Source organism: Bos taurus, chromosome 5, assembly GCF_002263795.3.
Source record: "Bos taurus isolate L1 Dominette 01449 registration number 42190680 breed Hereford chromosome 5, ARS-UCD2.0, whole genome shotgun sequence".
Classification (NCBI taxonomy): domain Eukaryota; kingdom Metazoa; phylum Chordata; class Mammalia; order Artiodactyla; family Bovidae; genus Bos; species Bos taurus.
Window position 1 is genome coordinate 100,646,379 of NC_037332.1, and position 108,106 is coordinate 100,754,484.

The following is a 108,106-nucleotide window of genomic DNA, read 5'->3' on the forward strand; positions in this document are numbered from 1 at the left end:
GCATGAGGTGGGCAAAGTACTGGAGTTTCATCTTTAGGATCATTCCTTCCAAAAAAATCCCAGGGCTGATCTCCTTCAGAATGGACTGGTTGGCTCTCCTTGCAGTCCAAGGGACTCCCAAGAGTCTTCTCCAACATCACAGTTCTAAAGCATTAATTCTTTGGCGCTCAGCCTTCTTCACAGTCCAAATCTCACATCCCTACGTGACCACTGGAAAAACCATAGCCTTGACTAGACGGAACTTTGTTGGCAAAGTAGTGTCTCTGCTTTTGAATATACTTTCTAGGTTGGTCATAACTTTCCTTCCAAGGAGTGAAACTGAAAGTGAAAGTGAAGTCACTCAGTCGTGTCTGACTCTTAGCGACCCCATGGACTGCAGCCTACCAGGCTCCGCTGTCCATGGGATTTTCCAGGCAAGAGTACTGGAGTGGGGTGCCATTGCCTTCTCCCACTTCCAAGGAGTAAGCGTCTTTAAATTTTATGGCTGCAGTCACCATCTGCAGTGATTTTGGAGCCCAAAAAAATAAAGTCTGACACTGTTTCCACTGTTTCCCTATCTATTTCCCTTGCAGTGATGGGACCAGATGCCATGATCTTCGTTTTCTGAATGTTGAGTTTTAAGCCAACTTTTTCACTCTCCTGTTTCACCTTCGTCAAGAGGCTTTTTAGTTCTTCTTCACCTTCTGCCATAAGAGTGGTGTCATCTGCATATCTGAGGTTATTGATATTTCTCCCTGCAATCTTGATTCCAACTTGTGCTTCTTCCAGCCCAGCATTTCTCATGATGTACTCTGCATATAAGTTAAATAAGCAGGGTGACAATATACAGCCTTGATGTACTCCTTTTCCTCTTTGGAACCAATCTGTTGTTCCATGTCCAGTTCTAACTGTTGCTTCCTGACCTGCATATAGGTTTCTCAAGAGGCAGGTCAGATGGTCTGGTATTCCCATCTCTTTCAGAATTTTCCACAGTTTATTGTGATCCACACAGTCAAAGGCTTTGGCATAGTCAATAAAGCAGAAGTAGATGTTTTTTTGGAACTCTCTTGCTTTTTCAATGATCCAGCAGATGTTGGCAATTTGGTCTGTGATTCCTCTGCCTTTCCTAAAACCAACTTGAACAACTGGAAGTTCACGGTTCACATATTGCTGAAGCCTGGCTTGGAGAATTTTGAGCATTACTTTACTAGCATGTGAGATGAGTGCAATTGTTAGGTAGTTTGAGCATTCTTTGGCATTGCCTTTCTTTGGGATTGGAATGAAAACTGACCTTTTCCAGTCCTGTGGCCACTGCTGAATTTTCCAAATTTGCTGGCATAGTGTATGCAGCACTTGCACAGCATCATCTTTCACGATTTGAAATAGCTCAACTGGAATTCCATCACCTCCACTAGCTTTGTTCGTAGTGATGCTTTCTAAGGCCCACTTGACTTCACATTCCAGGATGTCTGGCTCTAGGTCAGTGATCACACCATTGTGATTATCTGGGTCATGAAGATCTTTTTTGTACAGTTCTTCTGTGTATTCTTGCTATCTCTTCTTAATATCTTCTGCTTCTGTTAGGTCCATACAATTTCTGTCCTTTATCAAGCCCATCTTTGCATGGGTATCTCTAATTTTCTTGAAGAGACCTCTAGTCTTTCCCATTCTGTTGTTTTCCTCTATTTCTTTGCATTGATCGCTGAGGAAGGCTTTGTTATCTCTCCTTGGTATTCTTTGGAACTCTGCATTCAAATGCTTACATCTTTCCATTTCTCCTTTGCTTTTCACTTCTCTTTTTTTCACAGCTATTTGTAAGGCCTCCTCAGACAGCCATTTTGCTTTTTTGCATTTCTTTTCCATGGGGATGGTCTTGATCTGTGTCTCCTGTACAATGTCACGAACCTCAGTCCATAGTTCATCAGGCACTCTATCTATCAGATGTAGTCCCTTAAATCTATTTCTCACTTTCACTGTATAATCATAAGGGATTTGATTTAGGTCATACCTGAATGGTCTAGTGGTTTGCTACTGCTGCTGAGTCACTTCAGTCGTGTCCGACTCTGTGCGACCCCAGAGACGGCAGCCCACCAGGATGCCCTGTCCCTGGGATTCTCCAGGCAAGAACACTGGAGTGGGTTGCCATTTCCTTCTCCAATGCATGAAAGTGAAAAGTGAAAGTGAAGTCGCTCAGTCATGTCCTACCCTCAGCGACTCCATGGACTGCAGCCTTCCAGGCTCCTCCATTCATGGGATTTTCCAGGCAAGAGTACTGGAGTGGGGTGTCATTGCCTGCTCCGGGTCTAGTGGTTTACTAATGCATATATATGGAATTTAGAAAGATGGTAACAATAAGTCTGTATGCGAGACAGCAAAAGAGACACAGATGTATAGAACAGACTTTTGGATTCTGTGGGAGAGGAAGAGGGTGGGATGATTTGGGAGAATGGCATTGAAACATGTATAATATCATATAAGAAACTAATTGCCAGTCCTGATTCGATGCAGGACAAAGGATGCTTGGGGCTGGTGCACTGTGATGACCCAGGGGAATGGTAGGGAAAGGGAGTTGGGAGGGAGGTTCAGGATGGGGAACATGTGTACACCCGTGGCAGATTCATGTTGATGTATGGAAAAACCAATACAATATTGTAAAGTAATTAGCCACCAATTAAAATAAATAAATTTAAATTTGTTTTCAGCCAAAATAGCATCTCTTGCTAGATCATAAAAATCAGTGTCACTTCCACCTACACTGAGAAGTTCTAGGGAAGCTTGCTGTTGGAAGTCAACCTCTAAGCTTAAAATAAGTGAGACTGAAATGGAGCAGAACCCAATGATCCTCCCCACCACCCTATCAGGTCCTCAGCCTTCCTTTTGGTCTATGGAAAAACTTTAGCCAAAGAATAAGTTTAATCATAGAAGTAAGAAAATGCAGACACGAAGTTAAACAGTCAACAGGGATCAAATAACAATTTAGCCATTAAGCAAAGTCAAGGACCCTTAGTTTCTCCTCCAAGGCTATAGATTTTATTCTGAGCCATATGCTGTGAACTGTGTAACATATTCTGAAACGGCAAGTGGAGAAGTTAACTACATGAGGACCAGACTGTAGTCATGACATAAGCTGCCACTATTCTGGAAATTGGCCTCAAGGAAATGGGACCAAACCAGCCCTAGAACTGGAGATTAACTGTCCTTAAAACAGTCAAGATGATGCTGATCGGACAATCTATGACCAATTTCAAGATGACTATCAAAGCTGAATTTGTTGTTCTTACATGTAGCACCTTCCCTCTATCTATAAAAGCCCTTGTCCTATGACGGTCAGTAGCAAAGAGTCAGCTTTTGAATAGGAGTCTGCACTTCCTCCCCACCCCACCCCACCCACAGAAGCTAGCCTCCAAAATAAAACAAACTTCCCTTTCAACAAAACGTGCTTCTTTACTGACTTTTGAGGATCGAACCCCTGAATCCCACTTTTGGTTCCAAGACAATATAGAGGTATCCTGGACAACAGTCCAAGCTGAAGATCCAGGTGAAAGCCATCCTCAACAGCTAAACATGTAGGTGGGGAAGGCTTTGCAACGATTCCAGACCCAGTCATCATCAGGTTGCAAATGTCCTAGTAACCCTAAAGGAGAACCCCTTGGTTGAGCCTTGTGAGAACTGTAAGAAGTAACATGATCAATGTGGTTCTGCCATAAGACAAGTTGAGGTCCTAACATTTGCAACAATATGGATGGAACTTGACCACGTTTTGCTGAGTGAGATATCAGAAGAGAATGACGAGTACCATATGATCTTACATGAGGAATCTAAAAAACTAAACTTTCAAAAAGAGACTAAAGTGGTGGTTACCAGGGAATGGGGCTGAGGGATAAGACTGATGGTATTCAAAGGTACAAAGTTGTAATGAATAGTAAATAAGCCATGGTGATCTCATATAGATCAGAGAAACCACAATAAGATGGTAGGCACTGGAGTGGCTGTGAGGAGATACCCCATGTCCAAGGGCAAAGGAGAAGCCCCAGCGAGATGGTAGGAGGGGTGAATTCACGTTTAGAATCAGATCCCATTCCCACCAGTGACGCTCAGAGGGCTCAAACAAACCTTGTGCACACCAGGACCCAGGGACCCCACAGAGACTGAGACAGAACTGTGTTTGAGCATCTCCTGTGGAGGTATAAGTCGGCAGTGGTCTGCTGCAGGGACAAGGGCTCTGGGTGTAGCAGACATGGGTATGGTATAAGCCCTCTTGGAGGAGGTTGCCATTAACCCCACCATAGAGCTACCAGAATTTACACAGGACTGGGAAATGGACTTTTCAAGGGCACAACAGAACTTCATGCATGAAGACCCAGGAGAAAGAATCAGTGACCCCACAGAAGACTGTCCCGGAATTGCCTGTGTGTGTCCAGGAGTTCCTGCAGAGGCGTGGATTGGCGGGGGCCTGCTGCAGGGTTGAGACCACTGAGTGTAGCAGTATATGTATGGGACTTTTGAGGGAGGTCACCATTATCTTCACTACCTCCACTACAGTTTGTAAGTGAAAGTGAAATTGCTCAGTCATGTCTGGCTCTTTGTGACCCCATGGACTGTAGCCTACCAGGCTCCTCGGTCCATGGGATTTTCCAGGCAAGAGTACTGGAGTAGGTTGCCATTTCCTTCTCCAGGGGATCTTCCCAAACCAGGGATCGAACCTGGGTCTCCTGCATTGTAGGCAGATCATTGCTTTACCATCTGAGCTGTCTTTGCTGCTGCTGCTGCTAAATCACTTCAGTCGTGTTCGACTCTGTGCGACCCTATAGACGGCAGCCCACCAGGCTCCCCCGCCCCTGGGATTCTCCAGGCAAGAACACTGGAGTGGGCTGCCATTTCCTTCTCCAATGCATGAAAGTGAAAAGTGGAAATGAAGTCGCTCAGTCGTGTCTGACTCTTGGTCCCAGGTAAATAGCAGGGAGGAAACACAGCTCCACCCATTAACTGAAAATTGGATTAAAGATTTACTGAAAATGGCCCTGCCCAACAGAACAAGAGCCAGTTTCTCCCTCAGTCAGTCTATCCCATCACGAAGTGTCCATAAGCCTCTTATCTTTCTCCAATAGAGGGCAGACAGACTAAAAAACCACAGTCACAGAAAACTAAACAATCTGATCACATGGACTGCAGCCTTGTCTAACTCAATGAAACTATGAGTCATGCCATGTAAAGCCACCCAAGATGGACGGGTCATGGTGGAGAGCCCTGACAAAATGTTGTCCACTGGAGAAGGGAATGGCAAACCACTTCAGTATTCTTGCCTTGAGAATCCCATGAATCGTATGAAAAGGCAAAAAGATAAGACACTGAAAGATGAACTTCCCTGGTTGTTAGGTGCCCAATATGCTACTGGAGATCAGTGGGGAAATACCTCCAGACAGTATGAAGAGACGGAGCCAAAGCAAAACCAACACACAGTTGAGGATGTGACTGGTGATGGAAGTAAAGTCTGATGCTGTGAAGAGCAATATTGCATAGGAACCTGGAATGTTAGGTCCATGAATCAAGGCAGATTGGAAGTAGTCAAACAGGAGATGACAAGAGTGAACACTGACATTTTAGGAATCAGCTAACTAAAATGGAATGGAATGGGTGAATTTAACTCAGATGACCATTATATCTACTACTGTGGGCAGGAATCCCTCAGAAGAAATGGAGTAGCCATCATAGTCAACAAAAGAGTCCAAAATGCAGTACTTGGATACAATCTCAAAAAAGACAGAATAATCTCTGTTCTTTTCCAAGGCAAATCATTCAACATAATGGTAATCCAAGCCTCTGCCCCAACCAGTAATGCTGAAGAAGCTGAAGTTGAACAGTTCTGTGAAGACATACGAGACTTTCTAGAATTAACACCAAAAAAAGATGTCCTTTTCATTATAGGGGACTGGAATGCAAAAGTAGGAAGTCAAGAAACACCTGGAGTAACAGGCAAATTTGGCCTTGGAGTACAGAATGAAGCAGGGAAAAGGATAATAGAGTTTTGTCTAGAGAACACACTGGTCATAGTAGACACCCTCTTCCAACAATACAAGAGAAGACTCTACACATGGACATCACCAGATGGTCAACACCGAAATCAGATTGACTATATTCTTTGCAGCCAAAGATGGAGAAGCTCTATACACTCAGCAAAACAAGACCAGGAGCTGACTGTGACTCAGATCATGAACTCCTTATTGTCAAATTCAGACTTAAATTGAAGAAAGTAGGGAAAACCACTAGACCACTCAGGCTTAACCTAAATCAAATCCCTTATGATTATACAGTGGAAGTGAGAAATAGATTTAAGGGCCTAGATCTGATAGATAGAGTGCCTGATGAACTACAGCCATTGTACAGGAGAGAGGGAGAAAGACCATCCCCCAAAAAATAAATGTCAAAAAGCAAAATGGCTGTCTGAGGAGGCCTTACAAATAGCTGTGAAAAGAAGAGAAGCAAAAAGCAAAGGAGAAAAGGAAAGATATACCCATTTTAATGCAGAGTTCCAAAGAATAGCAAGGAGAGATAAGAAAGCCTTCCTCAGTGATCAGTGCAAAGAAATAGAGGGAAAAATAGAATGGGAAAGACCAGAGATCTCTTTAAGAAAATGAGGGATACCAAGGGAACATTTCATGCAAAGATGGGCACAATAAAGGACAGAAATGGTATGACCCTAACAGAAGCAGAAGATATTAAGAAGATGTGGCAAGAATACACCGAAGAACTGTACAAAAAAGATCTTCACAACCCAGATAATCATGATGGTGTGATCACTCACACTCACGTAGAGCCAGACATCCTGGAATGTGAAGTCAAGTGGGCCTTAGGAAGCATCACTACAAACAAAGCTAATGGAGGTGATGGAATTCCAGTTGAGCTATTTCAAATCCTAAAGGGTGATGCTGTGAAAGTGCTGCACTCAATATACCAGCAAATTTGGCCAACTCAGCAGTGGCCACGGGACTGGCCAAGGTCAGTTTTCATTCCAACCCCAAAGAAATGCAATGCCAAAATGCCAAATAATGCTCAAACTACTGCACAATTGCACTCATCTCATATGCTAGTATGGTGAAGGCAATGGCACCCTACTCCAGTACTCTTGCCTGGAAAATCCCATGGACAGAGGAGCCTGGTAGGCTGCAGTCCATGGAGTTGCGAAGAGTCGGACACGACTGAGCGACTTCACTTTCACTTTCATGCATTGGAGAAGGAAATGGCAACCCACTGCAGTGTTCTTGCCTGGAGAATCCCAAGGATGGTGGAGCCTGGTGAGCTGCCATCTATGGGGTCGCACAGAGTTGGACATGACTGACGTAACTTAGCAGCTTAGCAGCATGTGCTAGTAAAGTAATGCTCAAATTCTCCAAGTCAGGCTTCAACAGTACATGAACTGTGAACAAGATGTTCAAGCTAGTTTTAGAAAAGACAGAGGGACCAGAGATCAAATTGCCAATATCTGCTGGATCATTGAAAAAGCAAGAGAGTTCCAGAAAAATATCGATTTCTGCTTTATTGACTATGCCAAAGCCTTTGACTGTGTGGACCACAACAAACTGTGGAGAATTCTTCAAGAGATGGAAATACTAGACCACTGACCTGCTTCTTGAGAAATCTGTAGGCAGGTCAGGAGGCAACAGTTAGAATTGGACATGGAACAACAGACTGGTTTCCAAATAGGAAAAGGAGTATGTCGAGGCTGTATATTGTAACCCTGCTTATATAACTCATATACAGAGTACATCATGAGAAACGCTGGGCTGGATGAAGCACAAGCTGGAACCAAGACTGCCAGGAGAAATATCAATAGCCTCAGATATGCAGATGAAACCACCCTTTAGCAGAAAGCCAAGACTAAAGAGCCTCTTGATGAAAGTGAAAGAGGAGAGTGAAAAAGTTGGCTTAAAGCTCAACATTCAGAAAACTAAGATCATGGCATCTGGTTCATCACTTCATGGCAAATAGATGGGGAAACAATGGAAACAGTGACAGACTTTATTTTGGGGGCCTCCAAAATCACTGCAGATGTTGACTGCAACCTTGAAATTAAAAGATGCTTACTCCATGGAAGAAAAGTTATGACCAACTTACATAGCATATTAAAAAGCAGAGGTATTACTTTGCCAACAAAGGTCCATCTAGTCAAGGTTATGGTTTTTCCAGTAGTCATGTGTGGATGTGAGAGTTGGACTATAAAGAAAGCTGAGCACTGAAGAATTGATGCTTTTGAACTGTGGTGTTGGAGACAACTCTTGAGAGTCCCTTGGACAGCAAGGAGATCCAACATGTCCATCCTAAAAGAAATCAGTCCTGAAGATTCATTGGAAGGACTGATGCTGAAGCTGAAACTCCAATACTTTGGCCACTTGATGCGAAGATCTGACTCATTGGGAAATACCCTGATTGTGGGAAGGATTGAAGGCAGGAGGAGAAGGGGACAACAGAGAATGAGAAGGTTGGATGGCATCACTGACTCGAGTTGGTGATGGTCAGGGAGCCCTGGTGTGCTGCAGGCCATGGGGTTGCAAAGAGTTGGACACAACTGAGCAACTGGACTGAGCTTGCCTCATGTTTATTCACCCATTTTCCCTCTAAAACTCCAGGAGTTTGTGATGGACAGGGAAGCCTGGTGTGCTGCAGTCCATGAGGTTGCAAAAAGACAGACAGAACTGAGCAACTGAACTAAACTGATCTCATATAATGAATATAGACAACAATACTGTGTTTGAATTATGTAATGAATATTATGACCAATGCAATGATATTACAATATACAAGTCTGTCAAAGTAATATATTGTACACCTTAAACTTACACAATGTTATACGTCAAATCTATTCAACGAAAAAATAATTGTGGTTTTAAACCACTACTTTCTGTTTCACAGCTATTTGTAAGGCCTCCCCAGACAGCCTTTTTGCTCTTTTGCATTTCTTTTCCATGAGGATGGTCTTGATCCCTGTCTCCTGTACAATGTCATGAACCTCAGTCCATAGTTCAGACACTCTATCTTTCAGATCTAGGCCCTTAAATCTATTTCTCACTTCCACTGTATAATCATAAGGGGTTTGATTTAGGTCATACCTGAATGGTCTAGTGGTTTTCCCTACTTTCTTCAATTTAAGTCTGAATTTGGCAATAAGGAGTTCATGATCTGAGCCACAGTCAGCTCCTGGTCTTGTTTTTGCTGACTGTATAGAGCTTCTCCATCTTTGGCTGCAAAGAATATAATCAATCTGATTTCGGTGTTGACCATCTGGTGATGTCCATGTGTAGAGTCTTCTCTTGTGTTGTTGGAAGATGGTGTTTGTTATAACCAGTGCATTTTCTTGGCAAAACTCTATTAGTCTTTGCCCTGCTTTATTCCGTATTCTAGGCCAAATTTGCCTGTTACTCCAGGTGTTTCTTGACTTCCTACTTTTGCATTCCAGTCCCCTATAATGAAAAGGACATCTTTTGGGGGTGTTAGTTCTAAAAGGTCTTGTAGGTCTTCATAGAACTGTTCAACTTCAGCTTCTTCAGCATTACTGGTTGGGGCATAGACTTGGATTACTGTGATATTGAATGGTTTGCCTTGGAAACGAACAGAAATCATTCTGTTGTTTTTGAGATTGCATCCAAGTACTTAATTTTGGACTCTTTTGTTGACCATGATGGCTACTCCATTTCTTCTGAAGGATTCCTGCCCGCAGTAGTAGATATAATGGTCATCTGAGTTAAATTCATCCATTCCAGTCCATTTTAGTTCGCTGATTCCTAGAATGTCGACATTCACCCTTGCCATCCCTTATTTGACCACTTCCAATTTGCCTTGATTCATGGACCTAACATTCCAGGTTCCTATGCAATATTGCTCTTTACAGCATCGGACCTTGCTTCTATCACCAGTCACATCCACAGCTGGGTATTCTTTTTGCTTTGGCTCCATCCCTTCATTCTTTCTGGAGTTATTTCTCCACTGATCTCCAGTAGCATATTGGGCACCTACTGACCTGCGGAGTTCCTCTTTCGGTATCCTAACATTTTGCCTTTTCATACTGTTCATGGGGTTCCCAAGGCAAGAATATTGAAGTGGTTTGCCATTCCCTTCTCCAGTGGACCACATTCTGTCAGATCTCTCCACCATGACCCTCCCATCTTGGGTTGCCCCACGGGCATGGCTTAGTTTCATTGAGTTAGACAAGGCTGTGGTCCTAGTGTGATTAGATTGACTAGTTTTCTGTGAGTATGGTTTCAGTGTGTCTTCCCTCTGATGCCCTCTTGCAACACCTACAGTCTTACTTGGGTTTCTCTTACCTTGGGCGTGGGGTATCTCTTCACGTCTGCTCCAGCAAAGCACAGCCGCTGCTCCTTACCTTGGACGAGGGTTATCTCCTCACCACCACCCTTCCTGACCTTCAACGTGGGATAGCTTCTCTAGGCCCTCCTGCGCTTGCGCAGCCACAGCTCCTTGGACATGCGGTTGGTCCTCCTGGCCGCCCCCTGGCCTTGGGCGTGGGGTAGCTCCTCTCAGCCGCTGCCCCTGACCTCGGACGTGGGGTAACTCCTCTTGGCCACTGCTCTTCGGGTATGGGGTCCTCCCGGCTTCTGCCCCTGACCTCGGATGTGGGGTAGCTCCTCTCGGCCACACTTAGTGCGCGGGTCGCAGCCGCCAGCGCTTAGAAGCGAAAAGAAGAGAAGAAGAAGAAGAGAAGCCAAAAGAGGAAGAGAAGCAAAAAGCAAAGGAGAAAAGGAAAGATATAAACATCTGAATGCAGAGTTCCAAAGAATAGCAAGAAGAGATAAGAAAGCCTTCTTCAGCTATCAATGCAAAGAAATGGAGGAAAACAGCAGAATGGAAAGACTAGAGATCTCTTCAAGAAAATTAGAGATACCAAGGGAACATTTCATGCAAAGATGGGCACGATAATGGACAGAAATGGTATGGACCTAACAGAAGCAGAAGATATTAAGAAGAGATGGCAAGACTACACAGAAGAACTGTGCAAAAAAGATCTTCATGACGCAGATAATCACGATGGTGTGATCACTGACCTAGAGCCGGACATCCTGGAATGTGAAGTCAAATGGGCCTTAGAAAGCATCACTATGAAAAAAGCTAGTGGAGGTGATGGAATTCCGGTTGAGCTATTTCAAATCGTGAAAGAAGATGCTCTGAAAGTGCTGCATTCAATATGCCAGGAAATTTGGAAAACTCAGCAGTGGCCACAGGACTGGAAAAGGTCAGTTTTCATTCCAATCCCAAAGAAAGGCAATGCCAAAGAATGCTCAAACTACCTAACAATTGCACTCATCTTACATGCTAGTAGGTAATGCTCAAATTTCTCCAAGCCAGACTTCAGCAATATGTGAACCGTGAACTTCCTGATGTTCAAGCTGGTTTTAGAAAAGGCAGAGGAACCAGAGATCAAATTGCCAACATCTGCTGGATCATTGAAAAAGCAGGAGAGTTCCAAAAAAACATCAATTTCTGCTTTATTGACTATGCCAAAGCCTTTGACTGTGTGGATCACAATAAACTGTGGAAAATTCTGAAAGAGATGGGAATACCAGACCACCTGAACTGCCTCTTGAGAAATTTGTATGCAGGTCAGGAAGCAACAGTTATAACTGGACATGGAACAATAGACTGGTTCCAAATAGGAAAAGGAGTTCGTCAAGGCTGTATACTGTCACCCTGTTTATTTAATTTATATGCAGAGTACATCATGAGAAACGCTGGACTGGAAGAAACACAAGCTGGAATCAAGATTGCAGGGAGAAATATCAATAACCTCAGATATGCAGATGACACCACCCTTATGGCAAAAAGTGAAGAGGAACTAAAAAGCCCCTTGATGAAAGTGAAAGTGGAGAGTGAAAAAGTTGGCTTAAAGCTCAACATTCAGAAAAAGAAGATCATGGCATCTGGTCCCATCACTTCATGGGAAATAGATGGGGAAACAGTGGAAACAGTGTCAGACTTTATTTTTGGGTGCTCCAAAATCACTACAGATGGTGACTGCAGCCATGAAATTAAAAGACGCTTACTCCTTGGAAGGAAAGTTATGACCAGCCTAGACAGCATAATAAAAAGCAGAGACATTAATTTGCCAACAAAGGTCCATCTAGTCAAGGCTATGGTTTTTCCAGAGAAGACTCTTGAGAGTCCCTTGGACTGCAAGGAGATCCAACCAGTCCATTCTGAAGGAGATCAGCCCTGGGATTTCTTTGGAACGAATGATGCTAAAGCTGAAACTCCAGTACTTTGGCCACCTCATGGGAAGAGTTGACTCATTGGAAAAGACTCTGATGCTGGGAGGGATTGGGGGCAGGAGGAGAAGGGGATGACAGAGGATGAGATGGCTGGATGGCATCACTGACTCAATGGACGTGAGTCTGGGTGAACTCCAGGAGCTGGTGATGGACAGGGAGGCCTGGCGTGCTGTGATTCATGGGGTCGCAGAGTCGGACATGACTGAACTGAACTGAACTCTGTTTCAACCATAGATAACTGTGATATTGTAATTGGCATTGATTTTCCATCCCCAGTTTCATATCATGAGGCTGATACCACTAATGATGTCTCATTATAACCACCTGTTCTTTGTTTTCCTAAAAAAAAAAAAAAAAAAACAGGGCCTGCCTAGTGACTCGGTGGTGAAGAATCCACCTGCCAATGCAAGTAGACATGGGTTTGATCCCTTCTCAGGCAAGATCTCACATGCCATGGAGCAGCTAAGCCCGTGCACCACAACTACTGAGCCTGTGCCCTAGAGCCCAGGAACAACTACTGAGCTCACATGCCACAACTACTAAAGCCTGAGTACCCTAGAGCCCATGCTCTGAAACAAGAGAAGCCACTGCAATGAGAAGCCCATGCAACACAGTGAAGAGTAACCCCACTTGCTGCAACTAGAGAAAAGCCAGCACAGGAACAAAGACCCAAATAAAGAAATAAAAATTATGTATATAAAAAACAGCAATCTAAAAAAAAAAAAAGAACTTTATGGTCTGGAGGGGTTCCTATCCTCGTTTTTAAAGTGAGTATAGTATTTACATTTTCAAGGAAAAGTATCAACCTATGAAATTTTGTTTCAGTCTGTACAGGAACACTATATGACTTTTAATATGAGCACTAATTCATTTTTTTATTTTTTAGAATAATAATAAAATGAGACAGCAACTCTGACAGGCTGTTGGTCAGCTGTGTTTTTTTTTTTTTCTTTGAAAGTCTTTTCTAAACGTGAATATCATACATTTCATGCAATGAGAAAATAAGAAGGTTAAAGTCCTAATCCAGCCACCTGAACATGTGTGATCCTAAATAAGTGAGTAGATCTCTTAGAAATTTAACTTGCTCATCAATAATAAAAGCATTTGAGACCGTGATGTTTGCTCTGGCTAGGGCTTAGGCCAAACTGCATGCATTTAGATTATGCTGACACTATCATTTTTAATAAAATTGCCAACATCCATTGGATCATCGAAAAAGCAAGAGAGTTCCAAAAAAACATCTACTTCTGCTTTATGTACTATGCCAAAGCCTTTGACTGTGTGGATCACAACAAACTATGGAAAATTCTGAAAGAGATAGGAATACCTTACCACCTGACCTGCCTCTTGAGAAATCTGTACGCAGATCAAGTAGCAACAGTTAGAACTGGACATGGAACAACAGACTGGTTCCAAATCGGGAAAGGAGTACATCAAGGCTATACATTGTCACCCTACTTATTTAACTCATATGCAGAGTACATCATGAGAAATGCTGGACTGGATGAAGCATAAGCTGGGATCAAGATTGCTAGGAGAAATATCAATAACCTCAGATATGCAGATGACACCATCCTTAATGCAGAAAGAGAAGAACTAAAGAGCCTCTTGATGAAAGTGAAAGTGGAGAGTGAAAAAGTTGGCTTAAACCTCAACATTCAGAACACTAAGATCATGGCATCTGGTCCCATCACTTCATGGCAAAAGAATGGGAAAACAATGGGAAGAGCGACAGTCTTTTTTTTTTGGGGGGGGGGCCTCCAAAATCACTGTTGGTGACTGCAGCCATGAAATTCAAAGACACTTGCTACTTGAAAGAAAAGTTATGACCAACCTACACAGCATATTAAAAAGCAGAGACATTACTTTGCCAATGAAGCCCATCTAGTCAGAGCTATGGGTTTCCCAGTAGTCATGTATGGATGTGAGAGTTGGACTATAAAGAAAACTGAGCACCAAAGAATTAATGCTTTTAAACTTTTTAAAAAGTCTTAGAAAAGACTTTTGAGAGTCCCTTGGACTGCAAGGAGATCCAACCGCCCATCCTAAAAGAAATCAGTCGTGAATATTCATTGGAAGGACTGATGCTGAAGCTGAAACTCCAATACTCGGCCATCTGATGCAAAGAACTCACTCTTTGGAAAAGACCCTGATTCTGGGAAAGATTTAAGGCAGGAGGAGAAGGGGATGACAGGGAATGAGATAATTGGATGGCATCACCGACTCAACGGACATGAGTTTGAGTAAACTCTGGGAGTTGATGATGGACAGAGAGGCCTAGCGTGCTGCAGTCCATGGGGTCGCAAAGAGTCAGACACAATTGAGCAACTGAACTGAATTGAACTCTGTAGTTATTGTTTGAAATTCTTCTAAGTTCAAGAAATATTTAAAGTAGTGATTTTTCTTTCTTCCAACTACTGAGTTTTGGGTTTAAAATGTTCTAGTAATTTCTAAAATAATGACAAAATATTTTACTCTTTATTTTGAAAAAGAAATTATGTGTTCTATGAGGTGCATAATTTATAAAGCTCATAAATCTTCCCTACTATTTGTATAGTCTGTTATAGCCTAATAAATCTTTAATCAAGTGAACCTCTCAGGTATAATGTATGCCAGGGCAAAGCTTCCCATCATAATTTTGTTTCCATATGTCTCACATATATTTTAAAACAACATTTCTTTACATGTTCTTTCTCTATACTTTTGTTCCATTAAAATTCAGAAGCAATTATTCATTGAATAGCTATTGACCTACAATTCCCACTAATATTTTTATCTCTTAGGATACATTAGTAAAGCAAATACAGGAAGATCCTGGGTTTTATAGAGTTTACATTCTCAAACACTCAGAATAATAATAAACAATAAAAATAAGTAAACGTGTAAAAATTAATAAGTACTAAGGAGAGAAAAAGAAGTAAGAAAAGGTAAAGGATGTGAAGAATCGAGGTGTGAACTGCTGTATTATAATAAAATGGTCAAGATCAGACATAGTAAGCAATGGTTAGATGTGGATTAAAGATTTAGTCAACAGAATATCAAAAAGATAAGAGAGTTAGGCAATTTATAACCCCCAGTGAAAGAGGGTTCTCTCGAGAAGGAAGAGTCAATGAAAAAACAAAAGTATGGCTGGTATGTTCCAGAAATAGCAAGAAGGTGAAAATGACTGGAGCTGAGTAAATGACACAGCAAGGTGACAAGTAACTAGGTAATACTTGTAGATCATTGTAAGGACTTTGGCTCCTCTGTCCATGGAATTTCCCAGGCAAGAATCCTGGAGTGGGTTGCTATTTCCTTCTCCAGGGGATCTTCCCAACCCAGGAATGGAACTCATCTCTCTTGCAAGTTTCCTGCATTGCAGCCAGGTTCTTTACCAGTGTGTCACTGGGGAAGCCCCTAAATCTGGGTTTACAAGGGATGCTACACACCATGGGAATCCACATGTGCAAAGTTTTTGCCAGCTTGGATATTTGCAAGCAATCGCAAGACTCCAAAGAGCATCCTCATGGAAGGCTTTTATCTAAAGATCACAGATAAGAGTGGAGCACGAGGGAGAGAATGCAGGCAAGCATCTGGGTTGCTGGAGACTTCCAGGGGCAATCACCCAGGGTTCTTCTTCACACATGGTCTGTGTCCTGCCTCTGAACTGAACTACAGTAAGTTCACTTCATACAAACGAGTTCCATTCTAAAAGCACATGTGTAAGTCCAACAAAATTAGCCTGGGTATCCAGCTACCACAATCAGCTATATAGCACTATACCATAATAGGTTTATAATACTTTTCACTCAAAGAATATATAACAAAAACAAAGAAAGAAAACATTTTAAGTCTTACAGTACAGTACCTTGGAAAGTACAGTAGTACAGCACAATGACTGGCGTACAGGGGCCAGCATCAAGTGAACAGGCAAGGAATAAAGATGCTGTACTACTGTATTCTGTACAGTCCAGTACAAAAAGTACATAAAAGCACAACCACTTGTAGAGGATGTACACTCATGACAGCATAAGCAGACTCATGAACTAACTTATGGGATTGGACATGTGAATGGACCCTTGGAATCTTTGAAAGCTTGCAACCTGAAAGATCGTATGTAGGGGACTTGCTGTACCAGGATCCATGCAAGAAATCATAGCTCTGGGAAAGGTCAAGGCAGAAGTTCCCCTCTGGGTTCTTATTCCCACAGTCACACATGTCAGGTCAGGCTGTCTAACTGGTTGTGCCAGTCGGAAACTGTCCATCAATGAACTGGTCTAAGGGTCACCATAAGAGTTTCATATTTGAATAGCAAGTTATAAATTCTCTTGCCCTTCATTTTTAGCACACTATAAATTCTATTGCCTTTTTTAAACCAAGATTCAAAGACAGATAACCAAGAATTGCCAAAGATAAGGCTGCATCTTACCTGGTCTTGTCTGGTCCTGTTCAGCTATAAGTCAGCTTTATCCCACACAGCAGACAGTATCAGTAGAAAGGGATCAGGAAGGGTCTGTTGCAGTCACAGGATCTGGCCTTGTGCTTGGAGACTTGGGGGAGAGTTTGACAAAGTGGGTCTTACTCTGGATTAAATGCAGTCATAAACCAGAATTTTGGTTCCCTGGGAAATTTGGTTCACTGGGTTATTGAATATTGTATACTACTACTACTACTAAGTCACTTCAGTCATGTCCGACTCTGTGCGACCCCATAGACGGAAGCCCACCAGGCTCCCCCATCCTTGGGATTCTCCAGGCAAGAACTGGAGTGGGTTGCCATTTCCTTCTCCATGAATATTGTATAGGTTACTGAATATTGGAGAGTGCTAACTTACAGCTATTTTATGGTAACTCTATTATTACCTCTGGGCTTCCCTGGTGGTCCAGTGGTAAGAAACTGCCTGCCAATATAGGAGACACAGATTCAATCCCTGGGTCAGGAAAATCCCCTGGAGAAGGAAAAGGCAACCTACTCCAGTATTCCTTTCTGGGAAATCCCATGGACAGAAGAGCCTGGTGGTCTATGGTCCATGCATGTTGCAAAAAAGTTGAACACAACTTAGTGACTAAACAACAATGATTTTATCCAGGGGCCCCTGAAAACATGGGCAGGAAAGAGACGGATGAGCTAGTGACTTATAAGGTGAGGTTTAATGTGCCAGAAACACATGTATGTGGCCTATGTCAGTTTGACTATATTTTTTTTTTGCTAAAAATGTATAGACTGATGGTCTATACCAGGCTTCCCTGGTTACACAGGTAGGATTTGGCTGTGTGACCAGTGGGGGAAGAAAAGTCTTTTAGCAAACTTGTGCCTTGATTTCCCAGAGACTGAGATTTCCACACACATCTTGGTGGTTCATGCTCTAAAGACAAAGCATGTCCTTCATGATGGAAAGAGGACCCTTAGATATATGCCTGGATGTCTAGGACCTTTCTGATATTTGCCCATGTTCTCTTTCTCCTGCGGGATCAGCTCTTTTGCCTCTATTAAACTTCATTTTAAAGAAATAAATTTAGTTCAGTTGTAGTGGGGTGAATGAACCAAGAGCCTGTTATACAGAATGAAGTCAGAAAGAGAAAAATAAATTTTGTATATTAGTACATATATATGAAATCTAAAAAAAATAGTACCAATGAGCCTACTTACAGAGAAGAGGAGACACAGATGTAGACAATGGTCTGGTGGACACAGAGGGGAAGGAGAGGGTGGGGCAAAGTGAGAAAATAGCATTGACATATATAGATTATCATGCATAAAACAGATAACTCGCGGGAAGCTGCAGTATAAAACAGAGAGCCCAGCCTGGTGCTCTGTGACGACCTAGAGAGGTGGAATAGAGAGGGGGGAGGAAGGCTCAAAAGGGAAAGGATACATACTTATCACTGATTCAAGCTGACATTCAGCAGAAACCACCACAACATTGTAGGGCAATTATCCTCCAATAAAAGAAAAATTTTTTTAAACTTCAGTTAAGTACACTTTTTGGAGAGTTAAAATTCTCTTTATATGTGTAAAAAATCACTGCAGATGGTGATTGCAGCCATGAAATTAAAAGATGCTTGCTCCTTGGAAGGAAAGTTATGACCAACCTAGACAGCATAATAAAAAGCAGAGACATTAATTTGCCAACAAAGGTCCGTCTAGTCAAGGCTATGGTTTTTCCAGTAGTCATGTATGGATGTGAGAGTTGGACTGTGAAGAAAGCTGAGTGCCGAAGAATTGATGCTTTTGAACTCTGGTGTTGGAGAAGATTCTTTTTTTTTTTTTTTAAAGTCCCTTGGACTGCAAGGAAATCCAACCAGTCCATCCTAAAGGAGATCAGTCCTGGGTGTTGATTGGAGGGACTGATGTCAAAGCTGAAACTCCAATACTTGGGCCACCTGATGCGGAGAGCTGACTCATTTGAAAAGACACTGATGCTTGGAAAGATTCAAGGTGGGAGGAGAAGGGGACGACAGAGGATGAGATGGTTGGATGGCATCATCGACACAATGGACATGGGTTTGGGTGGACTCCGAGAGTTGGTGATGGACAGGGAGGCCTGGCATGCTGCGGTTCATGGGGTCGCAAAGAGTCGGACACGACTGAGCAACTGAACTGAATTGTGTAATCACTGAAGGTTTCTTAATAGTTTTAATATAAGAGATAAGACCAGCATTTCAAAACTTAAATTGTAAATGGGAAAGAAGCTGCAGTCACTGAAGGGAGGTGGGAAAGGAACACATTTGGTTATTTTTGTAGTTAAGCAGTGTTCTGTTTGTACTTAGAGATGATTAATGAGTGACCTTGTGCAATGTTTCCATTCCATGAAGTTATTATGGTTAGCAGAGAACACCAGCTAGGAGGTCTCAGGGACACATTTTTCTAACTTAATTCCCTGCTTTTGGTTAAAGGTAAATGGAAGAAAAGTTATGACCAACCTATATAGCATATTAAAAAGCATAGACATTTCTTTGCCAACAAAGGTCCATCTAGTCAAGGCTATGGTTTTTCCAGTGATCATGTATGGATGTGAGAGTTGGATTTTGAAGAAAGCTGAGTGCCGAAGAATTGATGCTTTTGAACTGTGGTGTTGGTGAAGACTCTTGAGAGTCCCTTGGACTGCAAGGAGATCCAACCAGTCCATTCTAAAGGAGATCAGCCCTGGGATTTTTTTTGGAAGGAATGATGCTAAAGCTGAAACTTCAGTACTTTGGCCACCTCATGCGAAGAGTTGACTCATTGGAAGAGACTCTGATGCTGTGAGGGATTGGGGGCAGGAGGAGAAGGGGACGACAGAGAATGAGATGGCTGGATGGCATCACCAACTCGATGGACGTGAGTCTGAGTGAACTTCGGGAGATGGTGATGGACAGGGTGGCCTGGCGTGCTGCGATTCATGGGGTCGCAAAGAGTCGGACACAACTGAGCGACTGAACTGACTAACTGAATTGAGATGAATATAAGTCATAGGATGTTAATCTGTTATATCCAGATCATGATAACCATTGCTAAAATTCTATAAATCAGAAGATTTTCCAGAGAACATTGTTTGTATTTAGACTAAAATTAGTCCTTTGGCTCCCTGATTGGTGGGATGAACTCATTGGACTAAATGCAAAATGGTTGCCATTGTTGTTTAGTCACTAAGTTGTATCCGACTCTTTTGCCACCCCATGGACTGTAGCCCACCAGGCTCCTCTGTCCATGGGATTTTTCAGGCAAGAATACTGCAGTGGGTCGCCATTTCCTCCTCCAGGGTAACTGCCCGACCCTGGGATCCATACGACATCTGCGTCTCCTGTGTTGCAGGCGAATTCTCTACTGCTGAGTCATTGGAGAAGCCCATAACGCATACCAATGTCAAGAAACAATACATTTGGAACTTTACTGTGGTCCAGTAGTAAAGAATCTACCTGTCAATGCAGGGGACATGGGTTTGATCTCTGGTCAAGGAAGATTCTATAAGCCACAGGACTGCTGAAGCCAACATACCCTAGAGCCCATGCTCTGAAACAAGAGAAGCTACCACCATGAAAAGCCTGCGCACAGAAACTAGAGAGTAGTCTCTGCTCACTGCAACTAAAGAAAGTCCTTGCACAGCAAAGAATACCCAGCACAGCCAAAAATAAATAAAAGCATTTTGAAAAATGGTGCTTGATCAGTTCTGCCATAACATGATTTATTCATTGAAAAATATTTATTGAGCAACTACCACATTATGTCATTCTAGGTACAGAAAATATAGTAAAAAAAAAAAAAAATGTAGGTTTTTTTAGTGCCTGCCCTCATGAAGGTTATTTAAGTAGAGAAGAGAAATACAGCATTGTTAATTTCAAACTCAATGCAATACAGAGGAGAAATCACAGGTGGTGTCCTGGGTGGTTAAAAATATATATTAATGCATATATATGGAATTTAGAAAGACGGTAATGATGATCCTATATGCAGGGCAGCAAGACAGATGCAGGTGTAGAGAACAGACTTCTGGACTCAGTGGCAGAAGGCAAGTGTGGGACAATGTGAGAAAACAGCATTGAAACATGTACACTGCCATATGTAAAACAGATGACCAGTGCAAGTTCAATGCATAAAGCAAGGCACCCAAAGCCAGTGCTCTGGGACAGCCCAGAGTGATGGGGTGGGGAGGTATGTGAGAAGGGGATTTAGGATGGGGGACAGGTGTGTACCCGTGGCCAATTCATGTTGATGTGTGGCAAAAAACATCACAATATTGTAAAGTAATTATCCTCCAATTAAAATAAATTTTAAGAGAAGAAAAAGAAACAAACAAAAAATATATATTGGTAGGGGATTATGCTAACTTGCAGATTTAGTTCAACAATATATCATTTTACATCTTGGGTGAAATGTAGAGGTTTTCTAGAGAATGAGGGATAAAGGCACCTTAGTTATAGAACACAGGATGGGTAAAAGTCTTGTGATGACAAAGATATTTTCATTTGAGGAACTGAAATAAGTCCAGCAGGTCTGAAGTCTTTTAAAATCCATTTGCTTTTCCTAGAGAATTTTGCTGAGTTCAGATTTTGTTATTATAAATCGTATCTTGAAAGACAAGCAAGTTCTATTCTAAAACAATGTAAATGAAATACATATAAAGCAGAGTGTCCATTCTCCACGACCTCAAAGGGACACAATTTGCTTGTTTAGAATCTTGACCTCTTTCAGTTATACTGGCTCCGTGCAAGGTCAACTCCCTCCTGCTCAGCAGCTACCACCTTCACGTTTAATCTTGACATTGCTAATTAATTTAATCTTGACATTGCTACTTAAGTAGAAAAAAGTCAATAGCCCCAGGTGTTATAATACAGAGGGAAATAAATGTGATTTGACTTAATATTGAAAGAGGAAATAATTTTATCCGGTTTTGGCTAACATTTTTTGTTTGGCTGCATGTTGCAAAGGCGTTGTCAGGATCAGGGTTTATATAAGATAGGATGAAGCAAAAACTAATTGTTTCAAAATATTAGCTTATTTCAGCCACAGACCAATTGTTTAAGAAAGATTTCAAAGATATAAACAGTAGGTACATATCCATCCCAAATTAACTATCCGTTCCTCCCATCCTTCCCCCAGGCAATAGTAAGTTCACTCTCTAAGTCTGTGAGTCTGTTTCTGTTTTATAAGTTCATTTGTATCACTTCCTTTTAGATTCCACATATAAGGGATAGCATATGATATTTCTCCTCTTTGTGACTTTCTTCATTCAGTATGACAATCTCTAGGTACATCCATGTTTCTGCAAATGGCATTATTTTACCCTTTTTAATGGCTGGGTAATATTCCATTGTATATGTGTACCACATCATCTTTATCCATTCCTCTATTGATGGACAAATGTACACACATTTTTTAAATGGATAACCAACAAGGACCTACTGCACAGCATAGGAAACTCTGTGCTGAGTATGTATGGCTGAGTCCCTTTGCTATTCTCCTGAAACTTTCACAGCACTGTTAGTTGACTATGTTGTTGTTCAGTTGCTCAGTTGTGTCCAACTCTTTTCGACCCCATAGACTGCAGCACACCAGACTTCCCGCCCTTCACCATCTCTCAGAGTTTGCTCAAATTCATGTCCGTTGAGCCAATGATGCCATCCAACCATTTCATCCTCTGTCACCCTCTTCTTCTCCTGGCCCTCAATTTTCCCAGCATCAGGGTCTTTCCCAGTGAGTTAGCACTTCAAGTCAAGTGGCCAAAGTATTGGAGCATCAGTCCTTCCAATGAGTATTCAGGGTTGATTTCCTTTAGGATTGATTGACTATACTCCAATACAAAATAAAAAGTTTTTATAAAGGATGTGGACAGATGGAGTCTACAATGTACATGGAGGAAAAACTGACTTAAATGGAGGAGGGACAGTTAATCTTCTGACATAAGAAGAAGTTGAGGGAAAATGAATGCAAATAAATTTGAAAGTTTATGAGAGATGTGGAGTGAAATTATATGTGATATTCTCAATTTTGATGCAAAAGGATAAAATCTTGAAAAAGTAAAATCATTTCACATTTAATGCTCAGTGACTTGCCAAGCTGGGCACCAAAAAGTCTTGCTCTTCAAGGGATTAATTTGTGTAGTATTATTTCTTCAAAACTAGGTCATGATTAAAAATAAGAGTCCATTATTCTTGGCCAGGGCTAACTAGAAAAATAAGGATTTTATAAGAAAAAATAATATCCTGTTTCTTTCTCTTTGTTTGATGTGGGAGAATAGGTTGTTACCTTTTCTCTTTACTTCTTTATATTACTTTAAACACATCACAGGTCTCTAAAAGACAAAAGGAAGTACAGATCTTTAAAAGCCCTTCAATAAAGGACCTTAGTGATTTGTTGACACTAGAATATTTTCTAATCCCAAATAAGTGCTTGCTTATCTATACAATCTTTAGTTTATAAAGCAAAATGCCTGGCTTCCTAAGACCTTGATTACACTTGGATTTTTTTTTAATCCTGTTACATGCAGTTGGTAAGGAAGAAATTTCCCCTTGTTTGTGTTGGAATAAATTAATCAAATATAGTTGTACTAATGGACACAATTCCAGGCCAATTAGCCAGAGTCAAAGCCACAGCAAACAACTGATTCTCCTTCCTGGAACAATGCAAGTCACTGACCCAGTAACAAGTAAATGGCCTCTTGTTTCCCTAAACAATCGATCCCCTCTGTCTCTAGGAATATCAGTTAATCTAACTACAGAGATAAGATGTATAAACATAGAAAGACTCATAGAAAGTGTGTATTATACAATGACCATATTCTACAAAAGCAGAGATGAGGCCAGGAGAATTTTACTAAAGTCCAGTCTCTTACCTCACCTTGCATGTCTCAGTGTCTATTGAGTTTTTACTATGTACCAAAGATTGTTCTAAGCACTTTGTCTCTAATAACACATTTAATCCTCATAAGACTGCTCTAAGATTGGTACTATTATTTTCCTCATCTTGCAGATGAAGAAATTTGTTCCCAAGAGTGGCTGGGACTCTGTGCTTCCACTGTAGGGGGTATGAATTCCATCCCTGGTTGGGAAACTAAGATTCCGAATGCCACATGGCATGGCCAAAAAATGAGTAAAAGTAAAATAGACATCTACTTTAGAAAAAAACTGAAGTTGATTCAGTTCCATAGTCTTTAAAGAAGAAGAATACAATTAGATAAGTTGGTACAAAATTTGTCCCAGACTTACCTGAATTGATCAATATCACAAACCTTCACCCTGGAAAGCATTCAGATCAGCCTCAGCTCACTGGCCAAGGCTGTTAAGAAAGTTAGAGTTATCAACTATACTGCAATAAAATATTTTTTTAAAAGAAGGTGAGAATTGCCTTAGCCTTCCTCCTTGTGAACCTGTGCAGTCATCAACACATCCTCTTATACCTGGATTGATGCCTTAGGGCAAGTATAATACAAAAGTCTGTAAAGGAACTTAAGAAAAAAAGACTCTGGCTTCCTAAGAAAGATCCTGGTGGTCTATGGATTTGTTTAGTTCGTTGGATCTAAAACCCTGGGAAGGGCATAGATGAGATCAGTACTTTAAATTGGCCTCATCTCACTGCTTGGCGCTCTGTTGATAGATGCGTTAATTAGATACTAGGGGACTTCCCTGGAGAAAGCAATGGCACCCCACTCCAGTACTCTTGCCTGGAAAATCCCATGGATGGAGGAGCCTGGTAGGCCGCAGTCCATGGGGTCGCGAGGAGTCCGACAGGACTGAGCGACTTCACTTTCACTTTCATGCATTGGAGAAGGAAATGGCAACCCACTCCAGTGTTCTTGCCTGGAGAATCCCAGGGATGGGGGAGCCTGGTGGGCTGCCGCCTATGGGGTCGCACAGAGTCGGACACGACTGAGGTGACTTAGCAGTAGCAGGGGACTTCCCTAGTGGTCCACTGTTTAACACTTTGAGCTCCCAACGCCGGGGGGCCTGGATTTGATCTCTGGTCACGGAACTAGATCCCATATGCTGCAACTAAAGATCCTACATACTCCAACAAAAGTTTAAGATCCCACAGGCCACAACTAAGACCTAATGCTGCTAAATAAATGACTATTTAATTAAATACTGAACAGAAAAATTTGGTCCCAGTTCCTAGTGATCAGTTTAATCAGAGTGGCCCACTAAAGTAGCATATTTGTGAGAAAATTCATCAGAAACTAAGATGGTATAGAAATAAGGGATGGATATTGCTGAGACAGTTGTGCCTAAGTCCTTGGTGTTTTTGCATGTCTAATAGTCAGATGAATATCAACTTTCATTCTGGGATATCTTTGGATAGCATCACCGACTCAGTGGACACAAACTTGGGCAAACTCTGAGAGACAGTGAAGGACATAGAGGCCTGGCATGCTGCAGTCCATGTGGTCGCAAAGAATCGGACATGACTTAGCAACTGAAAAGCAACAACAAAAATCTTTTCAAGGGCACTTGTAGAAAAAAACAGACGTGGACATAGAGGGTGTTTCTTTTTTTAGGAGCAGGAAGCTGATTTGTTTGTTTTCCATTATAAGAGACAATCTTTGAATCAGTTCTAATGAGATGGATGAAACTGGAACCTGTTATACAGAGTGAAGTAAGCCAGAAAGAAAAACACCAATACAGTATACTAACGCATATATATGGAATTTAGAAAGATGGAAACAATAACCCTGTGTACGAGACAGCAAAAGAGACACCGATGTATAGATCAGTCTTATAGACTCTGTGGGAGAGGGAGAGGGTGGGGAGATTTGGGAAAATAGCATTGAAACATGTATAATATCATGTATGAAACGAGTCGCCAGTCCAGGTTCGATGCACGGTACTGGATGCTTGGGGCTGGTGCGCAGGGACGACCCAGAGGGAGGGGAGGGGAGGGAAGAGGGTGGAGGGTTCAGGATGGGGAACGCGGGTATACTTGTGGCAGATTCATTTTGATATTTGGCAAAACTAATACAATATTGTAAAGTTTAAAAATAAAATAAAATTAAAAGAAAAAAAAAAGACAATCTGACCTTCTAGGGCAAAAATCAGGCAAGTTTCCTTGCAGCCCAATATTTTTAATGTGTTTCATAAGCTTTTGATTCCAATTCCCTATATGTACAGCAGTCACGTGACTGGCTGAGCCAGCTCCAGCAGAACTAGGGCATTGATGGTAAATGTCATGGGAAGCTCAAACGTGAAACATACTGTTTGCTGTTCTGAGGATAATAAGGTCCACTGTCTCTGAAACAAGAGTCTAGGTTTAGTCAGGGTACATGAAATTGTGGTAAGCTGATGTGTTAGCTTGTATGCTGCAGGTGGAGGCTTCCTCAGACCCTTCACAGTCAGAGAGAAAGAAGTTGAGTTTTCATAGCTAGGGAGTGTCCAGCTTTTTAGGGCTTCATAGATCAGGCTTTGGTCCCATTTTTTGCTCCTACAAACTTTGATTGGCTTCTGCAGTACAGAAAATTAAAATTAGAGTCAACAGAACATTTATAATACAGGTTGTATAAAATTTAAAGTGCTCCATATGTTTACTGTTAAATAGAAATGAATAAAATGAAAGGACCCAAAGGCCAGAAACCCAACTTAAGCTCTGCTGAGCCAGCAATATACTTTGTCTGCATCTACCTGGATCTTCTTGCAAAGGTGTCATGTAGGCTGGTAGGGATATGAGAGAATTCCACCTAATCTGTTTAGAGTCCTGGAGAAGATTGCTGGGCTTCTGACGGTCACAATCAGGATTTTGCTAAAGTATTAGAACAAAGATTCCTTCTTCCCCAAGACAGCCTTCTTTTAAGTTTGTCTAAACAGTCACTGTAGCTTTGAAGTCTGTTCAAACTAGACTTATGAAAGCACTCCAGGGATCTGAGGGGATTTTAGGAGAGGTCTCAGCACAATGTCTGTTCTTTCTGATTCAGATGCTGCTTTGTGAGCATATAACAACTTTCCAAGTTGGCATTGCAGGGAATAAGCAGACTTTTGTATACTGAAGAAATAAGGAAGGAAGGGTGAATAAGCAAACAGAAGACTCAGGGACAGAGAAATATGTGATGCTACAGACTAGGCCAGACACAGGGCTTTGGTGCTTTGTCAAAAATCATGCAACTGCATAGATCTGGGAGTTGGATTCACCCACAGGAGGTGGAAGTCCAATCACCATGCTTGCTTTACGTTGATAAATCATAGTCTCCTATCTTCTATCATGCCCTGAAACATATTAGCATCTTTTTTATTGCTGTATAGTTGACTCACAATATTATATTAGCTTCAACATAGTATGAAATTTTCATAGATCATATGTCATGTAAAGGTATTATAAAATATTGAATATGCTCCCAGTACTATACAATATATCCTTGTAACATTTATTTTATACTTAATAGTTTGTTCCTCTTAATCCCCTTCACATATTTTGGTCATCCCCCCACACTGCTGTCCTCTGGTAACCACTAGTTTGTTATCTGTGAATCTGTTTCTTTTTTTGTTATATTCCTCCTTTTTATTTTTTAGATTCACATTTAAGTGACAACATAGAGTATCTGTCTTTCTCTTTCTAACTTATTCTTTCACATCTTCTAGGTCCATCCATGTTGTCACAAATGGCAAGGTTTCATTCTTTTTATGGCTGAGTAATAGTCCATTGTATATATAAACCACATCTTCTTTATCCATTTATCTGCTAATGGACATTTAGGTTGCTTCTACATCTTATTTATTGTAAATAATGTCAATATGAGTATCTGGTACATATAGCTTTTCAAATTAGTGTTTTCACTTCCCTTGATTAAATACCTGGGGATGGAGTTGCTGGATCATACAGTAGCTCTTTTTTTTTTTTTTTTTTTTTTTTGAGGAATCTCCATACTGTTTTCCATAGTTGCTTCACCAATTTACCTTCCCATCAACAATTTTACTAGGACTCCCTTTTCTCCATATCCTCACTAACACCTTCTTATTTCTTTGGTTATAGCCATTCTGACAGGTGTGAGGTGATACCTCACTGTGGTTTTTATTTGCAATTCCCTGGTGATTAGTGATGTTGAGCATCTTTTCACATGTCTGTTAACTATGTGTATTTCTTTGGAGAAATGCCCATTCTGATCCTCTGCCCATTTTTTAATTGGATTGTTAGGTTTTTTGATATTAAGTTATATGAGTTCACTATGTATTTTGGATATTAATCCAACTTGGAAATATCTTCTCCCATTTAGTAGGTTCCCTTTTCATTATGTTGATGATTTCCTTCACTGTGCAGAAGCTTTTCAGTTTGATTAGGTCCTACTTGTTCATTTTTGCTTTTGTTTCACTAATATCTTAAAAAGATATAATGCCCTATGAACTTCACTTTAAATGTATATTGAAAACTATTAAAAGAGCACTGCAACTTGCAAAACAGTTTTGAATGTTATGGAATTCTCCCAGGGGACATTTGGCAATGGCTCAAGACATTCTGGGCAGTCATAACTGGGGGATATGCTGCGAGCAGCTAGTGAATAGAGACGACAACTCTGCTAAACATCTTGAAATACACCAGCCGCTTCAACACAGTAAAGAATTATCCAGCCCCAAATGTCAATAGTGCCAAGATTGATATATTCTCTTCTAATGTATCAAAGGACTAAAGAAATGCCCTGTCAAGTCATATGTATTCACTTGGCCTTTTTATTATCCATCTGTTTCTCCCCCCACTATTTTTTTCTTTTAAATCACTCATCTACAGGTGGGCATTGTGTGATTAGAAATTTCTTGGCAACTCTAACAATCAGTCAGTGATGCAGGAGACAAACATCTGAGAATAAGAAGGGCAGTGTCACTTATCAAGTTGATTGTTCCCTTCTGAGGAAAAGATGATTTCCTTTTCAGTGGATTGCAACATCAGGAACTGAAGAGTTTTGTTTATTTTAAAACATAATTCACTGCCTATACATTGCTAGTCTTGGGCAATCCTCTGATTTGTAGTGTTGGCTTAAACAATTCAGAGACGTGGACTAGAAGTTCAAGATATTCTCAGGAACACTGACATACACTTTAAACATCTGTCCCTTTAAATGGACTATCATTAATTATGCAGCTGGGAAAATCAAGAAAATGTTTTATTGTTGTTTAGAGAAAACTTGTAATATATAAATCATATAAAGCCAAAACGGCCTTTCAAGGCATGGCTTCAGATTCAACCCAATGGTTCTAGGGAACTAAACCAATATTACCCCATGTCTGATCAAATTCACCCAGCTGGAAAAGCAGAGTAGCCAGATCTTCACCTGTATTTCTCTTGCTATTGGCTGTCTTCTTTACCTTTGTATGGGGTTGGCCAAAGTTGTTTGTTCTGAAAAATACTACGGAAAAACCCAAACAAACATTTTGGCCAACCCCTAACTACTTTCCTGTATAATTTTAGCAATACCCAGGATATTATGGACTTCCCTGGTGCCTCAATGGTAAAGAATCCACCTGATAATGCAGGAGATATGGATTCAATCCCTGGGTCAGGAAGATTCACCCAGAGAAGGAAATGGCAATCCATTCCAGTATTCTTTATTCTTGTCTGGAAAATCCCATGGACAAAGGAGCTGGGCGGGCTACAGGCCATGGGGTCACAAAGAGTTGGACACTACTTAGCAACTAAACAACAACAACATCCAAAATATTAAACATCATTTGTATTTGTATTTGATTCCCAAATTGATATCCACATCTCCAGCATTTTTCAGAGCACCAGATTTATTATTTCAGCCCTCTACTGTGTATCACCTCTTTGGAATACTAATGTCACCTCTTAATTAATATATATCAAATTATCACTTCGTCTATATATTTATTTTGTTTTCCCTATCTTGCAGGGAACTGCAATAGTATTTACTCCTAGTGTCCATCTCACCCTCTCCCTCTCTTTAATCCCCAAATCAAAATTGCTTCAAATTCTAACAACAAGAGTAAAGAAACATGTATCTTGAGACATCTTGCCATTGTTCAGGGTATTACCTCTTTAACCTAGGGTAGTCTTTGAGCAAACTCACTGTGGTAATTATGAAGATACTTAAGAGGATATATTTAGATGTGACTTTAGCCACATTATTTCATATAATTTTACATCAGACTTCCTGCCACTTTCTAATATCACAGAATAAAGTGATGATATGTTTAAAAGAAATATGTTGTTTGTTATGGCCTTAGTTATATTTTCAAACAGACTTTCTCCCCGTCTATTTTGCTAGAGGCCAGTCTAAATTTGTTTCTAGCTCTTTCTTTCTGCCTTTGACAGTAAATATCAAGCATAGTATTGATAACATATATGATTCTGTTTCCACTACTTTACTCTCATTCCCGTATGTTTTTCGTGGAGTACAGAGTTGTTATGTCCATTACTCTTCAAACTAACATCAGACTCCTTAGTGCAAGAAAAAACTTTTCACAAGTCAATCACAATGTTTTCAATAGGCTTGTTGAATGTCATTTCATACACTATCTTTTCTTCAATAAAGGAGAACTTACTATTATTTTTAAAATACACACAATGTTCGATAATAATTTCATCATTTTCTTTCCTGAGCTGTTACTTCAGTTGCTATGCTACCTAGAAAATTCCTAATCATGTTAATAGTCCCAATTCAAAACTTCCTAATCAAATTCTTTTCAACTTCCCATTTGTCATTTTAACATGATTCCACTGAGCGTTGCTCATAGTTTCAGTATAGGATAGTCTTTGTATCACACAGCATTGTAATTTATGTTTAAATATTGTGCTGAGTGGACAGTGATCTATTCTAGGAAAAGAAATAGTCTTATTCATCTGTTTATCATCAAGGCCAGGTTCAATACTGTGTCACACCCCACCTCTAACCAACCAGAACACATTTCCTTAGCAGCCTGTAGTTCCTTCTCTTCTGTAACATTTACTATGGTTGTAATGAAATAATTAATTGTACAATTAGTTCTTTAACCTCCACCTTTTCTAATAGAATAACTACAAAAATTTGTGTTCGCCTCATAATTCCCACCATCTACCATATTTCTAGCAAATAACAGATACTCAGTAAGCACGTACTGAATAAACAAGTGACTAGAGATAGTTCCATAGCAGCAAACAACAATGACCTAAATAACACTGAGTCTGTCACGTGATGATGAAATAATATCCATCATACATCCCTTTATTCAGCAGAAACATAAAGAGAATTTAGAGCATAGTACATTAATCCATGTCCTTTCATATTTTTATACATAAACATTGTTTGATCTCACTTAATTTGATTATTAAAAGAAATTCCTCCCAATTACTCTCTGGGTGACCCTATGAAAATCTGTGTTTTTTTCTGATACTGGATTTTTCTTATCTATAAAATAAGAATAAATAAAGAACCCAAAATTGTATTTTTGAGAATTAAATGAGATACTATCAATATCAGTGCCTATCACTCTGTTAATTATTAAGAAATTATAATATCCCCCTCTTCAATAGATCCTCACTTTCTTCATTCTCACTTCCTTTGTCCCTGCCCTCTCTCATCTTCCCTCCTTCTTTCCTCTTTTTCTTTCTTCCCTTCTCTACTAGAAGTAAACTACTTTAAAGAGCTGTGTCTTACTCATCTTGTTATCTCTAGAACCTCACTATTTCCTTGCTGATACATAGCAAGTACGCAATAGATGCTGGATTCCTATCTGAATTTTTTGGAATAAGGACCCATTAACCATGTAAATCAGATAAATTTATTTAAGGATATGTTAATCAAATAAAGTCATGTTTGGGGAAAAAGATATTATAAAAAATTCTAGTTTCCAAGGAGATTTAAAAGAATTGTGCAAAACATATGTTTTTCATCAATAACTAGCCTTGATTAAAGTTAAAATGAATAGAGTCATTTACTCAGCATAAAATATTCACATTTGGAAAAACACAAATATTTTAGAGAAGTTGCATGATTTTAGATTCACCAGCCTTGGGAATAAAGAATTGGTTGCTTTGACTTACAAACAGTCTGCCTTGTGGTTCTGTTTAACTTGAACACTGATGAGTTGAGCTTCACTTGTTTTGGAAACTAGTGATTTGTGAGTAGGAGAAACAGAGTGCAGAGAGTGGTTCTAATAATAAGCCCAAGGGGCGATCAGAGGAAAGGGTATTGGTCAAACACAGAGACCAACAGTTTGAGATTCCAGTGGAAAGAAATTAAATATTAAAACTGGCAGGGCCGAATAACAGTTGAAGATTAGCCCCGTTTGTAGCAGGGATTTTAAAAGAGTTGGCATCTTAAGCAGAGTTAGAGAAAAGGCAGACTGAAAACAAAAGTCTTAAATTGAAATGGGGAGTCGAGAGAAGCTGCAATTCTACTGAGAGAACATGATCCGAGTTTTCAAGCACACAGTACTGTGCTGAAATTGGAAATGTGGTCAGCTGAGGACCCTGTTCTGACCTTCCCTGGCCTCAGAGCCCCATTCCACCTCCTCATGGATTATAGTTGGTTTTGTTGTTCTTTCCTTTGTGTTTGCTCTTGCAGTATTGTAGATCTATTTCTAAAAGACTGAAATCAATTTCAATCTTTCATTACCCAATGCATCATTCTTCAAGCCAGATGCATTAACTCCATCAATACTTGACATGAAAAGGATGTTAACAACAACAACCAAAAAAAGAAGACAAATAGGGGAATTAACACACTGAGGGTAAGAGGTCACCAGTTTCTCTGGTATGACTCATGTTCCTTGTAGAAATATGTTGCAATAATGATGGTAAAGCACTTATTTGGGGGAGGGGGTGTCAAGAAGTGACTAGTATGTGTGTACGCCTGTGCATGCATGCCAAGTCACTTCAGTTGTGCATGTCTGACTCTGTGACTCTATGGACTGCAACCCACCAGATTCCTCTATCCATGGGATTCTCCAGGCTAGAATACTGGAGTGGGTTATCTTGCCCTCCTCCAGGAGATCTTCACCACCCATGAATCGAACCTTCCTCTCTTATGTCTCCTACATTGGCAGGCAGGCTCTTTACCACTAGCATCACCTGGGAAGCTCAGTGTGTGCGTATACACTCACACATATTTATCACATTTTCTTGCATTTTTTTTTCCTATTTAGGGTAGGAAAGGATATTGACCATTATAAAAACCTAAGAAAAGTATAGTAGGAACTCCTCTGATGGTCTAGTGGTTAAGATTCCACACTTCCAATGCAAGGTGGGTGGATTCCATCTCTGGTGGAAGTGCTAAGTTCCCTCATGCCATGATGTGGCAAAAAAAAGTCAGCAACAACAGAAAATTATAGTGAATGTTGCACATATATCAACATTTTAAATGTTGTATTCCATATCATGAAATTACAGAAAAATGAATTTCAATTATCTGTAAAATGAGCCTATATTGAGATATTTATTTGCATCTGGATTTTGGCAATATCAGATAATGCTGCTTCTCTCAGAAGCCTGGAATATTTACCTTTGCGGATTTGAAATGATTAATAGCTGTTTGGACAGGTATTCTTCCAAGTGCTGATTCCTGTGGATTAATGCTTTTGATACTGCAGTGAGCCCTGGGAGTGAGGAACTAAATTAATAGAATCCTAAGTGTCACACAAGTGCTTTCTTTGTTTTCCTCTTTCTTCCTGTCCACCTGTACTGCTGATTCCAAAAACAGATCAGCATCTGGTGAACTTAAGAAGGAAGTTGTAGGTAAAGTGACACCCCCCACCTCCTGGAAACGTAATGGGAGAGGAGATCTAAATGTGATTGGAGAGTCCCATTATATTTGCTCCAAAAAGCAATTGATCCTTCATTGTGTGACTATATAAAACAACAGTATACAGAGAGATGCAGAGTAGAAGGAAGAAAAGAAAGCAAAGAGTTGAGACAGCTGACTTCTAATAAAGACAGACAGAAAGAGGATAATATCTTGAAGTCTTAATTGTTCAGGCACTGGGGTAAAATGGTGCCCATTATTTTTATGAGCACCTTTTTGCTTCATTTTACTGTTTCTGAGACTTTGAACCCGTAAGGAATATTATATTACTATTCATATGAAAGTACTGGCAAAGTGACCTTATGAAATATGCTGTGTTAAAATTAGATTGTATTTTGCCATTTCAATTTCTGAGACAGAGTGCTGATTTACCTTGTAAATCTTAAACAGGTGTATGAAAGGAACTGACTTTATTTTTTCTTGTTAGCTTTCTATATACTCAAGTTTATTGTAATATCATGAAAAGTGTGTATGTTTCAGAAATTTGTCAATAAGCTAAAATTGTTTATGCATGTTCTGCATTTCTCTTACCCTTGTTTAGAGTGTTGATTACTTTGTTTGCATAGGCAATATATCCTATGGGTCCCCTCTGTGATTCAAAGTCATTCTACAGAACAAGCTTGTCTCCACCTTTTAAACCTGAATGAATCTGTGTCCTTGAGTGTTGTCTTAGAATATGATGGATCCAATAGCACTATTTTTGACCAGACTGTACAAGAGGAAAACTTCCATTCTTGTGCAAATTTTGAGGTAAGGTGCAGAATTTGACATTTCAGAATTTCAGGTGGGAAAATGGAATTACTACTTAAAAATGAGTTTTGTGTCTGTTTCTCCATTGCTGGCTTGTAAATAAATTCTTCAGTACCATTTTTCTAGATTCCGTATATATGTGTTAGAATGGCCATGGGGAGAGGAGGTAGAGGGTGAGATGTATGGAAAGAGTAACATAGAAACTTACACTACCATATGTAAAATAGATAGCCAACGGGACTTTGCTGTATGGCTCGGGAAACTCAAACAGGGGTTCTGTATCAACCTAGAGGGGTGGGATGGAGAGGGAGATGGAAGGGAGATACATGTATACCTATGGATGATTCATGTTGAGGTTTGACAGAAAACAGCAAAATTCTGTAAAGCAATTATCTTTCAATTAAAAATAAATAAATCTTTAAAAAATTAGTTTTAGAGAAATAACAAAACTTGATTTGGATAAGCTGTGGAGTCTGAGAAGGAAAATTGGAGAAATTTTGAGAGGCAAATAAAAAGACAAGTTATATATACAATAAAACTTGTGAGGTACTGCACTTTTCTCTTGCAGGGAATGGTAATAAAACAATATAACTGTTTTCTGATGGGTTTCCCTGGTGGCTCAGCGGTAAAGAACCCGCCTGCCAATACAGGAGACATGGGCTCGATCCCTGGGTCAGGAAGATCCCCTGGAGAAGGAAATGGCAACCCACTCCAGTATTCTTGCCTGGGAAATCCCACGGACAAAGGAGCCTGGTGGGCTACAGCTCATCGTGTTGCAAAAGAGTCGGACACAATTTAGCGACCAAACAACTGCTTTTAGATAGTAGAACTGTTTAAAAATGAGGATAGAGAATTAGGTAAAGCAATGAGAGATTGGAACTCAGGAACATAGAAAACAACAGATAAGAAAACGTAGGAATAACTTTACTGGAAACTGTCCTCAGGCTAAATAAAGGAATTGGAACAAGTGATCAATAAGTCTCCCATTAAGACATAATGGATTCACAAGGCTCTCTCAGCCTCAGAAGCAAATTAAGGCATTGTTTACCATCTAAATGTATAAGAATGATTTTCCCATTTTCTGCTCTTTATGTTAAATAGGTTTCCCACAAGTCTTCTGAACAGATGGCTTTTGTGACTCTGTTGGTTAAGGGAGATACTCTTAAAATCTTTGAGAGGAGATCTGTAGCACTCTCTTCAGAAGAGACAGTGACCTTTGTGCAGACAGATAAACCCATCTATAAATCTGGAGAGAATGGTAAGTCAATATTTATGTTTCCTTCTTATTGTTGATTTCAGAAACTCTTTCTTCTAATTTTAAGCAATCCAAACACATTATTAAATTTAAATCCAAGTTCTAATTTGGTCTTAACTCTTCAGATCAAGAATTTTTAGAATTTTGACCAGTTGTCTAGGTCAGTTATGAAACAGTGCCCTCCAGTTTCAATTATTGAGTGCTTTGTTCCTTACAGTTTTGTGTCTATCTCACTGTTTACAAATTCTAATGACAGGCTTGCGTAATACAATGGCTGCAAGCTAGGGGTGTGTTACTTCATAATTTACCATCTGGGCAAACTAATTAAATCTCTATTTTGACTCAATTCTTTTCATCCACAGAATGGAAATAGTAAAAGTATCTCATTTTTACTGTGAGAATGAGATCAGATCAGATCAGATCAGATCAGTCGTTCAGTCATGTCCGACTCTTTGCAACCCCATGAATCGCAGCACACCAGGCCACCCTGTGGTCAATGTAAAATAGTCTCTCTGTGTGCATGTGTGCTAAGTTGCTTCAGTCGTGTCCCACTTTGTGCGAACCTATGGACTACAGCCCACCAGGCTCCTCTGTCCATGGGATTCTCCAGGCAAGAATACTGGAGTGGGCTGCCATGCCCTCCTCTGGGGAATCTTCCAGACCCAGAGATCAAACTTCTGTCTCTTATGCCTCCTGCACTGGCAGGTGTATTCTTTACCCCTAGTGCCACCTGGGAAGCCCAAAACAGTCCCTGGCACACAGTAAGTAATTTGTAAATGGCATTTATTATCATCATCATTACTATTCATACCAGAAAAAGGAATCATAAATCTGATAACTTAGGCAGAGCCCTTCTTCATTATTGTTGTAAGTAGAAGAAAGCATAAAGACCACCAAACTAAGATTCAGAAGGATATGATTTTTGTCTTGGCTCTGAGAATAAATTATCAACTTCTGCCAAGTCAGTTCTGGTCTTTGACATCTTTAGTTTTCTCATTTATAAAATTAGAAGTTGGATAAGAGCATCCACACACTTTGTTCTATGAGCCTAGCGGGCTACAGTCCATAGGATTGCAAAGAGTTGGATATGACTGAACATCTGAGCACACAGATGACTTACTAAAAAAAAGTAAAAGAACTAAAACAGAATTTATCTTATACTGAGGTTTTTTTTTTTCTTTTGCTACATTATGTTTTCTCTTCTGGATGTATTAAAATACTATGATAACAATTATAGGTGCAAAAATAGCTAATATGGCTTTTTTGGAATTCTGCTAAAATCAATATTTGCCAACATTAATATATTTTTCCATAAAAATTACATATAACTCATGTGCACATGTGTGTATATATGTGCATGTGGGCAGTTGGGTCTGACTCTTTGCAAACCCCATGAACTGTAGCCCACCAGCCTCCTCTGTCCATGGGATTTCCCACGCAAGAATACTGGAGTGGGTTGCCATTTCTCTTCCAGGGGCTCTTCCTGATCCAGGGATCAAACCCAAGTCTCTATTGTCTCCTGCATTGGCAGGCAGCTTTTTGACCACTAGCGCCACATCAAAAGTTCGTGTGTAACTCTTATCATAGGTATTTCACATTTGACCTTCTATGATTAATTCTGCCACCAAGTTTTGAGACTTCCCTATGGGCTGTTATGGAAAAAGTTTCTAGTGGTGGCAGAAGCTCATGCCAACTTTGGTAACACCAGGTCATGATCAACAGAGGAATTATAAATGTGCAATAAAAAAATCTTTCCAAAAAGAACCCAGATCTCAAAGGTCTAAATCAGAGCTAGAGGAGAAGGAAGTGCAGTGTTCTATGAAAGTAAGGCAATTAATTTCACTGTCTATTTATAAGCAATCATATCTGGGAGAGAAAATAACAAGAGTAATAATTCTTATTAATAACTATAAGAAAATTAATAATTAATAAATAATAAGAAAATATTATTGTCCCCTCTTCCTCTTTTAGTTAAACTTCGCATTGTGACACTTGATACTAAGTTCCTACCTATCAACGATGTGGTGAGTTCAGTCATTTCAAAGGCACAATGAAATCTAAACAAATTACTCCATTGCTCTATAAGGTGTCACTGGGAAGTTTTCCATAACTATGGAGATACTTGTAACTACAGTTTCAAAGATAAACCTCAATATTAAACAAAAAACTTTCCTATGCAGTGGATTGATTTTTACTTCTCTAGGTCTTTTCATCCTATTAGAAAAAATGACTTCCATAGAACTTGCTTTTTACTTCCCAGAGGAAAGTTTGAGTCTGTTTCAGATTTAGTTTTCCTGGCATCTTTGGCTCTAGAAACTTTGCCATCTGGAACAGGGGGGAATAAGTCAACATTTAAGTCAGATAATCTTTATAATGCAATATCTGGCCCCCAAATGAACTGTTTTAATATTAACTTGAATTTTTCTTTCTTCTTTCAGTATCCCTTGATCACACTTCAGGTAAGAGATCTTTTTCAAACCCACCATTTAAAATGTTTAGATAAATAGTGATATGTGTGTAGTTCTCATTACGCACAGTGAGAAATTAAGATAACTGAAATATGGGGGAAGAGAAATTTGTACATGCATTTGTGTAAGGCACCATGTGAAGAACCAAAGAAAGGGCTGCCACTTTTAGTGTCTGCTGTGGGCCAAATGGGGCAATGGTGGATCCTCATGGAAAAAATAAGATTAGGCTCTTTGTAGGGGCTTCCCCAGTGGCTCAGGGGTAAAGAATCCACCTGCAATGCAGGAGACTCAAAAGACACCGATTCGATCCCTGGGTTGGGAAGATCTCCTGGAGAAAGGCATTGCAACCCACTCTAGTATTCTTGCCTGGTGAATCCCCTGGACAGAGAAGCCTGGAGGACTACAGTCTATAGGGTCACAAAGAGTCAGACATGACTGAAGCAATTGAACATGCAACACACACCGGCTCTTTCTAAGGGAGGCTTATGTTTCAAATTGCTTGATTTTGGCTGCTGGCTCTTCTCAGTTTTAATTTAGCCACATTTTGTTTTAAGAAAATAGAAATCATAAGCACCTAAAAATGTAGGAGTACACAGAAGGTGATATTATAAAACGGACTCCACTTTAAGAAACCAGTTTGCATCTCCTTCTACCAGTTCAAATCTCTAGTGTAGTGTAATGTGGCTTTCAAATTTAATTGAAATTGCATGCCTGTCAGTAAATAACTTGTATCAATCAACTCCATGTATGTATCAATCAACTCCAACAGTATGTATTTTAATCTCTACATATAATAGATACCATGACTAATTAGTTCTAAAGGTTAATACATTGAGATTTAGTTCTTCATTAATGATCATGTATGTAAATATAGTCTATAAATGATTTTTATTTTGTTATATGGGTGACAACTTGTCCTTCTAGTGGGATAAATAAATATAAGGTTGGCCATTTTATGTTTTCTGCATTATTAGTAACCTGTAAATATCTCCACATTTAAACATTTCATGCAGATAATGTTGTGTTCCATGGAAAGCAACAGCAAACTTAAGTAACATCGCTTTAAATGAGTAAAAGATTTATTGTTTTCAGAAACTACTACCCTTGAGTGTAGTAGGTTCAAGGTTAGGGCAGTAATAGCACAATGCTACTAAGGATTCTTCTATTTACTCTTTTTTCTTTCTTTTTTATTTTTTAAATTTTAAAAGTATGATAACACATTTACAGGAGACTTGGAAAATACAGAACAAAGTTACATATAGTGCAATTGTTTTTTTAAGAAGATAAATTAAGATTTTTAGTTGGAGTTTCAATATCAAACTCTCAAAATTAATAAAATGAATATACAGAAAAGTAGAAGATTATAGGAAACATGAAAAGCACCATGAACCAATTCAACATAGTTAAGATTTATGCAGTTTTGACGCAACAGTAGGATACACACTCTATTCAAGTTCTCATAGACTATGAACTAGGAGACACTGAAACATATCCAGGGATGGAGAACAAGGTGCAAAAATTTCATGATCTAAAGGAACTGAAATCATACAGAGTCTTTTTCCTTACCACTGTGGAATGATGTTAGAAATCAACATCAAAAGATATTTGAAAATAACCCATATATTTTCAAGTGCAATGTGACATTTACCAAGAGAGATCTTTGACTTAGCCATTGAAAGCCTCGATAAAATTGGAAGAATGATAGAACACAGCAGGTGTTTGCAGAGAAACAAGCATTTAAATGAGAAATTAATTATCAAGATACTTTTAAAATCCCATGTATTTGAAAATTAAATGTCCACTTTTAAATGATGGATGTATCTAAGAAGCCATAGCAAGGAAAATTAGAAAATATTTATAATAGAAAAAAAATGAAAGAGAATTTCCCAGAATTTGATGCATGCAGCTGAAGCTGCTCAATAGACTTCTATTTAACCTCTATGTCATCCTCAATATCTTGCTTTATTTTCAGTGGCATTGATTCTTCTCTACCCAGTGACTTCTATTTACGTGTCATCAGCCAACACTCAATCACATGAGTAATTTCCTTACTGAAAGGAAGTTTACAAAATTAATTTAACTTTCTAGATTTTACTGTGGAGGAAAGCAAAAAAATAACAAAAAAGATGAGTAGTGAGAAATGTTTCTGTGCCTTTGTAGATATCTTTTAATCCAGATTTCTTTAATTCAGTTCAGTTCAATTCAGTCGCTCAGTTGTGTCCGACTCTTTGCGACCCCATGAATCGCAGCACGCCAGGCCTCCCTGTCCATCACCAACTCTTAGAGTTTACTCAAACTTATGTCCATTGAGTCGGTGATGCCATCCAGTCATCTCTTCTGCAGTCGTGCCCTCTCCTCCTGCCCCCAATCCCTCCCAGCATCAGAGTCTTTTCCAATGAGTAAACTCTTTGCATGAGGTGGCCAAAGTATTGAAGTTTCAGCTTTAGCATCAGTCCTTCCAATGAACACCCAGGATTGATCTCCTTTAGGATGGACTGGTTGGATCTCCTTGCAGTCCAACGGACTCTCAAGAGTCTTCCTCAACACCACAGTTCAAAAGCATGAATTCTTCGGCACTCAGCTTTCTTCACAGTCCAACTCTCACATCCATACATAATTACTGGAAAAACCATAGCCTTGACTAGATGGACCTTTGTTGGCAAAGTAATGTCTCTGCTTTGGAATATGCTATCTAGGTTGGTCATAACTTTTCTTCCAAGGAGTAAGCGTCTTTTAATTTCATGGGTGCAATCACCATCTGCAGTGATTTTGGAGCCAAAAAAATAAAGTCTGACACTGTTTCCACTGTTTACCCATCTACTTCCCATGAAGTGATGGGACCAGATGCCATGATCTTCGTTTTCTGAATGTTGAGCTTTAAAGCCAACCTTTTCCCTCTCCTCTTTCACTTTCATCAACAGGCTCTTTAGCTCCTCTTCACTTTCTGTCATAAGGGTGCTGTCATCTGCATATCCAAGATTATTGATATTTCTCCTGGTAATCTTGATTTCAGCTTGTGCTTCTTGCAGCCCAGCGTTTCTCATGATGTACTCTGCATAGAAGTTAAATAAGCATGGTGACAATATACAGCCTTGATGTGCTCCTTTTCCTATTTGGAACCAGTCTGTTGTTCCCATGTCCAGTTCTAACTGTTGCTTCCTGACCTGCATATGGGTTTCTCAAGAGGCAGGTCAGGTGGTCTCATATTCCCATCTCTTTCAGAATTTTCCACAGTTTATTGTGATCCACACAGTCAAAGGCTTTGGCATAGTCAATAAAGCAGAAATAGATGTTTTTCTGGAACTCTATTGCTTTTTTGATGATCCAGCGGATGTTGGCAACTTGATCTCTGGTTCCTCTGCCTTTTCTAAAACCAGCTTGAACATCTGGAAGTTCACGGTTCACGTATTGCTGAAGCCTGGCTTGGAGGCTTCCAACCCATAATTTCTTTAATTATGGCTGGATAATATCAATACATTTATTGAAGCAGGCTCACACAAGCTGCTAAAAGCAAATGATGGAGGAAGTGTGGCTTGAAGGATGCTTTCTTATTGTGGGACTTCCATTTAACAGTCTGTAATTCTTTTCACAATTTCAGATACAAGTGCAATAAAATGATAGAACTTTCTTTACTTCCCTGAACTACATGTGTTCAGTCACTCGGTCATGTCTGACCCTTTGTATCCCCATAGACTGTAGCCCACCAGACTCCTCTGTCAGTGGAATATTCCAGGCAAGAATACTGGAGCGAGTTGCCATTTCTTATTCCAGGGGAACTTCCTGCCCCAGGGATGGAACCCATGTCTTCTGCATCTCCAGTATTGGCAGGCAGATTCTTTACTACTAGCATCAACTTGCTGTGTTGTGCTTAGTCACTCAGTCATGTCTGACTCTTTGTGACCTCATGGATTTCAGCCCGGCAGGCTCCTCTGTCCATGGGATTCTCCAGGCAAGAATGCTGGAGTGGGTTGCCATGCCCTCCTCCAGGGAATCTTCCAAACCCAAGGATCAAACCCAGGTCTCCCACACTGCAGGCAGATCCTTTACCCTCTGAGCCATTAGGGAAGCCCCAACTATATAAAGGATCACAAATTAAAAAGAAAAGGATAATATTCTCATACATCCTGTGCTTTTATTTCTTCTTTATTTTCTAGGATCCTCAAAACAATAGGATTTTTCAATGGCAAAATGTGACCTCTTCTCAAAATATTACCGAACTCTCATTCCAATTGATTTTAGAACCAGTGTTTGGAGATTACTCTATTGTCGTGAAAGAAAAATCAGGAAAGACATTGACACACCAATTTACTGTTAATAGAAATGGTAACCAATTGCTAATTATGATTGTTGTCTTATATAATTGAAATGTCCAAAGAACTGTTCAACAAAATAACTTTTATGTTAGAATTAGACAAATTACATTAAGTTTGATTTGGTTTTCTGCCATTTTCCTTTCTTGTCCTTCTATGTTTTATTGTCTCTGCTTTCTTGCTCATCATTCATTGCCTGTATCCTTATTCTGAACCCTTCCTTTTCTCCTGAGGAAATATCCCATTATTTTAGAATAAAGACAACCATCTAGAAAGGATCTAAAGGACTACAGCAAACAAAATGTGAAGTTCCAAGAATAAGGCAAAGAAAGGAAAGGGGAATTATTAGTTAATGAGACACCATCACCCACTGATGGAATTTGGAGGCGTTGAACCATGATCTATACAGAGGCATACATAGAAAAATGTCATGTGTGGAAACACATTTACATGGTTGTAGTCATTTTTGCTCAGCAGTGTGTGAGAGCTGAAGTCACATTATATTTCTCTTTGTTTCCAGTGTTGCCCAAGTTTGAAGTTAAGGTCAGTGCACCACAAACAATAACTATTGCAGACGATGAATTCCAAGTCAGTGCATGTGCTAAGTAAGTATTCAAGAGATTTAACTCCACCTGTCAATACAAGGCTTAGAGGAAACAAAAAAATGAGATCAACCATGTAAACTTATGTATCTGCTTATATTAAAAGTATTAAAGAAGTTATGGATTGTCACTGTATAATATTTGAAAAATATTGAAAAATGTGAGATATTACCTAAAATTAATTACATTAACTGCCATTAACACTTTATTTTTCTCTGGTCTTTCATGAGAACTTTCAACAATTATACTTTTTTACCCACTCCAGTTAAGAAAACCTGTCACTATATAGAGCCAGGCTTTTCATGTATTCCAATTCCTCTCTGCATAAACATATCTCTATGTGGCTATACCAAATTTATCTAACCACTCTTTTATTATATGACATGCAGCCTGTTTGATTTTGTTTTCCCAGTGACAAATAAAGTTATAGTAATGTCTTTGTGTATAAAATGTAGCATTTTAATTAAAAATTATTTACTTAAGAACAATTTCCAGAATTGGATTCACTACAACAAAAGTGTAACAATACTCTGACAAATGTGCAACATTCTTTTAGTTTTTTGACTGCCATATTGATCACTAAGTATATTGTGCCCAAGGACGATTCCGACAGCTTGTCTAAAGCACCTTGCCTCATTGAATCTTCACCATCAGTGGATGTTTTCACTAAAAAAAAAAAGAAAGAAAGAAATACTGAAAATATCATAGTGGAGAAAAAGGCATTTTATCAATTTAATTTTAACTAATTTGAATCCACTTGATGTAAAAAAGGAATTCCTATGTGACTTGAGAAATTGTTATTTTCTTTTGAGGGGATTATTTCTAATGCCTTGCCTTTCCTCAAATTTCTAATTATAGTTAAAAAAAAAAAAAAGATCTAATATTTATTGAATGCCAATGAATGTGCTAAGCATTACATTTGTTAACTTTCTCACCATGTCACTGTGAGAAAGGAGCTATTATCAATTCAATGTTATAAAGAAAGATAATGAGACAGAGAATTTAAATAACTTATCAACATTAATGGGGTTTTTTGATGGAAGAACTACAATTTAGACCTAGGCTATCTAAGTTCAGTTTCTCTCCTAACCAAGACCTCTATTATACTTTATATAAACAATTGAAAATGTTAATATTTGCCATATTTGTTAAACATTGTTTATTTAACTAATGACATGAAAAGTACTTGCCTTTGAATATTTTCAGTAGTATATTAAAGATACATTGGTAAAGGGCAGCCTGGTAGAAACATGGGGATTTTGCTGAGAATACCATAAAGAATCTTAGAAACAGTTTCTAGTCTTTAAAAAAAAATGTTCTTTAGACTGTAGGAAAACAATCATATTTTTCTGAGTTTCAGTGAAGAATAGCTGATCATGTGCCAGAATTTTGTAAATGTAATGTATGTGATATTATAGATTATCTGTGTTAAAAATAATGGGATAATCAATATAAGGATCCTAAACTGGTTTCACTAGAAAAATCACACAGAAAACCAGAATTGTCAGTGGGATTAACGTCTATAATTTATCTGCTAAATGGTATGTTGAAAAACTGCAATACATTTTATCGGGGTAGTCAAAATATTTATCAAGTATCACCTTCCAAAGACTTCCTAAAAGCTAAATGTTGATATGGAATTGAGATTTATTTATTTATTGACATGGAGCTGGGATTTATTGAAATGTTGATATGGAATTAGGATTTATTAAAACTTCCTTAATGTTATATTCTACTCAGATCTGACATTAAACAGTGTTGTCAGTATCAGCAATAATCAAATCCTGCAACAGGACTAGAGAGTTGAGAGCAGAGCTAAGCTTGCTCTCCATGGTTATTTCTGTGCAGGCTAAGAGAACATGATGAATGAATCACTGTGTCCAGAAAATAACATCAGTCAGTGAGTTGCCAACAATTAAGATTGCACAATACTGAATCATTGTTTCTTAACCATTCTCTGGGACTTAGCTTGGAACAGCCAGAGGAAACAACAACAAATTAGATTATTTCAGCAAACCACCTCAGAGATGAATTAAGCTTTTAAGAAGGAAGAAAATCGCCCACAGGCAAAAGTATTTTAATAAACTGCATTAGTATTCACCAAAAACTTTTCAGTTTATAAAAGGAAAATGTTTATTCTGATCTGTATGTAAACTTAAGCTACATATCTTGTGGGTATATGTCAATTTGTAGGTGATAATGCAATAAGTTTTATCTGATAAATAAAAGACAGTAAAAAGAAGGAAATAAGATATGCTGGGGTATAACATTTGTGACCTGTTTAGAGTCTTGACTCTATTTTACTTGTAATTGATATTTAGAGTTGACAGATTATAGTGAGTTGGATTGAGTTAAAATATCAGAAGCATTGAGAATTTTTAAATAGATTAGTGGAAGAGAAAAAACATGGATTGTGGCCTAAGGAATATCTGAGTTTGAATTTTAGTTCCATCAGTTACAATGTGGAGAAGAGAGATACTAGATCTCAATTTACTAATCCATTAAATGAGATAACACACTTACATCTTAGGATCACTGGAAAAAATAAATGATATATGTAAACACCAATGTCCAACTACTAAAAAAAATATTATAATCAATACATTTAATAATATTCAGTTTTACTGTATACTGATTTTATATTTGTTTTTCTAAATACTAGTAGAAGGGATCCTTAAATAAGCCAAAGCTCAAACAATCAACATATTTGCCTTTGAGTCTTTAAAAAGCTTGTATTATAGTCTTTTGTGTGTTTGGGGAGAAAATGAAATATTTATTTAATCCCACCCCAAAAGACAGACTTTGCTAGTGGCTCAGACAGTAAAGAACCTGCCTGCCATGTGGGAGACCTGGGTTCAGTCTCTGGGTTGGGAAGATCCCATGAAGGAGGGCATGGCAACCCACTCCTGGAGATTCCTGCCTGGAGAATCTCCATGGACAGAGGAGCTTGGCAGGCTGCAGTCCCTAGAGTTGCTACGAGTCGGACACGACTGAGCAACTAAGCACTGCTGCTGCTGCCGCTAAGTCGCCTCAGTCGTGTCCGACTCTGTGCGATCCCACAAACGGCAGCCCACCAGGCTTCCCCGTCCCTGGGATTCTCCAGGCAAGAACACTGGAGTGGGTTGCCATTTCCTTCTCCAGTGCATGAAAATGAAAAGTGAAAGTGAAGTCGCTCAGTCGTGTCCGACTCTAGCGACCACATGGATTGCAGCCTACCAGGCTCCTCCGTTCCTGGGATGTTCCAGGCAAAAGTACTGGAGTGGGGTGCCAACACATGCACCCAAAAGACATTATACTTTTGGTCAGAGCATATCCAGTATATGCCAATCCTTTTATATTTACTGAGTGAGAAATGAGAAGTGTTATTTAAAATATTAATCAAGAAGTACTTCATGATCCTGAGTAATTTATTTATGTGTATATATCTTTTGTGCTAGAGCAAGTGTTGCAAGCAGTTTTTAAAATATTTTTATCAGATTAAAATATAACTTTTGAAACTCAATTTGATCATTAAGTCCAAGTCACTGAGATTTTGAATTTTACATTACTTTGAATTTGATTTTTAAAAAAAACAACTGAATCTTCCTAACAGATTAAATGTCTAATTTAATCTAAATTAGAGTGCAAATAGATGAGCTTCCTAATTGAATTTGGTTGTTGGGTAGACATAGCTTAGAGATTTCATATATAACTTATGAATAAGAGACCATGAAATATGACCGTGGTATTGTTCATATTACCAGTATGTCTTATCCTCCTAGGTATACCTTTGGCCAACCTGTACATGGGAAAGTCCAAGTTCAGGTGTGCAGGGGATTTTTTTCCTCTGTGGCTTGTGAGAAAGACAAGAATGAAATATGTGAACAGTTTGTTGCACAGGTACAGATCATGATCTTTACTCCAAAAAATTAATTCTTGCTCATTTTCAATATTATTCTTTCTTTGATTCCATTTATAAAAGAGACTGAACAACACTATTTTCATGTTGTGGATAATGGAGGTTGTACATGGGTGAGGTAAAGAATGAGAAGAAAATTTAAGGTATAATTCATTCTCTAGGCCAAGTTCATTGCACTTCACCTATATATTCATAGAATTTTTAGAATTTGAAAGATCTTATTGTCTTTTTTGTTTATACTGTTTAGGTGACCTCTCTGATCTTTCTTTGGAGTATCATAAACTATCCTTTACATAAATAAATCCCTGATGGCACTCATCATGCCACCTAGAATTGTCTTTATGAAAAAAGTTCACTTGCAAATAGCTGTAATTCAGAGTATCTATTTGATTACCTTAGATTTGAAGTTCACTTTTGAAGCCACCATTTGCTTTTTCAGTTTATAGTATCATAACATTAATGATCATGAGCATCCCTTTGAGGATCACCTTTAGACTTCAAAAGCGAAATGTGTTTACAGCATACAGTTTGTATTTTAATTGTTTGTCCTAATCTCACTGAATTTTTGAACAGAAAATTACTTAGTCTTTTTGGTGAATATCGATATTTGGTTAATACAGACAGAAACCTATATTTAGGTAGGGATTGCAGACTAAAAAAGACTGAATGGAATTCTTTCACATCAGAGAACATTATTCTACGGTGTGGTTATAATTTTGTCAGCCATTTTACCCAAGTGATGGGGATTTCATTCAACTAGTGTTTAATTTTTCCCCGGTGTGAAAAATGCAACAATAAATAATCTGCTAAAAATATTTTTATGTATGAGAAGTTTTATTTATTTGAAATAGATCCCTAGGAGCAGATTTCCTGAGTCAAAGTAGATAAGTAGGTGGATAGATATAATCATTTATAGATTTAATTTTTAAAAAATATTACTGCCAGCCATACATGAATTTTGCCATTTTGGTAGACAAAAATTTAGCTTGTTTTAACTTGCATTACTAGTGAGTTTTGGGCTTCCCTGGTGGCTCAGTGGTTAAGAACCAACCTGCTAATTCAGGAGATGTGGGTTCCCTTCCTGGGCAGGAAGATCCCCTGGAGAAGGAAATGGCAACCCACTCCAGTATTCTTGCCTGGAAAATCCCGTGGACAGAGGAGCGTGGTGAGCTATAGACAAAAGAGTCAGACATGACTGATACTAATCAACAACAGCAATAACTCATGAGTTTGAGCATATTTTCATATTTTTGTTATCAGTTTGGACTTCTTGTTTGAGAACTCTTAATGATACCTGTTTTTCCTGTTGCTGTGAAATGGAAACTTTCTTGTTTTATGAATATTGCCCTCTAACCCTCTTGCCAGAACTAGAAAAAGCCTGCACACAGCAACGAAGAACCTGCATGCCACAAGAAAGATCCAATGCAGCCAAAAAAAAAGTACCCTCTAGTCTCAAAGCAAAATTTTTTCAAGTTTTTATTTAAATATTTGTGGTATTTTTGAAATACCAGAGCTCCTAATGTTTATGGGCTCTCAGCCCTAGAAAAATATCTTACCTGCCATTGTATTATACATGTAGCTATCTTATAAGATTTTAAAAATGTATCTAATCAACATATAATTTTTATTAAGTTCTAAAATAATTTTCTTTTCTTCCAGGTGGATTTTCATCTGTGTTAGTATCTACCTCTTGTACAATTTTGCCCTCCTAAATCATCTCATAAAAATGTTCATCTATTTTGTTGGTCTTTAACTTCTGCTTTCACCTTTTTCCTAACAGTACTTTCTGTTTCTGTATAACTTATTTTCATTTTCATGTTACTCTTTTCCTTAAAATTTTAGTTTATTTTATTAGTTCAAAAAATGTTAGTTGCTTCTTGTTTAAAAAAAAAATTCAGTGTTTTTACATTTTCAGTTAATCACAACATAACAGCAAAGATTTTGATGCAAGTATTTGTCCCTTGACAATGGCAACATCTAGATTATTATTGATTTACTTCACGTAGTCTCTTTGACTCAGGGATGACTGAAAATTTTTTCCTTATAATTTCAAAGCAATTAAAGTTCTTCTGATTACTTTTTATTATTTCTTTTTCATTTGTATTTTAAACAGACAAACTTGACCTTTTCTGTTGTTGTTGATTTTATAGCTGATAGTTCAGAGCACCACATACTCTGGAATCAGAATGCCTGGTTAGCTCCACCACCTCCCAACTGTGTAACACTGGGCAGATTATATAGCCAACCTGGGCTTCGTTCATTTATCCATATAAAGGAGATGATAATAGTGACTTGTTCATATCATGGTTCTGAGGTTCAATGAATTGATATATACCTCTAATGTTTTACATTTGAAATTAATAAACACTATATTTTAAAATAGAGTTAAATCTATATCTCTCTAATTACTCTTGTCGCTACTGAAATATTATCTACAGATTTTGCTTTATTTCATTTCATTTTACACTGGTAGCAATTTTAAAATCTTTATTGAAATATAGTTGATTTACCATGTCATGCTAATTTCATATGTACAGCAAAGTGATTCACTTGCACACGTATATATAAATACATGTATTATTTCTTTTGTATTCTTCTTTTACATTCTTTTCTCTTATAGGTTATTATAACATACTGAGTATAGTTTCCTATACTATGCAGAAGGTCCTTGTTGAATAACTATCTGTATATAAATAGTGTATATATTGTAATCCCAAACCTCTTACCCCTCCCCCCTTCCTCTTTAATAATCACAAGTTTATTTTCTATGTCTGTAAGTCTGTTTCTAGTTCATAAATAAGTTCATTTGTATTCTCTTTTTTAGATTCCACATGAAATCACATATTCATCTTTTTTCTAACTTTCGTCACTTAGTATGATAATCTCCTGGTCCATCCGTGTTGCTGAATATGGCATTATTTGCTTCTTTTTGTGGCTGAGTAATATTTCATTGTATACATGCACCAGATTTTTCCTTTTTAAATGAACAATTTACCTTGAAGTGTTTTGGTGTCACATATTCTGTTCTTAATACTTCTCAAATATTAAGGAGATTTTAATTTCTCAATCCTAAAATATTATTCAGATCCATTTTTCATTCTTAAATTTGTTCCCATCAATGTCTCCAGGAGAATATCCCTGAAATCTGTAAAATGTGCATTACTTCCACTTTGTTTTCATTACTGATGAAACTCCCCCCAACCTCCTCCTCCTTGTTCTGTAATTCTTGGTCACTTCACCAAGTTTGTGAGATGGAGCCATGGAGCAATTGAGGGAGCTATATATCTGTGCTGAAACTCCATATATTTTTAGAGACTTTTAAATCCCTAACCTTTTCATTACACTTTCTCTTCTTTTCAGTTGAAAAATGGTTGTGTTTCTCAAATTGTAAATACAAAAGTCTTCCAACTCTACCGTTCTGGACTTTTCATGTCATTTTATATCACCACAACTGTTACAGAAATTGGGACAGGTAATGCTCCTGTTTTATGGGCAATCTGGGGCTATATGCAGCTTCCTGAGAGATGTTTACTGAGTTAACAATGTTCACGAAATACAGATCAATAATTGTTCAACATGTGGAGTACATTGCCAATAGGTCAACTTGAGTGTTGCTTTTGAATAAGATTTTCCTAATAATACTTAAAATTATTAAGTAAATGCTCTACGTTTATATCTCATCTGTGCTTGCATCAATAAGACAGAGGGGCTTGACAGGTGAAAAAATTAGGTGTCTGTTTATAATTTTGTGTGATAATCAACTGCCAGGGCCTAGTTTTTTATTTAATGCATATTTCACAATCTACATCTAGTAAGTCTAATCCAGCTCTTTGCCTGTTTACATAAATAAAGTTATATTGGAATACGACCATATTTACTCACCTTGCATAAGAGTGACAACAAAATTGAGTAGCTGTGACAGGGGCTTGTGAATCGTGGGCTTAGAATAATAACTATCAGAACCTTTATAGAACTTTGCCAACTTCCAATTTAATACAACTGGATACATTTGCAAAGGCAAAAATCATTAGTGAAAAATCTGCACATAGTGAGGGTACAATAAATATTTGTTTAAAAAATGAAACAGAAAAAGAGGAATGCGAGATTTAATTTGAGGTAGTAAAACCAGATTCAGTTACTATTTCTTGTTACTTAAAAATGATTGCTGCTGCTGCTAAGTCACTTCAGTCGTGTACGACTCTGTGCGACCCCATAGACGGCAGCCCACCAGGCTCTGCCATCCCTGGGATTCTCCAGGCAAGAACACTGGAGTGGGTTGCCATTTCTTTCTCCAATGCATGAAAGTGAAAAGTGAAAGTGAAGTCGCTCAGTCCTGTCCGACTCTCAGCGACCCCATGGACTACAGTCTACCAGGCTCCTCTGTCCACGGGATTTTCCATGCAAGAGTACTGGAGTGGGATGCCATTGCCTTCTCCTAAAAATGATTGAGATAATATTATTTATAAACTTCTTTGTGTGAATCTACTTGATAAATATTATAATGGCCTTCATAATAGATGCTTGACACATTTATATTGTAACTTACATGTGCTTGCCTCTGTTTATGACATGCTTTTTTGGTATCACAACACATTTCTACTTACTTTGCTATCAGATATATTTTTTTGAATCTGGAAAAAATGTGAAAACAGTTACCTTGCCGGCTAATAATAATTTTGGAAGTGAAAGCCTTATTTTTGAAATTGCTATGGTATTCTCCATCATAAGAAGAGTTCCAAGCCAGAAATGACTAGAATGGTAGGAGGAAGGACATTGAGTGTTCTCTCCTGTTTCTGATTCAAATATTTTCATGCTAATTACATTATTCAGCTTGATGAATTATATAACCTAATAGTACTCTGTAGCCTGTTCCTAGCACCCACACCTCCTTTTTAATGTACAACAAGAATATAATTTTGTGTATATGCATTTGCACATATACAAACAAAATCGAAGTTATTTGTTCTTCTGAAATTCTTGATCAAATGATATATTTCCCATAACACTGCTTTTCATTTCTTGCAGGTGTGCAGATCAGCGAAAAGTCTTCTATTTTTATCACTCCAGTGCTTGGAAGTGTGAGCTTCGAGAACATGGACCCTTTCTATAGAAGAGGAATTTCTTATTTTGGAACTGTGGGTTTGAAAAAAAAAGTGTTTTCATTTGATTTTCTTAGGTCATAGGTTGCCTTTTGAAAATTTCTGAACACTTTTTTCCTACTTTCAGAACACATGTGTAGCATGACTGTATATGATATATTGGAAAAAGTCCTAGGCTGAAAGAAAGCAATAGATACAATTATAGGTATCTCCATATCAAAAATTTTTTAATAGAACGTCTTTCTGCCTAATGGAATTTAAGATAATTACAAATAAACAATCACATTTGCAAATAGAAAATGCTTTCTTGGTAGAAATAGGACATTTTAATTTAAAAAATTAATGCTTCTTTTTGTGTGTGTGTGCAGCTTAAATTTTCCGGCCCTAATAATGTTCCAGTGGTGAACAAGTTATTGCAGTTGGAGCTTAATGACAGATTGGTAGGAAACTACACCACAGATGAGAATGGTGAAGCTCAGTTTTCCATTGATACTTCTGATATATTTGATCCGGAGTTTCGTCTGAAAGTAAGACATCAGAGTGGATGAGATCCCACAGAAGAAATGAATGTTAGGAATTTTGGAGATTAGAAATCTCTTAAAAGATACTTCGCATTGAAAATACATTTTAATACACTTTAACGTTTAGTGTATTTTATGTTTGTTCATTAAATAATACATAAGAATACTTATTCAAGATAACAGCCAATTACTATTATTACAAATTCTCCAATAACCAATATTTTCCTCTGAGAAAGTAGAAATAGCTCATAAAGATGATTTGGCTTCTTTCCTTTGACCATTTTGTGCATAGATAAGAGAGATACTATGATTTCTCCTCTTCTGTTTAAACAGAATTTTGCATTTAAACAATTGGTTAGTGTTCAAATGTAGCTGAAAGACACAAGGCCTAATGTTGACTTCAATGACAAAGTGAGAGAAACAACTCATTGTAGGCCTGATGAAATAGACATACAACTAAGGTCATGTTTTATATATGAAAAGAGGGGAGTGCTCTTATTATTTTACTGCCAGTAACAACTCTGAAATGTTAACCACAAGCTAAGATTCTTCCCTGTCCTGAAGAGATAAGAGGCTTTCCATTCTATAATAATGACTGTCCCTGGAAGATCTTTATACCTCTACAACCCATTTGCTTTCCTTTATCTTCTCAGGCCGTATATATCAGACCACAAAGCTGCTACCTTCCAAGCTGGTTAATTCCAGAGTACATGGATGGCCATTTCTCAGTCCAACGCTTCTACTCGCGAACCAGCAGCTTCCTGATGATTGAGCCTGAACCCAAGGAACTTAGATGCAATCAAGAGAAGATTGTTACTATACATTACTCTCTAAACACTGACGCATACAGGGATAATGCAAACATCAACTTCTTCTATTTGGTAAGTCTCAGTGGGTCGATTCATGGATCTTGTCTAATTGTCTGCTTAGCCCAGTACAGCTCAGAACCTGTACGTCAGTTGGGCCATGTTAATCAGATTGAACCAAGCTTCTTCTTTTGCTGGTGAGTACCACTGGGTCCACGAAGAACAAACCCAGAAATAAACACATAAAAATATCCAAGGTCATTTCAGTTTTTCCAAGGTCAAAAAGCTTAATTATGTATTTATTTTAAACTTTTTCTTTAAAACGAAGATCATGGCATCTGGTCCTATCACTTCATGGGAAATAGATGGGAAAACAGTGTCACACTTTATTTTGGGGGGCTCCAAAATCACTGCAGATGGTGACTGCAGCCATGAAATTAAAAGATGCTTACTCCTTGGAAGGAAAGTTATGACCAACCTAGATAGCATGTTCAAAAGCAGAGACATTACTTTGCCAACAAAGGTCCGTCTAGTCAAGGCTATGGTTTTTCCAGTGGTCATGTATGGATGTGAGAGTTGGTCTGTGAAGAAAGCTGAGCACCAAAGAATTGATGCTTTTGAACTCTGGTGTTGGAGAAGACTCTTGAGAGTCCCTTGGACTGCAAGGAGATCCAACCAGTGCATTCTGAAGGAGATCAGCTCTGGGATTTCTTTGGAGGGAATGATGCTGAAGCTGAAACTCTAGTACTTTGGCCACCTCATGCGAAGAGTTGACTCATTGGAAAAGACTCTGATGCTGGGAAGGATTGGGGGCAGGAGGAGAAGGGGATGACAGAGGATGAGATGGCTGGATGGCATAACTGACTCGATGGACATGAGTCTGAGTGAACTCCGGGAGTTGGTGATGGACAGGGAGGCCTGGCGTGCTGCGATTCATGGGGTCGCAAAGAGTCAGACACGGCTGAGCAACTGAACTGAACTGAACTGACTGACGGCTGATTAACAGTGTTGTGATAGTTTCATGTGAACAGCGAAAGGACTCAGCCATACATATACATGTATCCATTCTCCCCAAATCCTCTTCCGATCCAGGTTGCCACATAACATGGAGCAGAGTTTGCTATGCTGTTCAGTAGGTGCTTATTGGTTATCCATTTTAAATACAGCAGTGTGTACATGTCCAGCCCAAACTCCCTAATTATCCCTTTCCCCCCAACATTTCCCCCTTCCAGGGCAACCATAAATTCATTCTTTAAGTCTGTGAATCTGTTCCTGGAAAATTTTATTACTCAGAGTCTGCTATTTTATGCATTCAGTTCTAACTCACATTAAGTAAATGCATACCCTTCAGGAAAATGAAGTATTACACAGCTACTACAGCTACCAGAGAGCAAAGTAGGAGGTTGACTTTGATGAGCAATAAAAGAATTAGCCCTTTTGGTTCTGGCCCTATCCGTTTTGTCTCTATAAGGTTATGGAAAGGTGAAAAGCTACAAACTTGGGAATTAGGACTCCTGACTGGAATCCTCTTCCCTCTCCTATGTATTAGGTGAGCTAGCTGATCTTTGGCAGATTGTTTAAACTCTCTAAGCCTTAACTTCCCCAGCTATATATTTGTCACTGGAAGGAAAAACAAAAGACTTTGCTCCAAGGGTAAGTATTACATGTCAGGCAGTGTTATAAGGGGTTTTTTTTTAATTAACTCATTAATTAGCCCTATGAGTATCTTCTTTTTATAAATAAGGGGACAGGGGCAAAGAGGTGAAACAACTTGGCTTATTTGAAGCCAGTTAGTCTCAACGGTTTCAGGGCTTTATTCACCCCTCCATAATCAGCTCTCAGTCAACTGTGGTCACTTGCTCTGTTCCTTCCCAAGTTGTGAAAGAGCCCGTTTTTCATATTTGTTTGTAAAAACTACTTTATCTTATAGAATTATGATTAGGTCATTCATTATATAATAACAACATGATACCTGAGCAATTGAATATTTCCTGCCATATCAGTAAACAAAGAATGTCACAGTCATAAGCAGCTGTAGCCACCATAGTTAGTGAGCTGGTGAGCCCTGAGGGGACTTGGTAAAGAAAAAATACTGGGAGTTGGTGATGGACAAGGAGGCCTGGTGTGCTGCAGTCCATGGGGTTGCAAAGAGTCGGACACGACTGAGCGACTGAACTGAACTGAGAAGCCACCAGACTGTAGTCACTCACTGCAGGAAGTGACTGAGGAAGTGAGTGAGCCCTGAGGAAACCTGAGAAATGAAAATACAGGATATTAGACCCAGATAGTTGGGTACTTATCAGAGGAATGATTTCAGTGAGCCCAGATCTTGCATCTTCCCATACATCGAAAAGTGCTAAATTCCTTAACTTGGGATACCTGGTTTTCATTAATTAACAATAACCTTTTGATGTACCTGCATTTTGTTGCAAGATTTCCCTCAGCTCCTCAGAGCAGGTCTCTCAGTTTTACTTGAAATGCTTTCTCCCAGGATTGAAATCCTAAAAATTCCCAGCAAATAAGGTATAACTCTCAACTTTTAGGTTGTGAATATATTTTTAAGTCCATATTCCATATTATCTAACATGCTATCACATGCTGTGTTTTCTTTGTTCTGCACAGGTTATGGTGAAAGGAGCAATCTTCCTCAGTGGACAGAAGGAGATCAGAAACAAAGGTGTATATAAAGCATTGACTTTTTTTTTTAAACATGCGCTCTACCTTCATTTTTCTGTCTTTTAAAGAAATGTTACTGTGATTCTAGTCAAGCAGTTAGGAAGGGCACTTAGCATTACAATTTGTGGATAGAGGCCCAGGGTAACCTGCTAAATATTTCAGTGAAAGAGATTTCAACTTGTTTCTATGATTGCTAGGCTACCAGGTACAATATGGAAAAAGTGATGTCCAAAACTCAAACATTGCTATTGTCTAAATTATGCAGTCTTCTTTCATATATGTACTTCCCATTCATTGATTGATTGGGGCTTCCCAGATGGCTCAATAGTGAAGAATCCACCTGTCAATGTAGGAGATGTGGGTTCGATCCCCGTGTTGGGAAGATTCCCTGGAGGAGAAAATGGCTACCCACTCCAGCATTCTTGCCTGGAAAATCCCATGGACAGAGAAACCTGGTGGGTTACCGTCTATGGCGTTTCGAAGAGTTGGACATGAGTTAGCAAGTGAGAATGCACACAATTTATCGATTAATTGATCTTCCTTTAAAATAAAGTCCAATTTGCTCTTTCTATCCATAAGCCATTCTTTTTTATCTAAGTGTACCCAGTGAGTCAGGAAACTTCTGGTACTGTGTCTGCTGCTCATCTCTCATATTTACACAGCCTGGAAGGGAAACATCTCCTTCCCCATCAATGTCAGTGCTGATCTGGCTCCTGTGGCTGTCATGCTTGTCTACACTCTTCACCCCAGTGGGGAAATCGTAGCTGACAGTGTCAAATTCCAGGTGGAAAAATGCTTTAAAAACAAGGTGAGGTCTCTTCTATTTCTTGCATGTTCTGAGTGAGAGGGGTGGGCAGTTTACTCCCTGGTGTCTCCTTGTTTTTTGACTGCTTATAACCTTTACACGGTCATCTCACAATCAGCATTGGTACAGCTCAGTTATTAGGTGATGAATCATCAAACAGAATGAACCACTTTTGACAGCAGTGCCAATCCTGAGATGGCACGAGGGTTGGTGAAGGTGGTGTGCATGTGAGGATGGAGAATTAAGGGGGAGAGTGGGCAAGAGAAATAAAGGTACAGAAATCTATAAAGATTTACTTGGAAAAGATCAGACATAGTCCAACCACTGGGTTGGCCAAAAAATTTTTTTGGGTTTTCTATAAGATGCTATGGAAAACCATGAATGAAATGCTTGGTGAACCCAACATTTTCATGTAAAATAATCTTACTCATTCCTTTTCTTCCTTAATTTTAGGTTAGCATAAAGTTCTCGAAGGAGCAGGGACTACCGGGCTCCAGCACTGATCTCCATCTTCAGGCATCCCCTGACTCGGTCTGTGCCCTCCGGGCTGTGGATAAAAGCGTTCTCCTATTGAAGTCAGAACAACAGCTGTCGGCGGAAAGTGTAAGTTCTCAGATTTCCTCAAGTCTTACGCTCCAGATTATATTTTTATTTGAAATGGATCAGGTTAAAAATGTCAAACATTGTCTTTCTTTGTCTTTCTATGGATTTCACACTTAATTATTTTTCTTGGATGGCTCAGGACTCACAACAATAAAGAATTCTATGGATAATTATAATGGGTTAGGGATTATACAACTGTAGATGTAACCATATATATGAAAACCTAGAGTTAAATCTCAGTATCAAAGAGTATGCTTGGACATTCTGTTATCTGTTAATAGATCTTATATTTTCATAAGCATTTCCAAACCAGCAATTTCAGAATATTTCATCAAAGTCATCTCAATTAAAAGCTATTGGATATTTTAATTTCCCATTTTCTTTCATTTGCTTTTACTTTTTTTTTAATTGGAGTATAATTGCTCTACAATGTTATATTAGTTTTTACTATACAACAAAGTGAATCAGTTATATGTATATATATTTCCCATCACTCTTTTTTAAAATTTATTTTTAATTGAAATAGAATTGCTTTACAATATAATGTTAGTTTCCAGTATACAACAAGGTGAACCAGCTATATGTGTACATATACTCCCTCCCTGGTGTCCCCATCCCATCCCTCTACAGAGCATCCCTCACAGAGCACTGAGCTGAGCTCCCTGGACTGTACAGAATCTTCCCACTAGCTCTCTGTTTTACACATGGTAGCATATATCTGTCAGTGCTGCTCTCTCAATCATCCCAGTTCTCTATGTCTGTGTTTCTATTCTTGCCCTGCAAGTACGTTCTCACATTTTGAAGTTGCATCTTTTCCTTCCTCTAAAGATCTGATTATGTCCCATCAACCGCAAGGTTTGGAAGCTGCCACTTCCAGGCCCATATATTTTAAGCCCCTCTCTTATTAAATCCAAAGGCCATGATTCATGCTTTGACACTTAATGTTGTACTTTCTTTCATCTGGAGTTGACTAGTGTGTGTATCCTCCAATTTCTCCATGCTAGTCTTTTCTTTCCTTCATGTAGTTTCTTAAAATTTCCTTCTCCAACTTCTCAACAGTAGGAGCTCTGTTGGAATATGGTATTGATATTTCTTGTTGTTGTTGTTTAGTTGTTGTGTCTACACAGCCATCTCATCCTCTGTTGTCCCCTTCTCCTCCTGCCCTCAATCCTTCCCAGCATCAGTCTTTTCCAATGAGTCAACTCTTCGCATGAGGTGGCCAAAGTACTGGAGTTTCAGCTTTAGCATCATTCCTTCCAAAGAAACCCCAGGGCTGATCTCCTTCAGAATGGACTGGTTGGATCTCCTTGCAGTCCAAGGGACTCTCAAGAGTCTTCTCCAACACCACACTTCAAAAGCATCAATTCTTTGGCGCTCAGCTTTCTTAACAGTCCAACTCTCACATCCATACATGACCACTGGAAAAACCATAGCCTTGACTAGACAGACCTTTGTTGGCAAAGTAATGTCTCTGCTTTTGAATATTCTATCTAGGTTGGTCATAACTTGTGCTTCCAAGGAGTAAGCGTCTTTTAATTTCATGGGTGCAATCACCATCTGCAGTGATTTTGGAGCCCAAAAAAATAAAGTCTGACACTGTTTCCAGTGTTTCCCCATCTATTTCCCATGAAGTGATGGGACCGGATGCCATGATCTTCGTTTTCTGAATGTTGAGCTTTAAGCCAACTTTTTCACTCTCCACTTTCACCTTCATCAAGAGGCTTTTGAGTTCCTCTTCACTTTCTGCCATAAGGGTGGTGTCATCTGCATATCCGAGGTTATTGATATTTCTCCCAGCAATCTTGATTCCAGCTTGTGCTTCTTCCAGTCCAGCGTTCCTCATGATGTACTCTGCATAGAAGTTAAATCAGCAGGGTGACAATATACAGCCTTGATGTACTCCTTTTCCTATTTGGAACCAGTCTGTTGTTCCATGTCCAGTTCTAACTGTTGCTTCCTGACCTGCATATAGGTTTCTCAAGAGGCAGGTCAGGTGTTCTGGTATTCCCATCTCTTTCAGAATTTTCCACAGTTTATTGTGATCTACACAGTCAAAGGCTTTGGCATAGTTAATAAAGCAGAAATAGATGTTTTTCTGGAACTCTCTTGCTTTTTCAATGATTCAGCGGATGTGGGCAATTTGATCTCTGGTTCCTCTGCCTTTTCTAAAACCAGCTTGAACATCTGGAAGTTCACGGTTCAATATATACACTACTATATATAAAATCGGAGAAGGCAATGGCACCCTACTCCAGTACTCTTGCCTGGAAAATCCCATGGATGGAGGAGCCTGGTAGGCTGCAGTCCATGGGGTCGCTAAGAGTCGGAGAGGACTGAGCAACTTCACTTTCACTTTTCACTTTCATGTATTGGAGAAGGAAATGGCAACCCACTCCAGTGTTCTTGTGTGGAGAATCTCAAGGACGGGGGAGCCTGGTGGGCTGCTGTCTATGGGGTCACACAGAGTCAGACACGACTGAAGTGACTTAGCATAGCATAACATAGCATATATAAAATAGGTAATTTATAAGACCCTGCTGTATAGCACAGGAAACGCATCTCAATACTCTGTAATGGCCTATATTAGAAAAGAATCTGAAAAAAAAGTGAATATAGGTATATGTGTAATTTAATCACTTTGCTATATACCTGAAACTAACACAACATTGTAAATTAACTATACTCCAATAAAATTTTTTTAAATCATATATGAGCAATTATATATTATGTGTTACTAGAATATATGCTTTTCTATTTTTGATAATGAAATTTACATATTGAATAGTTTCTTTTTTGCCTTGGCTGCCTGGAAACAGATTCAGATTTGATTATTATGCTTATTCATGGAAACATAGCAACTTGTCTGTTTTACATGTTTATTTACTTCATTTTACTTGATTTTAAATTTTTTATTTGTTTTTAGTAAATAAATTTTTTAATGGACTCTTTTTCCCTTAAACCATATCAAAATATAAAACTGAAAATAAATTAAAATGTATAAGGATTATAAAATAATTATGTGTTGATGTATTTTTAAATGAAGAATAAATGGTTATAGCACAAAAAATTGCCAATTTTGCCACTACAAAAACAATATTTCAAATAATTAGAAACCATGATATTTTTCTTCCAGGTGTACAATATGCTCCCAAATACAGAACTGTATGGTTATTTCTATCGTGGTCTCAACCTTGATGATGGCAAGCTAGACCCTTGCATTCCTCAGAAAGATATGTTTTACAATGGCTTGTATTATATACCTGTAAGCAACCATGGGGATGGAGACATCTATGATATTGTCAAGGTAAGATCATTTTAGGCTTTAAAATTGCTGCATGAGGGGACTTCCCTGGTGGTCCAGTGGTTAAGACTTCACCTTTCAAAGCCAGGGGTGTGGGTTCAATCCCTGGTTGAAAAGCTAAGATCCCAAATGCCTTGAGGCCAATAAAACCCCAAAACATAAAGCAGAAGCAATATTGTAACAAAGTACATAAAGACTTTTAAAATAGTCCACATCAAAAAAATACTTTAAAAAAATTATTGCACATCAATTTTAATCTTAGTTTTCCTAATGCATATCTTGGAGAAGGAAATGACAACCCACTCCAGTATTCTTGCCTGGAAAATTCTGTGGACAGAGGAGCCTGGTGGGTTACAGGCCATGGGGTCACAAAAGAGTCAGACATGACCATGTATGTATGCACCGAATGCAAATCTATGTTTTATTATTTGTGCAGTAAAGAATCTGTCTGCAATGCAGGAGACCTGGGTTTGATCCTTGGGTTGGGAAGATCCCCTGAAGAAGGGAATGGCAACCCACTCCATTATTCTTGCCTGGAGAATGGACAGAAAAGTTTGGTGGGCTACAGTCCGGGGGGGTGGGTCCCAAAAAGTCAGACATGACCAAGTGACTAACACCTCCTTTTCTTTGAGATTGAGGTCAGTAATGTGCTTTACATCACTCAGAAATTGTCTTATAAAGAAGATATTCATTTTTGTTGATTTTTTTTCTCTGTGGAAAAAAAATTATGGGGTGGCTGAAATGATGTTGATGTTAAAGTTAAAACTTGATGTTAGAAGCAATGAGACAATCTTCAAGGTATTGTAATAAATTTTATGCAGAAATCATCAAATCAGGAGGTTAACACAGAGCCTCAGCTCCATTTATACAAAGGCTATCACTGGAATATTCTGAGGCTTCCTAAAAGGGTATTTTTTTAAAAGATTTTTTTTTTAATGTGGACCTTTTTTTTTAGTCTTTATGGAATTTGTTACAATACTGCTTCTGTTTTATGTTTTGGTTTTTCGGCCACAAGGTATATGGGATCTTAGCTCTTCAACCAGGGATCAAACTGACACCCCCTGCACTGGAAGGCAAAGTCTTAACCACTGGATCACTGGGGAATTCCCTAAAGGAATCTTTATGATTGAAGTCTGCTGGGGCTGCTGCTAAGTCGCTTCAGTCGTGTCCAATTCTGTGCGACCCCATAGACGGCAGGCCACCAGACTCCTCTATCCCTGGGATTCTCCAGGCAAAAATACTAGCATGGGTTGCCACCACAGCTATAGAAAGAAAGGGGAATAGAATCAGACATTTTCTTTCAAGTCCCAGAGCTCCAATTTACTGGCTGTGTCTCATACACATATGTTCATGTGTGTGTGTGATGTTAATTAAGGCAACGATAACATCTCATAAATATTTGTCCCTTAAAATCAAATGGAGAATAATGTAAAACCCTTAGCAAAATCGCAGAACACAAGTGCTGAATAATCATAATGATTATCATGTTTCCTCCAATTTTAGAGACTTCACATATCAAAGACAGGTGACTTGACTTGTAATATACCAGACCCTTGCTTGCTAGCAAAGAAAACATGTATATTTATCATATATTTTTTTAATTATAATACAGTTGATGACTTTTTTTAAGGTCTTGTATAAAGAGACTGCTCAACTTTTCCTTTGCTATTTATTTCTTTGAAGGATATGGGTCTGAAAGTCTTCACCAATCTTCATTACCGGAAACCAGAAGTATGTTCAACAGAGACAAGCATGCCATACCGCGGGCCGCTCTATCTAGAATCGGGAGGATATGCACCCATGTACAGTGCCCCATTGAAAATTGCATGTAGGTAACCTGGAATTGGGGGGGGGGGGTTGGTTAAAAGGATTCATGGAATTGGTTGTATTTTGTATGACTATCCAAAACTGAGATTTTTACATGTGCAATATGTCATGTGTTTGTCTACGACTATACATCCGACTTCCCTGGTGGCTCAGACGGTAAAGCGTTTGTCTACAATGCGGGAGATCTGGGTTTGATCCCTGGGTCAGGAAGATTCCCTGGAGAAGGAAATGGCAACCCACTCCAGTACTCTTGCCTGGAAAATCCCATGGATGGAGGAGCTTGGTGCAGGCTACTGTCCATGGGGTCGCAAAGAGTCGGGCACGACTGAGCGACTTCACTTCACATACATCCTGCAGCTGAATAAAGCAGAATAAGGTAAGTGGGAATGATATTAGCTAAAAGGAAGAATTCACTTCAGGTATGAGAGGAAGTTTATTTTTATGATAGAACACAACAGCAGAAATGTACAGGAGGGCAATCATAATGATAGGAGGAGATGCCCTTATTATGTGTAGATCAGAATACATAGTTCAAGGCAGAGAGCATTCTGATTCTCAGATGACCAAACAGCAGGCATCAGAGAAATGTGTTCAAATACCCATCCATTTTTGGCTTCCCTGGTGATGCAGGGGGTATGTGTTCAATCCCTGATGGGGGAACTAAGATCCCATAAGCCATGTGGCATGGCCAAAAAATAGGAAAAAAGAATGCCAAATATAAAAAAGAATGTATATGTGTGTGTGTGTGTATAAAAGAGTCAGTTTATTGTATAGAAGAAAGTAACCCAGCATTGTTAATCAACTATACTTCAATTTAAAAACAGAAGTTTTTTTAATGCCAAATATAGCCCAGAGGCCAAGGAAACAAAAAAAAATGTTCTTCAGAAATTAGCAATGTTGCTGTTGGTGGGAATGTAAATTGATACAGCCACTATGGAAGACGGTATGGAGATTCCTTTAAAAACTAGGAATAAAACCACCATATGAAACAGCAATCCCAATCCTAGGCATATACTCTGAGGAAACCGAAATCGAAAAAGACACATGTATCCCATTGTTCATTGTAGCACTATTTACGATAGCTAGAACATGGAAGCAACCTAGATGTCCATCAATAGATAAATGGATAAAGAAGTTGTGGTACATATACAGAATGGAATATTACTAAGCCATAAAAAGAAACACATTTGAGTCAGTTCTGATGAGGTGGATGAACCTAGAAGCTATTATACAGAGTAAAGTGAGTCAGATAGAGAAAGATAAATATCATATTCTAACACATATTTACAGAATCTAGAAAAATGGTACTGAAGAATTTGTTTACAGGGCAGCAGTGGAGAAGCAGACATGGAAAATAGACTTATGGACACGGGGAGAGGGAAGGAGAGGGTGAGATGGATGGAAAGAAGAACATGGAAATTTACATTACCATATGTGAAATAAATAGCCAACGGGAAATTCCTGTATGGCTCAGGAAACTCAAACAGGGGCTCTGTATCAACCTAGAGGGGTGGGATGGGGAGAGGGAGGGGAGGGAGGTTCAAAAGGGAGGGGATATATGTATACCTATGGATGATTCATGTTGAGATTTGACAGAAAACAGCAAAATTCCATAAAGCACGTATTCTTCAATAAATTTAAAAAAAAGAAATTAGCAATGTTAATGTCATTAGAAACTTTAGTCATTAGGATGATGGAATTGGCCAATACCAAATTGTTTCCTGGCAGACACCAGAATGTCAGACGAGAAACACCATTCAATAAATAGACATGACTTTCTCTAAATTTGACCCTGGAGGAAAAATGTTGGATGGTGTGTGTGTGTGTGTGTGTGTGTGTGTGTGTGTGTGTGTGTGTGTGTGTTGCTCTTATTTTAATAACGGGACTGATTTGAGCATCAAAACACTGACATTTAGGCTGAGATGTACGTTTATTGACACTGAGACCCAGCAGCAACCCCTATATCATGTCCCACTAAGCATGTGCGGTCAGAGACATAGCTTATGGATGTGTCATTGGAACGTTTTTTATTCTCTCTCTTTAAAACATTTCTCTTTTCTTTTAGCTAGTGAAGTCACAAGGGAGAATTTTGACTCCATAGAACGGGTTATAATTGAAACAGTAAGAACAAACTTTCCAGAAACATGGATTTGGGACCTGGTCAGCATTGAGTAAGCTTTTAAGTTTTCTTTCCTATATATCTTTATTTCTATTTTCTTTTTGTCTTTATTTCCTAAACTTTATTTCTGAGTATATAAAGAAGAACCATGTCGGTAAAATACAAAACACCATTCACTTATATGTACTGACCACATATTTTATTTTACTTTTCCTCTAGTACTGTTTCTTGTCTGTTCATTTCATGCAGATAGATGCAAGCTGCATGAATTAGAAAAAATAATGTGTTTAGAGAAATGTGACCTTTTTAAGATTAAATTTTAGCTGGATTTAGAAATCCAGCTCTCAAAATACTGATCTAACACCCTGACAAAGATCTAATGATACTGATCTATGGCTCATTTTTAACCTTCAGTTAATACTTTTTTGTTTGCTCTGGATTAAATTTAGGTTCCTGGTTTAGACAAAGGATGCATTTTACCTATAATCTCTCTTTGTAGCTCCTCCGGTTCAGCAAATCTTTCATTCACCATCCCTGATACTATAACGCAATGGGAAGCAAGTGGCTTCTGTGTGAACAGTGAGGCTGGATTTGGCATTTCATCAATAGCTTCTCTGGAAGCCTCCCAACCTTTCTTTGTTGAAATAACCTCCCCCTCTTCAGTTGTTCGGAATGAACGGTCTGATCTGATTGTCAGTGTCTTCAGCTACCTGAATACCTGTGTAGAGGTAAATTATTCCCTTTGATCTGGAGTCAAAATCTAACAAGGCCAAGAGATTTCTTGAATGTTGCCATATTCTTTTTTTTTCTCAAATACAAAATGGTACTATAGAGTCATAAGATTTTTCCTCAAACAAAAACAGTTGCTAGGGTTTCCCTGGCAGTCTAGTAGTTAAGGTTTTGCCTTCCAATGCAGGAGGTAAGGGTTCAATTTGTGGTCGGTGAGAGAAGATCCCACATGCTTCATAGCCAAAAAAAACAAAACATAAAACAGAAGCAATGTTGTAACAAATTCGATAAAAACTTTTAAAAAATGGTCCACATCAAAAAAAAAATCTTTGAAAAGCAAACAAAAATTTGCTTTAATTCACAGCAGTGATTTAAATACTGCTATAAGAAAGTCATTTTATAGTAAGTGTTATGCCAGATTTATCTTCTTATGAGAGGAGTCATTTGTATCATTTATTTTTGATGATATAAAACAAGTAAAGTAGAATTTTCTCAAGATTGGAGGAGGAATAGTGACAGCAAAATATTTAAAGTGCCGCTCTCACTTCATGACTGTTATTTTAGATTTTCACTCAACTAGAAGCATCTCAGGATTTTGAGGCAGATATCAGTACCCCTAAAGACAACAGCAGTGAGATTATCCAAGCTTCAGAGAAAAAGACATATGTCTGGACTGTTACTCCTAAGAAGCTGGGTAAGTAACTATGTGTCCATGCCAATCTCTCCTGAAAAACCAGTCTATTTTTATTGCCTAAGAGAAGGCAATGGCACCCCACTCCAGTACTCTTGCCTGGAAAATCCCATGGACGGAGGAGCCTGGTAGGCTGCAGTCCATGGGGTCGCTAAGAGTCCCATACGACTGAGTGACTTCACTTTCACTTTTCACTTTCATGCCTTGGAGAAGGAAATGGCAAGCCACTCTAGTGTTCTTGCCTGGAGAATCCCAGGGAAGGCGGAGCCTGGTGGGCTGCCTTCTATGGGGCCGCACAGAGTCGGACATAGCTGAAGAGACTTAGCATCAGCAGCAGCAGCTGTTTCCCTTAAATCCTCTATACAGAGATAACTTTATCCCTCACATTTGAAATTTATGTTTTTAAAAATTCTCATTTTTTTAGGGTCTCAATTAAAATCCTATTTTCATAATCTAATTTCTGGTTTTGCTAATGCTTATGTGGAGCAAACCCATCCTCCATTTGTTTAAAAGCAGAATGTGATTGAAATACAATGCAAAGGCTAATTTGCATTACCCATCAAGTCCATGTATCATAACCCAAGTGAAAACCATATTTTCATTAATGCTGCTCAGTTTCTTCCCTTCTCATTTGCTTCTTCACTTGCCATCAGGAACTCATGTTACCTAGACAAAAATTGCTCCTCAATCTCAATGATTGCCAGGATTTGTAAATCTACTAGATGTGTTATGAGACAACCAAAACACTGAACACTCAGATGGGAATTAAACACAGAGAAGATTAGAGTCTCAATGCATAGATTATCTGCAATATATAAAACTAAATTTGACAATATCTTGTTAAAAATACAAGGGAAGGGAAAAGTTAAAAAGAATCTAGTAAACAAGAATTATAGATGTAGTAGACACATTCTCATCATTATCACTAATATCAAAAAGTAAAATTTCCTTTATTTCATATCCTATATTTATTATATTCCTTTAGCAATACAGAGTAATTTATGAGATCACTTTAATTCACCTGACATTGGTCTGCATAAGACTAGTTTTCCTATTAGATTTTAAGTTTCTCAATTTCTGTAGCTATACAAGGTTCTCAAAAATCTTCCGCTGGCAATTGAGATAGAATACTGTACTGACTTGTATGGTTTTATGGCTTTAAGAGGAGGACACAGTTCTAAGAGTGGAGTGTCAAAAATCTATCTTAAAAAAGAAACAAAACACACTAACAAAAAATAAGAACAGTGTATTGGTTATACATAGGTATATAATGGCAACCCACTCCAGTACTCTTGCCTGGAAAATCCCATAGACAGAGGAGCATGGTAGGCTACAGTCCATGGGATCGCAAAGAGTTGGACACGACTGAGCAACTTCACAATAGGCATACAGATAATATGAAACTAAAAGTATTGTATTTTTTATTTCTCTAATTTTCACAGGAAAATTGGAGATCCATTTTAATTATGATCTATGATATCACTTCCCAGTGACTCCCCAGGTGGTTTCCCAGATAGGGCTTCCTTGGTGGTGCTAGTAATAACGAATCCACTTGCCAATGCAGGAGACATAAGAGAGGTAAGTTCTATCCCTGGGTCAGGAATATCTCTGAAGAAGGAAATGGCAATCCACTCCAGTATTCTTGCCTGGAAAATTCCATGGACAGAGGAGCCTGGTGGGCTACACAGTCCATGGCGGGCACAAAGAGGTAGACACAACTGAACCGACTTAGCATGCACGCACGTATGGTGTAAGGAAAGGAAAGGAAAGTGAAGTCACTCAGTCGTGTCCGACTCTTTGCGACCCCATGGACTGTAGCCTACCAGGCTCCTCTGTCCATGGGATTTTCCAGGCAAGAGTACTGGAGTGGATTGCCATTTCCTTCTCCACGGGATATTTCCGACCCAGGGATCGAACCCAGGTCTTCCGCATTGTAGACAGACGCTTTACTGTCTAAGCCACAGGGAGTTAAAAACAATAGATGCCCTGTTAACATTTGATTTTAATTCAATGCCCTTTCCACTATGTTGTAGTTTACTGTTTTTGTTTGTTCAATCTCAAAAAAAAAGTTAGAAGGCCTAGTTTTCTGATTTTATGCCCCTATATTGTCATATGTAAACTTTAAAAGCAATCCATATCAAGGAATTTGCTCAGTTGGCTTTGCAGAATATTCTCTTTTTTTCCACAAAAAAGAGAATATTCTGCAAAGCCAACATTTTCCACACTTTCTTAAGTTCTAGTTAGGTAAGTGAATCAATTACTTCATGTAAGGAATCTTGAAAGAGATAGAAAAGGACATCATATTATCTCCAGGCAGGAGAAAGAATGAGTTATTTTGGTCCAAGCATAAATATGATGATAAGATTTGGTTTGTCTGATTCAAGAAGTGATTTATAGACTTTTAATCATGTCCTTTCACAGAAGGGGCCAGTGGTCAATGTAATTTATATTTGGGAATGTTTTTCAGGTAAAGTGAATATCACTGTAGTTGCTGAGTCCAGGCAAAATAGTGCTTGCCCAAATGAAGCACCTGAGAGGCAGAACATGAACTGGAAAGATACTGTGATCAAAAGTCTGTTGGTACAGGTAAGCACATGCAAAACTATCAAGCCCTTCCAAGTACAAAATAGAGAGTACCATGGGCTTCCCAGGTGGTGCTAACGGGAAAGAACCCACCTGCCAATGCAGGAGTCGTAAGAGACTCATGTTCCATCCCTGGGTTGAGAAGATCTCCTGGAGGAGGAAATGGCAACCCACTCCAGTGTTCTTGCCTGAAGAATCCCAATGACAGAGGAGCCTGGCGGGCTACCCTACAGTCCATAGGGTCACAAGAGATGGACACGAGAAGTGACTTAGCATGCATGCAATAGGTTAAATAATAAAGGACATTCTCTGTAAAGAGACTTAATTGACCGTAATTGCTGTTGACAAACAGTTGGACATGACTGAGCAACTAACACTTTCACTCTCACTATTGACACAAGATATGCCATTTTAAATAAATTAAAATGGCAATAAAATTCATCCATTCTTTAATCAACACTTAACCCAGGATAGAAAAGTGTAACTTGTGAAACAGGCTTAGATTTTTTGTTTGCTCCTGACTCATGATGCTTCCTATACACCTGATCCTCTTCCCTCTCTTCCTTTAACTGACTCTCAAATCCAAGAGACAAATCTACATGCCTGTGCAGGCCTCATCATCCTCTAAAGGAATCACTGCTTGTCAATGGCATCCTCTCACCTCACCTTTTGGCATGTTCTTACTTTGCAAAACACTTTTGTTTGTCTACTGGAGAAGCTGGACAGTGCCAGGGAAACTGAGTTTGTTCCACTAAGACACTGAAGTTATCTCCATCCCTCAAAGAACTATGGGAACACAGAGCCAAAGTGGGTGTTGGTAACATACAGTGACTTGCAGATATAAACAGAAGGGGACAATGAATGGATCTTCTCCAGCGACAACCATGAGCCAGCCGTGCCTATGTAAGCTGACACGTGGTTGCTTTTTCTGTGTGGAAAGATGACCCAGACCCCTGACTTTATGCTTCTTTCTGTTTACTTTACTCTTTGATAGCCTGAAGGTATTGAAAAAGAGATGACTCAAAGTTTCCTTATCTGTACACAAGGTAAGAGGATCTTTTCTTTTTTAACTTTTTTATCTTGTACTGGGGTATAGCCAATTAACTTATATGCAGAGTACATCCTGAGAAAGGCTGGGCTGGAAGAAGCATAAGCTGGAATCAAGATTGCTGGGAGAAATATCAACAACCTCAGATATGCAGATGACACCATCCTTATAGCAGAAAATGAAGAGGAATTAAAAGCCTCTTGATGAAAGTGAAAGTGGAGAGTGAAAAAGTTGGCTTAAAGCTCAACATTCAGAAAACAAAGATCTTGGCATCTCGTCCCATCACTTCATGGGAAATAGATGGGGAAACAGTATAAACAGTGTCAGACTTTATTTTGGGGGGCTCTAAAATCACTGCAGATGGTGATTGCAGCCATGAAATTAAAAGAAGCTTACTCCTTGGAAGGAAAGTTATGACCAACCTAGATAGCATATTCAAAAGCAGAGACATTACTTTGCCAACAAAGGTCCATCTAGTCAAGGCTATGGTTTTTCCAGTGGTCCTGTATGGATGTGAGAGATGGACTGTGAAGAAAGCTGAGCTCCAAAGAATTGATGCTTTTGAACTGTGGTGTTGGAGAAGACTCTTGAGAGTCCCTTGGACTGTAAGGAGATCCAACCAGTCCATCCTAAAGGAGATCAGTCCTGGGTGTTCATTGGAAGGACTTATGCTGAGACTGAAACTCCAATACTTTGGCCACCTCATGAGAAGAGTTGACTCATTGGAAAAGACTCTGATGCTGGGAGAGATTGGGGGCAGGAGGAAAGGGGATGACAGAGGATGAGATGGCTGAATGGCATCACCGACTTGATTCACATGAGTTTGGGTGAACTCTGGGAGTTGGTGATGGACAGGGAGGCCTGGCGTGCTGCAATTCATGGGGTTACAAAGAGTCGGACACGACTGAGCAACTGAACTGAACTAATAGCAAATTAACAACACTGTGATAGTTTTGGGAGAATAGCAAAGAGACTCAGCCATACATATACATGTATCCATTCTCCCCCAAATTCCCATCATCCAGGCTGCCATGTAACATTGAGCAGATTCCCATGTGCTGTAGGATCTTCTACACGGTCAAAATAGTCCTAAAGGAAATCTATCCACAGGTCTATTTATTTCCTCTTCTTCTACTTTATTGCTATACTGAGGACTTCGGTGACTTTATTCTGAATATCCAATGGAGGATTATTTCATTTCAGGCCCAGTCTTCATTGTATAGTTTTAGTAAATATAAAGGACATTTATGAGGTTATTTTTTGTTGTCCATCTGTGACATCGATCTGTCTCAGCCTACTTCTTCCATCTTGTGAATTTTGGGGGGGTAGGGTGGGTGGAGCTCATCTTGCATGTGAACATGGCACAATTTTGGGCAGAGGGAAGTCAAGATTATGCCCAAACAGCACATAATGTAAGCAGTCCATAATGTAACATTTGCTTCTGTACTCCTGGGATGAAACAGCCATAGAAAATCATTGACCTTCAATAGCCAGTTTTATGGGCCTCATGAGTATTGCTTTATGTGGTTGATGATGATCTGATTTTTTTTTTAATTTCTTATTAACATAATTTTTTTTTTTTTTTGGCCACACTGCACATCTTACAGGATCTTAGTCCCTAGACAGGGATCAAATCAGGTCTTAGCAGTAAAAGCACTGAGTCCTAACCACTGGACTGCCAGAGGATTTCCTGATGATTTGATTTTAATGCCTAGTAAGAGTCTCCAAGTTTTACCTTTTGTGTGTAATGTTCCATATGTCATAGTCAGTAGTTTTTACTTTTTTTTTCCATACATAAGTAGTTCAGGCACTAAACTGATAGATAATAGAGGCCATCTCTAACTTGCAGATTTATATGCCATTTTCTAAATGTATTGTTATTCTAAACTAGATAAAAACCTCAAGTTCATCTCTTCAAACAAGCAACTTATAAAATAAATACAAATAATGGAATATATTTCCTAATATGTTTGTCCCACAAACCTGCTGCTATTGTTTATGAAAGAAAGCCAAACATTATTTGTTTTATTGATATTTTTTCTTTCCAGGCACCAAAGTCTCCAGGCAGGTAGATTTGAATTTGACAAATGATGTCGTAGAAGGATCAACCAGGGCCTTTTTCACTGTTGTGGGTAAGTTGGTTAAATTTTTTGTTTCACAGTGATTTGAAAATCTTAGTTGAGGTGGTAAAAAAAAAAAAAAAAAACGTCAAAGGATGGAGATATTTTTCTTACAGTATCAATTGGAGGGAATTATTGTTGAGGATGATCTCCTATGTTTGTTTCTGCATGGGATCTGAAGGACTTACAGCACCATTTTTAAATCCATGCCCCTGTGCAACAAACTGAGAGGGTATAGACAACCATGGGTTAAATAAATAGCTAGTGGGAACCTGCTGTACAGCACAGAGTGTTCGGCTCAGTACTCTGTGATGACCTAGAAAGGTCAGATGGGGGAGTGGGTAGGAGGGAGGCTCAAGAGGGAGGGGATATATGTATACATGTATTAAGAGCTGATTCATGTAACACAACATTGTAAAGCAGTTATACTTCAATTAAGGTTCGATGCACGGTACTGGATGCTTGGGGCTGGTGCACTGGGACGACCCAGAGGGAGGGTATGGGAGGGAGGAGGGAGGAGGGTTCAGGATTGGGAACGCGGGTATACTGGTGGCGGATTCATTTCGATATTTGGCAAAACTAATACAATATTGTAAAGTTTAAAAATAAAATAAAATAAAATTTAAAAAAAATAAAAAGTCACCTTCTCTACTTTCAAAAAAAAAAAATTTTTTTTTAATCTATGTCCCTAGAAGATATTTTTTCTGCTGAATGATAATTGGTGTTTAGAAAACAAAGAGTCCTATTATAGCCTGTCCATCTGAAATATTAAATATACCTTTGGAGATCAGAATACACTTTGTTAGAAATGCTGGAAATTTCCTCAGTAAAGGAGAAAACTGTTCCAGAGAAGTCAGCTTTCTTTGTCTATTATTAACATCTACATTTTGGGGAAAGAAATAGATTACATTATGTAATTCACAGGGTCAGCTTCTCAAAAAAACAAACCAGCAAGCAATCAAGTGAACAAACACAGTTTCTTAAATTCCTTGTCTCTGTGGTAATAGGAGATTTTCCAAAACATTTTTCATACCAGAAACCTCTTTCACTTCACCCTCTTTAGAATTACTTCATGAAAACATTCCTTGTTTCCACCTTTTAGACCTATTTTAAAATGTTCTTTCCTTCCACTATGCCTCTTTCACCTATTGTCATTAATGCTGAGATGCCAAGTTTAACGAGCAGTAACATTGTTTGTCCTGTTTTTAGGGGATATTCTAGGACTTGCAATACAGAATCTGGAGAATCTTTTCCAAATGCCCTATGGAGGTGGAGAACAGAATATTGCCCTGCTAGCATCCAATACCTACATCCTAGACTATCTGAAATCTACTAAACAACTGACAGAGGAAGTTAAATCTAAAGCTTTATTCTTCTTATCTAATGGTGAGAAGATTGAAGTAATTTCTGCCTATAATAGATTAAATAAATTATTACTAATATCAAGATGTCATAAAGCTGCTATTATGAGGTAGTCGCATGGGGAAAAAGTATATCTGAAGAACTGAGTCACTCTGAGTCCTAGCTCTATTTTGCGGTGTTTTTGTTTGTTTGGGGGCTTTTTTGGAATTCAATATCTGTATGGTCATTTGGCTTCACAATTCAGACCGGTACTGTTTCACATTATGAGCTCAGGGTTTTTTTTTAATGCCTAATATTTTGCCAAGCTACTTTGTTAGTGGGTTTTGTTATTGTTATTAATGGTAGCTATAAACAGTTCATTTATCAACTTCTGTATTTGTTTGCTCAATTGCATTCCATTGAGATGAAGTGATTCATTTTGTATTTAGAAAGATCTTGTAAATGTGATATCAAAGAAAAGTTCAGGAGTATAATTTATTTTATTCTTTTTTTCAGAAAAATAACACTGAAATGAAATAACCCCAAGGAAAAAAACTAAACAATTAGTAATATCAGACAACTATTGAGTTAGATATAGTCACATGGAATATCTTACTTGTAATTAAAACCCTATAAGGTAGAAGCTATCTTTTCTCCCTATGGATGGAGAACCTGAGTTTCAGAAATTAAAATTTAAATGATCATCTAGTCATTTATGTCCGTCTATTACCAAAACACGGGGCTGTTACTACACCATTATTTTTCTTCTAACTTTCTTAAAGAATAATTTCCTACCATGTTGTATTTTAGGTTATCAGAAGCAGTTGTCTTTCAAAAACTTGGATGGTTCCTATAGTCTGTTTTGGCAGAGGAATCAGGAAGGAAGCATACGGTAAGAGATGAAATTTTTATTTTAAATAATACAAGAATGATCTGAGGAGGACGTGTGAGGGGCTGAGGGGAACTGTGTTTGGTGGGGATTTGAAAGTAACACTTTTGTGTTTCAAAGTGAATTCCTAGAGGTGAATCAGTTAAAACTAAAATATTTGATTATTCCAACTTTAAAGCAACAATGTACTGAAAGTCTCATAATAGATTGCTTAGATGTCTGGTCATTTAATGACACCCCCACCAATATTTCCAGTCTGTGGTAAATGGCACATCTTAGTCTGCCTCTCTCGGCCCCATGTAGACTGAGGAAAGTAAAACTAAAAGGCTCCAAAGCACCTAATTACACCCATTCCATTCTTTCTTCATGTATGGACAATCTGATGGATTCTATAGAAATTTGTGCATAAACGTGCTGGAAATTACATGCTCTTACTTTCACATATTGCTGTTCATAACAGTTTACTGGTCCAAAGGAAAGAACTGCTGTCAATCAAGACTTGTTACAGTCGCTCTCAGCCAGATCAGATCCACCCATGACCCAAAGCAATCAGTGATGACGGACCTGATGGGAAGCTGACACCATTTCTTTCTTATCTAATTTCTGTCTAACTGACAATTGGCTTTACAGGCTCAGTGCTCTTACTTTTAAGACATTTGCGGGAATGAAGAAATATGTCTTCATTGATGAACTGGTTCAAAGGGAGACCTTGATCTGGCTTGCAAGCAAACAGAAAATAGATGGTTGCTTTAAAAGTGATGGCAAGCTTTTCAGCAATGCCTGGGAGGTGAGTGATTCACACAAGTAAGCTTTTCTTTCTCCTTTGCATTACCTGCCTTATCCAGCTCTTGGGACCATGAGTACACTCATGAATATTATTCCTTCTGCTGCCTTGATAGGCTTGTGGTGTGTAAATCAAAGCCATTATTACTGCTGCCTGCATGTTACCCTCAGCCTGCACTGAATTCCTCTTGAATCTATTATTTGTCTTACTGTTCTCAGTCCTTTCTTAGAACCAGTCTCCTTGAGTAGATAAACTGAGAATAGGAGAGAGGGGACTGAAAAATAACCTAGAGAGGAAACAGTTTATAAATTTGAAGCAAACATTATTTATTTCTATGTATGGATGGTAAGCCAGTTCAGGAAGAGGATCTCATAATTTATATTGTTTCAATGGAGCACTGATCCAATACCTCCTTAAATTAAAGCATGAGGACCTCACTTGCCTCAGGTCAAAATGCAAATAGAATGAAGTCTGTCCTTGATAGACCTGTTCTTTCCTTTTCCTGTCCATATTTAGATATATCACTTGGTATTCTCCATATGCTGCACCGTGGCCAAAAAAAAAAAAAAATTTAATGATATCTGTCCCAGTGTTTCTTTCCTATCTAGTTTCCCTTCAGAAGCATAGCCGTTCTTTGGTGCTCTGCTGTCCTATATGACTCATGGTTCCTTTGTGTTTAGGTTGGAGATGAAGAGGACGTTGTACTCACTGCCTATATCGTTGCTGCATTCCTTGAAGCTGGACTCAATTTCACTGTATGGGTCCCACTGTCTTTTAGTATCAGTCAGCTGAATGCACATGAATTTGACTATCAATTCAGAGTGATTTAAAATTCCTGGACTGGGTGAAACATCAAAAGAATAATTAATTCACCACCACTCTTTAAATTAACACTCCCCAAATTTTTTATTCACGCATGCTAAGTTGCTTCAGTCATGTCCAACTCTTCGAGACCCTATAGACTGTAGCCTGCCAGGCTCTTCTGTCCATGGGATTTTCCAGGCGAAAATACTGGAGTGGGTTGCTATTTCCTCCACCAGGGGATTTTCCAGACCCAGGGATTAAACTCACATCTCTTAGGTCTCCTGCATTGGCAGACAGGTTCTTTACCACTAGCATGACCTTTTTGATTCATAGAAACCGTTGATGAACACTATTGAGTTTTTCCCTAGAGAAGATATACATATGCACACTTATACAAGTGTTTCATACCATTTCAGTATCCATATATCTCCTGAAGTTCAGCTATTAATTTCAGATTAAGAACTCTTATTCCAAGTATAACTATAACCTGATATTCTATTTGTCTAACCAACTCAGTATGTAAACATTTTCAGCTTAAGTGTGGTTCATCTTGGCTGCCTCTCAATCCAAAGTTCAGATATCCAATTGCAAAATCTATTCTTGAAATAAGATCCTAGGAATTTTCAGGGTCATTGGTATACCTCAAAAACCATCTTTAGAAATACGAGCTCTTATTTTGGGCATTAGTGTAAAATATCTTAGATCTAAAAATAAATATGTATACTTTGACCCATAGAAAACATTTACATCATTAACTAAATTACAACCAGTCAGACAGAGATTGCCATTTTCATACTACTTAAATTTTTTCAAATACTGATAATCCATTAAAAATGAATTTTAATGATATTTATAAAATATAATTCACATGTACAGAAATGAACAGGTTTGCATGTAAAATATACTTCAAGGGTATATTATATACATTATAAAGAATGATTAGTTTAAACAGTCAAGCTTACAAGTAAGTATTCAAGCATCATCTTAAAATGAATTGTTCTTCTTGACTAGTTTCCCGCTCTACGAAATGGGCTCTTTTGCTTAGAAGAGGCCTTGGAAAATGGTGTCAGAAATGGCTACAACCTTGCAGTTCTAGCTTATGCTTTTGCATTGGCTGGAAAAGAGGAGAAAGTGGAATCCTTACTCCGGACCCTGGATCAATCTGCTACAAAATTAAGTAAGTATTATTATTCATTTTTGCTAATGGAGGGGCTTTCAGGCAAATAATCTGCCTGAAATGCAGGAGACCAGGGTTTGATCCCTGGGTGGGAAAGATCCCCTGGAGGAGGAAATGGCAACCCACTCCAGTTTTCTTGCCTGGAGAATCCCATGGACAGAGGAACCTCATGGGCTACAGTCCATGACATTGCCAAGAGTCAGACACGACTGAGCAACCTTCACTTCAATTCACTTCACTTCTTTGTTAGTGGAGATGACCCTAAGAATAAACTGATGAAACTGAGCAATCACATAGGAACCCTCTCTTTTCTAGAATATTTCTATTTATCTTATGAAATTTCTGAGTGACTTTTTAAAAAAACAAAACATTATATATTTTCTAGTTTCCTCTTTTTCTTTTCTGCTCATTTCTTCTCAAGTGAGTGAAGTAAAGAAAATCAAGTGGAGTGACTGCAGGTAATAAAAACTGCTTATGAAACTTTGGCCTTGAACTTAAGGTCAAAAACTTTGACCTTAGGAAGTTGCTATCTGAAGTTGCATTAGTTCGCTAGGGCTGCCATAATATTGGATTGGCCAAAAAGTTCATTTGAGTTTTTCCATAAAAACCTGAATGCACGATGCTGGATGCTTAGGGCTGGTGCACTGGAACGACCCAGAGGGATGGTATGGGGAGGGAGGAGGGAGGAGGGTTCAGGATGGGGAACACATGTATACCTGTGGTGGATTCATTTTGATATTTGGCAAAACTAATACAATTATGTAAGGTTTTAAAAAAAAGAAAAAAAAAAAACCTGAATGAACTTTTTGACCAGCCCAATAAAATACTCTATAGTGGGTGGTTTAAATGACAGAGATTTATTTTCCTCATGGTTCTAGAGCTGGAATTCCAAGATCAAAATGTCAGCGGGTATGATGTCTTCTGAGGCCATTGTGCTTAGTTTGTGGATGGCCATCTTCTCTAACCATCTTCACATGTCTTTTCCCATGTACACACGTTCCTGGTGCCCCCTTCATGAGTCCAAATTATCTCTTCTGATAAGGATACATTTGTTGTTGTTGTTGTTTAGTTGCTAAGTACTAAGACCCATCTAAATGGCTTCATTTTAACTTATTCACCCCTTTAAAAGCCCTATATCCAAATACAGTTCCATTCTGAGGTTCTAGGGAGTAGGGCCTTGAACATATGGATTTTGAGGGGCACAATGAACCCATAACAGAGGTCAAGGATGGCATTTGCATCTTTCTTTTCATAGGGATTGTGTGAAAATTCTTCTTTTCTTCCCAGATAATGTGATATATTGGGGAAAAGCGAAGAAACTCAAGACAGAGGCATCTCCACTCTTTATTCCTTGGGCACCTTCTGCTGAGATAGAGAAGACTTGCTATGTGCTGTTGGCTATCATTTCCCAGAAAAACCCTGACCTGACCTACGCTAGTAAGATTGTTCAGTGGCTTGCCCAACAGATGAATTCTCACGGAGGCTTCTCCTCCCCTCAGGTGATTGGTGTGGATCTACTAACATAACCACAATATGTTCAATGCAAAAGATGCCACTCTATAATAATGTAGATAATATATTATATAGATATATATAATAAAAATGCCAAAGGTAGGAAATACCTTCTGAGACAAGGAATATTTGCTATTATAAATCATCTTTATTGGGGTTTAGTTGCTTTGCAATGGATTGGTTTCTGCTGTGTAATGAAACAAATCAGCTATATGTATACATATAGCCCCTCCCTCTTAGACCTCCCGCCTACCCCCACCCCAGTCCACCCCTTTAAGTCATCACAGAGCACCGAGCTGATCTCCCTGTGCTCAGTTCAGTTCAGTCGCTTAGTCGTGTCCAACTCCTTGCAACCCCATGAATCACAGATGGCTGGATGGCATCACTGACTCGATGGACATGAGTTTGAGTAAACTCCCTGTGCTACTAGCTATCTATTTTACACATGGTAGTGTAATTATGCCAATCCAAATCTCCCAATTCATTCCACCACTTCTTCCTCCACCCCATGTCCACACATCCATTCTCCACATCTGTGTGTCTATTCCTGCCCTGCACATAGGTTGATCTGTACCATTTTTCGAGATACCACATGTATGCATTAATATACAATATTTGGGTTTTTTCTTTCTGACTTACTTCACTGTGTATGATAGTCTCTAGGTCCATCCACGTCTCTACAGGTGACCCAATATTTAGTCAACAAGCATTTATTGGGCAGTTCTTGTATACCAGGAACTCTACTAGGAATTTTCTGTGTACAAATGAATAAAATAAAATCCCCTCTCAGGGAATGTATGCCTGATTTATATCTCCATTTACACAGTAAAAATAGAACGAAAGTCTAGAAAGGATGGTTGTTATAAACACAAGAGCCCTGACAATAAGAATACTTTGGTCAAACCGTTACTTCACGTCAGCCAAGAAGTAATATTTCTCCCTACTTCTGTGGTCTATACATTGGAAAAAGCAAATGAATGAATAGCCAAAGAAATGGGTATCAAAAACAATGGCTTATGTCCTTCTTTAATAGGCAAAAAAATTTATTGCAAAGAAATGCAAGTTTTATTCCCACAAGGAAAATCATTTCCTTCCTTCCTTTCTTTTTTTTAGTCTTAGTTTCTGAGTAAAACCATATGTTAGTGAATCTCCCAACATCCTTTCTGGATTCTGACTTCCCATCTTTGAAGACAGTTGAACATAAACATTATCTATGGCAACCAAATTACATAACACCTTAATTTTTAGAAAAGATTGAGCACTATTTCACATGGATATTATAAAATTATTGAGAAGACTTTTAGATCTAATTAAGAACTGCTGAAGAAAGTGACAACAATTAGCACAAGCAAATCTGTTTTTCCTGTTGTTTAGAATACTGTTTCTTGGTGTTCTGTTGACATGTCAGAAATATTTCTATGGGTTGATTTAAAGTTCATGGCCACATGATGACTAATATTGCATCATAACAGAGCTTGGAATGCTGCTTGTACTGTTCTGTGCAGGATACGCCCGTCTGCCTTCTTGCCATAACCCGCTACATGAATTTAATCTTCTCTGATGATCAAGTCACTGTCAGCTTAAGCAGTGAAGAATTCAACAAGATTTTCCAGGTTAATGGTGATAATCACTTACTGGTTCAACGTTCAGAACTAACAAAAGCAGGTGGACAATACACGGTAGATGTGGAAGGACGAGGTTGTGCATTTATCCAGGTAATGGAATTCTGTGAGGAAGATGAGTGTTTGCCAGTAAAAAACACAGACTATCTTTTCAGTTATGTATGAAGTACTATTTTACTCTTGCATATTTTCATGACTACACTTTCCTTCATTGATATTTTCCACTCAACAGCTGAAAACTAAAGTTATTTTGTAAAAGGCTACCTATTCTTAAACATAACTGGATAACTGAGAAGTTTCTTGAGGAATGTCAGCGTTTGAGGGTGTTCTAATATTTTAATTAGATTACATTGTTAAAGATTCTTGTGTCTTCTGACAATCAAATGATTAGATGTAGCCTTATTCCCTGATAATGAAGTTATAAAATAAAGTGCATTAATAATGGAAATGAGGGCTTCCCTGGTGGTTCAGTGGTAAAGAATCCATCTGGATAGGCAGGGGTTCAATCCCTGGTTCAGGAAGATCCCCTGGAGAAGGAAATGGCAATCAACTCCAGTATTCTTGCCTAGGAAATCCCATGGACAAAGGAGCTCAGTGAGCTATAGTCCATGGGGTTGCAAAGAGTCAGACACAACTTAGTGACTAAATAACAACAGCAATAATGGAAAAAGAAAAAACAATAAGTGCTTCAATTTTTACTACAGGATAGATAGATGCATTTTTTTTTTTTTTTACACTTTGCAAAGAGTTGGACACGACTGAGCAACTGATCTGATCTGATCCTTTCTAGGCTACCATGAAGTATAATGTGCTACTACCTAAAAAGGAATCTGGATTTTCCCTTTCCTTACAAATAGTAAAGAAAAACTCTTCGGATGTATTCCAGAGTAATTTTGACCTGACAGTAACCCTCAGGTAAGTGTCCCATTTTGATGTCAACTCTCAGGTTAGAGAGAAAGTGGTGCATCAGAAAAGAATTATTTTAAACACTAACAAAATATCAAAAGCACTAATTTGAAAAGACACATGTACTCCAATGTTCATAGTAGCATTATTTACGATCACCAAGACATGAAAGCAACCTAAGTGTACATCAGCGAAAGAATGGATAAAGAAGCCCATAGATGGACTTGGAGGGCCTAATGAAGAGCTTCCTTGCTGGCTCAGACAGTAAAGAATCCGCCTGCAATGTGGGAGACCTGGGTTCAGTCCCTGGGTTGGGAAGATCCCCTGAAGGAGGGCATGGCAACCCACTCCAGTATTCTTGCCTAGAGAATCCCATGGACAAAGGAGCCTGGCGGGCATGTCTGGGAGACTAAGCACAAAGTACATGCTAAGTGAAATAAGTCAGACAGAGAAGGACAAATACTGTACGATATCACTTACATATGGAATCTAAAAAATACAATGAACTACTGAATTTAACAAAAAAGAGGTGGACTTACAGAAATAAAGAACAAACTAATGATTACCAGTGGGGAGAAGGGGGAGGGGGTGTCTGAGGATGCAGGAGTGGGAGGTACAAACCATGGAGGGTGTAAGATAGACCCAAGGATGTATTGTACAGCCCTGGGGGATATAGCCAATATTTTGTAATAACTATAAATGGAAAGTAATCTTTAAATTGTATAAAAGATATTTATATATTATTGACAATAATCACATGTTGATGGTACTCTCTGTGCCCACATCAAATTTAGTACATTTTCAACTAAATCAAAGTTAGAGTTATGCAAATATAATCTGTACTGATTTGCAGTTGGAAAGCTTCTGCCACATTAATCCTTCAGCAGTGCTTCCACCTTTTTGTGTGTCAGTTTTGCACAACAGAGATACAGTTTTCTTTCTAAAGACAAGCATGGGTGTGTCAAAAAGAGAAAACCTGCTAACATTTATTTAATCATTAATATAACTGTATACAAAGCAAAATTTTAGATGTTTTTCAGTGTAGAAAAGCAAAGTAATTCTCTTGAATTAAAATATAATTTATAGGCACCGAAGAGTTTTAGTCTTGGTTAATGTGTGGAGAAACATTGAGTAAAATTAGTTTTGGGGTTTTTCTCAGGATTTCAAAATGAAAATCTGTTGAACACTAATGCTAATAATATAATACACAGCCCTCAACTTCATGTCCCAACAATCTTATCCCAAGTTGTGGATATAACCTAGAAGATCTCTTGGGGGCATGTCTGTTGTATGATTTTGCCAACATCCTGCTTTTTAGATGCGAGTCTCTTCTAAGTGTTGCACAGAATCTAAAGCTGACATAAGTATGTGTGCTGTGCTCAGTCGCTTCAGTCATATCCAACTCTTTGCACCCTCGTGGCCTGCAGTCCACAAGGCTCCTCCATCCTCGGGATTCTTCAGGCAAGAATACTGGAGTGGGTTGCCATGCCCTTCTCTAGGTGATCTTCGTGACCCAAGGATGGAATCTGTGTCCCTTGTTTCTCCAGCATTACAGGCATATTTTTACCCACTGAGCCACCATATGTGTAATATAAGTTTAAAAGTTTTGTCTATAAGTTCTGACTTTAAAGCCTCAAGTAAGTTTAAAAGCAGGATTTGGGGAGATTAGGTCCATTCATTCTTTACTCTAATTTATGTTGCTTTGAATCACCTCAGCCACGATCACTCTAATTGTGCTGGTTTCCAGATGTATGAGAGTGACTATCTTCAGATGTTTTTTCTCCAGCTTTTGCCTCTCCTCCAGGCTTAAAGCCAATTGGCATCAATGTACTCATATCCTTGCCATAAGGTTAAGTCACTCTTCTAAAATGATGTCTAAGTTAGTGTTTTGTTTTTAAATTTCAGATATACGGGAACTCACAGTAACTCCAACATGGTCCTTGTTGATGTAAAAATGCTATCAGGATTTACTCCAGTCATGTCATCCATTGAAGAGGTAAGTAAGAGAAGCCCAGTCTTTCAATCTCCAGAAAGCACTAGTGTGTTGATGAAACAGTTGGTTAGCAAAGCCAAGCTGTGTAATTCTTCACTTAAACAAACATTCACAGTTCACACTCATATTTTTGCTAAAACAGTGGTGGAATGGATTCTTGATTTATAGCAATTAGAAGTCATTATTTCCAATAGTTCGTAACCTATTTTTTAAATTTAGTTCTGACTTGTATTTATGAAAACATCATGGCACAAGGGAATGTTGCATAAAATAACTTCTTAATACTGATTAGAGAAAAAGCATGAAACATTCAATTCTGGAATGATGCTTTTTCATATTTATCCCTCCCTGCCAATTTCCTTAAAGCTTGAAAACAATGGCCAAGTAATGAAGAATGAATTCAAGAATGACCATGTTCTTTTCTACCTGGAAAATGTAAGTTGACAATAATTTTTTTATCCACGGCTTTCTTTTTCTTCTGAGGGTAACTGAATGCTTCAAATTCTCCTAAATATACATGATAGGGTTTGTCAAAACTATGTGAGATGTTAAAGGTGATCAGTGTACTTCCACCCCACTAATTATCTTTTCCCTCTTAAATACTATGCTATTTCATACATACCTTGGCTAACTGGATGATTCTCAAGTTTAGAAGCATCATTTCCCCATTCTTTTATTCCTCACAGCATCTAACATAGTCTAGTCAAAGATGTACAATTCTTTTATTATTTGACTTGAACTCCAGCAGAGGCTGGGATGAGTTTCAGACTCATCCTTTCTGTGTATACATCATTAATATCCACACAAATGCCTACATTTTTGTAACGTTTTCAACTTTCTTGTACTTCAATATAATCGGTGAAACAACATTTTACACAATTTAATGTTACTTAACTCATTATTTTGGAGAAGGCAATGGCACCCCACTCCAGTACTCTTGCGTGGAAAATCCCAAGGAGCCTGGTGGGCTGCAGTCCATGGGGTCGCTATGGGTCAGACACGACTGAGAGACTTCACTTTCACTTTTCACTTTCCTGCATTGGAGAAGGAAATGGCAACCCACTCCAGTGTTCTTGCCTGGAATCCCAGGGACAGGGGAGCCCGGTGGGCTGCCATCTATGGGTCACACAGAGTCGGACACGACTGAAGTGACTTAGCAGCAGCAGCAGCAACTCATTATTTTGCCATTATGTAAGATCATGACACCCTGGATTTATCATAAACTTCTGGAAATAATTTGCTCTGTGGTTTTATTTTTTGCAGGCCTGCTCTGGTGTATTTATAATCTGTATCTTTACAGGTTTCAGATACAGCAAAGAGTTTCACCTTCTCTGTTGAGGAAATCAACCATGTGGCAAACATTCAGCCAGCCCCAGTCATTGTCTACGATTATTATGAAAAAGGTAGGTGGGCAACAACCATGCTTTAAAACTACTGGAAGTTATATCTGTATCTAGGATTCCCTGAACTACTTAATTTTCGAAAATCATCCTTGGTCTTCATATCTGGGTTTACTTTACATATTGTTTTTTTTATTCCATTTTATATATATATATATATAAACTTCTTACTGGGCCTTTTTCTATTTGCCAGAATTTTTCAACACCTAGAATCCTTTTGATATAATGAAAAGGCACTCCCTTAATTTGAAATACAAACCAGCTAAGCTTCCAGGTCTTGTTGCTGTTATTTTTGTTGTTAATGGCCGAGACTAACCATTCCATGCTATATCTATGGACTTTAATTTGAGAGGAAGAGTGAGAAATATTCTGAAATATTATAGGCAAATCTTGATAGATTAGGTTTCAAAGCAGTTACTAAGAGGCTGTTCAGAAGATTTTAAAAAAGTTCCCTGGAAGGTTAGTGCTATTAATTTCTTGTTGAATGTCATGAAAAGTTTGTCAACAAGTCTTTGGGGATTTTGGGTGGGGTTTTTTGTCATTCTTTTGTTTTTTTGGCTGTGCTGGGTCTTCGTGGCAGGACGCAAACTCAATAACCCTATAGCATGTGGGATCCTGGTTCCCCCACAAGCGATCAATCTTGCGTCCTCTGCATTTGAAGGTAGATTCTTAACCACTGGATCACAGGGAAACCCCTGTAAAGCAGTCTTTGAATTCTGACTCTGTCATTTACTAATTGAATGTACTTTGTCAAGTACCTTAAACTTCAATACAATGTTCCTGGATTTAGAAAATAGAAGGAATTGACTTTCTTGCAGAATTACTGGAAGGGTTAGACCTAGTATAATTATATCTGACATCATCTGGTTATAGAAAGTTGGAGATGTAATAAGGATGAACTTTCTTTTTATTTTCCAGATGAATATGCCCATGCTTCTTACAATATCAACAGTGTTCCTGTTTCTCAGTGAGACAAAACAAAATACACAAAAAAGGTAAGGAAATCATATGCATCATGAGTTATTAAAAACATCTTGTGAGAAAATGAAAACCTAGGAAGATAAAACAATAGATGAAGCAAAGAGAAGTCTCTGGTGCTTCACACGGTCTGTACAATTATGCACATTAGGTAAGTACTCTGATAGGACAGCATTAAGATTTTTATTAATGTCTTTAAAATAACTTTAAAGAATTTGAAACTATATGTGTGCTTTTCATAAATGTTTCATTTTTAAAAACTCTCATGTTTGTTTTTTGAATTTCTATGTTATTAATATGTATGTACATATTTTATACACATCATGTGTATGCTAATGTGTATTTGTGGATGTCTGTAAATATGTATTTGTTTATCCACCTCTATGTATGTATTTATATGTACATACACACATTTATTTATTGTTTGAACTGTTTTTAAATCCCAGGTAGAAAACAATTTACTTTGAATGAACTCATTCTCCTGTCTCAAACCTGGAAGAAATCCATGAACCACCTCACATTCTGAATAGAGTTCACTCTGCTATGAGTTCTTATCAGAGTTCGTTTCAATAAATGCTGTGATTTTTGCATTCGAGTCTCTGATTTTCTTTTTTTCATTACATCATTCATAATTTTCATCCTAAAAAACTCAAGGTTTTGTTTGATACCAATGCTAACAATTTTGCTTTACTGTTGTCAATTCTGAATTCAAGTTTTTAGACAGAATTCAGAGTACTAAATATGAAATCTTCCAGCATCCAGGGAAAGCAAGAGCCCAGATTCCCGGAGGGGCAGAGGAGGAGACCACATTTAAGAGGACTTCACGTGAGCTTGATGATATAAAAAGAAACACAGGAGATATAAAACACTCTTCCCAATAAAATAACAAAGCATGTGTGGAGGGCAGAGTATACTTAGTCACAAATTAACTGATAGATTTATTGAATTCACACACATGATCGAGAGGGTAATCCAAGGACAGTTTATTTCTCTAAAAATTATTTTATTGGTCTGAGCTTATCACTTACACCTGAAAAGGAATACTCATTGTCTACCCTTTACCTAACACTATGGTTGAAGCAATGAATTAATATTGAGAAGATGGAGGCAGGGCAAAATTGGAGGCAAGAGGGGTGGAAATTAATTCATTTCTCTACTGATTTCGATGCAGGCCTTGACTCTGCTGAGACTCTGTTACAGACAGGAAGAAGCTAGAGATAAATTCTCCAGCTGTGGAGTTCAAAATATTGGAAACAAAGTGTCCCAGGGTCTATCAGTATTAAATTAATAATAGAGTGACAGTAAAAGATGGCTAGGCTTATTTATTTTATACTGTCTCTGCCCAATGTACCCCAAAAATAGTACCTAAGCTAGAACTGGGCCCGTAATAAATGTTTATTTATTGAATCATCCTAGATAAATTGCTTATGTCAGCCCATGTGAAGGACTACAAAAGCTTATTTCACTGTGTTAAGAATTCCTTTATAACTAGTTTACCAAAACATCGTATGTCACATACGTAGATAATATGCTTAAAATTCTCCAAGCCAGGCTTCAGCAATATGTGAACTGTGAACTTCCTGATGTTCAAGCTGGTTTTAGAAAAGGCAGAGGAACTAGAGATCAAATTGCCAACATCCGCTGGATCATGGAAAAAGCAACAGAGTTCCAGAAAAATATCTATTTCTGCTTTATTGACTACGCCAAAGCCTTTGACTGTGTGGATCACAATAAACTGTGGAAAATTCTGCAAGAATTTTCTGTGGAAAATTCTGTGGAAATCTGTGGAATACCAGACCACCTGACCTGCCTCTTGAGAAACCCATATGCAGGTCAGGAAGCAACAGTTAGAACTGGACATGGAACAATAGACTGGTTCCAAATATGAAAAGGAGTATGTCAAGGCTGTATATTGTCACCCTGTTTATTTAACTTCTATGCAGAGTACATCATGAGAAACGCTGGGCTGGAAGAAACACAAGCTGGAATCAAGATTCCTGAGAAAAATATCAATAACCTCAGATATGCAGATGACACCACCCTTATGGCAGAAAGTGAAGAGGAACTCAAAAGCCTCTTGATGAAAGTGAAAGTGGAGAGTGAAAAAGTTGGCTTAAAGCTCAACATTCAGAAAACGAAGATCATGGCATCCAGTCCCATCACTTCATGGGAAATAGATGGGGAAACAGTGGAGACAGTGTCAGACTTTATTTTTTGGGGCTCCAAAATCACTGCAGATGGTGACTGCAGTCATGAAATTAAAAGACGCTTATTCCTTGGAAGGAAAGTTATGACCAACCTAGATAGCATATTGAAAAGCAGAGACATTACTTTGCCAACAAAGGTCCGTCTAGTCAAGGCTATGGTTTTTTCCTGTGGTCATGTATGGATGTGAGAGTTGGACTGTGAAGAAGGCTGAGTGCTGAAGAACTGATGCTTTTGAACTATGGTGTTGGAGAAGACTCTTGAGAGTCCCTTGAACTGCAAGGAGATCCAACCAGTCCATTCTGAAGGAGATCAGCCCTGGGATTCTTTGGAAGGAATGATGCTAAAACTGAAACTTCAGTACTTTGGCCACCTCATGCCAAGAATTGACTCATTGGAAAATACTCTGATGCTAGGAGGGATTGGGGGCAAGAGCAGAAGGGGACGACAGAGGATGAGATGGCTGGATGGCATCACTGACTCGATGGACATGAGTCTGAGTGAACTCCGGGAGTTGGTGATAGACAGGGAGGCCTGGCATGCTGCTGTTCATGGGGTCACAAAGAGTCAGACACGACTGAGTGACTGATCTGATCTGATCTGAAACACACATCAGAGAAGGCAATGGCAACCCACTCCAGTACTCTTGCCTGGAAAATCTCATGGACAGAGGAGCCTGGTAGGCTGCAGTCCATGGGGCCGCTAAGTTGGGCACGACTGAGCAACTTCACTTTCACTTTTCACTTGCATGCATTGGAGAAGGAAATTGCAGCCCGCTCCAGTGTTCTTGCCTGGAGAATCCCAGGGACAGGGGAGCCTGGTGGGCTGCCATCTATGGGGTTGCACAGAGTCGGACATGACTGAAGCGACTTAGCAGCAGTAGCAGCAGCAAACACACACATCCCAGAATCTATACATATTATATTCAAGGATCCCATTCAGGGACTTGGACCAGGGTTGCAACAGTGAACATAGAAGATATCAAGTTCCAGGTATATTTTGAAGGTAAAATCAGTAGAATTTCCTGATGGATTGGATCCAAGGAATAAGGAAAATGGGGACTTCCTAGGTGGTGCTAGTGGTAAAGAACCCACCTTCTAATGCAAAAGACTTTAGAGACGTGGGTTTGATCCTCAAGTTGGGAAGATCTCCTGGAGGAGGGAATGGCAACCCACTCCAGTATTGTTGCTTGGAGAATCCCATGGACAGAGGAACCTGGCAGGCTATAGTCCATAGGGTTGCAAAGAGTTGGACACAGAGATTGTTCCCATGCTTACCAGTTGAGCTACTGAAAAATAGATTCCCTGAGCTGCTGCAAGCTTGAATGGGAAAGTAGAAATTTGTCTTTGGATGTAGGGAGTTTGTGATTTTATACACTCAAATGGAGATAATAGGTTGGAAGTTGAACAACAACAACAAAAAAAAATGTTAGAAATTTGAGAGAGAGCTCAGGGTTAAAAAAATAAATAAATAAATGTGGGTGATGCTGGCACACAGATCATGGATAGGAGGAGTTCACTCAGGCAGTGAGTCTGTATGGAGAAGAAAATCAAGGACTTTACTGTGAGGCATTCAAATATTAAAACACAAGGCAGGAGAAGGTTGAGGAAGAACGAATAAAGGAGACTATGAAGGAGAAACCAGAGGAGTAAAATGAAAACTCTGGCCTCAGGGTACTTTTGGATGGAGCATAATCCTTTAAGCCAATCACATTATCACAGTCTCCTCTGACAGTGACTGGTTTTCACAGGTCAGGTTCCCTGGAACGCAAACCCAGGATGGAGATATGTGTGAGGGTGTTTATTGGGGACAACTTTGAAGATCAACACCAGTACAGGATAAAGGATCAGGATTGTACAGACGAAAGAGTTGAGCTGCAATGGGTCACAATAAAATTTGAGCCCGTAGTGAGCTTTGATGCTGGGGCTGTCTTTTAGAGCTTCTCCTACTTTAAGGCAAGGGACTTCCAAGTGGTGTAGTGGTAAAGAATTCACCTGCCAATGCAGGAGATGCAGGAGATCCAGATTCAATCCCTAGGTCGGTAATATCCCCTGGAAAGGAAATGGCAACCCACTTCAGTATTCTCGCCTGGAAAATTCCATGGACAGAGGAGCCTGGTGGGCTACAGTCCATGGAGCTGCAAAGAATCAGACATGACTGAGCAACTGAGCATGCACATGCACATTAATGCAAGGGAGCCAAGTCTTTATATCATCATGGATAAATAAGAGACACACAAAAAAACAGTTATTTACATGCTTCCTAATTATCGCAATTAACTTTCCACATAAGTATCATGTGCTCAGTCCATGGGATTGACTCTGTGACCCCATGGACTGTATTTATACCATCACAGCAAACATTACTGAATACAGAGATGCCTCTAAGGAAGAGGAGGAAGAAGAGGGGAGTTGTGTAAAAAGTCTTTCTGATATTCACAGAAATTCTCAGTGTGAATTCATTCAAGAACTAACAGCCACCCAGATTCCCAGCAGTTACGAGTACTTCAGCCATGGAGTAGAATTTCTAAGGAGCACACCTGCGATTACTATACTTTGATCTAACAATGAGAAATTGAAATTGAATCTGACTAAGGACCTATACAGGGGTGTCTCCTGATACAGCAACCAAAGTGATTTTGCTCTCTGGTAGAGAAGAGAGAAAGAAGCAGACAGAGAGGAAAAAAGAAAGGAAAAGAAAGAGAGAGATTCTGGAGCAGAAAATTTTGTTTTTTACTGACTCCTTTCTTCCCCAGATTGGGATATTGTTGGGAAGAAATCATTTTTGGTACTTTAGGAGCCAAACTGTGATGAAAAAGGCAAATGATACTGATATACCTAAGAAGTAAAGCAAAAACAATGGAAGAAACTTCTTGATGGCATTGGTGAGCTGCTGAATTAATGCTGATTCCATGTTCCTCAGAATTTGTGCCAAATGAGATAATAAATGTTTGGTATTTTTAAATCTCTGCTAGTAAGACATTCTTTTACTTGCCACTGATAAAGTTCCTTATGATTCATTTTTTCCCCAATTCTTTGCCTCTGTTTTCCTGTCTCGTCTTCATATAGAACCTGTGATGCCTCCTTTTTAAAGTTCTTTCTGATTATTAATCCCAGGAAAATTCATTTGGAGCGGTCAGTATAGGTGCCTGGCTGACATGAAACATCCAATGCTCACAGTAATAGTCTCCATGAGTAGGACTTTGAAGGTGTGTGTGTGTGTGTAATATTTAGTCTTAAAGGGGACCTATCCAATGTTTTCTACATGTCAGGCACTTTGCTGATCACTTTAAGTATACTAATTGACTCATTGGAAAAGATTCTGATAGTAGCAAAGATGGAGAGCAAGAGGAGAAGGGGGTGACAGAGGATGAGATGGTTGGATGGCATCACTTGACTCAATGAACATGAGTTTGAGCAAACTCAGGGAGTTGGTGATGGACAGGGAAGCCTGGTGTGCTATAGTTCACAGGGTCGCAAAGAGTTGGACAAACTTAGCAACTGGACAACAACAATGTAATTCCCACAGTTCGGTTTAGTTCAGTCGCTCAGTCGGGTCTGACTCTTTGCAACCCCATGGACTGCAGCACGCCAGGCCTCTGTGTCCATCACCAACTCCCTGAGTTTGCTCAAACTCATGTCCATTCAGTCAGTGATGCCATCCAACCATCTCATCCTAGTCGTCCTCTTCTCTTGCCTTCAATCTTTCCCAGCATGAGGGTCTTTTCCAATGAGTGAGTTCTTCACATCAGGTGGCCAAAGTATTGGAATTTCACCTTCAACATCAGTCCTTCCAATGAATATTTGGGAGTTATTTCCTTTAGGATGGACTGGTTGGATCTCCTTGAAGTTCAAGGGACTCTCAAGAGTCTTCTCCAACACCACAGTTCAAAAGCATCAATTCTTTGGTGATCAGCTTTCTTTATAGTCCAACTCTCACATCCATACATGACTAATGGAAAAATCATAGCCTTGACTAGACAGACCTTTGTTGACAAAGTAATGTCTCTGCTTTTTAATATGCTGTCTAGATTGGTCATAACTTTTCTTCCAAGAACTAAGAGCCTTTTTATTTCATGGCTGCAGTCACCATCTGCAGTGATTTGGGAGCCCAAAAAAATAAAGTCTGCCACTGTTTCCAGTTTCTCCATCTATTTGCCATGACGTGATGAACCAGATGCCATGATCTTAGTGTTCTGAATGTTGAGGTTTAAGCCAGCTTTTTCACTCTCCTCTTTCACTTTCATCAAGAGCCCCTTTAGTTCTTCTTCACTTTCTGCCATAAGAGTGGTGTCATCTGCATATCTGAGGTTATTGATAGTTCTCCCGGCAATACTGATTTCAATTAGTGTTTCATCCAGCCCAGCATTTCTCATGATGCACTCTGCATATAAGTTAAATAAGCACGGTGACAATAAACAGCCTTGACATACTACCTTTCCTATTTGGAACCAGTTTGTTGTTCCACATACAGTTGTAACTGTTTCTTCCTAACCTGCATACAGATTTCTCAAGAGGCAGGTAAGGTGGTCTGGAATTCCCATCTCCTTCAGAATTTTCCACACTTTATTGTGATCCACAGAATCAAGGCTTTGGCATAGTCAATAAAGCAGAAATAGATGTTTTTCTGGAACTCTCTTGCTTTTTTGATGATCCAGTGGATGTTGGCAATTTTATCTCTGGTTCCTCTACCTTTTCTAAAACCAGCTTGAACATCTGGAAGTTCACGGTTCACATATTGCTGAAGCCTGGCTTGAAAATTTTTGATCATTACTTTGCTAGCGTGTGAAATGAATGCAATTGTGTGGTAGTTTGAGCATTCTTTGGCATTGCCTTTCTTAGGGATTGGAATGAAAACTGACCTTTTCCAGTCCTATGGCCACTGCTGAGTTTTCCAAATTTGCTGGTATATTGAATGCAGCACTTTCACAGCATCATTTTTTAGGATTTGAAATAGCTCAACTGGAATTCCATCAACTCCACTAGCTTTGTTCATAGTGATACTTACTAAGGTCCACTTGACTTCACATTCCAGGATGTCTGGCTCTAGGTCAGTGATCACACCATCATGATTATCTGGGTCATGAAGTTCTTTTTTGTACAGTTCTTCTGTGTATTCTTGCCACCTCTTCTAAATGTCTTTTGCTTCTGTTAGGTCCATACCATTTCTGTCCTTTATTGAGCCCATCTTTACATGAAATGTTCCCTTGGTATCTCTAATTTTCTTGAAGAGGTCTCTAGTCTTTCTCATTCTGTTGTTTTCCTCTATTTCTTTGCATTGATTGCTGAGGAAGGCTTTCTTATCTCTCCTTGCTATTCTTCAGAACTCTGCATTCCGATGCTTATATCTTTCCTTTTCTCCTTTACTTTTCACTTATCTTCTTTTCACAGCTATTTGTTAAGGCCTCCCCAGACAGCCATTTTGCTTTTTTGCATTTCTTCTCCATGGGGATGGTCTTGATCCCTGTCTCCTGTACAATGTCATGAACTTCCATCCATAGTTCATCAGGCACTCTGTCTATGAGATCTAGTCCCTTAAATCTATTTCTCATTTCCACTGTATAATCATAAGGGATTTGATTTAGGTCATACCTGAATGGTCTAGTGGTTTTCCCCACTTTCTCCAATTTCAGTCTGAATTTGGCAATAAGGAGTTCATGATCTGAGCCACAGTCAGATCCTGGTCTTGTTTTTGCTGACTGTATACAGCTTCGTTATCTTTGGCTACAAAGAATATAATCAATCGAATTTCAGTGTTGACCATCTGGTGATGTCCATGTGCACAGTCTTTTCTTGTGTTGTTGGAAGAGGGTGTTTGCTATGACCAGTGCATTCTTTTGGCAAATTAGCCTTTGCCCTGCTTCATTCCGTATTCCAAGGCCAAATTTGCCTGTTACTCCAGGTGTTTCTTGACTTCCTACTTTTGCATTCCAGGCCCCCATAATGAAAAGGACATCTTTTTTTGGTGTTAATTCTAGAAGGTCTGTAGGTCTTCATAGAACTGTTCAACTTCAGCTTCTTCAGCATTACTGGTCTGGTCATAGACTTGGATAGCCGTGATATTGGATGGTTTCCCTCGGAAGTGAACAGAGATCATTCTGTTATTTTTGAGATTGCATCCAAGTACTCCACTTTGACTCTTTTGTTCACTATGATGATTACTCCATTTCTTCTAAGGGGTTCTTGCCCACAGTAGTAGATATAATGGTCGTCAGAATTAAATTCACCCATTCCAGTTTATTTTAGTTCCCTGATTCCTAAAATGTCAACATTTGCTCTTTCCATCTCCTGTTTGACCACTTCCAATTTGCCTTGATTCATGCATCTAACATTTCAGGTTCCTATGCAATATTGCTCTTTACAGCATTGGACCTTGCTTCCATCACCGGTCATATCCACAACTGGGTGTTGTTTTTGCTTTGGTTCCCTCTCTTCATACTGTCTGGAGTTATTTCTCCACTGATCTCCAGTAGCATATTGGGCACCTACCAAATTGGGGAGTTCATCTTTCAGTGTCCTATCTATTTTCCTTTTCATACTGTTCATGGGTTTCTCAAGGCAGGAATACTAAAGTGGTTTTCCATTCCCTTCTCCAGTGGACCACATTTTGTCAGAACTCTCCACCATGACCCGTCCGTCTTGGGTGGCCCTACACACCATGGCTCACAGTTTTATTGAGTTAGACAAGGCTGTGGTCCATGTGATTAGATTGGTTAGTTTTCTGTGATAGTGGTTTTCGGTCTATCTGCCCTCTGATGGCAGAGAGGGCAATGGCACCCCACTCCAGTACTCTTGCCTGGAAAATCTCATGGACAGAGGAGCCTGGTAGGCTCTGTCCATAAGCCGCTAAGAGTCGGACACGACTGAAGTGACTTATCAGCAGGAGCAGCCCTCTGATGGAGAAGGATAAGAGGCTTATGAAAGTTTCCTGATGGGATAGACTGACTGAGGAGGAAACTGGGTCTTGTTCTTATGGGCAGGGCCATGCTCAGTAAATCTTTAATCCAATTTTCTGTTTATAGGTGGAGCTGTGTTCCCTCCCTGCTATTTACCTGGGACTTCCCTGGTGGCTCAGATGGTAAAGCGGGAGACCTGGGTTCAATCCCTCGGTCAGGAAGATTCCCTGGAGAAGGAAATGGCAACCCACTCCAGTACTTTTGCCTAGAAAACCCCATGGACAGAGGAGCCTGGTGCAGGCTACTGCCCATGGGGTCGCAAAGAGTCGGACACAAGTGAGCAACTTCACTCACTCACTCACTCAAACTATGGTGGAGGTAACTAGATAGCATATTCAAAAGCAGAGACATTACTTTGCCAACAAAGTTTCGTCTAGTCAAGGCTATGGTTTTTCCTGTGGTCATGTATGGATGTGAGAGTTGGACTGTGAAGAAGGCTGAGCACTGAAGAATTGATGCCTTTGAACTGTGGTGTTGGAGAAGACTCTTGAGAGTCCCTTGGACTGCAAGGAGATCCAACCAGTCCATTCTGAAGATCAGCCCTGGGATTTCTTTGGAAGGAATGAGGGTAAAGCTGAAACTCCAGTACTTTGGCCACCTCATGCGAAGAGTTGACTCACTGGAAAAGACTCTGATGCTGGGAGGGATTGGGGGCAGGAGGAGAAGGGGACGACAGAGGATGAGATGGCTGGATGGCATCACTGACTCGATGGACGTGAGTCTGAGTGAACTCTGGGAGTTGGTGATGGACAGGGAGGCCTGGCGTGCTGCGATTCATGGGGTTGTAAAGAGTCGGACATGACTGAGCGACTGATCTGATCTGATCTAATGAAGATAGTGGTGACCTGTCTCAAAAGAACCCAGGCACATACTGCTACACTCCACGTCCCCAACTCTGCAGCAGGCCATCACCGACCCACGCCTTTGCCGGAGACTCACGGACACCCACAGGCAAGTCTCCTGTGGGTGACTGTTCCTTTCTCTTGGGTCCAGGTGCACAAGGTTCTGTTGTGCCCTCCAAGAGTCTATTTCCCTGTCCCATGTAAGTTCTGGCAGCTCTATAGTGGGGTTAATGGCGACCTCCTCCTAGAGGGTTTATGCCATACCCACACCCAGAGCCCCTGTCCCTGCAGCAGACCACTGCCAACATGTACTTCCACCAGAGACACTCAAACACAGTTCTGTCTCTGTCTCTGTCTCTGTCTCCATCTCTGTGTGGTCCCTGGGTCCTGGTGCGCACAAGGTTTGTTTGAGCCCTCTGAGCGTCTCTGGTGGAACCGAGGTTTGATTCTAAATACGAATTCGCCCCTCCTACCGTCTTTCTGGTGCTTCTCCTTTGCCCTTGAACGTGGAGTAGCTCCTCACAGCTGCTCCAGTGCCTATCGTCTTACTGGGGCTTTTCTGACCTTGGACGTGGGGTATCTCTTCTCTGCCGTTTGCCCCTCCAGAGCCACACAGCCACCGCTCGCCACTCCAGCACCGCCTAATTCCCACAATAACCTTATAAATCATTGCTGTTATAATTATTCCCATTCATAGACAAAGAAAGAGAAGCATCGGGAATTTCAGTGACCCATCAGAGGCTATTTGTCTCTAAGTCATAGAAGCAGAATCCAAACATGGGCTTTGAGTTTCCACCCAGGAAAAGGAAAGAAAATTCTACATACAAACCCCATTCTTAATATAATGATATTTAAAGTACCGGGTGAGTAAATGTAGTTTCTTTTTTACAACAACAAAATTTAAAAAAAAAAAAAAATTTTTTTTTTTTTTTTTTGAGGGAAGGCTTTCGTTTTTAAAATATTTGGCTGCCCTGGGTCTTAGTTGCTGCATGTCGAATCTAGTTCCCCAACCAGGGATCGAACCTGTGCCCCCTGCTTTTGTCTCTCAGAGTCTTAAGCCACTGGATGCAAAGGGGCTGCACTGGCTGCACCCATTTCCCAGCAGGATCCGTTGGTTCCCAGACTCACTCTGCCTAAAAGAAAGTCCACTTCTCAAGGCAAAAAGAGTCTGGAAAATTTTATGACTTGCCAAAACCAAAACAAGTTGACAGAAACCTTATTATTTGAGGTAATGGTAATTCCAAAGAGAACACTGTGAGCTTGCTCCCCCTCAGCCCTACCCCAGGTGCATAATCCTGTGAGCATTCACACAAAGAAGGGTTTGAAGGGAGAAGACAGAGGCACCTTGCTTACCATCTGCTGCAGGACGTGACTGCCTGTGGGGTTGTGGGTAGAATTCTCATCAAGAACATGTTCTGAGGAAGGAACAAGTTCTCATTCATGACACTAGTCATGATAGATTCCTGGCACATTTTCCCTTTGCCCTAAGCCTTTATCTAACAGGAAATAATTGCATAACACTGAATATTGTGCAAAGCAATGTCACTATCATCAAAGTGATTATCATCAAAGATTGTGAAAGGGTTAGGGTTCTTTCCAGAAGTTTTCTACTTTCTTAATATTAAAAATTATGTTGCAGGGAGGGAAGGGTGGGAGGAAGAGATTGTTAGGGAGGTTGGGATGAACATGTACACACTGTTATATTTTAAATGGATAATTAAGGACCTACTGTTTAGCACATGAAACGCTGCTCAATATTATGTGGCAGCCTGGATGGGAGGGGAGTTTGGGGGAGAATAGTTACATGTCTACATATGGCTGAGCCCCTTCACTCTTTACCTAAAACTTATCACAACATTGTTAATTGGCTATACCCCAATAAAAAATAAAAAGTTTAAAAAATTAATTTAACAATGAATTATAACTACTTCCCAAGGAACCATATCTTAAAGAAAGTGAAGCCTGAAAGAGGATAAGGATATAGAACTATACGGAAGTTATACTCCAAATTTGACTTTGGAATTTGGGATGTATTTTCACAAGACTGGAAATAATTTATTTTTTATCTTTCTTATTTTTACTTTTCACCAGCATGTGCTACCTATTTACTTTTTAAGAGTATATATTGCCTATATAATTTTCAATCACTTTTTCATCATAGACAAAATTATCTGGATATAAAGTGTTTTATGTATTAAAGTATGAGTATTAACTTCAAATATATAAATTCCAAACATGAGAACTAGATAGACAATTCTAAGGATAGATACAACAAATTTTAGCTGCTAATTGACAATCTAGAGAATTCTCATATGGGTGAGTCAACTTAATGAACTTAAAGTATATGTATATATATATATATACTTTATATATATATGGGCTTCCCTGGTGGCTCAGATGGTAAAGAATCTGACTGCAAAGCGGGAGACCTGAGTTCGATCTCTGGGTTGGGAAGATTCTCCTGGAGAAAGGCATGGCAACCCACTCCAGCATTCTTGCCTGGAGAAGTCCATTGACAGAGGTGCCTGACAAGCCACAGCCCTGGAGTCACAAAGCATTGGACATAACTGAGCAACTAAGCATAGCACATACATAAGTATATGTATCAGAGGGATATGTATTCAGATATTTATGTTTGTCTCCTCCTAATCAGATAAATCAGATTACATTTGTTTGAAAATATAAACTCAATTCACCTTAGTAAAAAGGAGTGTTAATGCAAGTTGCTTCTCCCACTCACCAAATTTCAACATGCATAACAATTAATTTGTGTTTTTGAAATTCCTCATGTTACACTTCCTTTTGTTGATATTAGATTTAGGCTTCCAAGTTGTATCATGTTAATAAAGTCTTAGAAAACATTTGACTTCCAGTTATGCCCATTTCTGGTAAATTTATGTTCTACATTTTGATTAACAAAGATGTTCTAAGTGTAAGTATAAAACTATTTGAATGTTCTTCAAATATTAAGTGATTGTTTTAGGGTCACACCTTGAAGTGAGTGTTATGACAAGGGACAAAGAAACTCCATGGAATCAGTAAAGGAGGAGAAGCATGGAGAGAAGTAGATTTTTGTTGTTGCTTTTCATAAAGGATAAGGTAAGTGATCACCACTATGACATTGTTTTCCATTTGTGATGTAGAGACATTAATTAAAGGCATAAAGACACAGTCTTGGTCAAATGACAGGGACAATTTTCTTTAGATTTGGCCAAAACCTTTGCAGTAAAGAAACACACAATACCAGGTTGTCCTTGTAGAAAGGGGTGGGTAAAAATACAGCAAGAGAAAGAAAAGATCATGAATATCATTTTTTTTTTTTTTTGCTTTAGTGAATGATTAGAGGAAATGTATAGTTAGTCACGGAGAAGTCAATGGCACCCCACTCCAGTACTTTTGCCTGGAAAATCGCATGGACGGAGGAGCCTGGTAGCTGCAGTCCATGGGGTCACGAAGAGTCCGACACAACTGAGCGACTTCCCTTTCACTTTTCACTTTCAGGCATTGGAGAAGGAAATGGCAACCCACTCCATTGTTCTTGCCCGGAGAATCCCAGGGACGCGGGAGCCTGGTGGGCTGCTGTCTATGGGGTCGCACAGGGTCGGACACGACTGAAGCAACTTAGCAGCAGCAGCAGCATAGTTAGTTATCTCCCACTTTTTAAAACCCCATCGACTGTACCCCGTCAAGTTCCTCTGTTCGTCTAGTTATCCAGGCAAGAATACTGGAATGGATTGCCATTTCCTCCTCCAGGGGATCTTCCTGACCCAAGGATTGAACCCAAGTCTCTTACATCTCCTGCATTGGCAGGTGGATTCTTTACCACTGCACTACCTGGGAAGCCCGTTAATTCATACATTAAATTCCAAATTTTAATGGCACCATCATGTTTGCCTAGTAAATATCCAGAATGTAATCAAGAGCTCTAACACTGTTGTATCCATATTAAAGAAGAGGCATCAATGGGAAGCTGAGGAAAGAAGCTGGACTAAGAGTGGGAAAATTTGAAATGAAATTTGTTGTATCAATTTGGAGGCAAAGCATTGTAATGAAAATACTGACTTTGATAGCCTTTATAGAACTAATTACTTTAATTAATTGCTTCTCTGTTATTGAGGTTTCCTTTGTTGGGGCTGCAAAGTCTGATACATAGGCCAGCATCTTTCTGTTACATTAATTCCTCAGATTCAGTCTTTTGATGTATTGCAATTTTCTTAAACTCCAAAATCCTTCAGTTATCAAAATGATTGCTAAGTAGCTAAGTATTGCTTTGATGCTTTCAATTTTAATGCTCTGGCTTAAATTTTGTAAGCAGTATGCTCTATTCATCCCTCCATTCTACAAGAAAGCTCTTTAGCTAAAGCTTATGCAAAGCTTTTCAATCTACAAAACAGAATCTGTTTTCTTGACTGTCTCTCTCAACTATAGTGAGATCCAGACCAAAATATTTGAAGAGAAATTTTACTGGACAGGATTTCTTCAAATGCATTAGCTTTGAATTAAATATTTCATTCTAGTTTGTAGAGATAAGAATATTGCAGGTTCACAAAAGGTACCCATATAACTGACTTTCTATGGACAGATATCAGATTATTTTACAGTGTATGTAAATGTCTTTTAATTTTTAAAAGAATAACATAGTTCTCAGTTTATGATGATGTAAGTACAGTCATAAATGCTGACAAGGGAATGAGGACAGAAATTTGTCAAATGGAATAAGATAAAGAAAAGGAAACATTCCCATACAGAGAAGGAAAGTTTTAAGAAAGAAAAAAAAAAAAAGAATTTAAATGATGATATAAGAAAGTGACAAAATGAGAGAAATAAACAAGATTGGCTTTTCCAGGAAAAGATATGACAAATGATAAATTAAAATTTTGAGTGATGTCAACACCTAGTTAGTAGGAGGGATTTTTTTAACAGCTTTATCAAGATATAGTTTACACACTAGAAAATTCATCCATTTAGACTATAAGTCAGTGACTTTTAGTATATCCAGAGTTTTGTAACCATCACCGCAGGAATATTTTCATTATCCCCTCCAAAAATCTGTACCCATTTGCTGTCACCCCAAAGCCCCCTTCTCCCCAGGGAGGGATTTTTTGATAAGACAGCTATCTCATATTTATTTGCTCCCTCGGTTCTCCAGACCAGACCAGCTTTCATTACATTCTTTGCTAAAAGAGCAACTCTCAACCAGAAGGAAAGATCAATAGCAATCAGGCCCAGAGAAAACATGGTCCTTGTGCAGACAGGTATCCATCTACAAGCTTGGGAAGAAACTGAGTGTATCTAAGTTTCATTATGCTCAGCTACTATCATTTATAGGATATCTAAATTGATGGTACTCAACACATGCTTGTGGCTTCCCTGATGGCTCAGTTGGTAAAGAATTCACCTGCAATGCAGGAGACCTGGGTCTGATCCCTGGGTTGGGAAGAACTTTTGGTGAAAGAAATGGGAAGCTACTCCAGTATTCTTGCCTGGAGAATTCCATGGACAGAGGAGCCTGGAGGGCTACAGTCCATGAGGTCGCAAGAGTCAGATATAACTCAATGACTAAACCACCACCACCAATACATGCTTAGCAAATCAGTCATATTAAAATCCATTAGAAAGGTTGCTTAAAATATAAAATAAAAATACAGATTAAAGTGCTCACTTCAGCAGCATGTACACTAAAATCTGGGTGTGCCCCTCTAAAGCCCAGATTTGGGTCTTCCCTGGTGGCTCAGACAGTAAAGAATCTGCCTGCAATATGAGAGATCCAGGTTCGATCCCTGGATTGGAAAGATCCTCTGGAGAAAGGAATGGGCATCCCACTCCGGTATCTTGCCTGGAGAATCACATGGACAGAGGAGCCTGACAGGCTACTGTCCATGGGGTCGCAAAGAGTTAGACATGACTGAACAACTCTGACTCACTCATACTAAAATTAGAACAATACAGAGAAGATTAGCATGACCCCTAGATAAGGAGAACACACAAATTCATGAAACATTTCATTTTTTCACAGATATATGCTTCTTTTCTGTACATTAAATATATGGCATTCTTCATGTCAATCATACTAAAAAAAAAGGAACTTGAAAATATAGATTATGCATCATAAAGGCAAAATATTTAGTTTCAGTAAGTATGGAGTGGGAGACCTTGGAAACTGTATTTTTAAAGAGCTCCTTAGGTGATTCTAATAATAATCAAGTTTTAAAATCACTGACAGTTTGTATAAATGTATAAGCTAACAGCTGAACTGTAAGTAAAACAGCAATTAAGTATATCAATGTGGTGGATTCATGTTGATATATGGCAAAACCAATACAATATTGTAAAGTTACCTGTGGCGGATTCATTTCGATGTTTGGCAAAACTAATACAATATTGTAAAGTTTAAAAATAAAATAAAATTTAAAAAAAATAAAAGAAAAAAAAAAGTATATCAAGTAAGAGAACCCTAGTGAGTAGAGAATTGCCCAGTGATAGAATGATCAGCATGACACGGAATTAAGCTGAGAAATCTCTCCTCATTTCCATGGTCAAGAAGCAGTTCTTAGGCATAGGTTACTACAGAAATGTCTCAAAAGAAGACATTTCTGACGAGATGAATGGCACATGAGAAAGCACAGAGGTGGAATTAATTCAAAATCATGCCTTAAGATGAGAGTTGCATAGACTTATTTGCAGCAGGGAGGGAAATAAGTTCAAGTGAATAGAAGAGTTACAGGAAAGTCTAAGCTATGGAACTGAAGAGCTGTTTTCTGTAGATAGGGAATTATGCCATGATGAAAACAGCCTGAAGATCAGCCTTCAGTTCAGTTCAGTTCAGTAGCTCAATTGTGTCCGACTCTCTGCAACCCCATGAATCGCAGCACGCCGGGCCTCCCTGTCCATCACTCCCGGAGTTCACTCAAACTCATGTCCATCGAGTCGGTGATGCCACCCAGCCATCTCTCCAGTATTTATTGCTTGTAGACTTTTGGATAACAGCCATTCTGACTGGCGTGAAATGGTACCTCATTGTGGTTTTGATTTGCATTTCTCTGATAATGAGTCATGTTGAGCATCTTTTCGTGTGTTTGTTAGCCATCTGTATGTCTTCTTTGGAGAAATGTCTGTTTAGTTCTTTGGCCCACTTTTTGATTGAGTAGTTTATTTTTCTGGAATTGAGCTGCAAGAGTTGCTTGTATATTTTTGAGATTAATTCTTTGTCAGTTGCTTCATTTGCTATTATTTTCTCCCATTCTGAAGGTTGTCTTTTCACCTTGCTTATAGTTTCTTTGTTGTGCAGAAGCTTTGACGTTTAATTAGGTCCCATTTGTTTATTTTTGCTTTTATTTCCAACATTCTGGTAGGTGGGTCATAGAGGATCCTCTTGTGATTTATGTCAGAGAGTGTTTTGCCTATGTTCTCCTCTAGGAGTTTTATAATTTCCAGTCTTACGTTTAGATCTTTAACCCATTTTGAGTTTATTTTTGTGTATGGTGTTAGAAAGTGTTCTAGTTTCATTCTTTTACAAGTGGTTGACCAGTTTTCCCAGCACCACTTGTTAAAGATATTGTCTATTCTCCATTGTATATTTTTGCCTCTTTTGTCAAAGATAAGGTGTCCATGCTGCTAAGTCACTTCAGTCGCGTCCGACTCTGTGCAAACCCGTAGATGACAGCCCACCAGGCTCCGTTGTCCCTGTGATTCTCCAGGCAAGAATAGTGGAGTGGGTTGCCATTTCCTTCTCCAATGCATGAAAGTGAAAAGTGAAAGTGAAGTCACTCAGTCGTGTCCGACTCTGTGCAACCCCATGGACGGCAGCCCACCAGGCTCCGTCGTCCATGGGATTTTCCAGGCAAGAATAGTGGAGTGGGTTGCCATTTCCTTCTCCAATGCATGAAAGTGAAAAGTGAAAGTGAAGTCGCTCAGTCGTGTCCAACTCTTAGCGACCCCATGGACTGCAGCCCACCAGGCTCCTCCATCCATGGGATTTTCCAGGCAAGAGTACTGGAGTGGGGTGCCATTGCCTTCTCCGAAGGTGTCCATAGGTGCGTGGATTTACCTCTGGGCTTCCTGTTGCTTTTAAAAACAAAGTATAAGAATGTAATAAGTCAGAAAGAGAAAAACAAATATCATATATTAATGTATATACATGGAATCTATAAAAATGATATTGATGAATCTCTCTACAGGGAAGGAATGGAGATGCAGACATAGAGAAGGGACTTGTGGATACAGTTGGGGAAGGAGCAAGTAGGATGAATGGAGAAGGTAGCCTTGACATATGTACATTACCATGTGTAAAATGGATAGCTGGTGAGAAGTCGCTGTATAACAGGGAGCCCAGCTTGGCCCACTGTGATGATCTAGAGGGGATGGGATGGGGACAGGGGAAGGAGGCTCAAGAAGGAGGGAAAATATGTGCAATTATGGCTGACTCTCATTGTTGTACAGAAACCAACACAATTTCGTAAAGCAATTTTCCTCCAATTAAAAATACAGTTTTAAAAAATATTGCTCTGAATGTCCCATTTCTGTTAATGTGAATTTTCATTTCATTCTGCTTATGCCTGTGATTCTAACAGCACCTCCCCCAGTGTACACTAAGTGACAAGGACACCTCCACTCTCACCCACTCATAGTTGCTCAATGTTCTGTAAACATATTTTTCATGGGAAGCAGCAGTTTAGAAATATGTCCAAAGGTTATAATGTCTTTCATAGGTTTTTTTTTTAAATAACTTTGAGATTTTAAAAAATCTGTTTTCCGTACAATTAGCATGAGAATTATCAGCAATTACAAAGTTAACTCTTTTCACATCTATGTGTTCACCTCTCTTCCTAGTTTATGTCAAAATTTAATGCTATTATTATAGTCAAAAGTTAGCTTTTGTTCCTTTTCACCTAACAGTAAGTAATTAAAGATTTTATGTTGTGATAAGGTATTCCTATTTTGGTGGATGTGTAAGATAGATTCTACCAAGGCAATATATAGCATGTGTCTTCAGTTATCAAACATTGCAGTTCATCTGAAGTTTTATGAATATTAATTTTTGCTTTAGTGAATGACTAGAGGAAATGCCAGGTCAGTCAGATCCAACTCTTTGCGACGCCATGGACCATAGAGCCTGCCAGGTTCCTTTGTCCATGGGATTCTCCAGGCAAGAATACTGGAGTGGATTGCCATGCCCTTCTCCAGGAGATCTTCCCGACCCAGGGATCAATCCCATTTCCTTGAGAGGCAGGTTCTTTACCACTAGCTCCACCTGGGAAGCCCTTAGTGAGTGATTGGGTGAAGTAAAGTGAAGTGAAGTCGCTCAGTCATGTCCGACTCTTTGCAACCCTGTGAACTGTAGCCTACCAGGCTCCTCAGTCCACAGAATTTTCCAGGCAAGAGTACTGGAATGGGTTGCCATTTCCTTCTCCAGGGGATCTTCCCAACCCAGGGATCAAACCCGGGTCTCCCGCACTGCTGGCAGACGCTTTACCATCTGAGCCACCAGGGAAGCCAAGAGTGATTGGATAGTTGTGTGCAATTTTACTCTTTATGTGGGAATTTCTTGGATGAGTCAATTACACTTGGTGTTTGAAACTATGAATTTTAAATATCAGTTATGTAAAACAAATTGTTCTAGGCACAAAAGAAAAAAGAGTTTCTAAGATTTAAAAGAAAACCTGGAAAGACAGTTTTACTATTAATAATAATAACAAACATGTATATAGCTTTCACTCTATGCCAGACACTTTCTAAGTACTTTTAAGTATGTCAAACTAAATCTAATCCTTGGAGGGCTACTCTTAAGCAACTTTATAGATAAACTAAAGCCCTGAGAGGTTAAGTAATTTGTTCAAGAGGTAACAGTGAGGAACCTGGGATTCTTTCCAAGGTGTTTGACAATTGAGTCTATTCTCTTAAGTACTTTGTCATCCTGCTTTAAGGTCAGTTAGAATATTCTCATATTGTATTTTCAGAGTATTTCTTTCCAAATGCTTTTCCTGCTTATACAACAACACTTTAGCCAAGAAAGTTTACCAGCTTATTTTATTTATTTTTTCACTCAACAAATATTTACTGTCTATTAAACTGATGACTGGAATTTCATTACTCTATTTTCATTCATGTGAGTTACATGGCTACCTACTATTAAAAGTTGGAATACTATAACATTGATCTTTGGCTTTGACATTTGGCTAGACAGAATCTGCCATAAGGTTCGGTTTTGGCCTCAATGTATTTCAACATCATTTTGAAACCCCTGAAATTGTGCATGACCAATAAACTTATGATCTTTGTAGGTAATAAGTCTATAAAATCTCTACCATAATGTTGATAATTCAATCAAGACACATGATCTGTGGGTTTATTTTAATATTATGATATTTACTTATAATATGTGTTTTAGATATATCTTAGAGTGAAAAGCTTGTTTGTCTTTTACAAAAACAAATCCAAAATATTGATATTTGCGCAAAGTCTCTTAAATCAAGGAATCATGAACCCATTGTAGCTCATAAGCCCTCATACATCCAACTGTCTTAAATATATTTCTGGTATTAAAAATGTATGCCATTTAAAATGGGTACTTTTGACTCATTTTGAAATTTTCTTTACTCATTTATTATAGTGGTGGGAGGTAAAAGTAATAAAAGTTTTCATTTTTAAACCTCACCTCTTTCTTCCTCAACTCTTGTTAGTGTTTATATTGCCCCTGAGAGTTGCATAAGAACAAAGGAGAGAGCATAGAAAGAAACACTGAATCCAGGAAACAAATACCCAGCAAAACTCTTCATCTTAGAATTCAGAAATGGGATTTTAACTTATCTTAGAATTTGGAAGTGGGATAATTGTCATACAAATGTACATTTATGAGTTTATTAGACTTAAAAGTGAAATAATATTTTTCCTATAGTCATAAATCTAACTTGACTGCTTATCTTGACAATGAAGCCTAGCTTTGAAAATCAGATTATTTGTAGGCACTTTCTAGAAATATAATTATGCAAGTCATAGTTTTGACAATAATAAAAAAGCACTTTGAGGTTTTATATTGATAAAAGTATATTTAAATTAATAATATTTCAATTTTGCCAAAGTTATATCAGGTGATTCTAAGTAGAAAATAGCAATTAGTAACCATTTATAAGTGCCTTTTTTGCAATGTTTCTAGACAATGAGAACGAGAATGACTAATAACTAATCCAAATCCTTTTGCAATTGACCTAGTTCCCAGTGGTGTGCTTTCAGTAGAATTAAGAAAGTCATACTTGATTCATCAGCTGATAGGTAATTAAGCTGCAGTATTCTTGCCTGGAGAACCCAGTGGACAGAGGAGCCTGGCGGGCTGCAGTCCATGCAGTCGAAAAGAGCTGGACACAACTGAAGCAACTAAGCACAGCACAGCACAGGTAATTAAAATTCTTTTTCAATGATGATTACAATGTGACCTTTGGCTTTTAACTTAGATAATTAAATATTCAAATGATATTATAACAGAACTTCTTGTGTTTTTTTCCTATTTTAGAAAAATATTTATTTTATTTGGTTGCACTGGATCTTAGTTGCAGCATGTGGGATCTTAGTTCCCTGACCAGGGATGGAATCTGGGCCCCCTGTATTGGGAGCATGGAGTCTTAGCCACCAGGCCACCAAGGAAGACCTCTATCTCTCTTTATGTGAACAAGACTTCTTGGTGCTTGCATCTATAGAATAAGTAGAATAGGAATAGTATAGAATAGAAATATAGGAGAGTAGAACATAGGAGAATAGAAAACATAGCAAGAGGATAGGTTAGATGTGTGTCAATCTAGCAGTAAGTCATATTCATCCAAGGACACATGATCCGATTGGAGGACCCAGATGGATGGAATATACAATTAATTTCATTTTTTAGAAATGACTTTCAAACAAAATTTTTCTTGTGTTTAATATTATTGAAATTATAGTAGCTATATATAGTTTTGATAAAGAATATATTGACCATACTTATAATGATAGCTTGATCTAGAAAAATCTATTACTACTCAGAACTGGATAGGTACAAGAACGTCTTTTATAGTTTTGATTATCTTTAGTTTCAGAAATGTATGATAGAGTGATCTTTAAAATATATTGAAGCAGTACTTCACCAGTGGTCCAGTGGTTAAGACTTCACATTCTAACGCAGGGGGTGCAGGTTCAATCCCAGGCCAGGGAGCTAAGATCCCACACGTCTTGAGGCCAGAAAAATGTATAAAACAGAAGTAATATTATAAAAAATTCAATAAAGACTTTAAAAATGATCCACATCAAAAAAAAATCTTTTAAAAAATAAAATATATTGAAGCATAAAATAACAAGGTAAAATTATGTGGGAAATAAGAATGGAAATACAAGATTTAACAGAAACAAGAATGATGCTAAAATTTCCAACTTTTAAAAGAATAGATCATGTTGTTTTAAATGGATAATGGTAGGCAATAAATGACTGCAGTATTTACATTTCACTGAATACATTTTCAAAATGGTATTTCACTTTATTTTTAAAATATCAGTATTTATATTTTTTGTTATCTTACTCATAATGAGAAGTTTTAGAAGCTAAGCATGTGTGAAAGGTTACATGCTTAATAAAATTCTTTTGGGAATATAAGGAGGAAAAAGATTGAAGACCACAAAAATATGTAATATAAGCATTAGCAGAGAATGTAGAGAACATACTGTTTATGCTCTATGATAAACATTTTAAATGTATCTACTATCATTTTCAATTAAAAATCACAACAATAAAGTTTTATAATACTTCAGATTTATTCTTCTACTCTAGAAATTTAAACTGTAATGGTGATTTTGCTTCATCAAAATGCAGATTTTTATACTTAGTCGTTAGGCATTTGGCCAAAGTAAGGGATTGGTATATATCCAAAAAAGTACAATTATGCCTATGAAAAGTTACTAGGAGCCTTCTTAAAAATCATTTATTATCTATTGTAAATTACTTTATTCCATATTAAGCTGGCAGAGAATGAAGCTTTTTATTTATGGCAGTGTAGGAATGCAGGATGGAAATGGAAAGAGCATAGTTTCTAATGAGAAAAGAAACCAAA

General features: G+C 38.7%; 1 protein-coding gene, 1 long non-coding RNA gene and 1 other non-coding gene across 3 annotated transcripts; 2 read left to right on the top strand and 1 right to left on the bottom strand.

Annotated features, from left to right (window-relative positions):
* Positions 1-33,606: 33,606 nt before the first annotated feature.
* On the top strand, positions 33,607-85,632 carry OVOS2 (ovostatin 2). The gene is given in 36 exon segments (NM_001164024.1): positions 33,607-33,671; positions 33,987-34,170; positions 35,272-35,458; positions 39,372-39,403; positions 42,048-42,216; positions 42,724-42,808; positions 46,567-46,684; positions 50,064-50,175; positions 51,729-51,838; positions 52,171-52,329; positions 52,977-53,218; positions 56,413-56,455; positions 56,458-56,613; positions 57,064-57,213; positions 60,347-60,517; positions 62,198-62,346; positions 62,972-62,974; positions 64,423-64,512; positions 64,960-65,188; positions 65,754-65,883; positions 68,348-68,466; positions 69,458-69,509; positions 71,560-71,643; positions 72,841-73,017; positions 73,783-73,864; positions 74,492-74,648; positions 75,326-75,400; positions 76,461-76,626; positions 77,914-78,125; positions 79,644-79,853; positions 80,551-80,675; positions 82,572-82,662; positions 83,026-83,094; positions 83,960-84,062; positions 84,978-85,054; positions 85,484-85,632. Coding segments are annotated over 35 exon segments (4,359 nt in total). The 3' UTR covers positions 85,031-85,054; positions 85,484-85,632.
* On the bottom strand, positions 42,805-96,504 carry LOC132345342 (uncharacterized). Its single transcript, XR_009494638.1, has 3 exons — positions 96,393-96,504; positions 47,755-47,873; positions 42,805-43,471 (listed from the first exon to the last, which is right to left on the bottom strand). It is a non-coding gene; the product is annotated as an uncharacterized lncRNA (long non-coding RNA).
* A 4,440-nt stretch (positions 96,505-100,944) lies between these two features.
* On the top strand, positions 100,945-101,051 carry LOC112446837 (U6 spliceosomal RNA). Its single transcript, XR_003034929.1, has one exon. It is a non-coding gene; the product is annotated as a U6 spliceosomal RNA (small nuclear RNA).
* Positions 101,052-108,106: the final 7,055 nt, after the last annotated feature.